The sequence below is a fragment of the Centrocercus urophasianus genome, unplaced genomic scaffold (genome assembly GCF_019232065.1).
Source record: "Centrocercus urophasianus isolate 14NV4802_14NV808 unplaced genomic scaffold, USGS_Curo_1.0 seq_17, whole genome shotgun sequence".
Taxonomy (NCBI): domain Eukaryota; kingdom Metazoa; phylum Chordata; class Aves; order Galliformes; family Phasianidae; genus Centrocercus; species Centrocercus urophasianus.
In genome coordinates, this window is record NW_024884722.1 from 9,222,033 (window position 1) to 9,366,211 (window position 144,179).

The following is a 144,179-nucleotide window of genomic DNA, read 5'->3' on the forward strand; positions in this document are numbered from 1 at the left end:
CGTGGAAGTTGAGCACGGGAAGGTAAGCAGGAGCACAGCTATCTGCGAGCACACACACACACACACAGGCCATAGCTGCGTGCTTTCCTACACCATCATTTGTGTAACAATAAGGGAATCAGGCTCTCGTGTACATCCACTCAGACACAGACATCCTTTCAGAAGGAAGCCAAAAAGCAAACCGTTATGCTCAAGTCCCTCAAGTCCTCTTGGTTTATTTCATACGTCCACCTCAACAGCAAAGCAACACTAACAGAACCAAGTACAAACACGTGTCAGGTTGGTTTAAGAAGTTCTCTGGCCACTCACAGCAGCGTGTGCCTGCACCAACCCGCAGCCCCTCACCATACCACTATCTGCATGGCCACCATCAGCTCTGTCACACTCCGTATTTCTCCTGTACAGCAACACAGACCCAGGGCTTCAGCTGCACAGAGCCTAAAACATGCCAACATCAACCACGTGCTACTGAACTATTTAAAAACAAATCAACACTGCACAATTACAAAGCATATCCATTACCTAGAGGTTAAGGATAGAAAAATTTGTAGTAATTAAAGTCCCCTTTTTACCAGGGGATCGTTGTTTCACTGCACCCAAACTGCCTTTACTGAACAAAACTTTGTGTCAGGCAACGCTCAGATTTAATAGCACATTATTTGCATTTCACAATACAGTCAAGCCCAAGCAATGCAGTAAAAACAAAAGCCAAGCAAATTAAGGTCAATGGCTAATACTGCAAACATTACCTTCTTGCTATACGTTTTATCTGGGTGGGTTTTGTAACATACCAGAACTACTGTATCAAGCAAACTAAAATATGTCAGCAGTGGGATTTTAGTGTAAACAAGGGCTCTTCTTATCTCCACAATCTAGCTACAACTGGCTGCTTAATCTTCACTGCTGTGTCCTCCCCAGCCCTCTCTCACACAAACAAACCCACCAGGAAAAAAAAAAAGGCAGAAATATCTCTGCCAATATGCAGAGCTGCATTCAATACAAATAAACACAAGATATTACAGCAACAGAGGGGAGCACGAAGCAATTCCAATAAATGAGTATCCAAAAACCTCTGCCATAAATATATATATGTGTGTGTGTGCACAATAAAAAGGAAGGAATGAGCCTCAGAGCACTGTGAGTGGAAGGGAAAGCTGAGCAGTGGGGCTAGCCATGGGCTGGGGGCTGCCTGAGCACCAGCCCTCACTGGTGGAACTTCAGCCCACCTGAAGCCCACTGGGGAGCTCACAGTGATCCCCGAGTGCTGGAGGCAGAGCTGGGCCCAGGAGCAGAGCACAGTGCCTGAGCTGAGGGTGAGCTGCAGGGCAGAGCGGGGCGAGGCAGATCCAGTCCTCCATCCACACTGCAATATAGGAGTTTTCCTCTTCAGACATCACTGGAAGAAAAAAGTGGCTCGTGTTTAGCACCTACCCAAATTCCGTACAGCCATGCGATGGAAACATGTGAAATCGTTTCGTTCAGTTTCATCTCCTTATCACCCAGCAAAATCCTCCCAAAAGGGAGTGCAGTTATTTGCACAGCTTCCTCAGTCTTGTCAAGCACAGATCACTCCGATCCCTCGCAGCAGAACAAACAGAGGATACTTTTACACAATTAACATGCACGAGCATTACATATGCATCCAAGCACATGCATCCACCTATTTCACTGGCATTACACGGCACTGGGAGCAGCTGGCCACGGCGATAAGCAACAATCACCATGCAGAAACACACATTTCTAGAAAGCCACAGCCAAGAAACAATGAATCCAAGGCTTTCCTAAAAGGAACACACACAGGAATCTTCTGAGAAAATCATTTCTGTTTGCAAGCTAAGAGCACGTAAAGAGAAAACATCCACAGGCTGAAGGAATGCCCCGTGCCACACACAATTCCTTGAGCAGAACGCACAGTCAGGGCGATCTCAGTGTCACACAACAAAGAACGTCCCCTCCTGCATCTCCCACCAGAGACGTGGCACACGGGGAAGGAAAGCTCCCAGCTGACTCTGCCTACATCGCCCCAGGATTGCTCTGTGTTTCCAGAAAGAGCAGAAGAGGGACATGGCAGAAGGCAGCATCCTCACTGGGGATGTGTTCCTCAAAGGCTGCGGGTACAAGGAGAGCTTTGTCTGGAAGCATCATGCTGTGCTACAAGGTTAGATAACAAATTAGTTCTGCCTGATGTACACGTTTTGCCTTGCCACATGTACACAAGTGCTGATGGCCGGCAAATATTAGCCTAAAATTAAAAGGTATCCAGCCTCACCTTACGAAAATAGCCTTCCACCCTCCTTACCCAGAACAAAGAATAATCGCACAGAAAACCAAAATAGTCAAGCTCAAATCATTCAAAAGGGACTAAGAGGATAAGGGTGCTACTAAGAATGTATGCACAACAGCATATTAATAAATTCATAGGATACAGCAAATCTTCCCCAAAACCAGCCTAGGATTATATCGAGATCACCATACAACATATGTCTGAGATATGGCTGTAAATAAGCGTTACTTAATTTGAACACTTCCTACTTTAAGCCCTCAATTTTATAAATAGAAGCACCCAATAATGCTTAGTGATTTAAAAGAAAACAGTTCAGAAGGCAAAAAGGAAAACAATAAGTAGAAAGTCAAACGTGAAAACAAGCAGACAGGAGAAAACCGAGAGCCTGATTCTAATTATTAAAGGCAACAGTCCAAAAACGAAGACTGAGTGCCGCAGCAATGACACCACACATAATCACAACTCCTTATCAACAACGCTCTGCCTCAGAAGTGCCTTTGTGTACGCACATGTGCACGCTGCACAGCACGTAGAGATTCCACAGCCCCATCCCAAACACATCCATCAAAAATCACTACTGACACTCCAGCACTCGGTAACGGCTTTGTCACACGCCGCGATTTTCGTTTCATTCCCACACCTACTGCTCCATCAGCAGCACTTCGCGGAACTTCAGCCCAGCGGATCTCCGCACCGCCGGGCGCTGACACGGCCCTCCGCCTTCCCCAGGGCTCCCGCAGTTCCGCGTCCGCTTCGCACAGAACCGCCGGGCGAAAACGCGCTCCGAACGCCGCGAAAAGCCGTCGGCGCGCCCTCGGTGCCAGCCGTACGTGGTACGCTGTGCGCGCCGCCCGGCCAGACGGGAGGGCGAGGATTTCAGAGGGACGCCGGCCGGCCGGAGCCGCCACGAGCAACAGCCGAGCGCGTGAAGCACGAGGAGAACCCCGCGCCCGTCCTGGGGCGGCACCCGGCCCGACGCCCCGAGTTCCTCCCAGCCCGCAGCCCCCGGTACCGGGCGGGAGCAGAGGTGAAGCTGCGGAGCTCGGCTTCCTCCTTTCTTTCTTCTTTTTATGCCGCCTTTGGGGCGATGCCACCACTCGGCGGCACGTCGCTGCTCAGCACCCCCTGCCCAGCACCCCCAGGTTGCCCGCCCCCACCCCCGCCCGGCGCGGTACCCGCCGCCCGGCCCTCCCTCCCCGCCTTTGTGCCCGCGGCCTCCCGCCGCCAGGCCCGCCCCGCCCGCTGTCAGCCGCCACCGCCTCGGCGCAGCCCCGCGGCCCCGCCGCCAGAGCCCCGGCCCCGGCCCCGCCGCCCGCCTACCGTGCGGCTCCGCCATCCTCCTGCTGCTGGCTGGCTGGCTGGCTGGCTGGCTGGCTCGCTCACTCGGCCCCCCCCTCCCCGCCCGACCCGGCCGCCCCTGCCGGCCACCGTCTGTGCGCACCGAGCCGTCACGGGACTCCCCGCCCACGGCCCTCCCGCGGCACCGTGGAGGCGGGCCCGCCGAGGCACGGGGTGGCCATCTACTTCCGGGTCGCGACGCCGCCGCCATCTTGGCCGCGGGCGGAAGTGGCCCCGTCGCCCCTGGAGACGCTGAGGCGCTGGCGGCCGTCCGGGGCGCGGCCGGGCGGTGACTCCTTGAACCGCGCCCCTTGGCGGCCCGGTGCCTCACGGAGCGTTCCCGTTCTCGAGGAGGCTTCGCGTCCCGGGGAGCTCCTGCCGTGTTCTCCCTGCGGGACCAGAGCAGCGGAGCTCCCGCCGGCGCCGTGTCCGCAGCACACGGGCCCGGCCTGCCCGGGCTCAGCAGGGCTGTGCACCCGGCTTACCTGCGGTCTGCCCGCTCCCCTCGGCTCGCTTCTCAGTTCAATATGCTTGCACGCTCTTTTATTAATAAATGCTGGACAGTGTTAGAAGCAGGATTGGCTCTTCTGTATCATGGGGCACAGGGCCGAAAACAGGTGAAACGTAAAACTGAAAATCTGAAATGAAGCGTGGCAGGACAACGGTCAGCCAGCAGGGAATCAGCCAGCAAATGTACACTGTTAGCTCCACCCTTCTGCTGCAATTCCTTAAATATGTACTATGAGATTAGACCGATACTACAGTAACGCTTGTGCCAACAATCAAAACTAACAGACATTTCTGCAAAGGCAGAGTTCATACACGCAAGATTTGTTTTTAATCTGCACAAATTGAGTAGTTAATTTTATATCCACCCACGGGATGTCGGGTAGCTGAGCTCCGGCTCAATTTCAGCCCCTAGCAGCACCATTTCTTCCCAAATCTTCACTGACACAGACCTGAGCCAGGAGAAAAGACGAGTAAGGGAGATCAGCATCCTAAGCAGTGTTTGTCCCTTAGCATTAGATCACACCAGCTGGCCCGTATTTTGAATCTCATAGTATTTACCTCTGAGTACCTCTCTGTAAGACAGCAAGTCAAAGGCTGCTCAGCCTCCATTTCTATAGGAAAACTTATAGAACTGGGAGAGGCTCTTGAATTACTGCCATTCATGCTGAAATGAACAGCAGGGCAAATATAATTAACAAGCATTTCATAACTGCATGTGTACACAGACTGAATTAAGGTTTCAGAGGCATTTCATTTGAGCATTGCCTAACTTTTAAATGCCTGACTTTGCAACCATAGTAATGTTCCTTTAAAACATGTAGCATTCCCCATGTTCCTAAAAGGACTGTTGTGGTGCAGATCACACAGCATCACGGCACTTCCCTGGGTCCCCAGCACTGCTGGTACCTCCTCATGTCTGACACAGACCTCTGCCCCCCTGCTTCAAAAAGGAGCAGATGACAGCAGTGACTGTTATCCTGTATCTAGACCAGCAGTGGAGGGGGAGGAGTGCTGGAATTTGGATTATTCCGTGGATTCATAAGACCATTCCTAAGGCTATATAGTATTTACACAGTTGTCTCAAGCATGTTTCTACAAAGCACCGTGATTTATTAGCTAGCTCTTACACAATGAACTAAAATACTGTAATTAATTTGTTAAGCTTGCTTAAGCTGACCACAAGATCAATCCAGCAACTTCAGAATCATCTTTGACTGAATTCAGATACCTCGGATATTATAGCCCCCACCTGCCTTTTCTTAATTTAATTAAATTTAATTAATTAATTTAATTTTTCTTAATTTAGTGGCTGCCGGACTGATGAATTGACCTTTTCTCTCTTGTTCATGTGGCCTTTTCACTACTTCCTCCCAACTGTAATTTTATTTTTTATCTAACTACAAGCAAGCCCTCTGCTCCCCCAGCAGGCAGCTGCTGCCGCCTCATCCCAGGGCACTAAATTCTCGCTGTCTGGGGCAGACCAACAAGAGGCAAATTCTTTGCTGGCTGAGCCACAGTGAAGGCCAGCCTCGAGTAAGCCCTGCTTGGCTGCCAGCCTGGAGAGCAGAGATGGCCCAGCAGCACATCCCCCCATCTCACAGCCTTTCCTGCTGCCCAGCCTGCAGCTCTCCCCACTACTCCTCTCCCTTCCCCTCTGCCTATGCCCAGCTGACACCTTCAGATGTCCACCACCTGCCTCTCCTTTCTTAGCATCCAACAGTGCTTCCAGCTCCAGTTCCCTATGCCAACTCTTCATTCAGTCTCCTTTGTCCAGTTCTTCTAACTTCCTATCCCCTGTGACTTTCTCTGCACTGACAAACAATTCTGCTGACTGCTGTCCCTCCCCTGCTACTGGTTCCTTGCACAGATGATCTCAGCATAAAACTCCTCTAATTCCTGATTACGCTTTCTTTGTGAATCTCAGCCTCCCTCCATCTCATCTCAAACCTCCAAATTCTCAGTTTAAGTTTCTACCATTCTTTCATCTACACCTCACTCTGCCCTGACCTTCCCATCCTATTCTATTCTTTCTCCTTTTCCTGAATTGTCAGTTTATGACAAACTTGGCCTCAGTCTCTCAGCCAAGGGTTGCAGCATGTTCATTTGTTCTGTGGGAAAGAAGAAAGCTTTGAAGGCTGATGGCACGACAGTCACCTTTTCATTTTTGTGAGCATCATATCCATCATGAAAATAGCATAAGCCTTCATCATGGTTTTTCTGTCTTCACCTTAGATGTAATCCTGGCTGTACAGCCATGGTCACAGGTATGCAGAAAGTGGGGAGGCTGGAAGAGCTGGCACAGCCTAAATGGGGAGAGAGGGAGAATATGAGGCACAGAAAATGTACCTGGGGGAATGAACATACACATCCAGAACCACTGGCAATTCCTAGGAACCAGCACTGGGACAGAATGGCCAACAAGATCCACCACACTGAAGAGAAAGACTGCCCACCAGAGCGAAAGCTTCTGTTGCAATACAAAAGACACAAAGAAGGGGAACCTCAAAATGTGGTTCTCTGCTGAGGGACTACAGTGCAGCAAGATGTTACTATTTTTTACTCTGTTCCTTCTCTGTGCTCAGTCAGGTCTGCTCAATTGAGAGACAAGGAATTCTTTCTACTTTTTCTTGCTGTTGGTTCTACAAAGCAAACACATAAGAAAAAAAGGATGGAGTTTGTTCCACATGCCCATGTCCTCAAAACCAAGCTTCATGGTTTAGGGTTGCAAAACTTCCACGTAAAACAGTTCTGGGCCTGCCATCTTCAACTTTAAACTCATTAGCAGTTATGTATGTTTGTGAGTTTCAGACACACATTCTAGGTCCTACAGGAGGTGTTCCAAATGGATCAATCCTGAAGCATCCAGGATGTCATGCATGAGATTATTTTCTCTGATTTACTAGTAAAAGTGACAATTTTTTTCAAGTATATGCTGTGTCCTAACTGCCCCAGGGCTGGCAGTTCTGCAGCTTATTTAGTGCAAGGGGAAACTGCAGATCCATCAGGCTACCAAGCAAGCTGATCTTCAGTTACACAATCGGAGAGCCAACCAGTTCAAACAATTTATCTTTCAAAGTTAACACTACAAATGAGAGAAACCAGCAAGAGCTTTTTCATTCATAATAGACAATACATTGTATTTTATTTTAGCATAGATTTTCTAGGTGGGATAGTATCAGCTGACAGAAACTTCTAATTTTCTCTACAGTAAAAGACAGGGCAAATTAAAGGCTTCGGTTTTCTGTACTTTGAAAAGGGAATAAGGCTGGAATGAAAACTCATTTAAACTGAAACAGATGCTGATTATTTCAGCCCAGTCAGGCTATCCAGAAAGAAACCAACATTTCCTGACTCATTTCATTTCTCTGGTACCTGCTAACCTATTCCAGGAGAAGCCAAAAGGATGGAGCAGGATGCAAAAGGACACGCTGTGCACTGGTAGACAAGCTTCTCTCGGCTTGGGTCTGCAGCACCTCAACCACAGTAAGCAATGCGCCTACCAGGGACAGCATAACTCTCAAAGCAAGGAGGAGGAGGAGTTTGGTACTCACAAAAGTGGCTTTAAAACTACAGAGGTTAAGTTTGCCTAAGTTTGACTCCATAGTCAAGATGATAAGAGTTTGTCAAGGCATTCTGGAACATATTCTGATGAAATCACTTTTCCCCTGACCTCCCCAGGGACCCTGGGGAATTGAGCTATTCAAGGGAAAAGCCACTTCCTCCCAAGGAAAGTGCATTCAAGTCAAATGTGGCCATGGGTTCACCAGCTTCTTGCATGCCACACATTGCGGTTGGACTTGGATGCCGTAGCAGCACTGCAGATCTACATGCCTGCAGGTGATACATGGCATCTCCTGCCATGCTACCTGCTCCACCTGACTCTCACATCAGACTTCTAAAGTTGGCTGGCACCAGTGCTCTGGTGCAGCAAGGCTTAGATTTCGTTCACACTGCATGTCGTTTCTTGCCTTCAAAGGTCCAGGAACATTAGTACCAGGCTGACTGGTATGGCACGGTGTGCAGCCCAAGTTTTTCTTTGCTGAACTTCATAAAAAGCTGTATCCTGCCCCTGCACTGTGTACAAGAGGGAGCAGCCTTCCATCTCCCCCTCGTCCTTTATGATCTTCCATTCCTCAATAGGCACAAGCATAGCCTATCCTGCAAAAAAGAGAGCCTGAAGCCAACCAATTCTGTAGTTTATCATTTCTAGCTGATAAAGCTGCAAAGCCAAAGGAAAGAAGCTACTGCAGAAGCCAAAAGGGGGAAAGGTCTCTGGGAGTGGTGGCCCCAGGAAGGCTGAACAGTTTTATTACATGTTTTTCTTAAGATTAATGGGTACAGTAATCTCAGGAAAAACAACTCGACTGTGTCCTAAAAATTACTGGGAGTGGCAACACGTCCATGCTGAGCTGTGTGAAAAGCCAGTTGCCCCATGCCCAGGCAAGCACCATCACCAACAGGTTAACCAAGGCCAGAAGCAGCAGCAGCTTTCCTTAGATGACATCCTGTCCCTGTTGTGAGCCTGCTGCCTGAAAAGTGGAAGATGGAGATGAGCAAGAACAGGACAGTCCCTATGAAACAACATCGACAACAAACCGTCACCACCAAAACAACCCTCCATCCCCCCAAAAAAACTCACCAGTACCCACAACCTTCCTTCATGTTCTCTCAAACAAAAAAGATTTTCTTCAAAAGGCATTTGGGAATGGAAAACTGAGTTGGAATAAAATATGTGCCTGTTGGTCTTAATAGCTGCAGCTCTGCTATCTATTTTCTCTCCCTCTTTCAGACTGTCGACAGGGACCGAGTGTTCTTCTGGAGCCAGGGATGGATTTCCTGAATGGTGACAAATAGCAGTAAAGCTTGAAGTCAATTCCACAGTGAAATCATTATATAAATTGCTCTTTCCAGCAGGAAAGAGATGGATGAAAAATAAATCAGAAAATAGTATGAAATGAATAATCTTACAGTTATGGGAAGCCGGAAAGTACAACCCCAAAAATGATGCTGGCTCAGTCAAGGAGCCGAACACTATAAGGAGCACACCTGCAAATGAAAATCTCAGTTGACAATTTATGAAGAAATAAAATAGGATCCTGAAAGCTAGATCTGTTCAGATGGACAGTGATCTTCCAGGAGGACGTCATCAAACTCCTGCCAGGAGAGAGGCAAACTAGGCCAGAGTGAGTGCCAGCAACCCTAGTATTTCGTGTTGGTGTAGGAGCACACAGCTGCCTTGATACTGATCTGGTGTGCTAGGTGCTGCACAAAGCGTTTTTCTGGCTCAGAGACTGAAAGCTGAACTGAAGACCAGAAAAACAATGTGCATTTGTCACTGACACAGGGAAGGGGAGGAAAGAAAAGCAGCCAACAAGCTGCCACGTCTTTTACAGGCCATACAGACAAGGGGAGCATTGGAGAGATCTCAGATTATTTTTTTCTACACATTAATATTTGGTTAGTTGCAAGGCTTGGTATAGAAGCTTTAGAGCTGTCTGAAACGGTGCTGGAACTCCCATGGGGATGTTGCAGGGTGAATCTTGGGACTGAACTGACATCTGGTACTGCCCTAAAACAGATCCATAGGGATGGGCTGAGGAAAGAAGGCTCCTGGAGCTGAATGCATTCAATGTGGAAGAAAACAGAGCTGGGAGACAGAAAAGGAAGAAGTGGCACAGACAAAGCGACAGACTGAGAACAGTCCTGCACTGTGAGGACAAGGGCTTGGTTATTCGAGTTTTCTTTCCCTTCCTTGTTTCTCAGGGGCAGAGCCAAGTTTCAAAGGATAATAATACAATCATTTGACTGTGTTAAGAGCTTTATGGCCAGAGTTTACCATATGTTAAAATATTGATTCTATTTCTAACACACGCTTTTGACATAGACATTATTTTTTCTGTATAGAAGACCGACTTCTGCATACAAAAGCCGGCACTTCAAAGCAGGATCCAGTGATGCTGGATAAATACAAAGCGACGTGAGTGAAGCACAAGTCTCAGACTTTTTCCACTCAATTAAATAAAGATAGCAGGAGAGACAGTAAGCAGTGCGTGGCAGTGAGAAGCTGGAATAATTAAACAATGATATGACAGAAGGTGCGTTTACGGGCAATTACAGCATGTCTCTGCTGGCACTTCAAGGCACAAGGCCAAAGACTTAAGCGATTGAAACCACACAAGTGGAGCAGCAACCTCCTAGAAACGCCATTCTGGAGCACCTAGCCTGCGAGCCCAGAACGGGGCTCTTACACAGCCACAGGAGAGCAGTGGCCTCTGCTTTCCCTGGATGTTACTGCTAGGGATAGAACAGGGAGAGCAGCTGGTCAGAAAGCTGTCTGCACCCTGGGGAACGTATGGCCAGGCGCTCGTACTTGCATCCATAGCAGGGAGAGACAGAATCTTTGAGCTGAGGAAGGATGTCTCCTCCTTGTCTTGATGTGTACAGCTTGAGAACAGCACTGCAACAAACAACAATGAATTTAAAATGAGTATATTCAGCAGCCTGAACTAGAAGAAATCACTTATATGTTAACAGCATTCCAACAACAAGCACAGGGTTAAACACCAGGCTACGAAGCTTAAGGCCTTGAAGGCATTTATGATTTCCTCAGGGAATCACAGAGGTTTTCTGCTCCTCCCTGGATGCCAACCCATCTCCTCCTGCTGCCCTGAGGACGGCTCTGCACCCCCCCTACTGCTCAGCAGCTTAAGGGAACAACTGCATGAAATCTGTGCATGCATTTCTGAAAGCATCTGTATGCATTATTCAACACACGTTAGTCATGCTGGTACACCACATTTCTGACTTCATCAGCACATACAGAGGTGAAACAAGCTCTAAATGTTCAGAAGAGTAGAAGAGAGACCTCCCTGAAAAGCAAACAGAGATAGGTGTTGTTAGAAGCTTCTTAAACTGTCAACGAAGTATTTACTTAAATTACTTAAACTCAGAGCTGAAAACTGCTCTCAAGATGAGCAATTTTCTCAAAGTGTATTTTTTAAACACCCTTTGTCTGGAGTTGCATGGTTATACAGGACGTTCAACCAGATTTTCCTTTTTAAAGTAAGGTCTCAATCCAGACTTTCTTGTTGCACGAAAAGGAAAAAAAAAAGAAAGAAAAAAAAGAAGGAAAGCATGAACTTGAAAGGTTCAAAAAATCAGAATACAAATGAAAAGCATTAATATGTATGAAGAACAAAACCAAGACTTGTAAACAAATGGGACTGGCTTCACCTGAACACTTTTTTCTTCTACTTAGAATGTTTCTCAGTACTTAAAATAAATGTTGTCTTATTTATGCAGTGGCATTCACAGCAAGCGACTGCCACATTATGAAACTCTCTGGATTCCAGCAATGCACATCTCTGCTGTCTGTCGCACTCAGAATATCTGGATAAAGGAGGAGGAAGACAAGCTTATCATTTACACAATTATTGCTGGTTTTGTGGTCGTGAGGCTTTCTGCAGAGTACAGGAATAACTTGTTTGAAACACCAGTAAAAAAGGATGGAACCTAGAGTGCGTTGTCTCTGGAAGTCTGCTCACCCAGTGTCAGACACCATCTGGCTTCACCCCAAGGCACAGCACACAGTGAGGGCACAACTTCAGGCCTGGGCGAGGTCACACACCAATCGTGCCGTCCCACTGCAAGCACGTCTTGCTACCATAAGAAAAAGAGCCTGTATTAGAGTACAACGACCCCCAGATGTAGGAAATGGAATAAACAAACTTAAACCAATATAACTATGCTTTCCTTAGCAGAACAAAAATGGAGTCCTTCATACATAACTGGAATATCAGTTAATTGCAGCTAATATCACTCTAGTGGATGAACAGTAGTCTTTCTCAAAGCCAAAACCATCACTGCTTTTCAGGCACCTTGAAAAGTACGACCCTGAGCACCCAGCAATGCCCGTGCCTTTTTCTCATGCAGTCTTTCCAATCCCGAAGATAAGAACTGTGTTTTCCTTAACGAAAGAACTTTCTTAAAAGCAGACTTACCAGAGACTGCTGAAAACAATCCTCATAATCACTCTGCCACGGTGCTACCAGCTTTCCAGATAGGCTGCCAAGCCGGCATTTGACTAAGAAAATAGGTTTAGCACAAATCTAGATTCCTCTTCTCAAGCACTAAAATGCTTAAGTAGCACATCCAGTTGACCATTGTTTCTTATCACCAAGCAAACAAACTTCGTTGGCAGGAAAACTGCGTTTACAAAGCGACTCCCTGCAGGACTGAGATGGGCTCTGGTTGCTACAGATGCCGATCCTCATGGTCATCCACAACGTCAAAAAACCTATCCCACAATTTGATTTCAACGTTTTGCTTTCAGTTCATTTTCTCTTTCTCTGCAGACCAAATTTATTACCACAGGAGTAACTGTTGGTTTCACAGCACACAATTTTCATTTCATAACTATTTAAGACCAGAGACCTATTTAAGAGCTGGCTACGAGAGGGGAAGGATCTCTTCTGGAGATCACCTCTCTTGGTGTTTTGTGGTGAGCTCTTCCACTTATTCTCTTTTGTTATCGTTGTCTACTTTGCTTAACTCTCTTGATTATATTGTGATTATAACATCTTGATATCTATTGATTATACAAGGGACCATCAGTTTCCTACTGTAGGTTGCCTTAGAGGAAAAAGGAAATAGTTCTGGAACAATGCAGACAGGCTTTAAATAACTGTCAGAGAGATGCTGCTTACTGGAAGTTAAAGGTTTATCCCAGGTCTTACTGTAGACCATAGAGTGCCTTAGGTTCCATAGCAGACAGCAGAGGGAAGCACATGGCCAGCACAGAATTTATCACAGAATTGTAAGAAGCTGGATTTGGAAGGGAGCTTTAAAGGCCATCGGGTCCAGCCGCCTACCCTGAACAAGGACACCTACAGCTCCATCAGTGCTCAGAGTCCATCCAGCCTGACCCCGGCTGTCTGCAGGGACGCGACACGTGGCCTCTCGGGGCAACCTGTGCCACTGCCTCACCACCCTTACTGTGAAGACTTTGTTACCTGCAGACCCTCGAGGAACCCACGGCCAACACAAACAGTGCGTGTGGGAACACAGGCAACTTCACTGGCGAGAGCTGCGGTACGGCAGCTCCGGAGGGCGGGCCAGGCCCGTCCCGAGGGCTGTGAGCTGAACCTATCCGCACCGCCCCGCGCTGCAGGCGGCTGTGCGCCGAGCTGCTGCAGAGCGGCGGGAGGGAGCTCGGAAATGCAAATCCGCGCTCTGCGGGGGGGATCCCGGCGCACCGGCCGGGCTGGTTTGGCTGCATTTATGCCCTCGACCTTCGAGGCTTTTACCTTCTAACCAGCAGCGTGATTCACCCCACGAACCCCGAGGCGCTGCCCGGAGACGAACTCGGGAACGCGTCAGACCGGGCAGAGCCCCCCCGTCGGTCGGTACCCGCTGGCTTTTTATGAAAAGCAGCGGTCCCCGCGCCTCGCGGCCACGCCAGCTGTACGCACTCAGGCAGGCCGGCCGCAGCCGAGCCAGCGTGCGCCGACAGCAGCCGGCACGGCGCCGCGCTGCAGAACCAGCTGCTTCCCCCTCGGCCGACGCCTTTCTCTCCCCCTCCCCAAAGGACTACAACCCCCAGCATGCACTGCTTGCGGGCGCGGCGCATGCCGGGATGTGTGGCTTTCCGGGCAGCCCGGCGCATGCGCGTGTGGTCGGAAGGCGCTATGCCGGAGGGTAAGGGCGCGTTCCGGGAGGTGCTGCCCAAACAAGGTACGGCCGGCGGGCGGGACGTGGCCACGGGCACCGTCGCGAGGCGGCTGACGCGCTGCTCTGTCTTCTTCGCAGGGCAGCTGTCGGTGGAGGACGCTGCCGGCATGGTGCTGTGCAAGCCGAAGGTGCTGCCCCTCAAATCGGTGTCACTGGAGAAGTTGGAGCAGTTGCAGCAGCTGCAGCGCGCGGCCATGGAGGCGTCGCGGCCACCCGAAGGCACTGCGGGCCCACAGCCGCAGCCTTAGGCGGGGTGCCAGGTACCGGCCGAGCGGCCCGGGGCCTCCTTTCGTCTCGTTCTTCCCGCACGGTTGCATTGCGAACGGACGCGCGCGGCCCGAGGAGGCGGCTTTCCTCCCGCAGAGCCGCAGCTGCGTCCCCGCCTGAGGCCACGGTGCAGCACTGAGAGGGCACAGGGGCACTGCGATAAAAGGCTTGTTAATTCCGCACCGTACATTCGTACCGTTAGTTTAATTACTTCAGCCTTCAGCTGCTCCCAGGGAGCGGAGGGGCAGCCGAGCTCTGCTGCTCTGCAAGAGTAGCGACTGAGCCCCGGGGAACGGCACAGAGCTGCGGCCGGGCAGGGGCGGGTAGAGACAGGCGCTGCCCCAGGGCAGCGGGCACGGCTCGGCACGGCGCTGCTCTTAGAAACACGGCTTGAACGTGGCGTGACCGCGTGTGGAGCCAGCAGTTGGACTCACACCTTGTGGGTCGGGTCCCCTTCAGGACTGTCCGTCATTCTGTACTTAACACCTATTGTAATACAAATATTGGTGACAGAAGTGCTGCGCAGTGCACGTGCTTCAGAGTTTGGAACAGCCTAAAAGCAAAAGGCAGGAAGGAGAGCTTCACAAAAAATATTTTTAATATGTTTTTACCAGAATTTTTCACTTTTCCAGTTACATAGAAAAAAGGACCGGTTTGGTACGTGCTGGCTGGAATACCTAAAACCGACCAGTGGAACAGGTGAACTTGTCCAATGACCCAGCTCTCATTTCTTGGGCTCTTTAAGACAAAGAAACAGCTATTTTTCCTCCCAAAGCACAGTATTTCAGCAGCAGCAACGAAGGGGATCACAGCGGCTTAACCTGACCCCTCTAGAAAGCTCTGTATAAATCAGGGATTGTACAATGAAAACACTGTCCTTGAAAGAAACAGCGGCAGTCAAATGTGAATGCAAACATGGAATGACAGGTCATAAACATGGCACTTACAAAAAGATAGCTTATCTGAAGGCACCACAACAGAGTGGCCAGTTGGTCTATTGGATGCCCGGAGAAAGAACTTTTCTTTCTGAAATTTATAAAACTATTTAAAAAAAATGATCTGTACCCAAAACATGTGCTCTTAAAAAAATATGAACTGTGCTAAGCAACTCTTAGAAATTTGGTATATAATATATGCATATACATACATACATGCACACGTGCCAAAAAGGCCTGTGTGTTTGTATATATATATATATATATCTAGATACCTATCTTTTTTCCCTTTCAGCTTTTAAGTCTTCAGCAGTTGGTTCCAACATTCAGTAGCTTTCTAGCTTAAGCTGGCCTCCATCTCCTTCACTCACAAAACGCTTCCTGCCCCTGTAAAAAAAAGTAGAAAGTATATTTTCAGCAAGTGTACAGCAGCATCACTTCTTCTGCCCATCTGTCATTGTGAAGAATCTTCTCTTGGTCTTGGGAGCCAAATGCGAGGTGTATGAGATGAGCAGAATGAGTCATGATCACTAGCAAACTAAGGCACCCGAATGCTACATCTAAGGTTATTAGGCTGTTCAAATTTCTACTCTCCTAACCGTTTAATGTTGAACATTACCATTCACACTTCTAAAAGCTGCTAGCTTGAAAGCCTAAAAATGGTATTTTTCTACCCCAAACTGAAATACAAGCTCAAAACACCTCAGTATATTGATGAGAGCTGCAGTATAATCCAGCTTTTGTCACAGCAATGACTTTCAGCCCTACCAAACCCACGTGCAAGTTGATACTGAGATACAGACAGACTGGAAAATACCTGACAGCGTTTCTGATGCATGAAATCATGAATAGTTTTAGCATCAAATTTAAACTTTTACGAATTCCCCATAGGAAATGAAATTTACAGGTTGTATTCTGACTGAAAATACAGAACACTGATTAGCTACAGTAAAACAATAATGAAACAGAGAACACTACAATATTCGTGCATCTCATGGTTGCCTTTTTTTTTAAATCAGGTATGTAGAGATTTTGCCACATAAATGCCTTGTTGCTTTTTGACAAAAACATTACGACTGGTGTCTAATCCTGGAACTCAGTTCAGTTTACAATGTTTTAAACTGTTTTAAAACTTTTTTTTTTTCCCCTTCAGGTTTGTCTGCACGGATCATTAAAACTCCTGAATCTTCCAGCTCCACTGCGCTGATCTCTGCCAAACAAATGAGCAAAACTGAGAGGAGAGGCAGGCCTTCATCTGCTGCAGCACATAAGCACGCTGCCGGGGATTCCAGCAGAGGCTCACTTCCCTCAGATACGTATCCACCCTGCTCTTTTTGTTCCTCCATCTTCCCTAGTCTCTGTACCAGCCTGTCACACCCAGGTTATAAGATCCTGCTTTCAAACTGAGCGCCAGCACCTCTTTGTAATAAAGCAAGTACCTTGAAGGACAGACGTCTCTCAGTGGTTTGGAGATGATTCCAGCCTGAAAACATTCCTCTACAAACCGCTCAAGCACAGAATAGGAGTGTGGCACATCCAGGTTAATGTCTGGTATTTCACAGTAAACTCGTTCATAGCCCTGTAGTTTAAGGATGCAAATAATGATTTGGTTGTTCTAGAATTACAGTTTTCTAAACATCTTTTGGCACTCAGAAGAGGACTTCTTTTTAATGCAATCTCATATATTCTTTAAGCAGTTTCAACAAACTGAAAGCAGAACACCTGCAAATTAGTGGCAAAACAAGGTGTCATACCAGCCCATTCCAAGAGCTGGTGTTACACAACAGCGTATCTATATGAATACACTAGCTGAGTATTTCAGCTTCTTAAAAAGACAGAAATCCAGACAGTACAGACTGCATACGATAGCCTAGCTGCTAGTAACACAAGGAAGAAGGATTAATTGCTCTGCCCTGTAGATAGAGTGAAGGCCACACATCTCAATGAGAGATGCAATAAATTACAAATAGCGTTTAAAAGAAAATAGAAGCTACTTGAAGATCTTGCTTAGCATTCTTTCAATGCCATACTTACTCTTTTCATTTGGTCCATAGTAATGACAGAAGACCTCGAGAGAGATTTCAGCAAATCCAGCATCATTTTAAAGGTCTTTTCTCCAGTTGACTCCAAAACCATCACAATTGCCTAAAACAAACCATGCAGAGGTTTTAACTAAAAAGAAAATAGTGGTTCGAGTACATGCTGTGTAAGCACACCCACGTGCAAAGAAGAGTGAATGTAACACTGTGTGTTTTCTGGGAGACAAGTCCAGTTGCTACAAGCAGTCCCAATTTGAAAGGAAAGCCTGATAGAAAGTTATTTGTGTAAAGATAGAAGATATGAAAAAAGAGAAAGGACCAGATGGAGTGAAGAGCCCTGCCTACTGTGAGGGGTACGTAACTGCATCTGCATGGCTGCTGCAGCACTGATGGCAATTAATTTTGTATCTAGGGTTTTAGAACAAGAACTCCTAAGTTCAAAATGTACCAGTCTCCACAAACCCCATCAACAACAGGTGTCCGTTTTCTATCCTAGAATAAGAAGTCAATTTATTGAAAAGATAATTTTATAACTTTGAGTGTTTGGCTTTCTTGGTAAACAACCATTTCAACTACTAGATACAGCAGAGTTCTTTCTCATATAGTGTGGTTCTGAATTATCTCAGCCTTCTACACGTACTTAGATGGAACAGTTCCACACTGAAAAGGAAACTACAACTTAACAAAAACAGGTAACACCTGTTGGTATACCCAGATGTCTGAAATCTGTTGTAATGTGTATTTAAAAGGAAATAAACTCCAATACAACCTGGGGCTTTTGCTGGTATTCCTCAGCAGAAAGTAAGCTAGGCTCTTATTTGTCAGATGTTTGTCTGAACCCAACAACCAAAATGTCATTCTGGGTCTTCCCAGAGGGACCAGCAGCTAGTTGCACAACACACAAGTGAGCATATAAACCATTAACTTTACATGAAATAATTTAAGTAACATCAAAACTTGCAACTGAGCTTTAAATTCCAGTTGCATGCATACCCACATCAAAACAAAACCCGTTGGTGGTACTGGCAGTCATTAGAGGGACTCATTTCTCCTTACCTCATATACAAGTTCATGGTGAAAATGGGGTACTTCCAGTTCCTGAAGGCAACGTTCAGCTTCCAGCAGGTCTCCAGAAAGCAAGTACTCTTTCAGCAGCATATCAATCTATTGCATTTTAAAACAAGCAAAACACCCATCACTAGTTAGGTACAAGATTTAAAAGCTGTCTCACCAACTCTTTTGGTGATCTGTGATCAACCTAGTAGCAAGCCAGCTCCTGAAACCTGCAGCTGGAGTTCTAGTAAATGTAATTAAGTTGAGGCATGAACAGCAACCTGAAACGCAGTGTAAGCCCAATACCTCTCTCTGTAGCATAATACAGATGTGCTAGCACTAAAAGCTTTGCTGCAAGTGATGACTGTCAGTTTATCTTAATGCCTGAACTCTTTATCATCTGCTGCACTCACAGCACGAGAGATTACATCATGACTATTTTAAACCTTCCACCTACTTCATGGCATGAATCTCTTAAGTTTGCACAATCCTTCCAGCCTCTTTTATTTTCAAGTTATTGCTGTGCTTTTAGTCACTGGCGCCAAGAAATAAACTTCTTTTGTAATCTAACATTACTTCACCATTTTGTACTATAAACCCTAACAGTAAGTGCTTGAAGTTTAGCTTGAAGCAAGAATAGCTGCACTTGCAATGCAGAATATGAACCAGTATGTTTCCACCACTGGTCACTAATGATAGCCACGTCCATCAGCAAAATGATCATCGATTTTCAAAACCTACTTTGTATGAAACAAACTGAAATAAGAACATTTGTTTAAAAATGACACCAAACATCATTTAGCTGCAGAATATGTGTATTTCTCTGCTCATCCCAAACTAGATAAGCTTAAAGAGTAAACTCTGGAGGGAAGAGACTTGTAGAAGTCAGCTACCTCTTTAACAAGGTGTTTCACAGACTGCTGGCCACCTCCTGAGCCCCACACGTTGTCTATGCGATTTCCACCCTTTGTCACACTCAGTAACACAGTAGCTCGGTCCAGTGCAGCTCTAGAAAGTAAAGGCAGTGTTTTAGGAAGTGAGGAAACTTCATTGGAAGACACCTGTAACATCCACAGCAATCCCCCACCACATCTATCACTTCTCTTCAGTCAAAGTGATCCTGACTGGGAAGAGGCCACACCACCTTTACACTCTTGGTTATACTGAACTCGGGACAGGGAAGAATCCTGCAAAGGCAGGAGGTCTGAATCATCAGTGCAGAACCTGAAGTGCTCTCAAAGGAAAGAACAGTTTCTTTTCGAGATGAATTGTAGCTGGACTGCTCCAAGGATGCAGCTTGGCAGGTACATCTCAAAACAGAAGTGACTTTCGTGCTGAAATAAATTTGCTATCCAAAAAATTGTGAAACTTTGGAGTTCAAGCTCAAACAGCATTTCAGAAGGCAAATACGTAGTTGTGAAGAGATGAAAAAACTGAAGTAGGTGAGAAAAAGAAGAAATGGCAGATCCAGTGAAGCACTATCCAGCTAAAAAAGGACCAGTTATCTCCCAGTGCTCATATTAGTGTTAGTGAAAAAACCGCTACTCACTGAGATTTAACACACAGCAAAGACTGACCAAAAAACTGCAGTGGCAGCAAAACATCCCAGATGTGCAACATGCAGGCTAAAACCCTTCATACCACAAGAGAAACTTGTGTAACAGACTACCAGTTTTCACAACTTTAACCCCCAAATTAGGCGGCTCAGCCCTGGCCTTCTTCCTAGAAGTATGCATAGAAGTATGCAGCTTTAATCAGAACAAATGGAACTTTTATAAGTTTTAGGAGTTCAGCACCTCATTATCCAAGTCTGAAACACTTATGGGAGAAGAAACAATAAAAAAAAAAACATGGCTAATTATTACAATGTCTCTTCTCTCTGATGTTCCTTGAAACATCTCAGCCTGGAACTGAAAACATTTACTGATGAATAAAGTGCCACATTCTAGGAAAATACACTGCAAATATACAAACTTACAAAATATACAAATTTGAAACCTTTATGAGGCAAAACACTTCATCCCTTGTGCATTTCACAACAACTTTAAAGCAGCTGTGCTGACACTGTAACTCATTAGTCACATTAAAGCTTTTCCTAAAGACAAAACCTTTTATAACCACTTCTTGTTTCAGCTCAGGCTCCCCATTCAAACTGAAGTGGGACAACAAACCCCACAAACTGACCTAAACGTATCCGTGTGTTTTTAAGGCACTTCCAGCGTTTCTTAGCTGACCTGAGCAAATCTGGGTTTTGTTGTTATTGCAGACTGCACGTTTTTGATTGCTTGAAATCAGAAATGAACTCTGAGAACCAAATGGTCCATGTCCCAAATTCCTGATTTTATTAGGCATTTGAAATAGAAAACCACAGCTATAGACCGCAAGAAACTTACCGAGCTTGGATGCAATCCACAGTGCCTTTGTAGCCATCTATGTAAGTACTGCTCAGAATCCCATCTCCAACAGCTCTGGCAATGAACTGGCCCACCAACTACAACAAAACAGAAACACTTTTAAGTAAAAGTTGAATCTGAAAACAGTTTCAAGCAGACAAGTGCAATACGCTTGGTTTTCAGATTTTATTATTTTTTACCTCAGTGTAAAAGCATGGCCTGGGGAACTGGGTACAGGGATTACAAACTGGAAGGCTCTCCATAGCTATTTATCAAAATACAGTCTTACTTCATTTCGCTTCGTTAATTTTAGGCACAATTTAAAAAGAAAAACTTTCGATGACCACCATAAAAATCTGTCAGTATACCTGTGGTGCCCTGGGAGAATCCAACACCAATTCAGGTAGATCTTTTAGCAGTCTGTCAAATGATTTTTCCACATCAGTTTTGCTTACTACTGTCCCACAAAGGTCAGAGATAAGCTTAGATGTCATCTCCCTGTGACTGGCCTTCCCCTCTAGTGCCAAGGAAACAGCCAGCACTGGCACACTGTATTTCATTTCACCGAGGTTTAAATCCTTCAGCATCTCCTAAAATAAAATTTGTAAAAGAAAACAGGTTAAGATCTCACCATGATAGAAATGTACGTTGTTAACAAATATTTCCACAATTACACGTATGCTTCTACCTATGTCATGAATTAACTTCTAATGCACTTTTCTGGCAAACACTCATTTACAGCTAGCACTCGAGACTCACTTGTGCACTGTAAGTTTGCCCCCTAAAATAAGTGTAAAGCACACGACGTACCGAAACCTCATTGGTATCTCCATGTTCAAAATATTCCTGTATGATCGGTGTTAAGGTTTTTTCAAATGCTCTTTCATCCAGAGGTAAAACTACTGTTTCATAGACACAATTCTCCTGTTTCAAAAGGAAACAAAACATAAAGATTTTTATGAAGTGCTAACAGCATCAAAACACAATCCATACCTCTAATGCTTTAGTCCTCATAGTCAGTGTTCCACCAGAAAGTATCAGATTATGTCCCTATGGTTGAAGTGTGGACAGTGCTGGCTAAATGTCATACTTCTTGTATTTTGAGTTCAGTGTTAACTGAATTCACTGTTAAATGGCAGCAAATACTCCACACTCTGCTCCTAGCATTCTTCTGACACCACGTGAACACAGAATCAAGTACCCTGGTACTCAAGAGACGGTGACAGAAACTCCTACCCCAGCCCCACAGAATTATCAGTTCCACAAGATTAAACTTTTAGCAACTCCCTGCAACTGACACTTCTGCCAGCAAGCCTGCCTGTCTGCCCCCTTCCTCAGGGGGTCTTCATGATCAGACAGGTGACAGCATGTACAGATCTGTCAGACAGAGAAAGCACCTCCAGAACATCTGTAAGCCAAGCTATTCCCTAAGAGGAAAACCTTATGCAGCAACTGGTCCTGAAGAGTTCTAGCACTGCCAAGACTCCCCAGTGTGATTCAGTTCCTCACAGACTACAGAACATTCAGAGCAATATTACAGATTGCTGCAGTTTCAAAGAAATATCCAACTGATACTTATAGAAAAGAAATATTCTAGGACCAAGAATTACAGCAGAAATCCAAAAGCCTACTTCTTCTATCATAACACTTTGTTTACAATCTTAGAAAAGCTAAGCAGGAGTTTAATGCAATTCTCAATTTTCATACAAACTTATTTTATGCATTCATCAACTTCATTTTCAATAGCTGTCTGCTAATCTGCAATGAATTAGTGGAAGAAGGGATTCTAAGATACCCACAGAGCATCATCTCAGCAGCTGTGCTACAACAAAAAGCTGCAGCTCAAAGAACACCACCATCACTCTGCTGTTGTTACAAGGTCTTTATTTACGGTCTCACAAATGCATCTGTCACAGAGACATCAATAATCTGTGCCTGTAATCTCAGAGATTTAATCTGATAAAAATTTATTGAGGAAATGGCTTTCTTTTTGTTGGTGTTTACATAGCTGTAAAGCAGAATCTTCCACAACATATCCTAAATAAATATATGTAAATAAACAGAAAATCCGGGTCCTCAACTTCATACCGCTTTCAAGTGTTTGCACCAAGAAGATACAAGATATTGTATCCACAGTGTTGGAGATACAAAGAAGAAAGAAACCCCTAGCAGGTAACCTCATGAGCTAAACTCCCAACTGCAGTCTGTGTCGTACTTTAACGCAGAGCCTGCATGCAACTCCGAGCAGCACTGCAGCATTCACCTCCATGACAACCAGCAAGAGAAGAACACACCTGGGAAAAGCACACTGCCTAGTCAGGCACAGAAGGAGGGCTTGGGTGTAAGACCTGAGCATGCTAAATATTGCAACACTTCTATACCAGTCTTCTTTAAGTCAATCATCCATTCTCAAACAAACAAACGAGTACTTAATACAGCCAGTCAAACATCCATATAACTTGTGAGATTAAGCATTTATTAATATGAGCATCACAGTAATTTTAATTAATATAAAATCAAAACAAGCGCTGAGCAAATAAATTTGTTTGCCTACCTGGTCATCATCATAATTAGGATCCTTAACATCTACTTCTTCCACATCATACACTTGACCTGGTGTTCCCCAGACTCCCTTACCACCTGCTCCACCTGGCAAAATAAAGAACAGTAAGAAATTAAGCAAGGACAGACAGTTTACAAACAAGACTTTGAACACAACCCAACATTCTTTCACTCACAGGTGTGCTTGTAGCCACTGACTCTGGCAACATATGCTGAAAATGGCAGAAGCATCTGTATGACATTCAGCAAGCAGCCTTTTCGTTACTTTCCACTAAGATATTAAAAGCAGAGTGCACAGAAGCACACAAGAATTACCGAAGGTTGAAACAACTGTACTTCTAAATATAGTCAAGCCCTCAGTTTACACTGGTAACACTTCTGCGAACCACTTGACCACAACAGTTCAAGCCTGTGTATTCAATTTACTAATAAAAGATACTTAAAGTTATTTAAGAATACACACAATTTTTTCCTGGTAAGATTCCACCTGCAATTAACTCCTATTGCCACTAACAAAGAACCAAGTGCCTGCACAAAGACTGTGTGCTGCGAATGCAGTTCTCAATAAAAACACCAGCACTGCATTCTGGACAGGATCTTTACCAGCTACTCTCATCACCAAACCACACCGACCTTTCTTTGGAAGACCTCTTCCTTTCCCAGACCGGGAGCGCCTGTCCAGGACTTTCCCCTTAGGGCTTGTTGGTACAACCAGCCCAGCCTTCTGCGTCTCTCCATTCTCACTAACAGAGTCTCCTCTCCCAGAATCTCTTGAAGAATTCTTCCTCAACCGCCTCTTTGCTTTAGCATTTATTTTGGCTTCGGTAATAGAAGTTGCAGGAATCCAATTGCCGTTGATTTCAGTCTTTCGTTCCTCAGAGCCACCATTTTCTTCATCGCCGGAGAACAGAGCATCACTCAGATTCTCCACTTCTTTAAAAGAAAACACAGTGAAAAATCTGTTATTGCTTTGAACTGGTTTATGTTAAAATACCAGAGGACGCTGCATTTAAAATGGCTTACAACATTATATACTACTCTTACTTCCAACAGATAAATGGTGATGTTTTATTTAGATGTGTCTACACATCACAGTAATAAGGAGTTCCTTATCCCCTTACACATACTACCCACAATCTAAACAGAGCTTATGTTAATAGTTGGAAAGCAAACGAATGAACCATTTATAAATAGGTAAACCACAGAAAACTCCACCCTTGTTAAACAATTTATCAGAATTCCACAGTGCATAAGACCTATGTGACTGGTTATCACTCCTCCCACTCAATGCTTGTTGTGGAAAAAAACAACTGTCCGTGCAGTGAATGTTGTAAGAACTCAATGCCATTAACTGAACAGTCACCACAGTGACTTTGTAATTAATTTCCTACATCATCAACCAGCATTCCTCTCATTCGAGGAACTTCAAACAAGGCTCACTGTCTGGAAAATCAGTGACAGACACACAAAAGCCTGCGTACGAGATTGCTTTAATTTCTGTTTTTGAAGGAAGAAAAAAAAGCTGTTTAATACAAAACTTGGAGAGTTTGAAAACAAAGACTCAGAATAAATGTTCTGAACCAACATGATCTCACTTCCCTAGGGATTGTTCCTTATTGTCTGCTAAGGCAAGACTGTTTCTAAAAGTCACCACGGTTTATTCCTCGCTGCAGTCATATGTAACAGTTAACTAGCTTGGTCTCCTTTTAAAACACCCTCTGTAGAAGGAAAAAATCCCTCTTACAACACCCACAAATGTTTCAGAGCACTGAGAAGTGCAATAATGTCACTCATTTGTGAAGTCAGATCCAAATCTTATGTGTGGATTAAGTCTTATTTCACAAAGAAGCTTCCCACACAAACTCTATGGATCAGTAGAACGTTTTAAGTGCCAAAGTCTTTGTAATTTCTTCATCTTCCTCAACTCATGAAGATGAATAATACATAATAATAAAGAAAAGCAATTGAGGACCTGCTTAATATTCCAGGTAGCACTCTGGGACTCCGTGTGAATTAATGACACACACAAAGGCAACAACCTGAGCTCTGTTACGCAGCCTCCTTTTCTTGCAGTCAGAAGACTCACAGATACAACTTCCAGCCACAGCCCAAGGATGCACACAGATGAGGCACACAGAAGCTGCTTTTCCAGCTGTGCCAAACCTGCTTCACAGAAACGTTCATAGCCATAAACCCACAACATGGAGAATATTTTAAACTGTGATTTGAACGTAGCTGAATATATTACTTTACCATTCCAATTCACTCCATTAAAAACGTCCACTTGACAATAGCTCCAGAACTGTATTTTCTCGTTTCAAAACAGGCTCATGAAAATGGGTTTTGAAAGCAAAGCACTCTAATAAAATATTTCTAACCTCAAAGTGCATATCCATATCAAAGAGGATACTGCACTACAAAATGATGACAGCGTGATGCAACTGCCTGCTTCATGATCACAGAACCACCGTTCAGGAGCACACAGCTGTGAATGCTACAGCTGAACAGTAACACAAGCACTCTTGTATTAAGCTTGTACTCCCACAAAAGTATTCCCTTTAAGCTTGCAGCAAGCTAAGAAGAGAAAAACCACGTCCCTTTACTGAAAAACATTCCCACAACAAGCATTCTCAGTTTGTCTAATATTTTAATACTACAATGAAAGATTTGCATAAAGCTAGCACAGGGCAAAAAAGCAAAGCTGAAGAGAACAGGTTTTCTTCTGTGAATTCCCCAGGGAGCCCTCTGCAGAACCAGCTCATCTCAGCTAACTGAACTCCCAGCCCAGCCTCCCATTTGTTTCTCCAGTTTAGACCCCACGCTTCACTGATCGCTTCATTCTCCCTCAGTTTTCAAAGGAAATGGTCACCAATTAATGAAAACAAGTCACTCCTTGCTAAGGAAAAAAGTGAGGCTACAGGACAGTCTCCACACACCTTCCTGATCTCAGGTTTGAGACTAAATGCAATCCTTTGCAGCCTATGTGACTTCAAATTGCACACTGTATTGTATTTATTATTTAATATAGCAGCATACAACTCGGAGCTGCAGCTTCTTTCTGTACAACACTGCGACCTGCTGCCCCTCCACTATTAGTTACCTCGTTACTCTGGAGAAAACAGATTCAACTTTTACTAATTTGGAATACTTTTATTTTTTAAAAATCATTTTTTATAAAATGTATACATCAAATGACATGCTTTTTTTTCAGCTTCTCACTGTGGCATCATATCTATACACACACATACAAGCAACAACATGTCCTGTACACTCTAAGGCTTTACTTGCCATGTGTTAAAAAGTTACCCAAATTGTTCTTGTTAATCTGCTATTAAGCCAGTTAAAATCTGTGGTACTCTGCAGCAAGAAGTACCAAAAAGAACACTCAGCAAGTACTTCCCTACCCACAAGTTTCATCCGACCAAATTAGATCTGTTCAGATATCTCACAGCTTCTTCTCTACCACCCAAATGTAATTCTAAAATGCTGAAAAGCAACCTACTACAGTGAACTGATTCTGGTTTAAAGTAGGAGTTCATAGGAAAAATGATGCAACTTCAGCTGTGTCACATATCATCTTAACCTGTATTTTTTTCTAAAAATCATTTAAAACTTACAACAACTCACTGGGATAGAAAGGTCAGTGCAGACCCTCACAACTTGACATTGCATTAATCAGACTAAGCATAATGTAGCACTTTTTATGTGGACAAAGTCATCAATTTCAAGACAGCATAACATGCGTTCAGTAATGTTTTCCCATTGCTGCTCACTTTAGCCAAGCCTTTCTTCTAATCTTAAGCTAGACAGAAAGGTAAGGCTGAACCTGCACCTCTAAATGTACCTTCATACTGCACATTTGAATTTACCTCTGTCTTCAAATTTGCACTACTGAAATAGCATACAAGGAGTCCAGAGTCACTATCCAGTAACTTATTAGAGATATGTTAAGTGTCTGACTGCTTTTAAAGGAGGTTCAAAACGAACATCAAGCAGGATACTGTAATACATAGATGAAACAACAATTCTGTAAATATGTGATGAAGATATATATATATATATATATATGTGTGTGTGTGTGTATATATATATAGTAGTATTATTTTTAAAATAACCAGAAATGCAACTTACAACAGAGAACAGCTCAGGTCAGATAAGCAACTTTAGGCAAAAAGAATACTGAATACATTACTTACCTACTGTGCTAACATAAACATGCTGCTTTTCTATTTCCATAGCTGCTGAACAGAACTGACAATGAAATGTAGTCTTAACGTTCTCCCTTCAAGGCCTAAACAAAAATGGAGAAGCTTAGGGGGAAGAAAAGCGCTAGAGTAACTCCTGAAGGAATAAAGAGCTGCAAAGGCTTCACCCACAAAAATAAATGTTTTTTAAGTTATAATTAACTACCAGTATCCACTGAAAAATTCCTGGGAAGGTAGAAGATGTAACATGAGAAAGCACCACCCTTAAACACGTCTATTTAAGCCTTGATGTCTTAGCACTTGTCAGTTCTGCTGCTTATAAAGGTGGAACCAGGATAAAAGCCATTACGTTTAGGATAAAAGCCCTCCATATGCAGCCTTCTTAAGTTGATAAGTGACCTCTATCAACTTGAGACTGTTCACTTCTGCAGAGCAGTTATCTATATAAGCATACAGCATTAATGTTGTAATTGCATCCATAAGACAAACAGTCTCCAAGTTGAACTATAGTGATAAAATGATACCACTTTATCAAGTTCAGACAAACCTTTAGAAAACAAGACATTTTTAATTGCTCCCTTCAGGAACACAGTTTTTATATTTTACACTATGTCGATGTACAGCTGCCAAATTTTCACACGCTTCTGTGCCAATCAGCAAGGGATACAGCCCAACACTTCTCTTTTTTCTGTTACTCGCTCTTCCTAGCAGCTGCTATTCTACAAATGACCACAGGTAACTGTGAAAAGGATCCCATCCATCTTTATTTACACAAAACTAGTGTAGCCTCATGAATCCCCACACACCTTTTTACCCGCAAGATTTTCACTTATCACCCTGTAGCACTGCAAGTACCATTGGCACGTGTCCATCTCACAAGAATTCAGACCCTTTCTCACCTTTTGCTGCCCTGAAAACTGCTTACAGTTGAGCCGTCACATTGTGACACCAAATGACATTCCTCCCTTCCGCTTTTCTTTCCTTTTTTTTCCCTCTCATACCCACTTTCCTACCACAGAACCATTAACTGCTCATGATTCAGCCCAGACCGTTGAAAATAAAGTAACCGTTTTAGGGCACAGCGCTGAGCTCTCATGATCTGGTTATTTCTCAACATCTGTCTCAACAGTTAACAATTTAATGGACTATGAAGTCCTCCCCAGCCCACAGGTTTTATTTTTTTTAAGTAAATATGCTCCCAACTTACCTCAGCTGATCACTCAGGTGTTCCCAGCGCTCCCAGTCACCGCTGACCACAAGCCTCCCTGAGCAGACTTCAATCTAACCGGAGCAAATTACCTTGTAAGAACAGTTTCGTTCTTCCTAGTGGAATGTTCCATCTGTTGGTCCACCTCTTATAAAAAGCAGACAAGACACAAAGCCGGCATTAAACAACAATCAAGAGGAAGGCATTCACCGTTAGTAACAAGGCTCTCCCTTCGAGGCAGAGGCATACTTCTTCCTCACGGAGCCCTAACTGAAATCCTCCCCATATGGCAGCATAACAGTCAGCACAGCCCCCATACGCCGTCAGGACGCAGCACCCCGCTTTGTCTGTAACTAGGACGTGGAATAACCGAGCTCCACCATCCCCGTTGCCATGCCGACCGCCCTCAGCTCCGCAACGCCTCCTCCCAGCCCGGGTTCTGCCTTGCTCCAATTCCAGCACCTCGCTTTTATCACCGTACGGATAAAATCCGCCGCGTTACGCCACACGGAGCCGCTCGGCACCTCCCTCCCGCGCAAACCGCCCTCTCAGCGCTCACAGCCTGCGGCCGCCCGAGCCACCGCTGCCGGCCCGCCCCGCGCCGCGCCGCAGGCCCAGCGCCGCCTCACGGCCTCCCACCGCCCCCTGAGCGAGGGGTTACCTCAGCGATGGGTGCGGAGAGCCGCCCCTCACCGCGGCCCGGATACCTGGCGGGCAGCCTGCCGAGCCCCCTCACACCGAGGCAGGACCGTTACCGGCGGCTCGGCTCGGCTCCGCTCGGCTCGGCTCGGCTCCGCTCGGCCTCGCTCGGCCCCGCCCCCAAGCCGCGCGCGCCCCGTCTCTGCTTGTTTTTGTTTTCTTCCCCCCAGCGACACGGCGGAGAGCGGCGCTTCCGATTGGCTGACTCCCGCCCGCTGCCGCAGCCAATCGGCGGGAAGAAAGAGAGGCGGGTGGGTGGGGAAAGGAAAAGGGTGGCAGGAAAGGAAAGGCACGGTGGGCGGGGGGGAAGCATGTCGGCCGCGTCGGTGTGGGGGCGGGAAGGGCCTCTCGTGTGGAGAGCAGGCGGTGCTCAGCGGGGTTCCCTGTGCAGCTGCGCTCGTTGCCTGCCCAGCCTGCTTGCACAGGGCCTGGCTGCTCAGCAGCGTGTGCTCCTACTGTAAAAAATCAATATTTGCTATGTTTTAAACAAAGCCACGAGAAAATTGGTGCATCACCTCGTCCTCGCCTTGCTAACGGTAGGAGGGGGAAGGTTCAGGCCCTTTCCGTTCACACAGCACCTCTCTGCCCCTCCTCTGTGCGGTCATCACAGGGGCTGCCCAGGAGCAGCACGGCTGTCCCGGAGCCGACGTTTTTTTTGCGAGGTCTGTTAGGAAAAGCTGCTAACTCACGCTGATAACCAAAGCCTGCATACCATCCACCGGCTCACAGGTTTTCTACCTCAGATTAGTTTGCACTACCCTTTTTTCTATCCACAGTGCTTAAGACCAGGCACCTGATTACAGGTGACAGCCTGTTTTATTGTCAAGTGCTCTGCCTCTGCTCAGCCCCTCCCAACAGCTTCTTCAGCCCTTGTTCTCCCTTTGCAGTCCGTCCTGCCTGAGAGCCCTGAGCAGCCATTCTGCTTCAGTGCACAACACCACAGGGTTCTTCAGCTGCCAGCGAGGGAATTACAACATTACGACTTGACTTTTGTTGGTTTTAGGTTTTGTTTTGTTTTTTACATATCATTCCAATGTATTTCTACCCCAAATCAGTCTGAACTGCAGCCAAATTTCCCTTGTGTAAGTGCTGCTGTGTTCACTTATTGGCCCTACTCGGCATGAATCATCAGAAGGAAGTTTAAGAACCAAAACAACAGTGATCTTTTAAAGGACTGTGTGGCATGATTGCTGTATTTTTAGTGATAAACACTTCCCCCACCAGACACAATGGAAAGAAAATCTTTCTTGTTTGTGATAACTCCGGGTTCCGGCCATGTTCCAGGCAGGACAGCTTGGCATGATCACACAAGCCTTTCTTCATATAAGGCGGATTCTCAAAAGATGTTTCTCTCATCAATCAAAAAATATTTCCTACTTTTCTCTTTGCATATTCACTGCCTAGCATGTGATGCTACAGCATCATCACTGAGATGTGGAAAATAGAATCTATCCATTAACAAAGATCGTGGAATTCAGCTTCCCCACAGCAAGACAGAGGAACTGAAAGAGATTCTGCAGCCAGGAGTGATGACAGAATGAGAGGTGATACAGTAACAGGAACCCGCACCAGAGAAGATGCCACAAAATAACACCTCAGTGCATCCTGCCTGTTGCTACTACCTGTTTTAAAGCATTCTGTAAAATTGCTGGAGGATTTTCTTGTAATATTTAGGGCTGGATCACTTCCAAGGCCCAAAAGCTATCTGATTAAATCAGAAGAAGAGGAAAACTCCTGAACCAACCAGCGCTTTTCCAGACAAGGAAACAGTGTGTTTTTCCTTTCTTCTGCTGCACGTCTCTAGTAGCAGCCTGGTTATCAACCACTGAAAATCTTGTCTAGATTTGCAGTACAAAATTTCTGATTTCTAGAACACTATGACCTGAAAAAGGAATGATGTGCATGCAAGATTACTTGTATCTTCCTGTTGTATCAAGCAAACTACTCAAAGATATCTCCATTTTGCCTTTTTTGCCTTAAAACCTTAATGTTAAAAAGACATAGTCCATTACGTACTAATCTCCAGGCTGCAGGAAGCAGCTTGCTCCTTCCCTGCTTCCCTCCCCGGCTGTATGAACAGCACTCAATCCCCATAAAAACAAGAGGGCAGAATCCCACTCTCCCCTTTCCCATCTACCACTCAAACTCAGGAAGAAAAAAAAAAAAAAAAAAAAAAAAAAACCACGAAAAAGCAAACCAAACCCAGTTCCTGGCCATTGCTCAGCTCCCACACAAGCTGCTGTTAGGAAAAGCTGCTAACATCCCACTTTTACCTGAACTGCGAGCTCCACTGTGCCACGCCGTGCTTTGCCACACAGGATCTGCAGGGATTCCTTTCCCCTCCTGCTCTCCCACCTGGAGCAAACTGCTGGGAGAGAGGCGAGCAGGTCACTTCCCAGCTCTCTTCTTCCCTTAGCGCTGGCTGGGTTGTTTTCAGACTCTCCCCTCCCTTTCTCACATGTTGGCCAAGCCCTCCCAGAACACCCAGGGGAGGGATCCGTTGGCTGCAGTTCCCCAAAACACGTGGAGAAGCCTTCCGCCAGCCCAGGGTCGGGGGCACACACACCCTGCACCCTCCTGCTGCCAGCCTTTGCTTTTCAGCACACTTCAGCAAGATTCACACTGTTTATCTGCCCTCCAGCACCCAGAGAGCAGTGAAAAGCAGAGAGGCTGTGTTTACTTAAAAACATCACCCAGCATTTTCTTTGTACTCCTCAATGTGGGTTTCTTCAGAGTTTTGCTTTCTGTTTTGGTTGTTTTCAAAAGCCAGCACCTGTGATGTTGGCACCTCAGCAGTTCTGTTTCATCACAATCTACTCTGCTGCAGTGACAGTTAGAATACAGCTTTCCACACATAATGCAGACAGCAATAGCATATCGAGTCTGCTAAATCCGTCTGCTCTGTTCGCCTGCCTGTCTCTTGGCTTTCTGATTTCTTTTCCCTCCTTGCACTTTCATTTGCATCTTCTGCACTGGCTTCAAGGTGCCTTCTTCAAATGAACTGCAAGCACAGCAATCTCATTCTCACCAGTCAGCATCAGCTCCAGGTTGAAAGGATACTGAAACACGCCTTCGCTTTTTTAATGCTCATTAATTAGAGTTGCTTCTGAACATCCTCCTACAGCTCTATACAAGAGCTGGCAACAGTGCTGCAGCTCCATGCTGCATCTGCAGCCCCTGCCCAGGAAGGGCCAACAGGGGGAATGCAGGTCATATCTGTCTGGGTGTGGAAGCTCAAGTGTCACTTGCTGAGATGGTTTTGGACAAACGTTTTCATGAAACACAGACTATCTCTGCCGTGGCTTTCCAGGACTTGCCCCTGGTAGTGTGCAAAAACCTTTTCCCCTTTGCGTTTCTTTGTGCACCTTCCTGTCAGGCAATTTGGAATTGGGTTTGCTCTTTAAAACCGTTTCAGGCATGTCTCCTCTGTGTTACATTTGTCATCTGTTTATTCTTGCCTTAACAAAGACAATCGTGCCTCTGAAAAGACATTTTACTGGAAGGGCTGAAGTTGTGAAATGTGCAAGGCCGTTAAGTGTTCCAGATAGTGAGCATTTACAGTCTAACAACCAGAAACATGTAGCAGTGAAATACTTCAGAATAATTGTCTTTTTCTTACTGGTTTACTGTGGGAGAAAATCTTCAGGAGCCATTTGTACCAAACAAGCTGTGTTATTGTCTTGTAGTTATTATTTGACAAACTGAGGTACTGTGATTAATAAATCACGTGCCTGCTTTTTGTGTGTGTATAATCACATGCTCCACACATATTGACAGAAGCTTACAAAATATTTACCTATGTGCATAGGACTGGCAGGAACTTCTGGGCCACCAGGTCTCCTATCATGGCAACATGTGATATAATTCCTTTAATAAACCTAACAAGTTCTGTCCTCAAAGCCATTCAATACTTTGCATGCATGACTGCAACTGGGAGGCTGTTCCTCCCAGATAACCAGATGGTTAGCAGCAATCAAAATCTCTAATGCATCTTTTTGCTCATTTACTCTTTACCAGCACTGGCCTTTAGCACCACTAAGTCTTTCCTCTCTCTCCCTGGGAGACACTTCCACGATGCTTTTACAGAGAGAAATTCACCTGGTTGCAAAATCAAGCGGGACAGCCTCTCCTTGGGTACACCCAGCTTTCACTGCAGCCTGGGCTGCACTTTTCCCATTGTGTTCTATGATTTCATTGCTTTTCTCATGCTTCCATGATGTTGGCAGCCTAGTTATTCTGTGATCGAAGTATGAGCTGCCAGTTTGCATGTAGGAGAAGGTTCAGACCTATGACCTTCTCTTTCTGTTGATTGTTCTCCTTGCAGCTGGCTTTTTTTTTTTTTTTTCCTATGTATAACATTTCAAGCTTCCTTTGACCTGAGGTCACTTCATATTTTCTGTCATCAGCAATTTTCACCAGTTCTCCACCAATGTTTGTACCAGGCTCATTCCCGAAAGCACTTTCCCAGGAGTAGTGCTTAACAGCCCCCAGTAGCCTCCTACTAGGTTGGCAGCCTCCCACCCCTCTCACAGCAAGTTTCACTCATTTATACCTTGTCCTAAATCTCTTCTCCCTGTTCCTAAGAACTTTCCATGTTGCATCATCTGGAATCTAAATCCAGAGGGCTGAGATCCACCCCAATTCTCTCACTAAGTAAATGCTTTTCCTCACCCAAGAAAGATAAACAGGTTTGGCAAACGCATTTAATCTCATGCTGTTTACCCCCGTTTCTTTAGCCGTCCTTTCCTTCGCAGTTTGTGCTGGAGCTTTCCACACACCATTAAGCTGCAGTGTTCATGCCCGCTCTTGCCCACATCGGTTCTCTCGGTGCGCACAGGTCGTGTGCTCTGCTCCGGTCCCTGGCTGCAGGGATGTGCTGGAGATACTGGGGCCAGTTCTGCAGGAGCTCTGGCATGTGGGTGAGCCCGTTCCTCTGCCTGCAGTGCATGAGGGATCCCTGGGATTTGCTTCTATCCTGCCTGTGAACATTTCCCTTGCCCGTCCCACCAGCATGCTCATCTGTAGCCACATGATTAACATCCTCACCCTCAGTGAAAGCTAAAAGAATTTGGGTTTTGCACATACCTTATGTACATTCACCTCTATATCATTCTTACTGGAGAGCAATCTCACTCTTTTTCCTCTTTCCCCGTTTTCCTCAGCCATATGCAACTGGGAAAAATGTTTTCCCCTTTTTATTAATGCCATTTAGAAGAGCAAACTGCCTAACTTGTGAAACATAGGTTTTATGACCGATCAGTTATTTTGCTTTTATAAAATAACTCCTTGCAATGACTGCTTATTCTCAATAGCATTTCTACATTTGAAATTGATTTAACTGCAGCCTGTGCTTTCCAGTTTTTCCCCTTGCTGGGTTTTATCTCCAGTGAGGTAATGCATAATGAACACTGGTCCTGGAGCTTCATCCCAGCAGCGCTGAGACACAAAAATCCCCAGGCTCCTAGAACAGCTGATAAAATGGATTAGTTCTTGCTATTTATTTAAATATGTCCCTTGGAAAACTGAAGCTGTACCAGCAATGCCTGTCTTCATCACAGAGATATAGTATTTTAAGCAGAGCTTTGTTTATTATTAAAAAACCTGAAGCATCCTGAGTCTTCCATTTAAAAAAAGCAGAACAAAACAAAACAAAAACACAACATGACAGAAGTAGATATTTCTGATGTTTCTAGGGTAAATATCAGCGAGACAGAATGGAAGAGCAGATGTAGATTTGCTGCTCCTTTTGGAAATCCATTTTAACCTTAAAATATAGCTGTGTAGGTGGCCCTTTGTGGTAGTTCACAAAGTTCTTTTTGGTGTTTTACTTCTGCAAGGCCTGGAGCCTCAGCTGAAGCTCGCCTGTCTCATCACTCTTCCTTTCCCCATCAGCCTTTCCTTCTTGGTCCCACCATGCTGCCCCAGAGTCCCAGCATGGAATGGGAAGATAGAGAAGGGACCATGCACAAAGGCTTGGCTTTCTCAACTCATTTGCTGCAAGGCACACAAGTTTGGCATCTGATGCTCCCTCTCGTCACAGCTGCAGTCAGTGCAGTGCTGATGTAAGCACAACCACTCCTGCTCCCCTCCTGTTCCTGCACGACTTGTTCTGGGCCATCCAGCTCCAGGGGGCTCTGGAGAAGACATCCATGAAGGAAGGTCCAGCGGGCTGAAGGAAGTGTGTTGGAGACAGGGCCCACACCACATCTTGCCCTTCACAGTATGTGCTTCAAGCTGTGGCTGCTGCCAATGTAACAGTGATCTGGGCAACAGGCTCAATCACAACAGGCCCCATGGTGTGGAGCAGATTTTGGCACGGCTGCTCCACACCATGCTCCACACAGTGCTGCCCCAGCCTCCTGAACCCCCCAGGCCGGTGCCCTCATGACAAGGCCTGGCACAGCACAGTCAGCACCGCAGGGCCAGGTTCCCATCTCTGACGCTGACTTACTGCATGACCTAGGGCAAGTCACTTAGCTGCTCCCCTTCATTTCCTGACTCTGCTAAACGCTAGGGATAATAAGTAACTTTGCATGAGCGCTGTGAAGCTTTGAAATCTTCAGATGAAAAGGCGCTGTTTAATTGCAAAGCGTTTTTAATAATGCTCATCATTCGCTTCCCTCTGAGCTGCCTGTCGGTCTCAGGCTGGAGCACTGCAGAAGCCACGAGCATCCAGCTCCCAGCAGCAGGCTTTGGGGGAGTGCAGGATTCTCCCGCATCCAGCTCCACCTGGGAATCTGACCTGAGCCTGGGCCCAACAAAAAGCCAGAAGCTCAGAGCTCCTTGCAGACAGAAGCTTTCTGGAAAGCTTGGGGATTTGGGGGAAGGGATTTAAACAGCTGTGTTGACAACACAGACAATAGGGATCTGATTCAAGCTGAGGGGGACTACTTGAAAGGCAGCAGGGAGCCACAATTAAAGCAGTGATGAGGAGGAAGGAGAGGGGAGAAGGGAAGATTACTTGGGCTGAAATGCTCCCAGACTGCAAGCAGCCACAGCCACACGTCCAGCTGGCACCCGCCTGCATCCTCCTGTGCTCTGCATGTCCAGTGTGCTTCCCAGTGCAGTCTGCCAGGGTGGCAGGGGCCTTGTGAGGCCGTTCAGTATGAAAATTAATCTGGAGTTTTACAAAGGGAGCTGTTTTGTGCAGCACTGCAGATAAAAAGAGATGAGGTTGTCTTTGTAGCCGGGCCTGCAGAGCTTGCACTTAGCCAAGGGGTTCTTTCTATTTCTTTTCTTTGACTCACTAACACAGCAGTAGCTGGAGCCGATGCCTGCAGCTCACTGCAGCCCAACACCTTTCCCAAACAGAGGAGACTCTGTGCACTGCTGGCAGCTCCTGTGATTTTATCGCAGTTTTTGAGCTTTGGGGATTGTATCATAAAATCCCAGCTTCTTGAAGCAAGGGAACTGTAACTTTCATTTATAAATGAGTTATGTTCCTAGCCCTCAAGGATGAAAGATTTGAAAATATGAAACTAGAGTAACTTAAAAAAAATTGGGAACTGAATAAAGAGATCCTGCATTACATTGGCTAATAAGATTTATTATTATTTTTTTTAAAGTTGGGAAAAGAAGTAGCTGGCAAATAACTTCTTGGGAAATGGGGCAGGGCTTGGGCTGACTGCTGGCTTCTCAGGATTTGGAGGTTGCCAATCTGCCTTTGAAGTCTGCAGCCATTCATAAATCCTTACATAACAGCAGCAGCCACAATGCAGTGGAGCTCCAGAAATGCTGACAAGAGGAAAGTGGTGGGAAAAAGATTATTTTAGCAACCTGTGACAACGCACACTGTGGCATTAATATTTAAAGACAAAAGACCTGGAGCATTAGCACCCCAGATCCTCTTAGAAAGGAGTGCCTTTTTGCTTTATGTACTCAATTTGCGCCTTGGTACACCTCTTGTAAGCAGAGCGGAACTGGGAGGCTCCACAAGATCACAGAAGGACATTTAATGTGACTAGATATATCTTGGTCCTTTGTATTTTAGGAAAGCAATTCTTCTCATTACAGTGGGTGGCCATGGCTGAAAGCTGCCAGGACCCAACAGGAGCAGATGTGAGCTTCAAGCACCTCATGACCACTGCTGTGCTTTGTCCCAGCTGCATCTCCAGGTGTTTTCACACAGTCACAAGCAACCAAGATACAACAGCACAGCAAGTGCTCGTGTATTAGCTGCCCCATGTCAGCCCATGGTATACACCTCTCACATGCTCCTTCAGGGGTCACACTCACTTGTTCAGACCACCTGCATGCTGGTTTAAGTGAACACATTTTGCTTCTCACTTTGCTTGGCTGAGAATTCATGAAAGTGAGTTTGTGAGTTTGTGAGCCTGCTCAGAGTGCCAAGAGACAGAGCAACTCTCAGGAGGAAACATACCCAAATGGCATTTCTGACACGTTTCTTTCACTTCATGTTTTTTATTCTCATCTCACTGGGCTCTGCACTTTCTCATGCTGCGAGTCACTGCTTGCATTGGATGCTGCATTAAATAGGTACTTACTTAACTTCAAGCCTTCAGTGGCTCTCACTTCATCCAGACTTGCTCTACTTTGGGGCTCAGAGCCCGTGTAGGAGGTTTGGGAAGAGGCAACAGTATATGCCTCTGCAGAAAGATGAAAGCAGAAGAGCAGGTGATACACAGCCTGTGAACACACAGCCACAGCCACCAGCCCGCTCCTGGAAAATGCCTATGAGCATGGGTCCTACTGGCCTCGTCCAGAGCTCTTGGGTCCACACACAGCTCAGCAACAGTCACACAAGGAAAGAGATTATTTATAGCCTCTTGTTGTTCAGTTAGCAGGCTAATATCCAGCATATTGTGCTTGAGTTGTCCCCGTTTCAGTCAGCTGGAAGCAGGCCTTGGAACAGCCCAGGCAGAGCAGCACTGATTGCCCTTTATTGTCAGGACAGACCTGGGCTGACCCTGCTGTTTGTCTCAGTGCATTCTCCTTCTGTGGGCACGCCAGGTTAAGATCTGAAGATCTGATCTGTTTCTGAAGATCCCACTTTGGTGGGGGCACCTTGGGGAACACAGGCACTGCTCCCCTCGTGCACACGCTGCTCTCCACTGCAGTGGATCTCTGTGTCAGGGAAGTAGAAGCCAACAGCATCCCAAGATAGGGATGTTAGAAACACAATTTGGGCATGCACCAGAACATGACTTGTTACTGCAATACTGGCAAAGTGTGCGCCAAGTGCTTAATGCTAAAATCCAGGCGAGGCAGTGCAAGCCTTGCTCTTGCACACACATGCACATGCACATAGGTGCACCCCCATGCCCTGCAGTGTACCCATGCCTTGGGAGCTGGGTGCTGCTAAGCACTCACTAATAGCACTGCTGTGAAACTGGTTTTAGCATCACAGCAGTGGTACAAGCAGGCAAATTCTCCTCATTTCCCAGCACAGGTGTGCACAGCATTGCCTGGCTACACCCCCTGAGCACAAGGTGAAAGTTTGCTGCCAAGAACACGCTGCTCTGTGCTGAAGATAACCCAACTGCAATGCAAACACAACCAAGCCGAAGCAGAAACCCACAAACAAAACAGGCTTCCTGTGCCCTCTTAAAGACACAAAGGCTTTGTTTGAGGAAGGTGGAACTCATATACATGTCCTCAAACAACATTATTGCAGCTTACAAACAGGATCCCTCACTTCTAAGGCACTGGTAAGAAACCAGGCTGGAAAAGCTGCCTCCAACCAGGGCTGCAGTGCCAGTGCTGTCTTACCTGGAGGGATATTGGCCAGTGCTCTGCCCAGCACTGATCTAAAAGGCTGGATACAGCCTGCCCTATGGGGTTTTCTAGTGCGCAAAAAGCTTTTGAACGTGCCCGCTCGTTTAGATCTGACCCATTTAATTAAAAATTGACGTATGCTGCTATTTCAGCTTAAATGAAGCTTACTTCTGGTAGCTAAACACTGCTCCTGACGGAGTGCTGCTTAAGCAGAGTCAGCCTGATACAAACTAAAATGAGAGCTCCCCAGCTTTTTAATCATGGGTATCTGATCAGAAATCTCACCCTGCAGTAGGCTGATGCAATTGTGTGCAGATAAGCTCCAACAAGAAACCTTCGTGCATGGAAAATGGGTTCTGCTGGGCCTGCAGCTCTGACGCCTGCTGCCAAGCTCGAGATTGATCAATGCCTGTGGATGTTTCTTTAGTGCAAGGGAAAAGGATTCTTTTTGTTCCACCACTGCATTACCCAATCCCACTGAGGATGGTCCAGAGAGGGCAGGTAAGATCCCTGGGTTTGCACAGTCCCCATCTTTTCCACAACACAGGCACCTTACCTCCAGGTGCACACTTCCACAGCACAGCATTGCATCAGACGAGCCAAACACATGGGGAGCGCTCAGCGTATTGACACAGATAAGCAGAGGTTGGTGGAGGGAGAGGCAGAAAAGCAAGCAGAGGCAAACCTGTTCTTTGGGGCTGTCCCACTGCCACCCGCACAAACGCGGCAGGGTTCCTGCCACACTAATGCTGATGTCCTCGGCGGCCTGCACCCTGCAGTTTGGATTTCTGTTAGCTAAGGACATGTGATGCCAAATAAACACTTATAAAATTGACTTTCCTGATTTTTAGAGAGAGATTCATAGTTGTGAAGAGATGATACCACAATCACATGTACGAAGGTTTCAGTACATCCACACCAGAAGAACTGAAACCATTTGTGCTTAAAATACATTACACGTGTGCTTTCGCTGCAAAACACTTACTTAGAAAACATAAAAGTTCTGATTTAATGAACTGGAGAGTCAGAAAACCAGAGTGCCAGCCTTTCTGCTAATGACCCATTTCCCCAGCTGTTCAATGGCAGTGTGCCGAAAGAGGGAGTTTCAGCAAAAGGAGAGCACAGGAGAGAGGGAAACAGGCAAACGGAGGAACTTAGGCTGAGATCGGGTAGGGAATGCTTAAGGCATGCTTAGCTTTGTTAGGGACAATTATTTTCTACAGTACTTTCAGAAGTATGAAAAGACAGTCTGGATGGAAACAGGGAAAAGCCAGTGGGGACAGCCAGCCTGGCAAATTTATTTTGAGAAAATAAAGAGAAAAGGGAAGTGAGTGCATATCTGGAGGGACAGCAGGTAGTAACAGGTAGGAGGTATTAGAGCAGGTAGTAACAATTAAAAATAATTATGGAGTGCAACGCCAAGATGTGTTCACTTCAACTTCAGCACCCGATGACTGCAGTCACTCGTGGTGTGTGGCAGGAGCCACGTGGTAAGAAACACAACTTCTAGAAATTATATTGAACACTTTGGCCTCCTATTTTCACCTTACTCCCCAAATTAGCTTTTATTCATTTTGATTTGCAACAGATTTCCTGGAAAGGCAGAAGCACATTGTTGCTGGGACAATTGCCCACCACTACTTACGCTTTTTAATTCTCTTTATTAAAATCTTTCTTTTTAGGAAACACAAATTGCAATCAGTTACACAGATCAGTTAATATTGATGACAGTTCCTACATAATTAAACAAGTACTAACAAATTCCAACTGTTTACAAGCCAAAACTTAAATTAACAAGATTATATAAGCTCAATAAATAATACATCTGGTCCAGTTCAAGTATAATTCAACAAATCACAGCCTTAATCCTTAGAGAATAGAAAAACCCTGAATATAACCAGCCTAACACTAATTTAGTGTTAAAGCCAATGTGAAACTTTGTCTAATCTTATGGGGCAAATGTTTAATTGTTTTATTTTATGGAAATACTACTTTTAGGAAAGTAAGTTGCAGATTGACATTAAAGACTACTTGAGATCAATACAGATTTCACAGAGATGAAAAGCACAGTCCCTATTCAAAAAGTGCAATCTTTGGTTAAGATGTGTTGAAATGGTTTGTACATATTAAGGAAGCTCTTTTTTGTTTTTTTAAATATCAATATATTTTTGGCTAGACCTGAGCCTGCTTTGTGCTATATATATAAAATGTGTATATATATATATATATATGTATGTATGTATGTATTAACAGCGTGGATTATAGTGATGATGAATTCTGCCAACAAAAAAGTAAAAATTTAAAATATAACAAACAAACAAACAAAAAAACACACTTTTACATAAGCTGAGAAAGGCAAGCAACTGCCTACAGTGGCTTTCTTCCTCAGCAGAATAGGTAGTAGAAATTGAGGAGCTGAGTGCCTGTCAGCATTGCATGATGGCCTGTTGGGGAGGGAAGGAGATTGTCTCTGAGATCTCAAAGTGAATCGGGCTGAAAAGTGATCGTAGGGATCAGTAGGAGTTAATTGAGACTAGAGATTGCTTTAAAGTGTTGAGTTCTAGGGTGAGAAAGCAGCTCCTCAGAAAGAAAACTGTCCCTATGGCTGTACCTAAGATGTTACAGATTGCTGTTGTGTGGGACGATGTTCAGAGGAATGGGGCCACCAAACCATCTCTATAAATGTCTGGTTAGGTCACATCTGTGGGGCTGGGCATGGCTCCTGCATCTCTCACTTGAGACATTTCCAGGAGAGGAAACTAAGTAGGGTAGAGATGCCACACAGAGTGTCCTCCTTCTACTTCCTTCAGCTGCGAAACAGTGGCCTGGGCCCTGACCCAAACAAAGGACCTGGAGCCATGACAGGCCCTTGGTGATCCTTGGTGATCCTCCTGCTCCTAGAGCTCTAGATGGAGACCAAAATTTAAATGAGGACATCTTCAGTCTGCTTCAGTATCAAGAAGGAATTCTGCATATCTAATGCAACCAGATAGGAAAAAGAAGGTTAAATATGCAAGCTATGAATAATGAGAGTGATCCTGATTAAGAATTTGAGGAGGGGTGAAAAATAACCTCATGGGCAAGCCCTCCCTTTAGTAATTCTGCTGCTGCCAGTCAAAATCTCATTGCTTGCCTATTGCTTTCCCTGCCTGCCTGTATCCACCTGTTGTCTGTTTTCTGAAAGTTTAAAGCTCCTTGGCCTGGGAAAGTCTTTGTTGTGGATTCGTGTCATGCCTATAATAAAGGCAGTGGACCTGTAGCTTCTGCTGCAATACAAATAAAGAATAATAACAGTGATACTTTTCTCATTCGAGGTTACCTGGGGATAAAGTTGCTGGAGGCATATGACTTTGATATACAGTCAGCTGTGTCTCACATCCAATTAAACTTAACCACATGGTCTAACAAGCTGCCATTAGGGCAGTGAGAGCCCCAGTTTGAGAGCAGGGTTAGCTTCAAAAATCTAATGCTTGCACTGGAGTGACTTCCTTCCCTCGTACCCAGATTGTGCTGAAGGGCATAAGGGGAGCTTCACATTCAGATGATACACGACCAGCCTGAGAGCTGTGCTTTAGAAGATGGTTGCACAATCTCTGCTGCCATTTTTGTAATCTTATAGCTTGCAATATAAGCTCTTGCCCTAACAGCTCTGTGCTCAAATTTCACTGCTATGTGAAAAACAAACAGCCAAAGGAAAGCCCAACCTTTGAAGGAAAAATTCTTTGTTTGCATTTTTTTCCCTTTTATTTATTTATTTATTTTACTTAGGGGAAAACAAAGGCTGTTTTAAATGACAGATGGACCCAAATCTTAAAAATACTTCAAGTGTGGATAAAGAAGGATTTATGCTGCAATGTTTTTCATTTCCCCTTGTCTTTTGGATAGGCCACATCTGAATCTGGGATGCAAAGAATCCCTCAACTTGTAACAGGAATTCCAAATATGAAATCTGAACCCACCTCTGGTAAAACGAGTGGAAAGCACAGGCCATGAAATGGAAGAGGGCTTCAGGCAACAACGCCAGACACCTCTAAGACACGCTGCCTGGCCACAGGATCCTGCAGAGAACAAGCATGACTGCTGGCACAAGAAATAATGGAACGAATACTTTGGTGGAAGCGGTTTTGGCATTTCAGTCACTCTGTAATAGTTTGCAATGTCCATGTCATGCTTAGCGATGACGGGAACCTTCTGGGAAACTATTTCCACTTACAACATCTAAACAGGACATCTTGCACCAGCAGTTTTTACAGAACATACTCTGATGAGTATGAGAGTCAGGCAAAGAACAGAAACACGTCTGCAATTCCGCATCTGCCTAGATTACGTGGTGCACTTTATAAAAGCATAACTCTGGGATCAATTCTGGCAATGGTTTGCATACGCATTCACTATACAACACAAAGCCCCATTGAAATGAACCAGAAACTCGTACAGTGCATTTCAAAGGGACTGAGCAAAATACTAAGTAACAACTGCACAGAAACAATAGCTCGTAATAATGCCAGAGCTGCTGGTGCATCCTGTGTTCATCCTGTGAGCCATGAGTTGTGACATTCACCTTAAAAAACATCAGGGAAATAAAATATGAAAACAATATTAAAAGTCTGGCATCCTTCCATGAAAACCAGGAAAATTCAACATTGCCAAGCCAAGGAAAAGCAGCTCTGAGAAGAAAACAGAAAGACTCCAAAAGCAAGAGTCTCAAGTAAAATGTCTAAAAGCAACATGGTCCAAACACATGGCACTTTAAAAAGCTTCCCATGAAAGTTTCAAGTCTGTAAGACTCAAAGTTGGCACTCTTTAGATTCGTCAAAGAGAAGAGTTTTAAACAGAACAGTAGCTGGAGAACACCCTGATCACGCCATAGAAAATGCTGAAATCCAGAGCTGCCAGCACGTGTGTTTGAATTGCTCTCTCTGTGCTGGGCTCAGGCTATAAGGTCCCTGGGCAGAGACTGTGGCTCCCTCTGCATTCGTACAACACTGTCAGTGCTTAACAACACAAATATCTATCATTTCACCCAGCTCCAAGACGCATGGAGATGGATGCTGGTGGGGTTTACACGATGCCATCTACAGATTAGTTTTAGCACAATGGCTTTAGATGTCCTATGCAAATCCTACTCACTAATCCTACTCACTGGGGGTAATGAGCAAAATGACTGCAGACACTTTAAGCAACATTAAAGCCTATTTATAGTCACATCTCCTTTCCTTCCAGCGTCCACTGGAGGATGCTGAGTGCTTCTAAATACTCTGCCTGACCTGATGTGTCACATCAGAATTAAAACCTGAAGAATCCCTGAGAATTCTGATTTAATCTAGGAAACCACTCCCAACGTGCAGAGTGTGAGAAAGAATTGCTCCACTTGGTACAGATATGCCAGCTTTGCTTCACCGTGGGAAACAGTTTCAGGCATTTTGGTTTTTAATGGCACTCTGGGCATAGGTGCATGGAAGATGCTCTTTATTTCCCCTCCTCTGTACAGTGCAAATTGACAGTTATGTCAGAGAAAATAAAATTAAAAAATATATCAGCATTCACTCATTATGGCTCTTCCAACTCATACACATCATATTTTTTTCTTTGTAAAGTGAGGAACAATTCCAGCATCATCCTGAAGCAGGTGGCTGTCTTCTTCCTTCATTTTCAGGCTCTCTTCTGCAAGCTGGGACAGATATTTCTGCAATCACAACAAAAACAAACCATCTCTATTAAAACTGAAAATACTCAACGCAGAATGCTCTGCTCCTTTTCAGAGGCTCTTACACCATCCCAGCACCTCAGAATGGAAGAATATGCATAGAACCTCCTCCTGGTCAAAATTCAAGCCAGGTAGAATGCTTAATCCATGGAGTTGAACGTTCTGTTGTTTACTCTTGTGCCACAAGGGGAATTGCTGTCAGAATCAGAAAGATCACAACTCCCCATCAGTCTGTGTAACAAGACCTCACTTCTCTTTGCAAGAAAACTCACAGCTCCTGTAAGATACAGCATAGGAACTAACCCCACTCAGTCAACTAAATTATACCAGGGTAAGACTGCTGTGTCAGAAAGTAGATACAGATTCTGAGTCATAATTTAAAGCATATGTATTTCATTTTCAGCACTTCCAGTTCAGACATGTATCTTGTGCACAAGAATATTCATATTAAGAGACAAAACAAACTCAATAATAAGTAACACTAGCACTCTGGATAGAGTATTTGTGTGTATTTTACTCTAAGAAAAAGCATTTCAGCGTGATTTGAAAATACAGACGTGGCCAGTGAGGCTTCCAATCTTCTGAAAACACTGTTAGTAGGAATGGAGGGTAAACAATTGAATGTAGGTTGGAAAATGGTGCTCAAAGTATTTATTCATGGTCAACACATTTAGAAATAGATGGAAAGAAGCTTCTTCATCAGCAGCTAGTCTACACAGATACCCACACAGTAACGTAGAGGTGGTCTAACATACTAACATTATCTAGTTGCAGGATTCCTACAGGCTAGAGGTTGACCTCCTCTGTGACCTCCAGAGTTCGACCTCCTTGGCCTCCATGAGGAACAGGAGGAATGGGAAATGAATATAAAGAAATGAGGGGCTATGTTCTGACTGCCCAGCTGTCTCACAGAAATACAAGTTGTGGGTGTAAAAGGTACATCTGAAACAGACTCAGTAAATGTAAGAGTAGGTGTAACTGCGAGAAAATGATGACTGCACCCCCATTAACCTGATTTGGGAGTAGAAATTACACAACTCTTGATTGTGGCTCCCAGGTACAAAATGCCATGTGGCAGAAGGCCAACGTTACAGGAATACAGAGATACAGAATCCATGAAGATTACAAGTGGTCTGTACATCATGTAACAAATCCCTAACACTTGCTGGATCAAACAACCCGCACGTGTCTGGGTTTTAATGATTACCCACCAAAATAAGACTGAGGTTTATCCATCACCTTTAGCTGATGTTAATGTCAGCTGTCACCAGTTTTGAAGTTCACACATCAGACATTCACATTCATTTATAGGAAAATGAAAGTCTAGGAAAAAAATATTTTTTTTCCTTTAAATACAAGTTTTGATGAATGTTGTATAAAGGTAGGGGTAAACAGGATAAAATGCTGCACTGAATTGCCAAAGGTAGCTTACACCAGATGAATCTGTCAGCTTAGTGTGATAGGTAAGAAGGTAAGGCCAAATAATAGATCTTTTGGACATGGAAAAAAAAGCGTGCAAGGCTAACAAGAAAAAGCTGAAATTTGTTCACTGGTTGCTGTTCTTCAAGGGCAAGACAGAGAGAAGAAGAGGTAAAGGTGACTCATTTACTCAACAACTAAGTGAAGTTTTTGGAAGAAAAAAACAAGACGGTTCGGTTTTGTGCTAAAATCCAAACACTGAATGCATATTCTGGATGTGGCTCCAAGAGGGTTGTGCAAAAGATATGTGGCAAATCAACTGGAAAAAACTCATATTCATGAAAGCATGGGACAGCGATGCTGGCATCAGACAGTGGCATTTGTCACACGGGCAAGACAACAGAATGACAGCCTGTAGAGCAGACCCATAGCTCCACATACAGCTAGAGTCCACAGTTCTTATGTTGCTGAATACACTCATTACATTGCACCACCCTAAAAGATTGATGTTTCTTGCAAAGTACATAATTAATATGGATCTAGAAATACAAAGAAAAAACTTGCTGAACTTCCATTTGAGTAGGCAAAAGTTGGATGGTTATTTATCAGGTGTATACTTCCTCCATTTAGGAAGATAAGGCTCTACAGAACATTATGTTTCCATTGCCATATTTGACAGATTTAATTTTAACAGCTTTTGCTGTCTTTGTGCTTTTATCTCAAATCAGTGTTACATATCTACTACAGTATTCCTGGGAAATGGATCATGGGAGAAAAAGATTTTTTTCCACATTCTCCTAATTTTATTTGGAATTTTTTTTTTCTATGACTTCAACAAAATAACTTAGAAAGTGAGAATTGCCTCTTCCTCCCATAGGACTGGTTACATGGGGCTGGAGTTGCAACCTTTGCTTAAGCAAAGTTTCTTTGGGACACACCTGCTGAGTACTGAGTGGTGCTACCTCTGGTCAATTTCTCTGGATTTTCGTGAAAGAAGCAAAAAAAGATATGTGGACTGGGTGCCTGCTCTTTAGATTACACTGACAGGAACCATCATTAGCAAGGACAGCAGCTCTGCAGGCAGAGTCTCAGTCAGAGGCCTGAAAAGAAAATTCTTCCAGAGAAACCACGTGTCTCATTAAAAAAACTATTTTCAGAAAGGCTAGTGCCTACTAGCCAGCTAGGGAAAAATGGCTATTACCTGAAGAAAAGCAGGGCTCCAGCATTTGCTATGGGCAGAGGGAAGGAACAGAGAAAGAAAGAACAGTCATATTCTTTCATGCCTTTTTTTTATGAGCATGTGAATTCCAATAAAAGCGTCTAATAAGAACTCTGAGCTGTCTCAAAGCATCCTAAATAAAAGTGTCTTCTGCAGGGCACACACCCTACACATGGGCATGGTCTCAAGGAGATGTGATGCAAGGCTGGCTCCTCCAGCAAGTCCTTAGCATTAGGCATGATGCTTGTGCTGTCATGGCTGATACTATCAACTGTACGTCTGAAAAGCGATAAAGGCAGGAAATTTTATTTAAAGGCAAGTGCCCATGGTCTCTTCATGCTATTATCAAGGGCTGGTGGCATACACCTATGGAAACCACACAAGTGATTACGTGCCTCTGCATATCCTTACAGAAATTATTCAGTGGTGGTGTTCTCTGTGGCTGAACTGCCATGCTGTTCTGCAGCACAGGGAGGTGATTCCAGCAGGTCACAGCAGGAGAGCCTGTGCATCACAGAGTACTGCGTGCCGAAACACGCTGCAGGAGTTTATGCTCATACAAAGCAAGAATGGCAAAGTTATTAAACAAGTGGCATGTTCTTCTCCTGAAACTCAGAAATAATAAAGGCTGCTGCTGGGCTCACTCCCAACAACACAAACATCTGGGACCCTTAACAATGGCTAATTAAAGGTCTGAGTTGCTTGCTGAGCTGGTGACAAGGATCCAGCCTGTATGAGAAGATACAGTTACCAGCTGGCCCCCTTTTACTGATGATCCATAAGCAGGGACCTGGCAGTCAAAAATTAGGGTGTTAAAATTTGGAACTACTGAAAAGTTTCGTTTACTTAAATTTCACTTTGAATTCTGTCCATGGCACAAAAACTGATTTTTGCTAGCTTCTCTATCCTGTACCCAGTCCACCCCAAAATCTAGTTATTGGCTATTTTCACGTGTGCTTTTACCTGAAGATTTTTGTAGTGGACAGTACTTCTGCAGTGATTTGTCTTTGCTGTCTCTTCATTCGTGTAGAAGAGCCCACAGAGCTTGCAGTAAAACCCAGTTCTAGGCACCACGAATTCCACGCCTATTGAGAAATTCAACATGTCAGTTAAAAACCTTCCCCTCCAAAACAAGGTAGTTAAATGGCATAGATATGAAGACTGATCCTGGATTCATAGAATGGCTTAGGCTGAAAGCTATCTTAAATATCACCAAACTCCAACGCTGTGCCATGGGCAGGGCAGCCAGGTGCCCATGGCCCCATCCTGCCTGGCTTTGAACTCCTGAGCTGCAGTATAAAATCCTGTGCATTGCAAATACACCTTGTACTTCTCTAGCAGATATCAAACACATGGACCTTCTCTCACATAATATTGACTAGAAATCTCACTGTGTAACCTCAAGGACCAGAACAGCTATTGTAGTTATTAGCAGCAAATTCACACTGACATCATGCAAATTACTCTTAGAAGATGCACTCTCCCAAGCGTTTTACTTATGATCATTGTTTACACAGTAAAGCAATACTTTTTGTAATACTGAGAGTGTAATCAACACTTTTATGACAGGCACTTTTTAAAATTACTACGTATTTTTCATACCATACGTCTTAAGAGTACAACTCTCTAATTCCTAGAGAATTTCCTGGATGATCTTTCTGCCCTCAAGATCCCTTGACTTTGATCAGAGTTTCTATCACAGCCTCACCAGGTCCTTTATGAATGCAATGTGCCTATGGGGGGTACACAAGGCTAAACCACTCTAGTTTACTCTTCTTTCTGATTACTGCAGAGAGTCCTTGCATCAGGCTCAGGTTCGAGACAAAGAAGCCCAAGGGAACTGATTTCATCAGTGACATTAACATCTTTTGCTATTCATCTGGAAAGAAATCGGCAAAGGTCTACAATGAAAAGCTTGTTTCTTTCAACAGCTCCCTTTCTGTCTATGCGCTGCTCCCTCACTCTCCTCACGTCTGTTCTGAGAAATAAATCTAGCAAGTAGCCTTAAAGTGACATCTTGTTGTAAGCTCTAGGAATTGCAGTGGCCTGAATGTCCCAACGTACCCAGGGGAATGCTGAGTTCGGTGAAGACATCTTCTTGTTCCCAGCCTGCCGGAGAGTGCCTCCTCCTAGACTCTACTTCTGGGTATTCCAGAGATCTCATTTCCAGGTACCTAGAATTTGCTTAACAAATGAATAAATGTATTGAATGAAAACAGTTTATTAGTTTAAACAGACATCTGTAGAATTCTTAGAACACCTTCTGGGTGGAGCTATGAGTGAAGCTCTTCCATTCAAGCAAGATCCAACTCAGTGCTACTTCAACAGCTGACACAGTTAACCCTATTTCTTCCAGATTATTTTTCTATTTTTCACATCATGTTTGCTATGTTTTTTTAAAATTTAATATTTTAAATTCTAAACAGATCTATAATATTACACATGCCTCCAGCCCAAGCACAGTTGAATTTCAGCCCTGTAGCCACCTATGGCATTGCGTGACGAGGGCTGGAGCTGGGCTGCACGTGGGCAGCAGCACTGGCTGCGAGCAGCTCCCCTGCTGCAAACTCTCCCACAGCAGGATCCCATGGCACTGCTGCCCTCTCCTTCCTGGAGCCACTCTTCTCCCATCCTCAGCTCCCCAAGGGATGGATTCTGCTTTATGGCTTTTGGCTATTGGAAGGTTTTGCCTTCTGGCCAGCAAGGAGAGGTTTGATTCCTACTGATCAACATAAGTGGACTCAGACAAGACCTTTTTTTTTTCTTATTCCACAGAGCAACAGAATTACTGATAAACTGGTATAATTCCCACTCTTCAATTCTTACATCAAGGAACCAGTTCCCTTAACCTAATGGAATTTCCACTGCATTGCAAATTTCACCTAGATAAGGGCTACATTTTCTTACAAAACAAATACATTTCTGCCCCAACCAAACCCTTCCTGCCTTTCAAGTCTGCAGTTCAAGGTTCTGCAATTTCTGACTATGAAAATGAATTCTCCCTCATAATTGTAAATGTGAGTATCACATGATTTAAAAGAAAATAATTAAAAAAACCCTGACTGATTGGCTTTCAAGTTAACTTTTAAGACCATTCCAAGTTTCCAAATGTGCTGAAGACCTCCTGAAAAACTCAAGAGCCTCAGTTGGTTATTCTTAAAACACCCAGGGCCTTTCTGGCAACTTAAGTTTCACTTGGGTTGATTTCTGGGCTTTTGAGCTGGCAGCTGCATTTGCAGAGAGCCTAGAGCTTTGCACATCAGCTGCCACATCCATGGCAGACGCATGGGACACATGCTCTCCTGGAGTTTCCAGGCTCCCTACTGGCAAGTTGAGATGCTGGAAACATCAAAAGCCTCTGTTACTGGAGCTCGATGCCTGTGAAGCAGGCAGCCAGGGGAGCCAAGCTTGCCATCTCCAGTTGCAGGGCATGGCATGGCAGATTATCTCCAAACACACAAAGCCTGGAAAGCTGTCTTCAGGCCAGAGGGCAAGTACTGAAAGGTGAACAAGTTTCAATTCTATTCAGGAGGGAAAACTTAGCTCAAGATCACATATCCACACCAAATGTTCTGCAAGAAAATGGTATTCATAAAACTTCCAGCAACTTCTGCTCACAAACCCCTCTCCAATACATGGGCTTCAGTAGCAATCAAAGAAGAGCATTCCTGACCTATATGGTTTATTTCATTTTCCACTTCCACTTCTTACGCACTACGCATTTGCTCAAATTTCATTTGAAAGCCTGACAAGGAACCAACCTCAATTTCAGACATTCAAGATCTCTCTTTTTTTTTTTCCCTGACAATAAAATATTAATAGACAGCTATGATTACATTTATTGGCACTATCTCACAGCATGTCTTATCAGATATATGAAAGGCAGCGCGCAGTAGATAAGAGGAGATGATAAGGCAAGTCCTGACAAAAGGCATGTATTTGTATGAACAGGGACTAAGAAGCAACAATCTGCAGATGATTTCCATGTTACTAATGCCACAGTACAGTGTGTAAGAATACCCACCTTGTCCAGGAGCCAGCCAGACATTACAGATACTTTTCTGTTGACCTTCAGTGACTGTCACTCATTTCATTGACAATTCAAAATAAATTTAGCAGAGCACTGAAAGCGTTCAGTTAAACTCATGTGAACCTTGACATGACAATTATAGCAGCTTATGCCTTTCAGAAAGCTTGCAAGCTGCTTATCATATTTCATTTACACTATTCAGCTAAGAGCCTCTAATGGTTTAGCTTGGCAAAAGGCACCGGAGTTCTTTTACTGAGCTGCTCCAAGGACAAGTCTTGATACTATTAGCAACATTTACTCTTGTTAGCAATAAATTTCAGCCTACTGTCAGAGAAAACATGCAAGGCTCCCTGCAGGCCGAGAAGAAAAAAAACAGTAGTTACCCTCTGGACACTCTTGGCTTTCACGTCTTGTTTCTTCACTAACATTTTTAACAAGCATTTCCATAACTTCTCTGCTTTCAGCTCCTTGTGATCCCATCTGTTTGTAATCATCTATAAATTCATCAGGGAGCTGGAGAGACTCCTCTTTTAGCTGAACAGAAGGTGCATGCTGATCTTCAGGTTCTAAATGAGTGTCAGAGCCTTTATCATTTTTTACTTCCTTCTGCTGGTGGTCAGACTCCTTAGCAGACTGGTCTTGCGACTCCTCTGGCTTCTGCTCACGGTCCAGATTTAGGCTTGATGCTTCAGTTACAGCATCATCATTATCATCTTCCTCGTCATCCTGACAGATGCTAGAAGCTACACTTCCCTTTACTGATCTGAAGCTTGTTTCTAAAGGTTTATGGGTAAATTTCTCTTCACTCCTGTTTAGGTGGCTATGATCATTTTCCAGTTCTAATATGGCTGTCATACAGGAACACATATCTGTAGCAGCTTTACTTTTTTGATCAACTGGTACAATTTCCTCAAGCTCAGTTATATCAGGCTCCATAATTAGGTCATCTTCTCCCACTTCATCTACTGTCACTAATTCCTCCATGTTAGCAGGATACCAGGTCTCGCCTTCTATCTCACTTCCACTCTCCCAGTCTTGGTCCTGTCACAAAGATGTTAAAAAAATGAGATCAGTGGGCTTTGAACATCAGCAACCAGGAAAAATTTTGATCTGGCCCCTCTCGTGTTTCAGTTTCAATGGATGACATGTCTCGATGCTATGATTTTAAACCTTATGCACACATGCAAGTAGTATTTTTATAATAATAATATGAACTTCACTTTCGGGAGCTTCTAAAGCTGCCTTGGAAATTGCAGTCTCTCCATCCTCCCACTCCTTGCTTTTCTGTAAGCATAACAATGCACAGCCTGTCATACACCTTATTACACGACTGACTCTGCTCCGTGATCCCCAAGGAAACTAACCTCTCCCTCTCCTCTACTTCTGTTCCAGAGTGATGAGAAATGGGAACCATAATGAGAATACACTGAACACCACTCTAGCCCCTGGCTTTGACTTTTCTGGAGTGGATCCTTTAAATTCTTATGCTGACCTGAGAAAATGCAGCTACCATCTGTAGCCATTTCTTTCCACCTGCAAGAGCCCTCTGCCAGAGACTGTGTTGGTAGAGACTGGCCTAGACCTTAAGAAAAACCAGTTTTACAGTTATTCTCCAAGATTTATAATCTGATGTACTTCACATAGGAAATTAGAGACATGTAGGATGCTCAGATTCTAGTACTGGACTTGAGAAGTATCAGAATGTTAATGTACATGCTTCCTTTTCATACATAATTGGTGCAGTTTAGATTTCAGCTCTCAGAATCATTGTGAGCACATAATCTGTTAATAATCTGTATTCTCCTCCTGTTCAGCCATTTGCACACTTCCCTTCCTAGAATTCTAAAACAGCAAGAAAACTCTGGGAGTTGACACTGTTCTTGCCAGGAGATCAGTTTTCTACAGCAAGAGATATCAATAGCTTCCATATCTGATCATCAACCCATGACCCTACAGATATGAAGCTGGAGGAATTCCAAGGACATTGCTGTTCCCAACTGTGATGCTGTAGAAGGGCTGTTGTGAAAACACTATTTAATTAAAACCAGAAGCAATCAGAGGAGGCTACTATCTGTAGACCATCTGAAGCCAATGTTCTGAAAAGTTTTCATCATTAGTTTCCCCCCCCCCCTTCTTCTCCACTAACTGACTGCATCTCCTATTTTTGGGCACGGTTCACAAAGTTACATGGTTCACTCAGGCATACATTACAGTTGTCAGTGCCAAGGGCTATGCATGCAAAGCAATGTACATTGGCAAAGAGCAACTAAAAAAAGAGTTCTGGAGACTTCGGGAAAAGGTCAAGATAAGGCAAGTTAAATTAGACATCTCCCTTCAGTTGCCCCTCTACACACCCTTCCAGAGATCAAACTTGGGTTTTCACTTATTTTATCATGGAAGCTGTACCAACTGTGTGCCACCAACCTTCTCTTTTCTTGCGTTTTCCAGAGTCTCTCCAGATTCTCCTCCTTGTTTATCAGCTGAAGGTGAGCTCTTCTCTGGACCTTGCTCCTCTTTACCAAGCTAAAATAGATACAACATATACACATATAGCAATACACAGCGTCGCTCTATTATGTTTCTGTTTTGGGTTTAGAGAAGCAAAGTCACTCACAAGGTCACATTCTTTATTTCTAACGATTATGCAAGTCAACTGGACTGTGGGAAAAGACCCCAAAAAAAAAAACAACTGGAAAACTGGGTTTCATTGGAAAAGCAGCACAAATAATAATGATGAAAAAGAAATTGAAACAAAACTAAAGACTTGTAATTTATATCACAGAGATGATAGAAGAGAGGCTAGAAGACAGGTGGGGAAGAATGTGAATTCATTAAAATTTCCAGCCTCCATTCCCTTGTTGGATGGGGCCCTGGGCAGCCTGGTTTAGCACTAAACGTGGAGGTTGGCGGCCCTGCATGTGGCAGGGGGGTTGGAAATTCATGATCCTTGAGGTCCCTTCCAACCCTGGCCATTCTGTGATTCTGTGATTCCCCTGCTCTTTACCCACGTCTGTTATTCTTGGCTCAGATATGGTAAAGAGACCAGCAGTGTTGAAACTCTACAGAAGACATTAAATGTTTTGTTTATTGATGCAGGATCAGCTGAGAATGTAACTACTTACACTGCTGATACCTTGGAAGAACAAAGCCACAGTATTACCCGGCACTTATTAGAAGAGGAGTGGAGCATGAGTATGATGAGCTCAAGAGCAGACAAACCTATTTCTGCCCTTTACAATATGTTATTAGCAGTAGCCCCTTGGGAGGTGTGCCTTTTACCAAGCCAGCTTAAAATGCCTTGAAAACATGCAGAGGGGTGTGCAACACTGATGATTCAGGAAGCTGCCCGACCTTTCTTTAAGTGAAAGAAATCTCCCAAGGAACCATCTGTCACAGTGAAATATCGGCAACAGGAGAAAGATGACAAAAGGTGGTTCCAGAAGCACATTTCTATGGCATGAGCTAGTGCTGCTGGCCATTACAGAGGCTAGCTGAGTTACAAACTCACATATTTCCTCCAACCTTGCCCCCACACAAGAAGAACAAATGCAAAGGTCAATTAAAACCAGACAAAGACTGCTCAAGCAGCACAAAGGCCATTCGTTAGAGATGGACCCCTGGTCAGTGAGGCAGCTCTGCAGCCTCCTGCACTGCATCCCGGTGGGTGGTTGGAGGCCATGTAGCACTCAGGGGCTGGGGAAGGCAAGGCGGTCACAAGCCAATGATCATAATCCTGTAGGGAGGGAATATAATCATGGGCTGTACTGGGACAAATGCCGTACCCTGATTTGTTGTTCCTGTCCACTCTTTCCTAGCGGAGAATTAAGCCCACAAACACCATCACTTCACTGACTGGGAGAATTTCTACAGAGATCCCATAACTTCACAGATGAGCTGATTCAGTGGTTCTACCATGGGAAGACACTCCTCCAGCACATCTGAAGTGAGCAATGTGAATTATCCCTGCTGAGATGACCTCACGTTTAATAGACACCAATTGCTCTACGGAGCTGACCAAAAGAAAATGTTCCTTATTGAAAGTTCATTCCCCATTTTAGCAATATAACAACCTATAGCAATAGCAGCATAATTATATATATTGTGCATTCCTCTAAAATTCCTGGACAACTTAATTCCTAGATAACTTGATTCTTATCAGCAGAAGAAGGTAACAATGAAAAGGGAGCAGCCATGGAGGGTTTAGCACAGATTTGGAAGACAGAACAGCAGATCAACTGCCTCTGCATAGGCAACCCACATGCAAACAGTAGATGTACATTTGGTTTTGGTTTCAGTTGTCTCTTCCCTCCCCCTCACTGTTTACCCAAAAGGTCTACGCATGGCAGTGAAAGATGATATTCAGGTACTTAACACTAGAATGAAGTAACAGATTTGCATAGGTCTGGGCAAAGACCTGGACGAGGTGACCTCCCAGGATCTACTCTAGGAATATATCCCCCAACCCCATCATGGCAAAACATTGCTTATTACCAGCACCACGCCCCAAAACAACTAACCTAAAATACTTCAGAAAAGATATTACATCAGCATTTACCTATTCCTTAGTACAGTTTGGGATCTCTATTTACCTTATTCTCAGGAGGCTTGGTTTCCTTCACATCACTGCCTTCAGCAACAGCATCTTTTTGGTCTTTTTCAGCTTTCTTCACTTTATTCTTATCGCTTTGTTTCTGCCTGGAGCTCTCAGAGACCTTGCTATGCTTCTGTTCAGCCGTCTCCTCCCTTACAGCATCCTCACTGTAAGAATGCCTGTGTTCCCTGAACTTTGCCTCTTCCTTTCTCTTGGATCTCCCAGAAAACTCCTGCCTCTGAAATTTGTCGGATTTTGACTTAGAGGCTTTTCGGTAATAGTCATCTTCCCTGCTCTTGTAGCCAGACAAAGGGTGGAGGGAGCCAGGAGAACCACTCCTTACGTATTTTTCTCTGTGCCCTCTGCCTCCTTCAATCCGTTCATCCAAGTCAAATTTGTCTAGCTGTCGGGAATAATGTTTCCTCTCGTGTACCCATACGTCAGTCCTGTCTCTCTTCTCATCCCCATTCTCTCGCCATTCTCTGCTTTCTCTTTCTTCTTCCCGTCGAGAATATGGGGACTGATCCCACGACTCTCTTCCATTTCCCCAGTCGGTCCTGCCGGTCCCCATCGGGCTGCGGGGTGAACTGCAGGAGGTAAAGCTGGGAGTGTGGGATCGGGGAGACAAGGAACGGCTTATGGGGCTGCGAGAGCGGGGCCTCTCTGTGCCATACCTGCTGCAGAGGGAAAAGACAGCTGTAACTGGCTGTAACAGCAGGCTGCTGAGAGGTCCTGTGCACTGCAAACACTCTGGCACTACCCTGGTGCCTGCACCCCTGAGGGTTTGTCACAGACATGCACTGCACAGATCTGTCTGGAATATATTCATTTGTTCTTAAAAACGTCTCCTAGATGTTTAACATTAAAAGTGTATATGTTAATACCCTTACAGTAACCTTAGCATTAGCTAGGCTCTAGTTAGCTAGACAAAAGTGAAAATGATAAACAATTTAAAATAGATGTTTTAAGGCTCTGATTCTTCTCCCGCTTTGCTGGGAGGTCCAGAAAGTACTAACGAAGCCAGACAAATCAGAAATATACCAAACACATTTCCTCCTCTCCAGTGTTACCACAGCTCCAGCCTTTATGCTTTTCACCACGGAGGGTGGAAAGGGAAATGGCTTCATTTGTGTGTTCCTCACGTGTCAGGCATATTTTCTGAGTCATCATCATCAGTAGTAATGAGATCATTTGTCTTCTTAACAAGTACAGTTTTTCCATCTGAACTCATTACATAGGTTCTGCGCTTACTATTGTACCAACTTACATTTTTTACAGTGATTTGGAAAGCAATCCAACATCAGAAGGGCAATGAGATACAAAAAGGAAGCACACAGACTATGCTCATTACACTTTACCTGTCTGCCTCACGCAGCAGGTCCCTCTCCCTCTGTGAGTGGATGTCCTGGATGATAGCAGCCACGTTCTTACCTGGTTTCTATATCAGACAAGGACACTGTTAGCATGCTGCACTGCTCTCCAAGCCATTATACAAGATCTGCCCTTTAAGAAACAGCATGCATGCATCATTTCATTACACTGATGAGAAATATTTGGTTTCAGTGTTCTGGTTATAGTCTTTTCTGCAACTGGTATCTCAATAGCATGATCAAAGCAGTAAAATGATAGAAATGGAAAATTTGCTTGTAGCGCTGTCTGCTCATAACTGGCTTCTGGAAACTTGGCTTCAAAAAGCAGCTTGTACTTCCTTGATACACACTCACTGCAGAGTATATAACTGGATATAAGATGACAGAAGTCAAACCCTTTTTCTAATGCTTGAACTAAATAGATGCATCAGCCTATTGTTTCTTACGCTAGGGAGGAGCTGCCTTAACTCCATACTACAATACAGCTCTAAAAGACTATGTTCAGACATAGGAGTTACAGAAAAGCTAAGTGCAAGAAAAATGAGTGCGAGAACTGTTGATTACTTGAGGTTCAAGATCACCTCCAAAAGATGCAGGACTCCAGGCTGGAGTGTGTGCAATCCATCAGCCAAATGGAGCATGCACAACTGAGCAACGTAACCATGCAGGAACTCAGAGCACTTCAGAGTGGTAACTCATGCATGTTCCCCTCTCATATCACTGTACTTTTGTTCATTTGTTTGTCTTTAACAATGAGAAAGAGTTTTTGCTCGTGAAGACAAAACCAATTCCATGATCTGAGAAACTGCCAATGGAACTGCTGAAAATCTTCCTGAAATCCCACTCTCCTGAGTAAGCCCAGCTCAGCCTTCATGTTAAGATGTGCAGTCTCAACCACCTTACTCTGCAGTACCTCAGTACCATGGTAAGAAAGAATAGCCTGATTCATGAAGTAGCAATTCCTTAAAGTCTCCTCTTACTTGTCTTCCCTTAATGCTCATAAAATGCCTCTTAACTTGGAACACTACAAAGTTATTTTATAGAATTATTGTGCTGTGTTGGGATAATATAAGGCTTCTCAGCTCTTCGCTGCTGGTTCCAGTCCAAGACTACATGCAGAAAGCCTATTCCTTTAGCATTACATACAGCAGAACAGAAGCTGCCATAAATATGCTCTCAGGAGTACTGGTTTTTGGAGATCACTCAGATGTCCACATCAGAAGTGTCAGATAAAGTCTACAGGAAGTCTGAAGAACAAATATTGATCTGTTCTGATTCCATGTGCATACATATATATATACATACACACATACATACATATATATATATATTAGGTTAGGTCACTGTCAAGAAAAGAAAGCTAATCAGCATGATGCTTAGTCCTGCCATCGCTGCTCAGCGTAGACTGTATTATGTCCTGAGTGTGCAAGCAGAGAAAAGCAGTGCCCTAGGCTCAATGCTTGTCCAAAAGGATGGCACTCCCTTATTTTTGCTGACATGTGTTATCTTACACATTGTTTAACTGAGCAGCATGGGCTGTTTAGGTCAGCCTTAGTTCAACCAAGCAGCTTACTGGAGAAGAAGCTTAGAAGGGATTTTTGAAGTAGTGCAATGAGAGAACCAGAGAATGGGATCTCATCTAAGAATTAAAATTAAGTATAAAAGATCATTAACATACATTCATTAGTTTATCTTTCTTCATTTCTTTTCCCACAGTATTAAAACATGAACTAGAAAACAGCAATCAGAAAGACATTTAGATGTATTCTCATGGACAAGGTATAGAAACTCATGAATTCTTATCAGGAATCTGATCTTACCTTCAGCTGCAACTCCTTGTATCTTTTAGACATCCTAATAAGTAACTTGTCATCGTTTATCATAGCGGGTTTTTCTTTGTAGTACTGCACCATGGCTTGTGCTGCTTCACTGTAAGCCATTTCCAGAAAGGCCTAGCACAGATGGGGAGAGCTTTAAAATCCACCACATCATTACAAAACAAAGTATCAGAGAAATAGGGATACTAAGGTGATTGCTCAGCCTCTTGTTAACTAAAAATAATGGTTACAGTCCAGCTATGAAACCTGATGTGCAGCTTTAGTAGGTGGTTAAAAAACCAAATAACTAGAATCCAATCTTTCCTGATATACAAAACCCACCTTTTTCTCACTTCCTCACTGGGGCTTCTACAGGAGAAATAGAATGTGAGCAGCCAGAACAAAGCAAAGAACTACTACTAATAAAACAACTATATTCACTAGCATTTCTACTTGCATGAAAAATGCCACTTGATGTAACTATGGTTTAACTGTTCAAGGGAAAAACAAAACTGTGTACTGACTGCATTTTGAAATGTTAACATTGCTCACTGGTGTGGATTCTACTTCCCTCTGCACTGTCTGCCATGGATACATGAGAGATTTTCCAGTCTACCATGCCTACCACCACTGGTAGACATAACCCTGAAGACAGAGTTCTGCTACAGTGTGATGCAGGTTAAAAGGCACGGGCACTGTCTCACTGAGCATCTCAATATGCCTTTCTGCCTACTTACATCAACACTGGTGGCTCCAAAAGCACAGTACCTGATTAGTGGATTTCATGAGGATATAGTTGGTGACCTTCCCAAACGGAAGGCCCAGGTTAATGACATCGTTTTCTGTGCAGCTTCCCTCGGGGAGGTTGCAGATGTGAACAACTCGACCCAATGTAGATTTCCTCTGGGGAAACTGGAAAAAAAGTCCAACTCAAAACCATGTTTTATCTTAAATATTCCAACCTCTAGATAAGAGCTTACATTTCTGCAAAAGAAAAAGAAACTGAAATGATCTGTTCTACACACCTGCTTTTAAGGACAAATATCCTTAATCAAAAACATCCTGATTAAAAATTTTCTTTCCTATTCACATTTTTAACTGAACTGTGGCTTGCAGTGGAGTCCCCATCCCTAGATTACCAGGAGAGGATTACTAGGAGACATGCTCTAGTTCAAACAGGAATAGTGATATGGCTGCAGAAGGTAACTTGCCATGTCAAATCTAAGAGAGTAAGGGACTTCAGGGCCCTGGCACGTTCCAACAGAGAGCTGGGCACTCAGCATCAGAGGGAGTTTGGAGACCCCTCAGTGCTCAGAGGTGTTTCTGCAATGGGGAGGTGCCAGTAAGCTCACTGCAGGCACGGTATCTGTCTGGTACACCAGCCAGCTCTAAGGCTCTTCTGCCAAGTCACGCAGCCTTCACTCTGTCCTTCTGCATCTGCCTGTCCCACTGATGGCCTTGCGCCTTCCCCACACATGAGGGCACCACATATTAGTGAGTAAAACACCCTTAACAAATACTTTGCCAGAAATGCATACACTCATGAATAAAGAAGAGTATTTTCAAGCAGATGTTCACTGCAGTCCCTGCAGGATTTATGGATGTTAAAAAACAGTCTAAACGACTATAGAGGTGTTCAGGATAGCAGGGATTGAATCTGAACCCTCTTCATGCTCTCATGGAACAGATTGGGCCGGGCGTACAAAAAACAGCATTCATTCTGCAAGAGGACACCCCAGCTGTACCTGAGGTTGAAATACCTGCTGCTTTCCTCTCTCTTTGCAACACCACGTAGTCAGAGACACATTTCTCTTGAGAGCATGCTGACCACAGGGGCATGCACAGAGGCAGAGATCCCAAACTGGACTGGCACAGGCACATGCTGTTGGTGCAGCAGTCACTTCCCAAAGGTGGAAGTCTATTCTGGGGTCTGGGGCAGTTCCCAAAGAGCTGCCCATCTCCCTGATGTGGAAAGCAGTCTCTGCCCTCCTCATGCAAACAGACATCAGAGTATGCTGAGAGAGAAATATAATTTACTTCAGCTAATGACATGCAAACCTTGCTCACACAGGATTAAGTCTTCCCAGAATACTTCCCTGTTTATGACTTCCGCTGTTAGGGTTTTATTGAAGAAGTAACTCTACCTTCACTTAAAATTGTGCCATTCAAGGAAAGATGCAAATCATGTAATCTCATGGGATCAAATTCACCAGAGCCATCACAAATGTTTGGCTTGTCAGCAAGTTCACAAGTTACAGAGCTAATGTTATCTTATTTGCACCTTCATCCCATTACCTTCCCTCCAGACTTTATCCTGTAACTGCTGGTGTGTTTTTGCTGCAGTACGAGCCTGCCTCCCACAGCAGTCTGCTATTCAGTTCACAGAGACTGCCCAGGTGCATAAAGCAAATCAAACAAGTGTCACAGTCCAAAAGGAAAGTGTTTTCTCTATCACAAAAATAACAAAAACCTCACCCTGGAGAAAGATGGGAGCGACTCAGCTCCACCTGAATAGAAAAGCAGTGATGGCTGAGTGCATCTGGCAAGGCAGCATGTAGCACACAACAGGAGAACACAACATGCAGCTGGCAGGGAAAAAGGAAACCTTCCTGACAGCACAAGAACACCTCATGTCACCTGGCACCTTCTGTTTGTTTTGTCAGACCTGTTAAGAGATGGTGTGTTAAGCACATATAGGACTAGAAAGGCAGCTGTTCCCTCCCTAGGCTCCAGGGCCCAGGCTCAGACATGAACTCAGCAGTACATTAAATCAGATGACTCTAAGACGTTACCACCTCCCCAAAATTGGCAATGGCTTGAATTGAAATGTCACGTCATAAATCTGCTATAATTCACGACTAAAAAGTGGTCAGACACTCATACTGGGATCAGATGAGCTGTACCAGACAATATCCTTGTCAGCTGATTGAAGTTAAATTGGATTCATTCACTAAATGCAAAACACAGCCAGAAAAGGAATATACAACTTCTATATCCACATTCAGGAGCCATGGTGTGTCCAGAGCAGAATGCGATTTTCAGTAAGACTTCACGTTAACTTTCTTTAATGTCTACAGGGATCTACCAGCGCAGTTGGACAACTGTTAGAAAAACAGTTTGTTCAAAAAATAAATGGTTGAATAAATTATTTGCTGCATAACAGTGAAGGGCATCTCATGCAGTTTGCCATATGCTTTCATCAACCTAACTAAGATATTTTTAATTGCATCTTTTTCTCCTCCCCATTTTTTTGGGATCTCTTACTTTTCAAATCCTTTATCCATTTCTTGAGCTTTTCATAACTCTTTCCTAAAGATACTAAGAAACCAGCAGTCCCATTCCTTCACTGCCAGTGGCTTTCCATGTCTGAGGGAAGGCTTGCAGTGCTCTATTTGCCTTTAGAAGAAGGACTGAGTTATTTGCAGACAGAGAGCATGTATCAAGCTCTCTGAGAAATCTGAACACTTTGTTTATGATTACATGCAGGGTCAAGTATAATCTCCCACTGCTCAGTTAAATGGCAGCAGCTTAGCTGAAAGTGAATACTGCTGTGCAACGGTGTAATAAATTATAAACCACCTGGGTTGTGGGGGGGAATGACAGCGGGTAAACTCTAATTTAACACCTCTAATATAGCTCCCTGACCACCTCCTGAGCTTCTGAAGAAAAAGGGGATTTGTAGTGTCCAGGAAAGCCAAAGTTATTGGTTCTTTTATCTCTCTTAGCACCGCAGGTCATTCAAAAGGACTTCTGCAGGCAGCTTAGATGACAAATAGTGACAGATTCTGAGGAGAAACGATACTGGTATTAGCAGTAATTTCATTTGTTGTGAGGTTGACAGACATGATGAAAAGGAACATTCCTCCACAGCCGCCGCGACTCCAACCTTTGACCTTGGAGGCAGCCATCGCAAGCAGCTCTGCTCTTTGCTGCCCTGCACACGTGGTGTCTGTGACAGGCAGAAGCCAAAATCCCTTCCAACAACCCCTGCCATAGCAAAACCCCACAGCACAAAATTGATTGGATTACACAAATCTGGGTGATGTTTTTGTAAGCAATGCCGGTGTGAACTGGAGCGGCACAGGGACGCAGCTCAGCCTGTCCTTCTGGAGTGCCTGAGCCGACATCAGGATGTGGACATAAAAGCTAACAAGGTGAAAACTTGAACCCCCGGATTACTGCTGCTATTCTATGAACAACCTAGCATTACTCCTCGATGTTTCCAACTCTAATAATAGCTTGCATATGATTTGCAGTTTCTTGCTTTTTTCCCCTTCTTTTAAAACCCTTTGTTTCCCCAGTTTAAAAGCCATATATAATGTAAGATTTTTTTATGTGTGACATTTTTTGCTGAGTGGGATGGTAATTCAAGTGCACACTAGAGGAACACAACTGGAACCTGTCCTGAGTACTGGGAGGATAATAAACTGAAACCACAGAAGGTTTATGTATACTGAAGCAAACTTGTTGAAAGGTTACCAGTGGCAGCAGGCAATATAAATAGTACACGAAAATAAACTAAGAAAAAGCTAGTCCAGTATAATTAATCAAACTGAGACGCCCAAGCAAATAAGCATTAGAGGAGCTGCAGCCACTGTCTTTCCACCACTGCTACCTGGGAGGAGGCCCCCAGCAGAGAGTGATTGCTACAGATAAATAACTGAAGAGATGCAGGCCTCTCACTGGGATCAATACTTAGAGTAAGTAGAACTTAATCCAGTTTTTCAGCTGATTTTCCTGCTTCAATAAGGCTCAGAACATGGGGGGGGGAAAGCCACGCAATACAAGAATACAAGCCATAGAATATGGGGGAGATACACACAGAACAACCTGCCAGCCTCTTCAAATCCCTCTAACAAGCAAACAATTTCAGCACAGAAAAAAAAACAAAACCAAAAACAAAAACAAAACAAAAAAAAACCAAACAAGAACAAACAAACAAACAAACAAAAAAACACCAAAAGAACTACATCTACATTTGTTTTGATCAAAATCAAAAGCATAAAGGAGCTGCAGGTAAATTTAAATGATGGACTGCGCGTTCCCATCATTGCCTAAAAGGAAGCCTTAAAATGACAGATTTTTAATTCCAGTAAGTAGAAGAGGTTTCTGCAAGAATCTCTGCGAGGAAACCAATTTCTTAAATACTCACTCTTACCCCTGATGGAAGAGAAGGAAATGTAGCACCTGGCTGGCCAAAGGATCTTGCTGACGTAGTGATAAAAGACGAGCCGACATTTGGTGGATAATCTAAATAATGGACCACACAATTTTGTGAAAATCTTGATTCATATTATTAACGTGACTCAGTAAGCAATGCCCCATTTATGCAACAATTAATTTCATCATTTCAACACCATTGCTTCATTGTACTGTGGAAACAACTACTTGTTGGAAAGAAAAATAAATTCCCACTTTGAAAGGCAGGTTGCCTTTTAAGTCTTACTGCATACAATGCACTATTTTCCCTGGAAATCTGTATCATATGTCATTTGAAATGCCCAGTTCTGCCCAAAGACTGAAATCCCCTTTCATTAAAAATAGTTTTTTAATTATTGTACATGCAACCATTCACCTTCAATACTAGATGGATTGAAAACTGCTGCATTATTTGGTGATAAATGCAATGTTCCATCTGCTGAACTTAACACACACCGGATACCAGTGCTGGAAAAGAAAGAAACAACTTTAGGAGCATGCATGGCATGTTGCAAATATCAAAGTCTAATTATTAGATTGTAAATTCCTGGTATAAAGCCACTGAAGTAAGGGATGCTTTATTAGAAATTCAATTGGAAAAGCATCTCTGAAATAATACTTACTTATCTGAAAAAGCCATACATTTTTGGATGTGTAGAGTTCCCTTTACGTGCTGATCCCAGTCCTATGTTGAAACAAAGAGACGATGAGCACAGGAAAAATCCTAAGACAAATTTCTGAAAGACTGTTTCTCTGTTCAGTTTACCTTATTCTGAAGCTAATACTTCATGCTGAAGATCTAACTGTATGATACTGGAGCCAAGCATACTTTTCTCCAAAGCATTTACTGATTTGTTATTTGTGGACTCAGTTACCAGTTACATAACACAGAGATAACTTCTCTGTATTAGCTTTTAAATTCTACATGTTTATTTCTCTTAAATCAGGTAATTTTTTTTGGAAAAGCTCATGCTGAAAGGCTCTGAGCATCCTCAGCTCCTGCAATGTCCATAACAAGGGTGCTCATCACACACGGCAGCAAAGACGGTGATCATTCACTTCAGTAAATAAACACATTTGTAAGAGAAGTGCATTCAGCTTTTTACATTTCTATGGGCCAAATAGGACAGCATATTAAATACTAATAAACAGACCAACTGAAGCTCACTGTAATTACAATTACACCATTCTTATAAAACGTTTAATGAAAAACACACATGCCCAGCATGCCCGAGGTGGGGGTGAGTTCAGACCACTCCTGTAGTTGCAGCAGCCATAGAAAAGCCTCTAGCAAGCAGCTGCTCAAAGAATAAAAGGGAAACATGAAAGAGCAAATACATTCAAATCTCCCAAAGCCACAGGGCATGTATGTATCAGGTATTATTTCAGTTGCTGGCTACCTTCCTTTGTACACTCATGCTGTTGCAATATTTTTGTCAGGCCACCACTGGCATGAAAACACATGCCTTTGCAGTGAGGTGCTGGTCCTGCAATGTGATGGAAAAGGCCACAAGGACCAGTGGGACAGAGCTCACCTAGGGGGCAGAACAACCCCAGGCAAGGCCTGTGGATGGCAGTGCCTTTCTCCAGAGCTGACTTATATACCATGATCTTGCAACACAGGATCTCTGTACAACAGGCAAGTTTCTGCTCAAGGCTGATTTTGAATTTCAGGGTCTTTTGACAGTATGAATGTGGTCAAGAAAAGCTGTTAGGGCCCACAACAGATAAGATCTGGGAGCCTGGTCTGCACCCCTCATGCTGGGTAGCATCTTTCTTCCAGGCCAAAGCCACTGGGACAATGAGTTCTAATTCTTTTTTCTGAGTTACTGGAAGATGGAGGACAACCCAACAAAGAAATTATCAAAGTCATTTTATGGAAAAGTGCTATTTTGTTGAAGTGACTTTCCGCAAAGCTTCTATCAGGAAGGCTTTGGGATCAGAAACAGAGACAGCCAAATGAAACTGCAGATGTGCAATTACAATACTGGCTGGAGGAGGGCAGATCAGGTTCAAGCTCCTCCTCCCCCTGATTCACCCCCATCAGAGAAGGGAATGACGCGTGCCTGGGTCTGGCATTTCTCACACCAGGACCACAGCCTCCCAGCGGCAGATTGCTGCGCACACACACTGCTCTCCACACTTCCACAGCGCAATGCGGAACAAAAACAGATCTTGAAATCCCAGCAGTTTCCACAGAAGAGATTTACAGCGCTACAAGCCCTACGAAACTGTGTATCTCTCTGTGATAGAGGCTGACCTGGCTGACAGACTATGCTAGGACAGGCAGACAGACAAATCAACTGACGGACAGGGAAACCCCTTTGAACACCACAGATGCGCCTGGGCGCATTGAAATCACTCACCTTCAGATCAAAGATCTTCTTGTCACAGAGGGAGCAGACATGGGGGAAGTGGAGGGGAGCCACACCATGAAGGTCGTTCAGCTCGTGGGGCTGCAGTGACCTCATGGGCAGGTCGGGCGCGCCGGCGCTCAGCTCCTCATTCTGCCTCAGCCGGGGGCTGCCGAAGCTCTGCTTGCTATTGTTGAGCCTGCCGAATGCCGGGGCAGCGGCCGTGCTAAACTTTGTGTCAGGTGTCGGTTCTTCGGGGTTGTACAGCTCGTTTCTTATTTCATACGGCTGCTGGCTTGCTGATGGCCACATGCTGTCACTGGGCAGGAGGTCAGACTTGTTTTGGCTGGAGAAATTGGGGATATTTTCCCACTGGTTGCTTGTACCTGTGCCATGTAAGATGGGGCTGGGATCTCCTTTTGGATGAGCACCGGTGTGTGGGTCGCCGGGGAAGGCAGGCGCTGCCCCATAGGCATCTTTCTGGAACCCTGCTGGAGAGTCGTGCTTCAGCGGGCCGGCGGGGCCAAAGGGCCCCTCGTAGCGAGCCCCAACTGCCGAAGGGAAGCCGGACTGATCCCCTTCCGAGGCGTAGCCCTGTGGGGCGCTGACATTTTGCTTGCTGTACTCATAAAAGCCCCCAGCGGCAGCAGCGGCGGAGGGGCCCACCTTGTTGAGTCCAACGACCACGGGCTGCTGGCTGGAGGTGGGAGCCATGACGCCTCCAAAGGGACTCATGACGATGGCGTTGGGGGCCTGGGCCTGCATGGGCCCCAGGCTGCCCCCTGCGCTCTGTGCGGGAAAGGCGATGCCGCCAGAGGAGAACCTTGTGCTAGCAATGGCAGGCCCTGGCGGAGGGCCACCTGCAGAGTGTCCCGGAGAAGCACCCATCACAGAGGGGTGCCTCAGCTGGTTGAAGAGCGGCTGGGACATGGCCACTTTGGAGAGCACCTGGTTGAGGACTGTGGCGGCAGCAGGGTTGTTGGTGACGGCGGTCTGAGCCAACTTCAGCCTGTGCAGTGTGAGCTGTGCCTGGAGCTGGGCCAGCTGCAGGCTGGCCGGAGAGGGGAGCAGGGGGCTCGGGGCACTGACGGAGAACGGGCTCTTCTCCAGGAGCTTGGCAGCACTGCAAAGGATCGGGATCGGGTTAGCTGAATTCACTCAAAATCTGACTGCGCTCACCTCCTGCTACAGCCCAGCATGAGACAAGCCATCAATGTGATAATTTACTCATCTAAACACAGAGGGAACAAGGTGGTGGTCAGCAACGCAGTCATAATCCAACACCTTCGCTTAAAACTCTGCTGCTATATATACCATTTTCAATCAAAAAGTTATGAGCGAGACAAGCGCATCAAAGGCCTCTCTTGAAAATTCTCATTTCATCCCTCACAGATCCCCCGGATCAGGCCTTCAGCCTTCAAGTTCCCATATAATTCATACTCATACAGCAGACCAGGAGAAGAGGCAACACAAGAGCAAATCTTTGTTTTTCCAACAATGGAACAATGTTTTTCCATTGTTCTATGCAACCTTTGCCCTTCCTGCTCTGGCACACGCTGTGCTGTTACGTTACGTTTGGTGGGACCAGCAGCACCTTTTCTTACAGAGCAGGAGGGAGTGAAGAAAGGGACATCAGATGGAATTGTAAAACCAACCTGGTAAGAACTTCACAACTGGAACGTAAAGCAAAATTTCTGCAGCGTAAGCTGCTGAAAATTGGGGTCTTCATAGTATCTAGAAATTACAGGTGTATTGAGTGTTCTCCATTAAGTCTAACATGTGGGGTAAATACACAGAAACTAATTGCCTGCTTGAATTCCAAAACTAAGAATATAGGAGATGACACATCGAGGTGTATGGTGGGTCCTGGCATTGGAAAGCACCTTTGGGAGATCTCCTCTGCTCACACCACAACCGCCGCTCTCATCATATGAAACACTGCAAACATTAAATGGGGGGAAAAAAATCCTAAATTTGTTAAGTCTAACAAATCTATATAAGCAAGTGAAATGTTATAAAGGAAAATATCAGGCAATGCTGTGCCCACCCTGCTTTTCCTGCCCCCTGCATCCTTCTACATCCAGCATCACCAATGGCAGAGCCAGCCTGGTGCGTGTGTACATACACCATCCCACGGCCGTGCTCTTTCTGCATGTCACGCTGGATATCAGCAGCCATTTTCATGCCCCCATCAGAAAAATGTTAGCCATCACTTCTTCCACCCACAGGAGCCTTTGCTCACAGATGGTACAACAACTCAACACATTACAGACGGCTGCTGGCCCTGAAAATGAGAGCAGAGAGCACAGAGTAGAAGGGATGCAGTCCAAAACTCAATTAATTTACACTGTAAAACTGTATTTAGAGTTTTGATTTAGGTCTTTCAAAGCAGCAGGGGCTACACATCAACCGCCATGCAGCGCTCACTGTTAATAATCAGCCAATTTGCTGAACTGCATGGATGAAGTTGTAGCTAATGATAAATGTCTTGTCAGCATGCTACATTTGAAAACCACAAATTAGGAAAACATCTGCTTAAATCCAAAGTATGACTAAGAGAAAATGAATGGGTTTCGTGTTTAACATTTCACTTCCACCAGCAACTGCAAGGCACATCTGTCTCCAAAAATACAAAATGCCGTTTGGATAAGTGCATCGTTATGTAATGACGAGACTCGCTGTCAGCACAAGCTGACACCAGCATGCTTCTGCACTGAGGTGCCTTTTGTTTTCCTGCATGGCTTCCATCCCTACCTCTGAATCACAATTATAGTAAGGTTTCCTATAAACCTGACCACAGATGAAAGTCGGGGTGGAAGTACTGCCAAAACAAGAGGGAGGCTGGGGGAATCCCAGCACGCAGGGTGCTGAGGGCCCCTCAAAGCTGCTCAGAAGCCCCATGGAGTGCAAGGGGCTTAGCAAACAGATGATCCCACATCAGCACAGCATGCACACTGCTGTCACTGCCTGGGAATGCAGAGTGACCCCGTACTGTGCCACCAGCATCTGCACTGCACAGGACTCACCGCGCTCACAGCTACTGTTTAATTTTATAGCTGCTTGTAAGTTCTGTACGTTAAGCAAGCTGCAAAACTGTTTTTAAAAGCTTTATAGAGCATGCAAATATGAACTGCCTGGTAGCCCTAAAATAAAAAGAGAAGTTGACAGACAACATGTAATGCTTTCAGGCTCAGAAGCTGCAGAGGACTGCTGTTCCCAGCAACCTAATTGTGCTGTGCTGCAAGCCCGCGGGGCAGCCTGCACATCCCCGCTCTGTTGGCTACCTGCTGGATGTGGGCATGGTCCCTCCCTGTGAATCCAATCCAATACTCCTGCAAGCCCCTGAGCTCCCCCAGACTTGCTGCACAGCTTGTACTTTGTCTGACCCCAGCATGCACACAGTCACTGCCAGAGTACCCTGGCTTACAAGCTTCTGCCCAACTCCGCAGGCTGGTGGTGGGCAGCTGGGGGCTGTCAGGAGCTACCTCACCTGGGAGAAAACTAATGTTGAAAGGAGAAGCTGCAGCCCCCCAGCCTCTCACAGAGGGACGGAATTAGCAAGAAGGGTCATTCCCATGCACTCCTAGTTTTGGGAATGGCCCTGGTTTCAGCTGTCTGGTTTGCATTTCCAGATTTCAGGGTACTTCAGTTGCACACTTTATCCTCCCACAGCAGAAACAGAATATTTTAGCATCTAATCAAGCCAAAGAAGGAAGGACATGCTTGTGGGGCACTGGGAAAAGCAAACGTGCAGATTAGAGGTCAGGAAGACAGTTGTGCACAGAGCATCTCTTAGAGCAGTGCCCAAATTGAAGGATTTCTGTTACGTTACAAAATACAGGCCGTAAGAGGCGTGCAGGACTGCCACGCACAGCTTTTAAAATTTCTTCTCCTCTTTCTGTTATAGAATCATTGAATTTACACACTCAATAACACCACTTGGCAAATCATCCCACTGCAGTTTTACTAACTCACCGAAAACTGCAAACCCAATGTGAAGATGGTGTTTGGCTTCGGCATTTCGTGGGGCCATTCGCCTCTCGTACGCACACAGCTCCCACCCTGGCTCGTCCTCACATTACTGACACGCAGCCCCTGGCTGCTCAGGGTGGGAGATGCTGCTATGCAGCCTCACTCCTCACTAAGCCTGCAGTGGACAAAGTCAGCTCTATCCTCCTTGCAAAACGTTCCTCTTGGTGAGGTCAGCAATGTAAAAGGTTAACTGAAGCGGTTCCCTTTGTTAACCGAAAGCCCTGCACCAACTGAGTTCCTGCCCAGCTCTGGGAGCTGGGAGTTGAAGATGCGCATTATTTGCTGCAAAAGTCGTAATGAAATTGCAAACACTGGCAAGGCCGTATTGCTATCAATCAATTCTATCCATCTGCTACCCTCATAATCCTTATTATGCTTTTAGCATCCAAGAGCACTGAGCAGCACACAGGGTCGGAGGTAAAGCATCCAGACAGCTGGATTATTGGAGTAATCCCGTCTGCGAGAGCAATGAAAGGCTGAGCCCAGAACACATCACAACAGAGCATCCAGAGCATCATTCCCAAGTGACAAAATTCAGGCTGCTGGGCACCTCTGAGAACTAGGAAACAAATTATATTAAAAAAATCACCAAACAAAACTACTGAAGTTGTGATCTCAGCTTCTTATTCAGAAATTATTTCTATCCAGAAGTATTTGAAGTGCTGAATAGGGAATTAATTTGAAGTCTTCCAAAACAGATTAATTCACTGCTGTGAATCTTGCACAACTTCTAAGATATTGTATCCCTTGCCTCACAACCCTTCTGCCTTTATGTATAGCTATACTGAGTAGTCAAAATCTCCGAAAGAAATTTGTTATTATTTTCACTACAAAATGTTTTGTAATATGTACTTTTCCCAAGGCCTTCATACTACTGTGCTTTTTTCAGAAGTGAAGTAGCCAAGGATCCGAAGACATCTAAGGAAGCCAGATGTACGACTGCTCTTTAATAACCCATACTACATTTCTGACCACCTGCAACAACATGCTGTTTTCCATCCATTTAAAGTGTTTCTGAATCAATTTTCCTAACAGAAAACTTACAATTTTTAATTCAGTACCCTTGAACACAGCAAAGAGAACCATTTTCTGATTATCCGAGCACAAAAGCAACAACACACTGTTATGCAGAAGCGTGAATACCCCTTCCCTGTAACGCATCATTTATTCAAGCAGCACAGGACTGCCTTCTTGAAATTCATCCAGAGCAATTGCTGCTGCACTAAAAGTGAAACAAAAAAACTGAAGATCAACAAATCACATTCTATGTAGATGAAGCTGAAAAGACATTATGGGTACAACCACCCTCAAATAAAAAAATGCACTCTTTGTCAGCACCGCAGGGAGAGCCTGTGTTCGTACCCCAGGACAGAATTTGGCTGCCTGAATTCAACGGGACTGCAAAGCTGCATTTCACCCGCTGGTAGAAGAAAACACCAAGCTCAGCCATCTCAAAAGCATACGTTAGTAATCAGAATAAGTAATTATTGTAACAATGTTTTACATCGTGTTGTTTTGCTGATCTCATTAGGAATACGGGTTTTACATTTTTGCTTGTTGAACAAGAGCAGCACTTACAGCCCAATGAAGGCTGTTGCACTGGTTAAAAATGGCCACAACCCTTTTCCTGTGCTACAGATTGCAGCTGGCTATTAACAAATGACTGTTTTCTTTCTCTGCATCTCCACAAGAAATATTTCCTTTGGTTTGTAGTGAAATGACCTTCCTGGTCAGAAAAGATGAGGAAGTCTGCTGAGAAGAGGACAGCCCTCCACTTTCATCGTTTGAGCTCAGTCACCATCTGCAGCAGAACTTATTTTTTGGCTGAGTTTTGGTTAGAACTGATCAAAAAAAGAAGAAAAAAGATCATATTTCAGAGCAAGTTCAGCTAATGATGAGGAGCACTAAAAGCCTTAAGCCACTTTAATATGTTTATAAGCTGCAAGTAAAACCGCTCTTATCCCAAGTAACGATGTTTAAAGCCCTCTATTATACTACTGAGGGACTGAGTAAAACTCCAGCCAAAGTATACATGTACTTTGCCAAGAGAGTTTTGCATATTTTTGGCAATAGAAAACTCTATTATCTGGACAAACACCCAACCCAACAGTTAGCTGGAAGATGAAATGTAAAATGTTTTCGCAGAGCTGCTATGCTCAAGGTTTATGAAGGTGATGGGAATTAAATGCCTGACTCCTACCAAGAGTTCTTTGTGCTCATTTGAAACTTGCACACAAAATAATATTTGCCTTTGTTTATATGCAGAAAAATCAGTTTTACTGGCAAAACAACAAGACCTGGGGGCAAACACAGCAGCTACCTCTCAGATAACGACAGCAATCACGGACGCAAAGCTAGAAGTGATGCTAGGAGGACGGCTGGACTAACCCCGAGGTGGCATCGGTGACTCCTGACGTACTCATTAAATTTGCTCTTAGGAACCTGCCTTGCTGGGATTTCTCCAACCTCCTTTTTCTGCACGTCTCACATATTGCATTCGTTTGCAATGCTCAAGTGCTTTTTTTTTTTTTGGTTGCAGCGCAACCCAACCCCTTTCCTGAAGTTGCTGCCCCCCTGCAAACCAGAGACATTGGTTGGGAAGAATCCCTCACACCATGCTGCTCTGACTTTCCATGGGAATGGCTGGCTCAGACCCTTCCATTTTTGATCATCCAATGGATTTTTTGTCACCATTTCACGTTGCCCTCATCAATACTGCATCCAGGTTATGCCAGCTCTGATTTGTCAGGATTACTCTGGATTCCTATGCACTTGTAAATCCTCATCTCTTGGCACTAGCTGTAGATCTAATGGGTGCTTTTTTTACCCAAGTCATCAATGAAAGTATCAAAAATTCTTCCCAAGAAGGGAATGATGATGCACCTTCCCATTTTTCCTCTGAACACTATTACTCTAAAGACATCTCCTCCACCTTGCAAATCTGCTTGTGTGCTGAAGAGACCACACTCTTTTCTGCTAAAAACAAATCTAAAACAACAATAATAAAAATACTATTCTGTCTTATTTAGAGCTGTGAGAGTGAAAGGCTAGATCAATCCACAGTGAGATTTCTTATTATCGATTCCTGTGGTTCTGGCAGAGACATTTTGATTAAAACACACTTACATGTTTTGCTTTCTTTTCATTAACATTTGTTTTTATTGGCTTAGCCATTTCCAAATGCCCAAGCCAATGCCATAGACAGCAATTCTCACTTGCACCATTAGAAGAATCAGGTATCCTTGAATTTTGTAGCGGTCTTTGCACTTCCCCTCCCTGTTACTGTGTACTGTTTTTCAGTATATTTTTTTATAATGGAAATACATTTCTTATTGGCATGGAAGCCCAGACTGTTTATTACACTTCTTTCTGCTTTCCCTCCTGCAATGCATGTCTCCGTAAATATTTAATCAAGCAAAGTTCAACTGTTTTCAAATAAAGGATGTAACCAGCAAATGCACCACATGAACCCAAGGTTACAGGGAAGGATTTTCGGAAGCTGCTGAAGTTGCTTTTTAAATGTCCTGTTCCAGAACATTTAAGTGCTGTTTGGTTCTGATGACATGTCAAGGTCTCTAAGGATCAGCGTGCACACAGCAGCACTGCTTTGTATTTTAAACTCCTGTACACTGCCAGACAAATTCATGTAGCTGTACTGCATCCATCTATTCGCAAATACTTCCCAAGGAAACAGTTCTTTGTTTACTGAACTTAAAGGAACATAATAAAAAATTTTAATATTTTAAATGTGCACTAAAAATTGCCAGAAATAGCCTCAGCACCAGATCAGAGCTCCAAATCACCCGATAGAGCAAGGTCCTCGGGCCAGATAGATGCTCTCAGCTGTGCTCCCATAAGGAGGGGTTGTAAGGGTCCCCATAACATTGCTGCGCCAACACTTGTGCCATGCCCAAGGGAAGAGATGAGCAGAGCCTGGGGCTTGCTAGAGACCAAGGGTCAGAGAGTGAAAAAAAAAAAAACCAAAAAAAAAAAAACCAACAAAAAACAAGAGAAAAGGTGGCAATGTAAAGCCATGGGGATAGCAGGGAGGTTGGGACAGGCATTACTGCAAAGGCAGAGCCTGGTATCTGTGTGAGCGGCCCCAGCAGAAGCACCTGAGCTAGGGGCAACAGCTCTGCTGCAGCTCAGTGCTCCTAGCCAGCCCTGCAAACAGCAGAAATGACGTGAAAAACTCATCACAATCAAAGGGAAAAAAGGAAAATGCAACCTAAAAACAAAACAAGCTAATATAATTAAAGTCAGAAACCCTTCAATGGTTTTTTTTTACACAAGGACAAATGCCAAACTGGAAGATAGTTCTTGACATATAGTAGTTCCTAGAAAAGATATTACAGTAGTATCTCGCCACACTTTCTGCCAATGTGTTTTCCACATAGCATTGTTTGCCACTACAGAAATGACGATTCTGAGCATCTCGCTATCTCGCAGCGCTTGGAAGCACAGCAGTTTCCATTTGTATGTTGAAAGTAGAAAGCATACCGTGGTAGACAGATAATGCCTCATCTGAATAAAGCCTATCTATTTCACAGTAATAGAAGACAATATAAAAGCCCTTTTACAGAAGTAATACCTTCAGTTTGTGGACAGGAAATGACATACAGCTGCAAAACGCTGAAGTTCTAAGAACGACTTTTTATTTCTACGTAGTTTCATTTGTGCTCGGGGAAAGGGACTGTCATTTGTGGGGAAAAACAGAATGTTATAAATTACCTGTTTTATCCGTTCGTCTTGCAATATTAACTCCAATGACATATTTCAGAAGTTCAATGAAATACTGTGTTAGTAAATTATTCCTCGAGGAGAGCACTGGTGGGCGCTCCCAATGCTAGCAGTGCAGGCGGCAGAAGCCACGCGCGCATCTGAGCTCCTCTCCTCGCACCCTGGGCCAGCTGAGAAGCACTGCCTGTGACTGGAAGTCATCAGGAACATAATTAACTAAGCCATCATTTTGTAATTAATCGATATCACCGCCTCCTCTGAGCGCTGTTACATGGCATGTGTCACTGGGCACGTCGGAAAGGAGCGCGCGGGTCAGGCGACGCAGACCTCACCCAGCTGGGACCGAGCAGGCTGCAAAGCCTTGCCGATCTCCGTGCAGCAAGAGCACTGTTCCCACATTTCTTTTCAGTTATATTTAATTTAAAAACAAAACACCGAAGAAAAATGTTCTTTTTTTTCTTGAGGTCTTTGAAACCAGACTTTAATACTAGGCCATAATATTCATACAGTTACACGCAAGGAATATGCAGCACATTTTGGCCTAGGAGCTTTCACTATCAGTTTTACTATGGACATCACTCACTTTTTCTTCAACACATCCACATTTCTGTGCTAGAGAAATTTCAACAAGAACCTTGAAAGACATGTGGAAGGTTTTATTTATTTGCCTTACATTAAAACACAACAGTTGATATGAACCTGACCTGAGCGCGTCCCTCCTGGCAGGATGCAGCCCGTGCCAGAGCTGCTGGAGCCCTTTGGCTTTGAAAAGTTAAGTTTATTGTCTTGAATAATAAACTGACACTCAATCACAGCCCTCTGCAACAGAACATAAAACAGGCCAGAGCCCAAACCTTGAGAGAGGACCAAAAGAGCTTCCCGCAAAGGAAACAAAATTGGGATTTATGTTAAGTAATGTCACTTGCTTTATTCTCCCTTTTTGCCTGCCTTCAGCATTAATTAGCAGTAACTGACATTTAACGTGCCCCGAGCTCTACATGGTAAAATTGATTAGTACACTAAGAAGGAAAATAAGAATCATTTTTTGATGAAAACTATCAGGTTTCAGAGCAGCACATGCAGCAGCTGTGAAGACAGAAAAAGTGTGAAGATATTAACCCGTCCTCTCCATTCAGCTGGCTATTTGTCCAGCCCTGCTGACCAAAGTGTCGGTGCAGATGGGCAGCCACTGTTCTCTTGCTCAGCAGGGCATTATTTCCATACATTTTGCTTGCTCTTTTTTTCTGTTCTGGTTTTTTTTTTTTTTTTTTACCATAATGCACATGCCTTGCTCAGAGCTGTGATCTGTACATGTAGGACTAAGGTAAATCGGGTTTTAATTCATCCTGCTGCCTCGCATAGTCTACATTACAGCGTGTGCTACCCCTTATCTTTTAATCTCATAACCTTCAGACACAGGTTCAGTTTTGTTTCCGGGCGAAGATGTCCATGAAAGCTGTGATCGCTGCTGGCTTAAAAACAAAACACACCAAAGAAGTGCTGATTTGCATTAAAATTTCCTTACTTATGTCCCATGTTTTATTTCAGAAAATAAAAATCTGTCTTAGCGTAGTAATCAATTATTAATATTTCTTATTAAACATATCTATATAAAGCCATTAAAATATATAAAACCATTAATAATACCATTAATAACACGGTTCCGATTCTTTCCTTCTTTCCGCTCTAAGGAACTTTATTCACAGGCTAATGAACACATTTCCAAACTCAACCCTTGAAATATTTTGGTGTTTTGACCTCTTTTAACTTTCAGAAATAACTCCCTGCCCATTGGTTGTAAATAACATCACTATAATTCTGCTCCTGGTCTCCTCGCAGAGATTTTGAAGCTTATTACAGGGTGGTTAACCATGGAAAATCGATAGGATACAATTAGGTATGGAATGCCTCTTAAAGTGTCAGAGCCCCGGTATTAGAAAAAGCAAAGCCATGTAAGAAGCTACTGGAGAAAACAGATCGGATCATTGAGTTGAAATCCAAGTTAGCTGTCACGACCAGGGCAGCAGCCGCACGCCTGTTTCACTTTGCTACGGAAACTGCCGTGCCTTAAAATCAAATTTTTAAGATGATCAAGAGCTCTCACTCATAGCACGCGTCGCTGCTGGAGCCGGGAGAGTTTTGGGGTGCCGCACAGTCTTACCTTTCTGCAACATGTAGGGCTGCGGGCAGCCGCGAGCGGGTGAGCAGGAAGCGGGGCCGGGCGCCGATGTCTGCGTTACGCACATGCCTCCCCGTAACATCCCATTGACATTCTACCTGCTGTCTGCACGCCGGCTATTTACGAGCTTCCTTCCACAAAGTCACAACTTTAGGAACGAGGAGAGAAAAAAAAAAAAAAAAACGAAGAAAAAAAAAAAAAAGGCAAGGCAACCCAGCCCAAATGAAGGAGTGGAAGGCGGTCACGTGGCCGCCGGGAGCCATTCTTGTTGCATTACACGCAGCAAGTGTGGATGGCGAACAATATCAGTTGATGTTTATGCCATATGGTCCCAGTCTCTTCACATATCAGCACCAAAATCCCACTTTTGCACAGTGTAATTCCATGGGATCCTATGGGGGACAGGGTCACAGCCTAATTAGGCGAGCTGTGGAAAACATGAGCCACGCTAACGAAGACTGAAAGACAGGGAGGGATGGACTGACACAGAACGAGCCCTTGCTCTGGAAGGCAACGAGCATTACCCAGATAAAATTATAACAATTTCACTCAATACTTCATGTTTTAACCACTAAGTGGCTGGAGGCTTCCTGCCACCCAAGGGTGGCTGGAGAAAGACCGCGGCAGTGTTTGTGATAATGTTCTTGCTACACCAGTATCACAGAGACAATCAACATAAATTCAGGAAAGGAAATCCATTGCCCAGCGTTAATCCAGTGCCCCAGACACACACGAATGCGGAGCCGTGCCTGTGCTCCGCAGTGACTGAAGCAAAGCAATGGCAGTGCTGAACCCGCACAGCTCATGCTTCTCAAGCTTTTTAAGACCAAGTCTTGCACCTCCCTAACATAAAGTATGCTACGTTTATATCTGGACGTCAAAATTATTGATCCTTCCCATATTTCATATTAATTTCATATTATTCAAGGATTAGTTTAAAAAAAAAAAAAAAGCAAAAAATTTGACAGGAAAAATGCTATTGTTCTGCCTTTACTTATAACATTCCATAGCACCCTTCAATCAAGAAACAAACTAGCTGTTCTCCCTTGCCTGGAGACCAAATCAAGTCATATATTCTGGTTTTTGCCTGGGGTACATGGCCCCATTAGCCAGCCAGAGCTCTCTTCACAGCAACTAATCTCGTGGGACACGGCAGCAGCTCATTAACCCTGCATGTTGCAATTAATAGCATTAGTCTTGGGAACGTTTCACAGTAGCAGGGCATTTTGTACGTGACACGATCCTTCTATGGAAGATGTCATTTCCAAAATTACTTTGCACTAAAGCAAACAGCAAACTGAATGGGCTTGTGAATGCACACATCTTACCTTTAAAAAAAACGTAATTCTGCAACGATTCACACACACACAAAAAGGAGCCCAAAGGGAGCTCTGCCCAGTTTTTCTGACCTCCTTTCTTGCCCTCTTCCTTTATTTCTTCAAGTGCTGTGTCAGAGTGCTCTTCCCACGTCTCCAAATGACAAAACAACCGCCCAAGTCTCTGCCTTTTCTCCAAACAGAAAAAAGCCATGTTTTTCAGAGGCAAAAAAAACTGTGTGAGTGGGGGAGGGCACTTAACAGGTGGCCCCAAGGGTGTCCCCTCACACATGTGACTCCCATCAGGAAACAGCAGAAAATTCTAGGGAAGAAGGCGGTATTAGTAAAACCTAGAGGGCTTTACTAAAGCCCACTGCATCTCTGCTCTGCAACAGACGCCCTCACTCAGTCCTCTGCATCTGTGTTGCATTAACCACAATGAAGAAACACAAACCAACTTGCACATGAAGCTGAACTCTCCATTTCACGTAACCCTCAGGACAGCCACGTGAAGCACACATGGTGAGCTCAGCCTGGGAACCGTGTGGGACCTTCCCATCCAGGAGCAGAGCTAATCCTTACCGCTGCCGCACGTGGCTCGGACTGGGCTGCAGTGCGGAGCAACAGGCACAGCCGTGCTCAGCCCGCCAGCAGACAGGCTGGCATTTTTTCCACCACGTCGGAGTAGGAAGGAAAGTGAGGAGAGCAATGCAGGCGGTCTGCTTTCAGAAAAAGCCACCTCGCATGCATTCTGCACACTGCCGGGTCTCTCCAGAAGGGCAAAAAGTTCCCTGTGTCTGGTCTCCGCTTTTCCCTAACCTGCATTTTCATCTGTCATCAGATACTCGTGTTTCGCTTCGCGCCCAGGGGAAGAACTTGCCCCAAAACAACAGCATTGCAGACTGGCAAATCTCATTCCTGTGGCATATCCTTGCCTTATCTATCTGATGAGCTGGAGGAAAAAAAAAAAAAAAAAAAAAAAAAAAAAAAAAAAAAGAAAGAAAACCATAGGCTATCCCTCCTTTCCACTGCCACTGCAGAAAGACCTACCATCGAGAACAAATCAGCCAATGTTAATTCTAACGTGCCCTTCCTGTCTTTTTGCTATCTTAACTAAAAATGACCAAAAATAAAAGTTACTTGTGGAATTCAATCCCATTGAGAGAGATCAGAGGTGGTGAAGGCTCTCAGCTGGTTACGCTTCAGCAGAGGGCCCCTTGTTCTGGGATAGGAACAACATGCTCCTCTCAATGCCCACATTGTAGGCACTCGCATGGGCTCCCAACCACCTGATGCCTTCTGCTGAGGTAATTCAATGCTTCCACGGTCTGGTGAGACCAGAAAGGCTCCTTGGCCATCTCAGAATTTTAGAGGAGAGATGAAAAGATCATTCAGACCATTTGTATCATGAAAAAAAAATGCACAAATGAAGTAATGCAGCTGAGAACAAATTCTCGCTGAGCAGATGGCACACAGAGAAATCATCAAGTCCATGGCAATAATAGCTCAGAAGATGAGCTGTTCGTACTGTAGAACAGCTTTTCAGGAAATTTTATTCACTAACACTCCATTCAGGGGATTGTTTTTGGTACAACTTTCTAATTGAGAGGTCAGTCTCTTCGCATAAATCCCATAGCATGATCTCTAGACTCTATATATCATAATGAGTTTAAAAATATCTTTTTAAAACAGAAAGTGAGCATTAAAAAATAAATAAACAGACTTTGTTCCCTGTCTGTGGAGTTTCTGGATTGCAGTATTACCATTACAAAGCAACACCAGTGCGTCATTTGGAAAACATCCTGAAAAGTCAGATGTGTTGATGCAAGCCAAGCAGCGATGTGACAGATCAATTTGAGTATTTAAACAGCAGAATCCCAAAAATCTGGACAGAGATCTCTAGCTGTGGGAGCATCCCCACTCAGAGAAGATTATTCAGTAAACATTACATCCTGAAATCCAGATGGAACTTGAGCCTGAAAACCTGTCAGCACAAACCCCACCCACAGGGTGGGGGGAGGAAGAGGCTTCTCTGTATTCCACAACAGTGAGCCTTGTGGACACGTTTCCTGTGACGCTTCATGGAGCGGGATGCTGGCAAACACCACCGTGGTTGCTTTCACCATTGGATCCACTGTAACAACCCAGTAAGTTCTTTTAAAGGAGTTTAAATCCACATTAAATATGCATCAATAGAGGAGCATTTTCTCCTCTCAAGAAAGCAGGGGTGGAACACAGAAAGTCTGTCTTACAGATCCACATCTCACCTAACACAGACTATGAATGCTCCACAGAAGTATAGTGACTCCAGAATTTTGGGGTGCCTGGACATCAACTTTTAGGGTGAACCACAAAGAAGCCACCCAAAATCCATAAATACTTTTCAGTTAGATCAAGAAACAGTGACCGACCTCATTAGTCATCTAGGATTATGGCTGCAACTGCTATTAGCAGAAAGTAAAACAGGCCCATATCAGAATTTCTAACTTATTTTTAAGTTAGTTGCTTAAATATCTGCAAAAGGGAAGGCTTCAGAAGCTGGTAGCATCCAAGGATGGCTGCTACAACTGCCCAGACTGCACTGCGTGGCTCTCAGGACCACCCACTGCTTTGTTTTAGGGCTTTGTTTTGGGCTGTGAAACCCAGGTTTGTGAGCATCAAACCATCCCCTAAGTGTAGCTGGATGAGACCTGTGTCACACAGCTCTACTGATGTCTTGCTCCCATCTGCAGGCAGAGGACAGTGAACTGCTTGGATGCTTGTTTTCCTTCTTTTCTCTCATTTCAGGGTTTCACATTGCAGCCTGCAGTGAATACACAGGTTTGTTATCACACAGGGAACCAATTTGGTGCATGGATGAAGTGAGCACAGGTGTTGAGCACAACAGTGCACAGATCTGGAGTAGCTTCTGCAGGGCCTGGTGTTTGAATTACCTAAGATCCTCCAGCACTACAGATTTGTCCTGAAGTTTCCCTCTTGTCTAATTTATTGAGCCTTAGGTCAAACACTGTGGCTCTGACTCATCCTCTGGTCTCTGTGTCAGCAACACTCCTCTCATCCTGATTTGTCTACGGAAGCCAAATCAAGCATCTCTTGTCCTGGAATTCCTTCCTTCACCATCTGAAATACACAACAACCTCTGCTGCCCACCCTGGTGTTAGGGTAGGCTACCTCAACACCAATAAGAAAACCTCATTAAGGAAGTATTTAGCTGGCTTTTCTCCTATGTGGCCAAGCATCTGGAAAAGACAACTGTGCTCAGCCAGTTTCTCAATAACACAGGAAAGTATATTGCGAGACCTCTTTCCCTGCTCAGCCACTTCCACCAACACAAAGCACAGATTTTGTACAAACTAAGAGTAAGTATTGCAGAGCCACTGTTAACTTGCAGCACAGGATACTCAGTATTTTTCTCCCCTAGGAATGCGCATGGCTGAACGCACAGGATCACTACTGCCCAGCCCCTCAGCAGCTCTGCTGGCTGTGCAGAGGTGCACTGAAAGGTCTTCCCCTGTCCTGTATGTCCATGCCAGGGGTGTGATGGAGACAGCCAGTCCCAAGGGCTGTCTGCCACGCTACATGTGAGCATCACATTCTGCTGCCCCTCTGCGTGCCTGGCTGGATTAGCTGATGTCAACAAGAGAGTGTCACCCTTCCTTACATGGGCGCTGTGGGTGGCTGGCCCTGTATGCACCATGGGGAGAGAAGGGGGCATGGGATGGGCACAGAACACGCTGTAGGGCTTGGGAAGCAGCACTGACCAGCTTTTGAACTGGACCTGACCCTAGGAACAGATCCAGCACCTTGCCCTGAGGCAGAGCGGAAAGACAACAGCCCACTGTCTTGAATGGCACATTGTCTAGAATAGCCAAGGCAATGGCTTGGGTGCTGCCAGCCTTTGGGGCTCCCTGTCTCTTGTCCTTACCAGGGTTTGTGCAGCTGGCATGGTGAATGCTGCAGCATCAGCGAGTGATGCTGAGGAAGACAGGCTCAAAGCCCTGCCTCGCTGGGGCATCCCCAGGTAGTGTGTGTGGGGCATTCATCACAGGCACATGAAGGCAGGAGGGAACACACAGGCTGTAAGGGTGCTTCTCCCACCTTAGGTACACCACAACCGCCCAGAGAAGGCTGGTTAGAATGTATGTTCTTCCATCTGAAAGACGAAACCTTAAAGGAAAACAAATGGTACTACAACATTTTCACATAAATCAGCACAACATACAGGTGAAATGTCACGGGAAAAGCCCAGGAATAAGGCTAAGGTTGGAAGACTGATCCGAACATAAAGGGTGAGCCATTTAATAACATCTTTGCCCCCGTTCTCTCCAGGAAAACATGCTGATAAAGGCCAGGAAACCTGAGGAGCCGCTCATGTGATGCAGACTCCTGACATTCCCCCAGACGTGACTAAGCTGAAACAAGTGGCATTATCTGGTGCACTTGAAAGCAAGGCAGGAACAACACGATCATGAGGCTTTTTTTGGTACCACGCAAAATGCTCCCATTTGGATGGCGGTTGTGAAGTGGAAGATATTAGGAATAAGTCAAAATGTACCCATGGCTTTTATAGCCTTGCCAGACAGAATTTAGAATGAGAGTGCTGAGAGTTAACGAGAACCCAAAGAACATCAGCTTTGTGAAAACGTCTATAACTGAGCTGCCACAGAACCCTGCTACAGAAATAATCACTGCAGAAAATAAAACTCTAGCTAGAAATAGAGCCTGAAGGCCAATTTTAAAACTTTTACATCATTATGAATATAGCGATACCCTAAAGCTCCTGCTTCTAAGCATAGAATTAAATGGCAGGTCATCCCTAATAATACTATTCAGTCAGAGAGCTGAACACATGTGTGAACACTGCGGTATGAAAAGTGGATGCAAGGGAAGTGAATATGAAGCTGTGACGGACCGAAGGCTGACAACACAACGCAGCAGCTCCTCTTACCCTCAGCACTGCTTACTCCTGTACTTCATCTGCAGGGCCTTGGGAAAAACAAAATATCTCAGGATTACAAATGAAAATTTCTACTTCTGAAGAAGCCTGAGTGAGAAGGTCACCATCTGAAAGCAGAAGGCCAGGTCTGAGCTCTAGATGCAGAATAACTCCTCTAACAACAACACAGCAATGACACTGGCCAACTGCTTACTGCCAAGCCCTTTTACACTGTTTTTTCTTTAAACATAATCACAATATGCATCTGAACTTAAAGTCTTTTAAATACAAACTGATTCATCCTTCTGTAGAAAGAAACTTGTCCTTTCCAATCTTTTCTTGCCCCTCAGCCCAGCAGCTGACTGGCTACTCACTGGCTGATGCTGCCACCCGATGGCTTCTTGGTTACCAACAGCTTAAAGGGGAAAAGAAAAGAAAGCAGAATAGAAAAAAGAAACAAGAAAAAAAAAAAAAAAAACGGACACTCAGCAGCGTGGAACCAGTTCTGCTTCTGCTGTGGGAACAGAAAGTGCCTGGGTAAGACACTTCCACTAAGAAGAGCTTATGAAGAATGAATATGCACAAAACACTCTTCTGAGGAAGGCAGAACTGCGGCAAGTTCTCAGAAATTTCACCCAAATATTTGTACTGAGAAGCAGCACGGCTGGGAGGGGAGGAAATGACTGACAGTGCAGCACAGCTGCTGCAGCCGGTGCATGTGCAGACATTCAAAACCAAGCGAGGCAGTCAGATGAAGCAACTCGGCGCTCAGCTTACGCAGCACGAGAGCACTGCAGGTGTACAGTAGGCCCAGCTTCCCAGCGTGCTGGGCAGCACACACTGCCTGCCCAAAGAAGGCTTTACTGCAAGGGAGGGAAAGCTCTCAGACAAAGCCATGTCTGAAAATGCACCTAGGCAGGGAAATCAAAGGGCCTTCAAGAGGAGAAGTGAAAGGAGCAAAAAGACAAAGACACAGCAATCCAAAAGCCTGGCTCTGTTCCTATTGTGGAACAGCATGGAAGGCATCTTTGCCCTCAGGATCAGTGCCTGCAATATAGCTCGGTTCACATAGATGCAATTGCATTTCTGTATGAGCCAGTTAGAAGCAAATTAATTACTTAAAGGCTGAAAATCCTAGCTCTGCTTCCACAGATTTTATCATCAAGGCAAGTGTGCCCAATGGGAGGGCTGACAGCAGAGAGAGGAGCAGGAGGAGCTCCTGGAAAGGTGGGACCTTCCAGGGACAAACGAGGACAAACACTGCCATCATGTAACACAAACGGTGGTAAAATAATTCCCTTCAATATAGCAAACATTCATTTTCTGAATAGAAATGGTAATCGGTTAGAAGAAAGAAAGGGCTCGATTTCTCTTTGGGAAATCCTTCCTCCCAAGCAGCACCGCGTGAATGAGGACAGAGCACCACTAGATGGGGATGTCCGACCTCACAATGCCACGGCAGCAGGAGGAGCCTCCGGCCACCCTCCGCTATCAAACTTCCCCAGAAGTATTGAAACGAACAAGTAAAGCCCACTTGCATTCTCTCAATCTGTCTGTGGATCAAGCAAAAGACAGATGAACCGACTGACCCTGTGCAGGGCATAGACATAGGTACAGCAGTGCAAGAGAAAACAGGTAGAAAATGGCATCAGGTCAATATATGTATTCCCAAACTGAGCTGAAAAAAACGTTTCAGTAAATATCCAGAGCAGGCTGCTGTGCTCCAGACAAGTGCCCACACCTTGCAGCCTCCATCTCCCTTCCTTTTTCACGCCTCCCTCAAGTCTGCCTGCTCTCTCCTCTGCCCTGCATGCATTCGCTCCACTACTGCTCAGCATCTGGAAGCAACATTTTCTGCCTTCTCTATCAGCATTTCCTTTCAGGCTACAGCTAGAACATCAACACACATCTGACTCAATTAATGGGACATCCACCCCTTTGTACTCCCTGCATGGTGTCCTCCCTCTTCTAACAGCTCCGCAGTTCCCAAGGCATGAAGGATACACTCAGTCTTCACCTACAAACCTCCACAATGCTGGCAGTGGTTTTTTCTTTCCCACTCAATCAGCTTTAGATCCCACCTGCTCCTCCCAAGGGCAATGATCTTCGCATTGAAAGTGAAGGACTCTCTTTCCTCCATCTTCACAAACGCCAATGAATACGAGAGTAAAAAATGGTTAAGAAGAGGAAAAATGGTTTTAAATCAGCCTAAGGTGCAAAATGCAAGCTTTATTTCTAAAGCTATCTTTTTGTTCTAAGTTAACGTTCAATATGTTTTGCTGTGGCTTTCAGCTTAATTAGAAAATCAAGGCAAATACAGAAAACACTGCTGGCTGAACTCCTGGCCTACCATCTATTCTTGCCGAAGATAGAATACTCAGTAATTTCAGCAGTACAAGGCTCAAATGCTGTTGGGAATTTGCTGTAATGCATCTGAGAGCTGAGGAGATGCTGTGTATGTACACACAGTGCACATACAGTACAAGATTTAGTCCAAAATTTGCATATGAGCAAGCACACAGTGATAGACTAAAACCAAATAAAGCCGCTGTGGTTCTTCAGGAATAACACAGAACTGATTTAGGCTCATCTTCTGATTTATTACTAAAACATATTTGAAACACATGCATACATAAAGAACGACCTCCTCACTGCAATTAGCTCCTCAGATATGCCTCCAATACCCACTATGAGAGCAGGTCACTTGCTCACAGCTCCTGCCATGCCTCTGGCTGGAGAGGGGTGCTCTGCCAAGAGCACCGTGCTGGTTCTGCCCAGTCCCCCCTGCAGCTGCCTCTGTTGTAGAATCCCTTCCCATCAGGTATGAAGGAAATAATTGAGCGCGTTATGCTCGAGCGTTCCAGCTTCTGGGTGGGCACTCCAGCTTACTAAAAGAAGAACTGTATGTGAGCAGAGGGGGCTTTAACTCCAAGAAAGATCCCGCGCAGAGATCTCCTGAGGTGCCATGGACAATACTCCCAAAAGGAAACCCGAGACCATCCTCAGAATTACAACATCATCCACTACAGCAAGGAAGCATAAAACAGCTCATTAGCAGCCCTATCAAGTGACGGACCTAAAGCCAGCTCTGAAGTGCCCACACCTGTCTGCCCACAGCGCCTGCCAAAAGGCTGGATCCCACCAAGGAAAGAATCCTTATCCCACTCTACATCTGGCTGTGGCACTCCCGCACAGCTCCAGGGCACTGCAGGTACATTTGGGGCACACAGCATGGGTCTCAGGGACAGCAGAAGGGCTCTTACTGCGGAAGAACCCCCTCCAAAATGACTGTGTTTCACAGCTGTTTTGAAGGAGAAAATCTAAACGCCATTAAAAATATCAAGGACAAGGAATAGTCCAGTGAAAGTTATTCAGTGTCCCAGAACAAGCATTTCCAGTGTATCTTGTTCACTTGCAACCTGAACAGCCTTCCTATTATTTTGAGAGCTTAGTGTTGGCACTGAGTTGTTCCACTGACAGAGCAAACTACTGCAATAATGTGACAGTTGCTGTATCACTGTATAATTCCCACCTAAACTCAATACCACAGCAAAAGGCCTTAATGATGACAAAGCTGAGCAGAACTCTTAGCAGTGAGCCAGAAAATCCAGCTTTTCACGCACCATCCTTCATGATGATTTGAACCCTTCATTAATCTCTCAGGATCCGTTTTGTAGAAATAGTGGGATTCCTGTTGAGATGCTTTACATATGCTTTACCAAAAACGCTTTTTTCTGGACTACAAATAGCACAGCCACATCACGTGGCACTATTAAAGGTGGGCACAGCCTCAGTTAGAAAACAGATAGTTAATAGCTGTGGAAATGCTCCCTAAAGGCAGAGAACTGCTGGACAAAGGACAGTATGAGAGCACTGAAAAGGCAAAAAGAGAAACGCGATAGATTTACTGCAGCTTTACAGTAACAGAAATGAAAGTGATGTAACATGCGGATGTAAAGGGCAGCACCGCAGGTCCTGTGTGGCAGAATAATATTAAACAGCAGAAAATTCAAGCTTCTCACTGCAAGGCACCACACTGAGCCACGCACAAGTCTATGTGTAAGGATTTTTCAGAAGAAATTACTATATTGGAAAAAACAAAAGGCAGAAGCAGCCTTTCTCATCCTTCCCTAAACGATTCTTACCCTTCCAATGCAAGAATACAAAACTAGGCTATATTTTCTCTGCATAAAACTAGCCTTCAATTTCTGATCTCAGACCACACTGCACCTAAACAGCTGAAGACACGTGGGAAGCAGGCTGGGGGGTCTCCTCCATCATTTCACTACATTCCCCGCTGCCTAGAACAGCCCTTAAGCCAACTATGCATGGTTTTGACGTAAAGATGCGTGAACACTGGAGGATCACTTTCTCTCTCTCAGATTACAAGGCCTCATTGAGCAAAAGTTCAAACAAAGGAACCCAGAAGGAAAGCTGGGGTGGCAGCACCCGCATCTGAGCATCCTCCTGCTTCCCTCTGCCCTTCCAGCACCCAGCCAGCAGCACAGCCATCCCACCCAGAGGGTACCTTGCTGGGAGAAGCGTAGGGCTGCCTCCTGGTCACATCTGCAGCCCTCCGTGCAGGATGGGGGTGCTCAGAAACCCCATCAATTATGGGCTAAAGAATGGATGTTGCAGGAAGAAGTCACAGATTCCTTTGTGTACGTAGGAGGGCAGATGCAGGCAGGAACCTACTATCCAGGTTTTCCTCCTTGCTACAGCATTCCGATGCTTTTTCACCACTTCCCACTCAGTGTTTTACCATTTATTGTAACAAACAGAAAAATTAAGGTCTTCCCACTTCTTAGAAAAATGCTATTTAGTAAAGAAATCTGCTAAAAGGTTGCGCCTGCAGCTGTCTTTTTAAGATAATTGCCTTATGAAGATAATAACAACAACCACTAGCAACATCTGCACGTTACTGCAGCAGTTACTTGTAGGACCACAGCCTTAAGTAAGCCCACAGATGTGCACCTCTAATGCTGTGCAGGAGAGCACAGGGCTGCACCCACCTGGCCATGCACTAGCTCTGACCCTGCACACCGTGTGCCCATCACAGAACCTGACAACCCCAATGGCTCTTTGGCATAACAACTTAAATCCTAACTAATAACCTCCTTCAAAGCAGTATGTATTAATCCATCTTTTGGTTTGGTTTAGGGTTGTTTTCTTCTGCGATACAGAACCAGCATCCAGCTGTACAGCAGATGGCAGTAAATCTTTATCTGGTTACAGCTACAAACCCTCCTTCTTCCCTCCATAACTGAAAACATTTGAGAACACTTTTGTGGCTCACCAGTCACTTTCTCGTCAACCTTTTCCTTAGGTGTGCACAAATATGGCTTCATTATTCCACACCTGGCTCATTCTTAAAGCTCTTCTATTTAGAAAAAGCACTGTCAGATGAGGACCGGCTTGTTTCAATGTAATACAATCCAAAAACCTATGAAACTTAAAACAGAGGATTCTTAATCACAGCTGTAAATGTGTTGACACATCCAGGGCGAGGAAGGGAAAAAACTTGGTGTTACTGACAGTATGTCAAATAGCACCACCAGAATGAGAAGCAAGCTGCAGCATGTGACTCGGACAACACTTTGGGACACAGAATTTTATCTCGATTTACATTTTCTACTGCAGAAAAACAATTCCTTGCTGCCAAGCCTGTGCAGAGCTCTCAGTCTCACTTAAGCTCTGGAATGCTCATGTCTGCACATTAAGAAAGATGCTGCTTTAAAAAGTTTAAAACACTCCACATCCCAGTGCTTGTAAGGTACATTGCAAAGTCACGTCACACCTATGGACGTCAGCTCCCGGCCACTTTATAGGCCTCATGCAGCCCCAACAAGCTAATGGAGTTATTTTCATAAAGGGCTTGATCCAGAACACCAACTGGAATAAGCATTTCCAGTTCCCTGACCAGTGCTTGGATCAGGTCTGAAGCAAGTGATGTGCTCAAGCAGCATTTTGAGCAGGTTCACCGCCATTTAAGTGGCTGTAATGTTAGTGAAGTTGCCTCATCCACGCATGGAGTCAGCCCTGCCAGGCGCCTTCTCCTCACTAACAACCACACGAGCAAAGCTCCTCTCCAAACACAATTCTGTTTTAGAGACTCATAAAACATAAGTGCAGAAGCACAGCCCAATCTCTTTCTGTATTAGGTGATACTAATTAAATTAGATGAATATTTTTCTATCTAGTAACAGCACACGGAAATCTGCTTCATATCACATCTTTCTTTCAGACAGCATTCCAAAATAATTTTGCTGCCAGCTCTCACACTCCAAAAAGGGCCTTGCAAACCACCCTGCAGCCATCTGTAGGAGTCTCGTAACTTCCATCCTGCACTCGAGCACCGGCCCTTTGGGAATCCCGGGCCAGCATTCTGGATCAGAGTTCTGGCATCTGCAGTGTGCAGTGTGGAAGTGTGAAATCATCAGGACTCAAAGCCTGACTAGAAATGTCTTCTGACCACGCTTCAATTATATAAAAGTCAATCAAACCACTACCGCAGTTCTGTTTCTCATGAGCAGCAGCTGAACAGCCAGCAAAGAGCAATTTGCCTGCAGCATTGCAATTGCCTCCGCATTGCTCCAGGGTGTTGGATCATTAAGGGCAGTGATTTACACCACAGCCAACAACTAGCACTGCTCTTGTAGCCGCTCTCTTCAAGCGCAGGACTTGCATGCAGTGAGTGAAAACGCTTACGCACAATGCAACTTCTCTTCAGCTCAATAATGTTGTAGACTCACTTTTGCTTTCTCACAGTTTTGAGGTATTCCATACAGATACATGACTTCTTCTACTTTCGAAAAGACCCCACAGGAAGATCTACCAGCAATTTACTGCAGAAACAGAAGGGAAAGACACAGCTATCTACTAACAGCAAAATATTAGCTGCCATGAAGATGGGCCAATGTAATATCTGGTCAGGTTGGACTTGTTTGAGCCCATAAAAAAGGCCGAGAAGAAATTATTAAGAGGCAGCAAAAAACCATACTTTCTGACAACCCATCTGAGGGCAGCCAGGGCAACAACTGCTAAAGGTCTCATAACAAGAGGTCTATCTTTGGAATGGTGAAAAGAGCTGAGCCCACTTCAAGTTGATAAGAAGAGCATGCATGAAGATAAAGCGAGCACTAGGAATGTTGTACACAGTAAATGTTAATAGAGATTTTCTTTACTATTATACCTTCCAATGTATCCAGAAGCAAGCAACTGAAATCAGGACGAGTACTAAGAAACTGCAGAAGCAGAATGGAAATTGCAAAGAAGTACCTGCAATGAAAAATACACATGTGCGTGGCTGTCTTCACATAAACTTAAACTGCAGATACAATAATGCATGAAATATGGACTACAAAATACATTAAAAAGACTGTATTCTGAAAATGATGCTCATGTATGTAGAACACAGAGCGTAGCTGTGGACAACACAATGCTGACTACCTACAAAAGCTTCACCCATTCTGAGGGACAATGCTTTGTAAAACCGTGATGTTCCCTGAAGGTCAGGGGATGTAAAGCTTTGTGATGTTCCCTGAAGGTCAGGGGATTTGCACCTTCACCGCCTAAGCCTGCTCAACCTCGGATCTAAGCCCCCTGTTACCACTGTGTTAGACACCCATACCTTCTTCTCTTCCTTCAGATGTTTGCAGCATTGACACAACGAAGAGGAAGAGCTCGCCTGAAGCCCTCAAATTAATTCTTCATGAAAAAGGGGAGTATGCTAAAGGTTGTAATGTTTTCAAGAAGCCAAATGTGAGCGGTGAGCTTGCACTTGTGAGAGGTCTCAGAGATCCAAATTGCAGCTCACCTGCCAGGCTGACTTAGAGCCAGTGCTTTAATTCTCATCCCCTGAGCCAAGCCACCACCTTCACACTGCTTCCCAATGCCTACATCCTCGACAAAATCTCAAACCACCCTATACCATTGCATCAATTTCAGCCTAAAGACTCCACTCAGCTCAATTTAACTTGGTATTTCACTTCACAAACACTGAAATGAAAGCCTAATTAGACAGGTAAATTTAAGATCGCATTGCTGAATTTTTATAAAATCCCCTCACAAGATGTTCCATTATCTTCCAAGCAGCATTACCACCTTTGGTTTGAGCTGAAAACTTGCCAAAGGAAAAGCTGTGATACACTTAAACAGAAAACCTTGTGGTTATTTGCTTCCCCACTTATTCACCCTGGGCCACTGAAGCCCGTATTTACTGTTCAGTGGGCTAATGATGGGTTTAAGCCAGTGGAATAACTCAAATAACCACTTCTACTGCTTCCAATACAAGCTACACTAGCATTCTGTGGCGAATTTAGGCCCTTGCCCCTACAAGTCAATGAAGCTTTGTAGTATGGTACTACATTTACACACTTCCTCCTGAGCACCGATTGCTCCACTCTCACCACAGGAGAAAGCGTTCAGGAAAAGAAAGCAGGAATCCCAGCGGTGACACGCACACACACTCAGTTTAGAGGAGCTAATCTTCCAGCATGAACAAAATGAGCCAGATAAGCATCTCTTTACGCTCCATTAAGTTATGAGCCTCCTCAATATTAAAGACAACATACAACAGCTGAGTCTTATGCAGTATTTATGTGATGTCCCCTTGTCCAGTGCAAATGCCCATAGAGAGCCTAAAGATCTTGGTCCCAAGAGAAAGCGATAGAGAAGTCTGCGATCCTCAGGCGGCCAACACACATGATTCAGACAAACTCACAAACCTGTGACCTTTCTAATTGCACCTCATGGCGGGCAGCTTGCTAGCACGTGGACAATTCTATTTTGGGCATTGCTGCAAGTTAGCCCCTGTCGGAGAGCCTGGAAGCCAGCATATCTGAACCGTCAAATATCACTGCGCTCCTCACCTAGTGCTCGCTTTGCTCTAGCAAAGACAGACAAACCAGAGTCACACCCAACCTGTCTGGGGCTTAATTACCACACAGGTATTGGCAACATAGAAGGGCACTACAGAATGGCACGAAGAGACAGCATTCAGTTCTGACCATCGGTGATTAAGCCGTTGCAATGATTCAAAAGGAAAGGAAGAAGGATTCTGTGGAGAGCCTTTGCTCATGAACAGTAATTCAAAATAGGGGATGGAGGAAAGCAGTGAGGAATAACAAGGCATTTACATCATACTTCTCCCATTCTAAACCTTTCACTGCCTCCCCATCTGGATAAATACAATTTAAGTTTCTCACCTCTCCCTGGAAATCGCTTATCCAAGCTTTTTCTGCTCCTTGCAAGCTTCGGCTCAGCCCCAACCCTCTACCTCATCCACTTTTTTTCATTCCTGTCCTGATGTTGCACAAAAATCCCTTTTGTGAGGTTCACGGCTGGGAAGAACCACTGGGTTACAGCACAAGAACCCGTGCCACTGCCTGGGATGTGCACCCAGCTGCCCTACCCATAAACAGTGCCTAAACGCAGGGCAGCCAAACAGTGCTGCTGTCTTGATCTAAGTCAGTCAAGAGGTGGAGAATTAATTGTGTTATCTCCATTTGATTTGCTGCAGTGGCTAATTACCCTTACTATTAGCATTTAATGGCATTCCAATTTAAATATCCACTTTCAAACTTATTACTGTGGACTTGGTGCTAGAATGTGTCACGTAACAAGGACCCTACTGCTATATAAACGTAAGTTGAAGTGCTACTGTTATTTAAAATGGCCATATTCTTTATGTCACTATCCACTGACCTTTATCAAACACCACAAAAAACCTCTAAGAAAAAAACATTCAGGAAACTCCTTTAAACAGATGATTTCAAAAGATTAAAATATTCAGCAAATGCCTTTTGACAGAAGATTGTGCTGATCGAAATAATTATACTTCTACCCTGAAGCTGTTTTTTGTTTTCATCCTTACCACCTGTATTTACTTTAAACATCTTTGTTATTTGCCCCATACTGGCATCGAAGTATCTGCATTACAGCTGCACAGACCATCTCAGTCTCAGTTTTCCAGCGGTTTGCTTTTCCTCAGCAGTCTGAATTTCCTTCCATACTCTATGGTCTCTGAAACTTATAAGAGGACAAAAATCTTGGGGGACTTCAGGATCCAACTCTCAGGATTCTTCAGCACACTAACCAGCCTGGCTCATTTTTAGTGCAGGTCTACTAAGATAGACATTATCCTACCCTCATTCAACACTAACTTCAAAGCACTGTATCAGCTTCGTGTGATAGAACTAGGTCATCCTGCCCCTTTTCAAACAAAAAGAAAAATTAAATTAGAAGGATTTAATAAACAGTTGTGATTTTCCAAAAAATTCTAGCCACTTTACATTCTTTACCTGATACTGGATCCTACGTCTCACTGGCATCATTCTGCTCCATTTAAATTCTACCATCTATCATGGATTCCCTTCTTCTATTTCTACCTTCCCAACTAGAATGCTCCTGTTGATTTTTCAGTGATACTTTGCAAGACAATCCCAATTTAATTTTGCATTTCTATTTTCCCCTCTCGATCAACTTCGCTCTAAAAATTTTCCCCAGAATGACAAAATCTCACCCTTCTGAAATGCCACATCAGTGCTACCCACATAAGCCAGCACATGCCTCTGCAAAGGGAAGTAGGTCACGCTCGCCAGTCCCTAGGCAACCACCAAACCTCATTCCCTTGATCAATTCATCTGTATCCCTGTTCATGACGTCTGAAATAGATTCAGCTGGGGTTGCGCGCAGTGGTTTTTGTATTAAAAGATTATTATCCATGTTTAGCAATGCTAAGTGTCCATTGGCTGCATCAGACCCGCAGAATATTGAATGGCCCATTTTTAAATATCCCATACCCGTTTCTCTCTTCCTCCCACGTACTGTTACACAATGGACTAGTTCCCACTTGTCTCTGGTTTTATTTAATGGTCTTCGATGGATTATTTTCCAGAAATTGGATATCAAAATAATCCTTACGCAGTCAAAACTCAGTAGATATGAGTTACACATTCATCCCTTATTAACATAACGTATTTTTTTTTAACGTTTGTTTTTTATAAAAAGTATGAAAGACCACGTGAGCAGAGATAGAAGTTACTGAAGGTACCCTGTAGCAAACCGCATTGCCTCACACACTAACAGCAACTGAGCTTGAAAGTACAAGAGGAGAATGGACCCCCTGTTGAAAGACAGCAAGCATGGTGGCAGAGCCCTCACTAGGGCAGATGTACAATTTCCCACCATCAGGGCTGAGTAAGCTTCCTTGTAGAACTTGCACCTGGTGCTCAAATCCACTGCTCAGCCAAGGTAACGGGGCTCAGCACTAATTCAACTTTTAAAGTATCCTATGAGCATTCTGACCTCAATCATGCAAACAGTTTTTGCAAGGTTTCTGCAATCTACAGCATTTCTTGGAGTTCCTGAGAGTATCAGATCCCAGATCTATCCCAGAGTATCAGTGCTACGTAATGAATTTATCTTTCTATTATTTTGTAATAAGGGATCCATTTAAGCACAACAACTAACTCAGCTTGCAATGGGGCACAGCCTTACAAATTAAATGTTGGTTTTATGCCTTCTTCATATTTACTTCTTGCAGCACCCAAACAGGAAGCGCATCCCCGTTCCTGAGGCACGTGCAGAGAGCTCTGCATCTCAGTGATCTTTCCTCTAAATGCCTGTCCACAGTTTTCTTCATGCATCTGCAAAGCCTGAAAAATGACCCAGGGACTGGTATGTGTTGTCCTTTTACTATTTATCACAGAATGAGTTTTAGTAGCTTAAGAGAAAGAAAACGGCTTATAAACTGCCTCATATTGTTCTTCCCTCTTCCTGACAATTGTCTTATGCTCATAGACAGAAACAAAGAACAACAAACAGACTTTGCTGTTAGCTACTTCTACAGACAACTCATGCAAACAGGAGTAGAAAGAGTAGAACCTGCAAACCTAACATTAGATGATGGTGGTGGAGAGACTTAACAGGCTGACAGCTCTAAGGGACAGCTATTGACTGTACCTGTACATCATATAAATGGATGCAAATATACAGAAGTTAATCATATGTTTTCCTGCTGACCAGCCCCATATTTTGATTTAAAATTTGTGGAAAAGCAGGAACAAAATACGTGAAGTACAATGAGAATAAGAATGATGTATTTTTAAAATATGCTCTTGCAGATAAGTGATGGGTATGAAACAAATCTTTTCCTATTCTTGACTGCTAAAAAGAGTCTCTTGTAAGTACCTGCATTAAAAGAAACAGGAATAAGGGAAAGCTTCTCCATATTGATTAAAATCAAGGAGAAGAGCACAGTACTGCCATCTTAACATGTTTGTGTAGGTCACACAGCACGTGTTCTGCAACACCTTAGCATAAAAGTGTTAGGAGCGAGTCTTGTGCTGAGCAGTGGACAAAATGGAGAGTACCCTGGCAATCCGCAGGAGTGCTGGCTTGGGATGACAGGACACTGACGGCACCCAGCTCCCAGAGCCTCAGAAAAGGGCTGTGACCCACCAGCAGCCCCGGCCCACCTCGTGGGATGAGGTGACAGACGAGCAGCACCACGTGACAACAGATTACAATTTCACGTATTCTACAACGCAGCCAGCAAGAGGTGAGCTAGATGCAACAAAGCCTGAGCAACAAAGTCAAGAAATCTCACAATAGCAGGCGTACAGGAAAAGCTGGATTTGTTCCCTCATGCCCCACCGGTTCCAGGGACCAGGGGTTTGGGGTCTTGCCTCCGCTGCATGCCTTGTGTTAACATAGCTGCAGCCTTAAAACCTGCTGGGCATGACTGCCTGCAGACACAGCAGATTTCCATCTGTCTTCATCATCAAGCTGTGGCTGTCAATCCCACCAGCTTCACGGGAAACCCTGGTGTTACCAATCAGCTTAGCCTACTGTGCACACGCCACGCAGCTATAAACCATAAAATTATTGTTTTTACAAGGGCAGAGGATTTAAAACTGCCCTCCCCCCAGTTCAGGAAGAGTGAGGCCATTGGACAAAACAAAATAAACATGCAGATGGATGAAATGACGTGCGCCAGTGCCTTGGGAGGAATCCAACCCCTAAACCTACGACAATTACAAGAGCAGGAAAAGGGCATTCTGTATTTCTTGCAGCCTGAGACACACAGCAACTGTCCTTGGAGGAGCAGTTTGCAGAAGGGTCTGTGAAGCCAGCAATGGCAGCAGCATTGTCTGCGTGCGAGGAGACAACAGGTGGGAGAAGCAGACGAGACGAGTTTTCTTTTAGGTGTATGAAGTTTGTATTTCATTCATGCTATTTGTGAAATGGAATAACATCAGCAAGTAGTCATGAGGCCACAAGTTAGGAAATTACATCATATATTTGGCAATAACTGCAGGATATAAATAACCTGAAACATCAAACCTTTCACAGAAACAGATGCAAAAAGGGATTCGCTTGCCTCTGGGCAATTCGCAGTGTGTAACATTTACACATGGATGGGCAAGCTGTTTTTAGCTACCCAGGAGTAAAAAACTAGCAGAACTGGACTACGCGTTCCCACAAGAAGGGCAGCAGGTGATTGTTACATTCTGCAGGGCATAGCAAAGGACATAATTTGTAATGCTCCAAAAGCATAAATCCAAGCAGGAATGTAAGGAACCTATTTCTTTCTCTTCTTTCCCCTGCTCACAGTAGTTACAGGAACATAAATTATCCGAGCACTGCAACAGAGTACAATAACCCCTTCCAAAAATTCTCTATAGCCAACTTGACAATAGAAACAGTATAAAAATACACAGTATATGCATTTAGATTATTCTACACCAATTTGCAAACAACTTCTACAGACAGCATCTACAGCCTGATCCTGCAGAAGTAAAAGCACGAGAATCATTTTATTCATGCCACTTGTCTTATTTAAGGTCCTTGGCTGGAGCAGATGTGCATATATGGTATCGGAACAGCACATGGTAGAGCATATATAACCCACATTAAATTAACTCTGCACAAACTAACATTTATTGTGTCGTTTGCTTTTATGACATAATGACATAGCTCTGTGGACACAGGCAAGCAAGGATTACTGAAATCCACCGGGCATTGGACCACACACTTGTCAAGAGTGACTGGCATCCGATTTCGTTCATTAAATGGGACAGCATGGATACATTTTTCCTGGGCTCCGGAATGACAGCGGCACAAACCTCGCAGCTACAGAATCTCCAGAATAAGGCACTGCTTGTAAACAAATCTGCCTTTGGACCAGACACTCGGGCAATCTTCAATGCACAACAAACTTCTTGCTGTACTGTTCCTGTCTGCCTTGCTGTATCATTAGAAATTGAGCAGTCACTTCAGTCTGCAGCTCCCACAATTAAAGATCAGCATTGCTAGCCCCAAGATGACTCCTAAAGATATCTGCAAAGATTTTTATTTGATAACTTCATAATGCCGTATTAATTTTGCTTAATTCCATTTTCCAGTTTGGGACTGTGCAATATTGGTGTAAGGCATTTTTAACAGGTGAGCAAAGAAAGGGACAATAGCGAAATGGGGGATTCACCATGAGCAGAACCACAACACTGCTATGTTAGGTAAGCAGACTCGTTAAGCCAGCAAGACAAGTTTCTGAAAAGCTTTTTTAACATAAAACCATAGTGCTGTGCAGAAGCGTTCCACTACAGACAGAAGCTTCTTTAGGTATTAACTGGAATAAGTGCACACAGCAGAAAACTGCAGCTTCTAGAAACATCCCTGCTTGTTTATGCCAGCACTGGCTGCGTTTCTTTGTCTCTCATCTACAAAGGATAACCATATGCAGAAGCTCTAAGACTTTGAGTAGTTAACTGAAATCGCGATCACATACAAATAATCATCCTGAAGTACAGAAATAATTTACTGAGAAACAATTTAAACTAGATGACAGCCTCACTGACTGAGGGGAAGTGAATTGTTTCCTTGCTCCCAAGCACTGCCATCATTTTAAGATACAGATATAAACAAATGTTTATAGTGTTACCCATCAGCCTTAGCACACGGCTGCTGCAATCACTCTGTGCCAGGCTTTCCCCATTTTCCACAATCATTTTGCTTACTTCGATCTTCCTCTCTTACCCATTCTCCACTCGCAGTGCAGACAGAGAACCACAAACACTATTTAAGTACAGAAATCCTTAAAGTAGATTTCTCTGGTGTTAGTGGCTATTTTTAGCTGCACTAGCCCAGAGATGCACTGAAGTGTTTACTAGCTTGGACATAGGTCATAAAGCCTGCATTTGTCATTACCAGAGACCACCTGCAGTTCAGATAAATTATCATCAGTGACAACTGCTTATCACTGTTCAGCAGACAAATAAACTTAACCCTTTCCTATCCAACACAGAGTTCTGAGCACACTGCACAGCGCTGACCCTCACGGTGCCTCCCAGCCCTACCATCCAGTGCTTACCCCTACAGAAACATACAGCAGCAATGCTGGCCCTGCATTGACAATCTCCCCAGGCTCCTCCGAGCAGGATTACACACAGAGCCCCAGGGAGCCTCCCAGAGATGCTCTCTAAGTTGTCCCATCAGCAGAAGATGAAAGGAAGAAAAGAAGGCAGACCTGAGGACAGAATGTGTTGATGAATATCCACATTTCACATTCTTGCCACTTTCAATATTGTTGCTTCTTAAACTAACCCCACAGATAATTTCAAATTCCGGTGAAACATCCAAATATTAAACACAAAGCCATTTATTTTGCATGCTATTTTCAAATATTACTTTCTGTCACCTTTGTTACCCTTCATGTCTGTATTAGTTTCTCATTGCCCACCACTGTCTCTCCATGTCACTACTGTAAACCCCTCAATTTCCAAAAGACATCTCCTGGCCACTGCTCACGCTTTGAGCAGCAGAGGCAACCATCCCTGAACTCAAGAGGTTGTGCAAACATGAGAGATATTTATACATGGTCAGGGCACACCTACGTGATGGTGGGTCTTCTCTGTTCTGTCAGCTGGTGACTGCATGTCAGCCCAGCAAAGCCCAGCCTGTAATAACACAAAGGACAGAGAAATTGTGCGTTTTGTCAAACCAAGATAATTCTCCTTAGGAATAATGCTTTATTGCCCACCATGCTACTAATATAAGGAGGACATATTCAAAGCACAGATTAAACCTGGTCCACCTGTACATGTTCCAGTTCATTGCTGAGGAGTTGGAACAAATGACCTCTAAGGGTCCCTTCTAACTCAAATGATATGATTCTATAAAGTCACCTGTGTTTTCCTTTGTAATCCATACGTAAACTGGGCATCAACAAATAAAGTCACGTGAAGAGTACAATTTGGATTTTGGATTGCCTGGAGTGAGAGAAACATTATTTCTCCATGACTAGTTACTGCTAGAAATAAAAACAAAGTTTGGCGCTTTCTTTGTAAGCCTAAGGAATTTGTTCTGCTTTTCTTTTTCTCTACTCATCGTAAAGAATTCATACTAAATAAAACACAAATCACCTTGTCTCTAAATCAGGCAAACAGCCTTACCTGGAATCTAAGCACAGAAGACAAATCTGACTTCCAAAGCAAAACAATTACCTCTTTTCTCAACAATTCATCCAATTCAGCATACAAGTCATTCTTGATGACCTCGTGCTTTTTTTTTATTTTAGTGAACATAATTGTTCAGCAATTAGTGTCTAGAGAACCCCAGTTTAGTATACATACCAGTTGTTATCCTTAAATGAATACTAGCCTAAATAGTTTTATATGCTAAATTCATTTCTGCTATGGAAGTAAACATCATGATTGCTTCAACTCCTTATAATACTCAATTAAAAACAGATATCTCCACATCGTTCCAAAACGTGTGGAAGTCAAGAGGAAAATTTCTGTTTATTTCTATGACAAATAATCACGTACTTTAATCACATATTCATGTCTTCAAAAGTGTTGTCTGCTACCTCTCAGTCTTCCTTTTCAATCAGAATATTGTGCACAGAATTACCAAGCACGACTGTGCCAGCACGGCCCCCAGGAGCTGCTCAGCCCTGAGCCCAGGGACAAACAACTCAAGAGTCCCTGCAGCACTGCAGAGATGGATGCACACTTCCAAGCAGAAGGCTCCCACTATGGATCTTTTGAAAGGAAAAAATGACCAGCCAGAAATTTTATATCTGAAATGCTTGCAAGCAAAATTCCAGTTAGTTCAGATCACATAATACAGGCTGCAGTTTTTCATAGATGGGCACTGCTTAAAAAAGCAAGCTGACACATTCTGCGCTGGCTCTACCTTCCAAACGAATTCAGGTTCTGCGCCAAATCCAGCACATTACATTAATCTTGCCCTGGAACACAACCTGGGAGAAATCATATATTGAATATATTCACATACGCACACACCACTCACAATGACCTGCTGTTGGTGGATATTAGTAGCTAGGACAATAAATACCTTAACAGCCTGCTATCTCCAATTTCTATGAAGATTATTGTACTCTACTCTTTGGAAAGCACAACAACAACTATGCATCATTCTCACATAAGTTTGTCCTATGGAGGTCTTGTGCCACTTCTTGAATTTCTTAAAAATCCTTGAAATGAGTGAAGTTTCAGGGCGTCACATTCTACTGTTTATTGACAGAGTTAAATACCTTCAAAATCCATGTTCCAGTCAACTTGGCTCAAAGAGGACTTGGAAAAAGCAAGACTTTGTTAATAATTCTGGAATTAACTTGTGCTATTGGATCATGAGTTCAGCATGCTCATAAACACGATTGAGAAAAATACGTGGCACTGAAATGAGGATGTCAGATTTACTGCTGGAATACACTGCTGCACTTCACCTGAATTACTTCAAAGGGAAGATCAAGATCACTTTGCGTTCCAAAACACCCAAAGAAGTGCCATGGTCTCCAGAAGTCTTCCAAACACTGAGCAGAGCACATGGAAGGTGAACAACGAGGTGTAGCATTGCCCTGAAGGATGCCTTTGCAAAAAGATAAGAGGTAACTCACAAAAGCTAAAATGCTTTCAAAGCTCAGATCTATTAAGAGATGAAATATTACATTACGTGTTAATTTTGTTAGAATTTGCTGGCCAATGTAACTTTCACTTAATGAACATAATTACTTCCATTTACTGCAATAACAGTTCACTTTCTGATGAACAGAATGGAGATCTCCTGCCCAAGTTCCAGTAGATGGTGCCCCAATGGAAACGTACAGGGAGTAAGCAGACAACTTACAACCCTCCTTTTGAAGATCAGTACAAAATTTCCATCTTACCTAAGGTAACCACATCACAAATCAGGCCCATCTTTTCCAGTCATCAGTATCTTTTTGTGCCATCGTTAATAAATCCCTAATCCTCCAAGTCCTGGGGAAAGCATCCCATTCAGTTTAGGCGTACCCTTGGTAGCCCAAACAGGCTCATTGTGTAACTTGCTGACTAATTTATCCAACAGGGAATGAAAGGCATAATTTATCCAGCGTTCCTGCATTACTGCCCTGGGGCAGACACTCCAGCACAGAAGATTTTCAGATTATCAAGAGAGGATAAGAGGAATGTCACAGCCTCTGCTAGTCTATGTAGGGTCATTTATCAAAAAGACAGCTGGGATTACATTGCTACGCTGCCTTCTTCTAAAATAACAAAAGGTACTTGAAAAATATTTTTAAGAAGTTGTGTTTATTTTTCAAAATTCAACCCAGTTTGAGCATGCCATTGCCCCCGCTGATGAAGCTGTTCTCTTCAGGCTGAAATAGCCTCAGAAGCACATTGCTATCCCCACACACACCAGACAACGTTTGCAGGATGTACAACGAGGTGTGCTGTTCATGGAGTGCTCTGACAAAAGCCAGAATCAAGGATTATTGCCCCACTACAACCCTGGGTTGATCCTTAGGAGGAAATAGAGTCCATTCTCTTGGAATGAAGGAGACTCCAGTTCTGCCATAGGGAGACATCTGGGCCATCTTGTGAGCAACACAACAGATAAACGCTGAAGAAAAGTGAGCCATTGACTTGAGGAGCAGAGGAGTTCCCTGCTCTGTATCTCAAAAATGCAAGGGGCAGAGAGCTGCAGAAACAGGAATGGAACTTCAGACTGCAGCCCTCTGTCATTAACAAGAACTATTAGCTCTTACCCAAAGGTGAACAAATACAACTCTCTTACAAGAAAGAAAAAAGTCTACATTAGAAAACAAGCAGTGAGGAAGATTAGTTTATTAAGGGTTTCACTCCGAAGATACTTATGCACCTGAACACAGGTAAGCACCAGAAAAGACACATGAGGGAGGATGGCTGTGAGGGACATCCACATCAGCACAGGTCCAGAATGAATGCTGCACTGAACACTTAAAGAAAACCCGAGTGGGACCTGCAAGATCCACATGGCACAGCGCACGCATGGTGCACAGTGCAGCATTATCCCAGTAGCCATGTGAACAGGGAAAACATCTGCATTTCCTCCTGTTTACATAGCTACAATTTCTCCTCCGTGAGGGAATTAGGTGCCCCATCTGCATCAGCGCTGGCCTGTGCACAGCTCTCCTCAGGAAGGCATTTTTCTCTAAGAACAAAAGCTGCTTTGAGAGCTGAACTTGAAGCCATTCTGCCCACAGTGTACTTCAGTGAGGTTTTTAAGATAAAAAAAAAAAAAAAAAAAAAAAAAAAAAAAAAAGTCAGCTCTGCTACAGCTTCATTTTCTTATGAAAGCAATATTTACAGATTGGTGGACACACACCAGAGGGTGAGCAAGATGAGTGCCCAGCTCTAAGTACAGCTCAACACCACAAAAATAATGGTAAGCCAACATTTAGGCACCCACAGCACCAACACGTGTTTCACGTGGGTTCATCCCTTCTGCTGTGCATGACTTGGCCCCACAACGCATATTTCGCATCGGCTCTGCCCTGACTTTGTTCATACTGAGCCCTTGTAAGAAGATCAACAAGTTCTTAGGAGGATACTAACTTGCTGACACAACAGAGCCCACACAAGCCACAGTTTAACTCAGTGTACTCAGCTGGCCACATTTTTCTAGAGGAATTCCAGCTCCTGCAAGCCTTCAGAAAAGGAGACCAACATATAAGAGTCTGCTCTTACATGAACAGCTCACTTGGCACCACACTATTTTCTTCTATTTATTCATTTTTTCCCCCCCATAAGGTTTCCATGTGACAGAATAGTTATTCTGCAACTGACATCACCGAAATACACAACTTTGCATACATTACCCGCTATGGTACAGCACAGAGATATTTCAGGCCAGCTTAAAATAAACTGGCTGGAGCACAAGCAATGGGGCTGGATGGAGCAACGCAGAGCTCTGCCACAGCTCCATCACCCTGGCAGAGACCAGCAGCAGCTGGCACAGCCTGCAGGACTGGCAGGTTGGACCCATGCCCTCCTCTGAATCCTGCATCGCTGCTGCACCGGGCATGGGTGCAGCAGAATAAGGCCTTAATGTACCTAAAGGGTGATTTACTGCTACTGGGGGGGGGGGGGGAAGAAGAAAAATGTGCATTTCTCCACATCGTTCCAGCTCAGGAAATTTCATTCTCAAGACAGTCCATCCAGGATACAAAAATTGCAACAACTGGGAAAACAGGAAGATGAGAATCAAATTAGGCATCTGAGAGAGAAAAGGGCTTTAGAGTTGTGGCAACAGCTTTGAGTTTTAGCAACTGTTTTGCAAAACATTCTACATCCTCAGCTCTTTAGCCAGAGTGAATATATGCAAAGCATCCTTAAAACTGCAAAAATTAGAGAGGGTTGGGCATAAAACTCCAGACAATGCAGGCAATATCTGAGCTCGAAAGAATTAAAAGCCTGCATGTAGAGTTTAGTTCCAAAGAAGCCCACACTTGATTCCTCACCAAAAGCCAAGCTCTCCCCAGATGCAGGGCTCTGTTCTTTCTGGTTGTAAAGCACTTCCCAAGCACTGCCTTCACACTACCACCTAAACAAATCATACACTCATGTGCTCTGTGCATGTTTTCTGATCTGCAAGACCAGGATTTCCTGAAGTGTGCTCAGAAAAGAGACCATATGGGAGAGGATTTCTTTCCACACGCATGACCTAATTTAATTTTCAGTTGCTTCTGTATTTTAATAATTTTTATGCTTCAGTTCAATTTTTATTCTGTTTTTATTCCCCATTCAAGAAAGGAATCTAGAAATATTAAGGGTAAGTCCAGCAAAAACTCACAATTTATTACAGAGGCTTACTTAAAAGAAAAAACAGCCTCCATGGATTAATGTATTTCCTTTCCCACAACTTTTCCATTTAAACCATAACTGTGCATATTTACCGCAGCGTTGCCATCTGCCATTGGCATTGAGCTGACGCATCCTGCACAGGGACAGCAGCCAGGCAGGACACCCATCCTCCTCAGCATGGTGAAAAAACACTGCTGACCAGCAGAGGAACTCAAGTCTTGGTTATCCCAGCCACTTATCCCAATCATCAGTCACATTTTTAACAGAAAATGCTTAGGAATAAAAACCCTGGTGGCTCATTGTCAAAAGCTTTAGTCAAGCACCATGGGTGGATTCGCTCTCCTCTTAGCAGCTCTTCATAGCTGGTACAGTGGGAAAAGAAATGGCCCATGAAGGCAATTGCGTTCCCTTGTATGAAAAGCTGTGCAACCAAGATGGAGGGACCCACTTTTGGCAAGGTCAAACTGAGTCCACATAGCTGTTAGAGTTTATCTTTTGAATCCAGTCCTTTCAGCAGAAGTATATATAACCATGCACATTTGACAAGACGGGAAGTGTTACTGATAGGTAAGTTGAGTAAATGACACTGTATTCACCTTTAAGTTAAACTTGGAGTCCAGAGATTCCTGGAAGGAATCAGCTTGCCACACCGTCACCCCAAAGTGACAAACTCATCCACTGCAGACATATCAGTTCTCCCAATAGCTCGATGACTTCTTTGTAACCTTATCTCCAGCCTGAGCAAACCTGTCCAAACTGAAGAAAGCTTCTGCCCAAATTAAAGAAAGGACGTAAAAACCTGCAAGTTGCTTCCACATAGTTAATTTGCAGAAAAGGAGATGCTTCTCTCCTTTTTTGGGTCCACTTTTTTTTTTTTTCTTAAACATCACTCTACCAGTAGCAAGCCAAGGTGACTGCAATTTTGACACCGACTCCAGAAGTTCACTGGGTTTCAATAGAGTTTCACTCTCGGTAGCTCTTGCTCATTTCCTTTCTACCGCTTTCTGCAGAATTAGGAAGAGCCCCCAAATGAGCATGCAACAGGCTGAGATATGCAGCATCAAAACAAAACACAGCTGTCTGAACATCTCAAGGAGGCCACTGACATCCTGATGGCCCTGAAAGGCTGAAACAGGTCTTCAGTCTACTGGGAAATAGGGCTGCTGCCACATCAAACAGCAGCAATTCAGCCAGGAAGGGATAAGAGAAATCCCAGCGAAATCCACGTGAAGTGGAATGTTGACTTCTAGAGGTTCGGGTGACTTGGTCACCTGTTTCTAAGGCCGACAGCCAAGCTCTGTGAGGCAGATGCTTATTCACTAGGAAACTCAACTAAACCTATCAGTTTGCAGTGCAGGAACCACCAAAAGCACGCAACCCCAGATACCATCAACAAGACTTTGCACTCAAAGCTGCAGCTTGAACATAAGTCCTCCCCTACCCCCAGCACCACAAGACATCCAGACAGGTGACTTTTCCTTGGAGCTATTCCCATCAATGACCCATATCGATTCTCTTCATGCTCATTTAGAAGGAAAATAAACGAAAAAGCAAGCCTTCTTAACCCTCTGCAATAAAGCTCATTCATTCCCATCTCATGCTGAGATTCCCACGTGCAGCACACTAGTCTCATCTGTCATCAAGCTGCAAGAAAAGTCCACAGTCCTCCACAGGCTAGGAGGTAAGAAAATGACTTTTGGTCAAGAGGGTCAGATGATACAGCAATCTCATCCTGGAATCTCATAAGAAATATCAGCCACTGCTGTTCGTAAGCACAAGCCTGGTGTGGCTATATTCAGTTACAGGCAGAGCAGGATAATTAAACAGCTCACGATATGGAAGAGCTAAAGCATGTGCAATCTTATTTATGTTCTCTGCACCTGTGTTTTCTATGGTTTAAATTCTAATACTGATCTTTTAAACTGCACTCAGGGAGTACCCCAGTTCATTCAGAGAGAGAGTAATAAGTTCTATTTTTAAGCAACGTGCAAACGAAAAAAGGATGCATCATACTGCAGAGCTGCTCCAATGGCCAAATATACATCGGGAAATAACTACTGAATAGTTTACAATTTAAATTGTTTAAATGGTCTGGAGGCAATCGGAGTATTCCCAAGCTGCTGTGCACGGCTGTTTGGCTTGGCTGCGTGACTCCTTTCCTTTGTTCTCCCCACGTTTGTTGTCCCTTCCGTCGTGCTTCAAATCGCACTACTCAGTTCACGGCATTGCGGAAACCTCTTGTGCTCATCTTTCAAACTGGACTGCAAACCTCCTGGAGCAAAGAAACCACACAATCCTTGTTAAAGCTCTCTAATCCTTAGCAAAGTCTTTGAGGTAAAGGCAAACCCTCCTGCTCCATCTGCACAGCAGCGCCGAGACCTCTCAGCTGCGGCACGACCCAGCGACAGCGGCACCGACAGTGCAGCGGGACGGCTGCACCGTGCCCCACCAGGGACACCAGAGCCACGCAGCAAGGTGGGTACACAGAGGGGTCAGGGCAGCAGCCGGCCTTCTTCCCTGTGCTGACAGATTGCTCCTGCCCTAAATACTGTGCAAGAGAGCGCCGGCGGCCTCGCGCTGTCACTTCGCTCTCCTTTCGCTTTCTGCGCGCATTGTAACGGCATCCAGTAACAATTATTGCATTATCTGTAATTTCAGTCCTTATTTCGTTATCCTTCACAGATCTTACAGGAGTTAATGGGTATTTCTCAGCTACTTTTTGCTTTATATATCCCTGGGGAAAAAAAAAAAAAAAAAAAAAAACCCCAAACCAAACATCTATAATCAGTTTGGATATTGAACCTAACTTTCTGAGAAGTTTGAGTTCTAGTCTCAAGCTCCAAAAATCTTAGCCTACAAAAATATACATATATATCTATAGAAGGAAGATGAGACTGAATGATCTGTGTCCACACAGGAATTGAGGTATGTAACTGTCCTATTTTACCATTCAGTTTTGAAGGGCATGTAGGACACAGCCCTGCTTGTGTTGAGAATGCTTTCCCTAAACTTAAAGGGCATACCTGGCTCTGTAAAATGACAGATTTACAAACATACAAAAAGTTCTCTCCAGATAACTCAGCCATAGGGAAACAAGAAGTTTCAGTCAATGTTTACAATTTCCATGGAGTTGGATAAGACCTCTAAATGTTACCTACTCTGATTTTTTTAATTTTTAAATGCAACATCGAAATCACTATGAGAATTCAAGCCAACCACCAGTTGACTTGTGCATTATAATACGTGCACTGATGATCGTTAATGTTATTTAGGTATTATTCATTCTGTATTTTCCTTCAACACTCTAAAATGCATATACTTCAAATAATTATTTGACGTGAAAGGCACATATTTTTCAACTCCTGTAGTATGCTGATATTTAACTACAACATCAAAATGCTTTTTCATTTGTTACCCGTATCATTCAGACAACACACACTGAAAACAGTGAGGATTTCAATTTATGCCAGAATAAATACAAATATGTTCACTTCGAAGAAACAGCAGTCACGTCTCAGCATAACTGCCCACAGCCTCACAAACCCTTCATCCCATTAATTCCTTGGGTTTGCTTCCCCCACCCCAGGCTGTCATCTTGCCCTGAGCCTTGCAGTACAGAAACACGCATGACTATTACTTAAAAATTTACTTTGAAAATATTTGGCTGAAAGAGGACAAAAGCCTGTTGATTCATGCTTAGTTTGTTGGTTGTTTTTTTTTTTTTTTTTTTTTTTTGAAACCATTGTTTCAAAATCAAGTTGTTGCTTTTGCGATTTTGGTTTGTTTGTTTTTAAACATACACCACTAATTTACTTCCACAGAAGTAACCCACAGAGGGTAACACAGCATGAAGACAGTCAGATGTGAAGACAAGCTGCCATTTGGATTAACACAACTGTTCTTGTCAGCAGGATCTCCCTCCCACCTCCTGATTTCAAAGCCTTCTCCATTGAAAATGCTCTGCTTCTTGAGAAGCAGCCCTCCAGCAGTCCACTCTCTACTTGCATGATGGAGTTTCAGCATTTGCAGAACTGCTGTTAGCTGCAGCCAGCCCAGCCAACACATCAGCTCTACTTTGTTACAATTTAAAGATTCTCTTTGAAGGAGACAAGGCAAAAGAGGAAACTGAAGCTTCCTTTGTAGGAACTGCAGATTTCTTCCGTAAGAGTCACAGTTTTAAAGTTCTGAGCACATCATCCAAAGCTGTACTCCTGAACAAGCAGAGGAATCTCATCTGACCACGAGAAGCCCCAAACCACAGATATCCTTAATGCTTGGGATTTGCCATAAAAATGAAACAAGAGCTAAAGCACTCCACTGCCTCCTGCTCAGCACGGCACCTCCCCAGCACACGCTTTATTTCCACACTGACAGCACACAACACCTCAGAAAGCTTTACACACCTTACACACCAGAAGGGCGTACACAAAGCTCACCGAGTTTCAAGAACATATTGTTACAAATGCAGCTGCCACCTTCCCAGCTGACAGCCTTCCTCCGAGATTTTATGTTCCAGAAACACAGATGGCTGTAATCACTTTTTTTTTTTCATTAGGACTACATGAAACACATTGCAAAACACGTTCTGAACAAGGGTATTTATTTCTATATTAAAAATACTGCACACATTAATACGCAGTTAGCTGGGTGCTCATTTAAATGAAACTTGGAGGCAGAACTTCGTAACACGCTTTTATTACCACTGCTCCTGACGTCCAGAAACATGAGAGTCAGTGCATGGCACCCCACTGCCAACAGAACCAAAGAGATAAAGCAATAACAGATGCCCAACAAGTCTTCCTGACAGGATTTGCAGAAATATAAGAAAAGCTTTTTGGGAATGGATGACTGAATTCACTAACAGCATTTTTTGCTGAAAATAGAGAGGTGAATAATCAATAAGAAAGTTTAGAGAAATAGTTCTTTTTGTAATCTGTCCAAAGTCCAAATCGTACATTCTCCATTCACCAGAGGTCCACACAACTCTGGCACTGCACTCTGCTAAGGGTTGGTTGGTACAGTGATGCACCTGAGCTGCTCTCAGTGCACGTGGCAAGAGAATGCACAGCTGTTTCAGGCACAACTTGTTTCTGTTTCATACACTCTGTCTCACCAAAATCAGCTCAACCAGAAGTCAGCTAGCCAAATTAAAGACATAAGTGTAATGCACCTGCTTACAAAATCCTGACTGAGTACTGGAAGGAACTGAAAATTACAAGACTTTTGAGACTGTAAATACAAAAACCAGACTAAGTAACATCCCAGAGTTATTAAACGCATTTTTCCAAAGGAGAAGTACTGCTCTGCCTTTAGGGTGCAGAACCCAGAACCTCCCACAGACAATCAGCCCTAACGCCAGACTCTCATGCTACTCAGAACCCCTGACAGCCCAGCACCCACCAGAAACCAGCCCAGAGAGCAGCTCCCAGTGCTCGGAACTCCCAGGTGCTCCCCCAGCCATGTCAGCCACACAGATGCGATGCATTTTTACCCCTCCCCACATCCTGTTCTCTAAAGCAGATGCGGGGGCTCCTGGGACTCTGACAGACAAACCTTTGTTCACTCTTGATTGGAGGGCGTCCAAGCATTCTTGCTAAAGAAAATGGGGTTTCTATGTTTCAATTGTGCCTGCAAAGGAAGAAAATCACCAATTCCTCTGGTTTTCCAGCTGCCGGCATTACCAGCACCTCCCCAGGTCCAGCGCTTGGTTTATTTTCAGGTTAGTTTTATTGGTTTTCTCTTTTAACGCCAATGCATTAATATAAACAAACTTCCATCAACATAACAGCTCTGGGGTTTAAGGTCTGTTGATGAGAATTACTTGTGGAACAGTGTGAAAAGCCCACTGCTGGATGAGGTCGTGCACCTTGCAACTGTATGGAGTACTAAGACAATACATTTATTGCTTTAATAGGATTTCTGAAACTGCATACTTTGTTTACTTATGAGTCTATGATGTATATGCAATGGAAAGAAGTTGACTGTAAAGAACTGCTCCAAAGCACGATTCCCAATTACACTGGTATAACCTGAAGCTACTGTTGAGACTTAACATGTAGATAAACTTCCTGTCCCAACAAGGCAACGTTTGAAATCTTGTAAAAGGAGTAATTCACAGCTGAAAGCCTTGCCAGGTTTGCAGATGAGCTGCCTGCAGCAGTCATGGCGGAACTGGGACTCTCATCTCACAGTGCAGTCACTCCAGGCTTTTGACACACAGTGCTGCACCCGCAACAAGGCTGGGGCATTCTCTTTGCTGCTCCACTTATAGGGAAACATTATCTTTAAAATCCAGAGTGACTATGAGCAGTAATGTCTGCTTAAGAAAAAAAATATATATATAAAACCAGAGCTAGTATAGCTTTCAGTCCAGATGAAAAAAATAAACATGTATCTTAGCAAAGGACAGCAAAGCACCCTTAAGGAATCAACGCATTCAGCACTGTTCCTGTGCTCTGCTGTGTCACCCAGGTGATACATGAAGAGCAGAAAGCCAGGTTTTGGTATGACTGAAAGTCACCACCACAAGCAATAACATACAAAACACAGGATGCTGTAGGGGCTAAGCTGTACCTCCCAAACATTTTGACTGAGGATATGTGGCTTAAGAAAGAAATCCCAGCTCTCTGGTGGAAACGCACAGAGGATCTGATGGGGACTAAAGGATCTCATTGCGCCGTGTATTACTTTTTCACCTTTCCCGTAAGTGTGCATGGCATGTTAAAGAGAGGTGAACAGCACTAAGAACAGCCAAATTCCCTCTATGGCAATTTGGCAGATCCTTAACCAAATACAAGTCAGTACACCAAATACAGACAATACACTTTTTAGCAGGTAAATATTTCCACATTTACTTACACAGCCCCACAAGTCACCGGGAATTAATCTCAACTGAAATCCACAGAACCAGTGTTTCAGAACACTAGTCTCTGCTGCTAGATTTATATGCTTTTATAGGAACGTTTAAGAAATCCACATAGGAAGAACCATAAACACTCATGACAAGGGCTGGCCGGGTTGTGCAATTCTGTTTTATTATTGTTTACTTTTAAAAAGTAGAATGGTGTGTACCTAATACAGGAGTAATGCTCCTGGGAATGACTGCAACAAGAAATAATGGTAATAAACAAAATACAACAACAGTGTTTTCAGCATTGTCACTCCAGGAACAGAGGGATTGTCAGATTGAAATTTGAGTTTTTAATATAATCCCTGTTTTTCAAGCAAATCTGTAACTGACAAATTATCCCTTCAGGTTTAAGTTGAGGAACATCATCAGCTCCCCTTACTAAATTTTAATACTCAGTAGAAAATACATGAATTCACACATTAAAGTCCTGCTGAAATTTCACAAGTGGGTCTTTAGGGATCCACATACAGGTTAAACACCTGTACTGGGTACAGTGATTCCTTCCCTTTGCCACCTCCCTGCCCAGCAAAGGAAATGCTGTTACCATACCAAGGAGACCAAAAGCAGAGGGAAAACAGCTGTTCTGCCAAAACCATCCATAGATTTACCCAAAGTCTTACACACAACCCCTTAAGAGATTTTTTAAAGTTGATTCTCCTGATTTGCTCTAGAAAATTGAAGAGTGTTTATTGTTGTTGGTTTGTTTGTGTTATTTTGCTCAGCTTTTAAATTCTAATAAATAAAGCCAATTAGAACCCACGGTTTTCAGTTATGCAGATGTGTATTACTAACAAACTATGCAATTAAGTGCTCTTCCAGCACTGCAGCATCCAGGAACAAGGGGCAATGCCACACTGAGACATTAAGAAGTTAACAAAAAGTTGATTGAACAATGTGAACAATAAACCCCCTTTAATTAAAATATCCCCAAATGCACCAGAAAAAAATACACTTATCCTGAACGTTGACCTTATAAAAATAGATAAAAGAACAAGTGTACATAATACTTGCAAATTGTTTCTTATTATTTAACTCATGCATTTAGCACATCCCTGTTTAACAAAGCCAAGTGAAGGTAACAGGGTTTTCCATGAGCTGCTGGTCCCCCTGGCAGAGTTATCATCTTGCACCCCCAAACTGCCTAAGCCTTGCTAGGAACTTTAATAAGCATCCTTAAAAATAGAAAGAATTTACATGACTTCTCCTATCTAGGCATTTTAAATAGCAGCGCTATCATGCAGCCATCCCAGGTCCCAGGAGGGACAAAGATATGTTGTCAACAAAGAAAAGGCAGAGATAAGGTTTTCAGAGGTCACCCCCTGACCTGACAAAATCCAGGGCCTGATATTGGCCTCCATGTCAAAAATAGACCATCTGAAAGCAGCAGCAAACACTCCCGCCGTTATCTCGCAGCTCCTTGTTTTGCAGACCGTGCGGAGCACTTCATGCAATGGCATCTGAATCTGCCGTAACCTATTTGAGAATGGCTTCTGTGAAGCACATGTGATACAAAGCACATTTCTCAAGGGCAACAGGAACAACGAAGAGAAACAAACTCTGCCGTAAGCCCCTTCTGTTGGAAGCGTAACGCACAGGCACAAGGGAAACATAGATGTTGTCTTTACAAAGGCCACCACCGCTCCGTTCACAAGAATTAAAATCAAACACACATCTAGTCCCCCACCTGCCTTCTGCTAATCCACACAATACTATCACCCTCTGGAAGCAGAGATACCTCTACCAAACAGCTAGCAGCCGCACACAGCAGTAACATATCCTACCACTCTTTGTTTTTATGGACATACACGAGTATTATTAGTTTCTAACCGCAACTCAATAATTGCAACAAACCACCACCGCTGAATTAAACAAATACACTACCTTTTCTGATCCATTATCTTTGCCGTTTCTCCTTCTGCTGACTGAAGCTCAGTGGTTCCCCATGTCCTTGTTGAGCGCCCACTGAAGTCTGCAGGGTTCTACTGAGCACTGACCGAGCCGGGGCAGCTTTAGCCTCCACCAGCAGGAAGCCCTGAGATAAGCGCTGCCCTATGGAAAGTTTATCTTTTGAAAGGGAACAAGAGGCTGGAACTGAAGGCTGGGACAGTCTGTAAGGTAACTATTTGGTAAAGCCTGTAGATGAATTATGTAGTAAGTGCGCTGACAGGGACAGTCACTAGATGCCACCAATTGCTAATAAATTCATTTCAACAAACAGGTTTTAGACCCAAACTTCTCCACTGCAGATTTTTAGTATTTTGTAACTAGACTAAAGATACCAGCTTCAGTTTCATAAATAGAAAGCAGGAAGCTGCTGTTGCTGAGATGACAGCCTTCTTCGCAAAGGAGCAGAACAAGTACTTTTTTTTTTTTTTTTTTTTAAAAGGCTGTCCTACGTAAGAAACTTTTCTTCCCTAAGAAAAATCTCTGGTTTCATTTAACAATAGCAAATTCTATCTCTGGATTCCATAAGCTGAGCACATACTAGTCTTTTTCCAAGATTATTCAATAAAGAATCTCCAGGGTGTTTCTGAAATTCACATTCTGAAGCCAGGCTCTACAGACACCCCTGAAGTTGCAACTCGTTTAGGAACTGTGCGTTGTGACAAGAGCGCATGGCTGCGTGAAGACCTTCTCACCATAAGGAGTGAAGAAGGATGGTTTTAAAAACTGCACACGAGGAACAAAACATTAAAACACAAGTAGACAAGTTTACTCTTCCCAAAAGGAAATGCTGATATTCAATAGAAAACATTAGAAATATTATTTATCTTTAAAAACCTCCAGGTTCAGTAGGATTCTAATGGATTAAACAGTGAGGAAAAAAGTACTTAAATCCCAGGCTAAAAACCATCCGCCTGCAGTTAATGAAAGGAGAGATTGCTTAGCAGCAACTCGCGACTCACAGCTGACAACGTCCCAGTGCAAAGTATAACACACCTTAATAAACCAGTGTTTTCCCACAAAATCTGCTCCTCAGTGCACATTCCCTCTTATTTAAAATATCGTCTTCACAAACTTAGATGGATGAATTTGTAATTTCTAAGCCCGGTTTACCAAATAAAAAACGCTCAACATGAAATACTGACAAAAAAAAAAAAGAAGTCGTGGTTTTTCCTGCAAGCACTCTGAAAAAAATAATTCCAATGAGCGCTGTGGAGATTCAGAGACGGCTGAACTGCTTTGTTTCATGTAAGTTCAGCTTGCAGCAGTGACAAGTTTGACCTGCCGGTCTCCCATCTGGAGACTTCATTTGCCACAAAAGCAAATTTCCACTTCAGCAACACAGTTTGTGTTTTGAAGTTGGCTTTGTTTGTTTGTTCCCTCTGCCATACGATCTTCTTGATGATATACAGAGGAAAATATGCTTTCCTTCTATATACATACATATAAACAACGACATAAGAGAGCAATTTAAAATAAGAACAATCCAATATTTCTCAGAAAATAACAGCTACTTGGATTTATATTTCTGCTTAACACATCAGGAGAACAAGTGCCGTAACAGCACATTTTTCAAGAGCAGAAATACAGTTAAGTGAGCAAAAGAGAGCTATGATATGCACCAACATGAGACTTGTGCTTTACGCTCAGCACCAAAACAGAAAATATCCAATTACAGCAAAGTTTCCTGATGTGCAACAGCACGTTGTTGCTGGCTGACAGATAACCATGCAGCTTCACCCATACCATCCCCACCAGCTCTTCATGCAGCTCTCCTTGCCACCCAACCTCCCGCCCAGAGCTCTGCACACAGCAGTGCAGCTCAGCTACTGCCCACGGAGCAGCTCGGCAGCACCGCTCCGTAATCCCATCTATGATTTCTGCCAATAAATACATTTCTCTCTGCAAGATGCACGAGCAATTAAGCAGACTGTGGATTGTGTTTTGGTTTTGTTCTGCTTTTTAACCCTGAAACCCTATGCATTCTGTGCGCTGTGAGTTTGCTCCCACCCTTCTCTGCTGCAGTTTGGATCGTTGTCAAAGTAAACATGCAGAGGGATATCAGATAATATATGTTTGTCACACGACGTCTTCATAAAATCTTCTACCTTTAAACAGAAAAAGTGACAAAGCAAAGCAAGCAATTTGTGCAGAACTGCTTTGTAGTTTTCTGTGTATCCTTCCAACAGGAGTCATTGTTTGACATAACTGATGCATAACACATGCAGTCCCAAGGAGACAACAGCATACATTCCAGGCACTGTCAATTAACAAAAATTACCTCGCAGGGACTTATTAGAAACTGGGGGCTGACACAAGAGGAACAACGTAATTATTAAGAATTTTAAGTGAACATTTGCAGCACTAAAAAAAAAAAAAAAAAAAAAAAAAAATTATCTTCCTGTACCTGAATAATTTTTAAGCTAACACTGTTATACAATCACCTCGTACTACTCTTGTAACCAGACAGTGACATGAAGAGATATTAACCATAAAGAACTTACTTTAAACAGACAGATTTACCCCCACAGATATATTTCTCTTAAAATTAGGAGAGGAGTGTAAATACCACAAAAACCACACGAGGACTCACATCTTCCCAGCACTACTTTGAGCGGCATTCATGCTGGCTCTGCCACCTGAAGCCGTGACAGATTTAAAAGCTGTTCTGATAGATCAAAAATTGAACTCGGAACATCTTAATAAACATCTCAAGTTTCTACAACGAATAGCGTCTCAGGGGCTCAATAGTTACGGGCTGAGTGTAACTTGGCACTTATGGCTATGAGACACACGGTGTGCTGAACGCTCTGCTGCACAAATATCCTTCAGGACACCATTTCAGCCGGTCTTGTATGAGCTCTTTAAAGCATAGCAAAGGGTCACCTCTCCCTGCAAAGTAATGTCTTTCACAGCCTCTCTCCCCTTTATCAAACAGAGTACTGTAAAAATACAAGAGACTGCATCAGGCTAGAAAGCTGTTCTTAATAACACTTTTCAGGCCTTTGATAAGCGTTACAGTCCCAGAACAAAAAGTTCTCTTTTTCTATCAGCTATGGAGAGCTCTAGGCTCTCTTAGGCTGAATTTCCATAACCTCCTTAACCCCTAGCAGCAGGTCAGATTTCTGAGCAGAAACCTGTCCAGGTGCTAAAGCTGCTTTGACTGCATGGCATTTCTTGCCAATGAGTCAAAGCAAAGGATATTTCTTCCTTATATTCCATCTGTAGGGTATTGTTGGTGAGCTCTTACACAAAGGTGAAAACCTCTGCTCGCTTGGTGAGAAACTAGGGATCTGGGAGATAGTGACAGGAAGGAAAAGCTGTGCAATAGAGGAAGAATGAGAAGGGTTGGAGAAGTATAGAAGTGCCATCCCCTTTTCCCTCCTTTGTCCCCATCACTGCAAAGCCTGTTTTCTACATACTTGTTATAGAAGACAACAAAAGAGGCAAAGAGGCTGCATAATACTGAGCAATACAACCACCCCAAGGACTTGAAGGAGCAATGAATTAGGAACTGCGATAAGCTCTCTCCTATCTTCAGTTTCCAAAATCTGCAGTCATGAATTCTGTTTCACACAACAAGCCTTACAAATCAGACTGGCAAAGCACATTCATCACCATCAATACCACAGCAAGCGAAGACAGCGTGAGTCAATGAACAGGACTGGGCCGCACAACTGTGAGCAGCCACTGGTAACTGTAAAATGAGAAATCCACCATGTAAATCTCTCTTCTTCCCTTCCTCCCATACAAGAGGATGTTTTGAGGCTGAACTGTGGAACTCTCCAGAGACGTGATAAAGGGAAAGCAAAAAAACAGCCCAGCAACACCATGCAGGACAAAAACATATGAAGCCACTCAGTAAAACAGTATCACAAGCAAGCATGGCATAACCACTGAAACAATGACTGCATTAGAAGCTGCTCTTCTTTGCAGAGCACTATCCAGCTCCAGTTTTAAGCCTCTCCATCCAAGAGGAGCCTTCGCAGTGACCAACCTCACCCACGGCAGCCTACTGCAGCTGCTCCATGGTTGATGAGACCATTGCAAGACATGCAACCCATTTCAGAAAGTTTTCTCATCCTCTCCAAAAGCTAATTAATACCATATATTTCTGTCTTACTCCTCCCTCCATCCCATTTTCCTAGGCTTAACTAAAGGGTAGGAGAGCTTAAAGTAGTGCCTAGAAAAGCTACTCTTTAGGACAACTGCCAGTGGACTGAAACTTCCCACCACAGTCCTAATCTCCCTTAAAGACTTCTTGGATATGGGTTCAAGTAAGAAGCCCTACACAGCTGGATGCCAGGATGAACCAAGAGCTTTTACTCCCCAAATCCTGCCTCTGCATGGTAAGGCTGCACCTGTCCCAGTGTAGTACCCCAGGCGCCTTCAATTAATGCAGAGAAAATCCTGAGCTAAGCACCTACTTAAATGTGATGGGTTTGCCATTCAAATGATGGTGTGCAAGCCTAATAAAAGCACCAGTTAGTAAACAACATTATTGCACGAACATGAGCAGAATTATGAGCAACCACAAGCTGCAATCAAGTCGAACTTCATCACCATGCCCACACAAAAACTAGCGGCACTGGTTTTATTTTAGATCATTGCAAACAAGCAAACATTCCTATTGCTTCTCCAAAGAGCAGGAAAGGAATCATGGAGTGCTACTAGAAAAACTCACAACTGAACAGATGTAAACTACATTACAGTCCTTACGAAAATGGATTTAATTTCCCAAAGCATAGCTTGGGGTAGCTAATTCAAGTTGCATACCTAGTCCTGAGAGCTTTGAGAAGCAATCAATCTTCTTGCATTCACCAATGAGCTTTCTGGTAATCTGCAGTTTTTATAATGTAATGAAGAACATTTGAGTTAACCAGCCATTGTCATAGTAGCCTGTTGATCTTGTAATGGCCTCTTGGTTACTTATTGGGTATGGACAGAGCATATAGTGCAGCAAAACCAGACAGCACTGATTGCATCACGTTCTGCCATCTGGAAAACATTAAGATAATCACTAACACTGTGAAGCCTCCTGAATCCATTCTTCATGTATTGTACAGACATCTGAGCTCCAGAAAGAGCATCTGAAGAGTGATTTGCAAAATATGTTACTGAAATCCTACGCAGGATATTCTTTTAAATAAAACCCATATCTAAGTACAAATTTAAATTTCAGCTTAAATCCTTAACCAGATATGTACTGATGTAAATCTCTTCTGATAAATTGTCCTGCTAAATCCATTCTTGCGGTGGATTACTTAGCTCAGAGAAACAATACTGGGATCTAGTTTTTCAGTACTAAAGGTGATTACAAGATTCGTCAGAGACTGGTTAGCAACTTCTATTTGGTATGAAATGGGATTCAAGAGCATGCTGGCATCTGAAAGCAGTGCAGGAATTTAAGGTCAATGTTCCCAACTACCCAGTGAGTGGTGGGAGATGGCAGTAAATGGAGCCCCAGGGCTGATAGATGCAGGAACAGTCACTCACAGGCACCTACTGAAGACCAATACTACCTGAAGAACCTGCCAGAGAACTGTGCTTTGCACAATCACAGTTGCTTTTAATATGGACCACCTTCCCTGTCATGAATGCCCAGCACTACCCGTTATTTTGAGCCCACGCTGAGCACGCTGCAGAGGAGAGGCTGACGTGCTCCTGCCAGCAGGCAGCCAGCGCCACTTCTGTCACATGCAGCACAGTTCACACAGCAGCACCTTGATGCATTTCTGCGAGCCTCGCTGCAGGGCTGAAAGCCAGTGCGGGTCAGCAATATGCAGCAGAGAAGATCCCCTCACATACAGATCCCCTTGCACTCTATGCAGTGGCTTTTTTTCCCCCCCAAGACAACCAAGCCCTGACAAGGCAATCTGTACAGAGCTCAACAAACAATATCTCTGAATGCTTTCCCATACAGCCATTCCCATCTTACTTTCAAGCACTTGGTATTCTTAAGCAGATACACAACAAGGGCATTATCACATCTCAAAAAAGTATTTACATACATACATAAACACACTCTATATAAAGCCATGAATCATGGAATCATTAAGGTTGGAAAGACCCCTAGAATCACTAAGCTCAACTGTTGTCAATCCACCCCCCCCCCCCCCATGCCCACTGACCACAATCCTCTACACTTCTTTAACACCTCCAGGGATGGCAACCTCATGTCTTAAAACATAAGAACAGTTACCATTATATTAACATCTGTGCTGTCATCAAATGATAGATTTGTTAAGGTTAGAAAAGACTACCAAGATCTTTCTTTGATCCACACTGCCCCCCAGGATGGGTGAAGAAACCACTGGGCCTTTTGGACAATATAATTTGCTGTTTAAAAACAACAATAATTACATATAATATATAAAATTAACATTGCAATGTTATTGTAATGCAGCTCACAAACAATGGGAGAACAATTTTTGGAGGACACGGCAGCTATGCAGGAAAGCACTCTCAAGTATATGTTGAAAGAAGGCAGCAACATAAATACCTATAGTGAAAGTTCTTTAAAACAGGAGTTACTTAAAAATAAAACTGCATATAGGTACACAAATACACCCACAGCAAAAAAAGCATGTACATTAAATATATACATTTAAATAGTACATATATCTATCAGTAATGTTGAGATGCTTTCAATTCCATCCATGCAATACACAACACAACCAAGTTCTTTAGTTTGTTCTCCCTCTGTCGCTGCTATCAGATGATGTGACAGGCCTCTATTATTTCTGTATGCTTCAGTCAACACCACTTTTATGACCTGGCTCTTCAGTTTTATCATCCACTTAAATTTCACATACCATAATTTTAAAAAAAAAAAAAAAAAAAAAAAAAGAAAAAGGACTATTCTTTGAACAAAATGTATTCAAACTACTTAAAGCAACAGTACAGAATGAACAAGAACTTATTTTCCCCTAAATTCAAAACAAACTGTTTTGCTCATATAATAAATCTGTTAGAGTTTCGTCTGCAGCATTCAACCAAACATACAAGTGCTCGAACTCCTACAAGAGAAACACAGCTCCCCAGTAATTTAATCAAATCTATTGAAAAGGATGCTAGCAAATTTAGTGCCTGCTTTAAAATGAGATAAAGGTTGCAAGATATTTTTAAGCAGATGTAGCAATCACATAATTGTTCACTTGGTCCCACTGACAAATGTGCTTTTCAGACTGTTTAAAAGTATGATCAGCAATTCTACTGGACTCACACCATACTCATACATTTCTCTCTCTTTCAATACTCCTCAATCAATTTAAAACAGCTTACATTTAACAGATGAGTGCTACTAAATCAAAAGCTTTCCGAATTTCTTACTGTGGATAAACATACATATAATGGCTGTTTGCCTAAAACTGGAAGCCATGAGTGTTTAATGTTGTCAGGCATTTCCTTTCCAATGACAAAAACATGATGTTCCAGAGGACAAATTCTACAGACTATTTCAAGTGCAGAAATACATGAACACAGCTAAAACTCACTGATGTTGTCAGGATTTTGGCATTTCTGAAGCAACGGGGCTTCAGCAAAATAGCACAAAAAGAAAGGGCATCTACAAAAACAAAACAGAAGAACAGAACACTGAAAACTGAGCAGAAGAGGATGTAGACAAAGATGACAGCAGTAAAAGTTCTGTGGATACTGTCAATGCAACATTTGTAGTAGTGGAAATACTGGACTGCAGCCTGCAGTGGGTGAACAAAAAAAAAAAAATCTATGACTTTAATTAGCCATTTAATTAGACAATTCTCATCACTGCTTAGGTGATTATCATGTCTATATTTAACTCTAAAAACACAACTTCTCACTTCTCAAATAATCATGTAACTTGCCTGCAGGTTAGAGGTATATACATTTCTTTACAAGATGACAGGTTATCAATCAGAAGTCAAGAATGGCCAACAGGACAGGATGGAGCAAGAAGGGTAATGGCCAGAAGGATTTACAAAAGAGACGGTTCTCCAAGATTGTTATGGAGAGTGGGCAGAAGCTTAGAACAAGTTGGTGGGCCAGCTGTTCAAACATAGGGATTGGTATGGGAAGATGAGTCCACCAGACCAGGCTGGCTCCAGATTTGCATTACTCAACATCACTGACCAGCCATCCAACTCTACTGCCACTAAACACCACAAATAACAATGTTTCTCACCAGCAACACAAACATGCTGCCACCCAACACTCAGATGTGAAATCTCAGATATTGCTGGTAAGTGAAGAGGGAGATACAGAGAAGAACGTCAAACAGATGAATAGCATGTGGGGTTTGCCTGGAGAGATGTAACCACCCTTACTGCTGTCCCCAGGCACCAGCTGCCCTAAAGGCAGCCTGCAGCCAATGGTCTACTCATCTGTCAGAGGTAAGGCTCAATAGAGATTCCCATATTCACAACCCTGGAGTACAAGAGAAACCCAGAGGTACAGCCTGCACATCAAATACCTGACAGTCTGCGAAATTCAGGAATAGACAGCCTGACAGGGACAGACAGACGTCCTTTGCCCATGTACCACTAAGTGCAGTGACAAATTCTCAGCATAGCAGGATGGTGCGTTACGGGTAACACAGGGAATGCCTTGGAGGAGGAAAGCACACCCTCTGCAGGCTGAAATGAGTCTGGAGAACGTGATTTCTGCGAGCAAAGAGTGCTCGATCTCATTATAAAGGCATTTCTGATAGAGTCACTGAAACAAAGGAAGATGAATTCCACATACCCAAGTTAGTGCAAAAGTGTGTCAAATCCATGGTTCATGAGAGGTTCCACTGCTTGTCTTGCACTGGGGTCACATCACCCCTTACCCCAAACACAAAAGAAAAGGCATATAAACAAAGTTAATAGAAGTAAGCTTGTATAGAACAAAAGATGAAAGAACCAAAGTGTAACAAAAATATTTGCAGCAGTCACATCACTTACTAAGATCAAAAAGAAATCATTAATTTGAGGTATGTAATTTTTTCTTCTCTATGATATTCCCCCCTTCCCCCCCCCCCCCCCCCGAAAAAAAATAAAATCAAAGAAGATACACAGAAAAGCATCGCTTACTTGCTATTCTTTCTAACACATCTAAATAGATCTCCAGCAATTACCATAAGGCCTCCATTGCCATAAAAACTACAGAACTACAAATTGAGCACACCATTAACAAGCATCCACTAGCTAAAGAAAAACATGCACTTTTCCAGCATGTCCACAGAAAAGATGAATATAATTATAGCTCAGCAATTTGAGAAGAGGATATTTTGAATAAGTAGGTAATTAAGTTAAGAGAGGCCTAAAGAAAGATTTCACACTCACATTCATATGTTGAAGCAGTTTAAAAATAGAGAGCAAGAACTGCCTGACTTCACCTTTTAATTTTAGCTGGGTGATGAGCTGGGCCCAAAGACAGAAGCACACGGCAGGATTTTTTCTCAGCAAAGTGCCCTTCGTATCTTTATGTGAAGGAAATGCAGTATGCTCTATTAATAACCAGCCATAGCCCTAGATAAGTCTAGGCAGCCTTTTAATCAGGAAAACATTCTGTTTTGTTTCTCCAAACCATTCATACTCTCAAAGACATACACACAAGCTGAGAACCTCCCAGCTGCCCTGGCGGCTTCGCGGTTCAATTCCACTTGGGAAAAGACGCTCAGTTTTCCTATCAGCCATCTTTTGCAGTGATTAGAATAGTAAATGGGCCACTTCTCCCATGAGGATAGAAGACAGACTGAGTTTGCACCCGGAGATCATTTTAAATTCGTTTTTATTTTAATTAATAGCTGGAAAAGAAAACATCAATACCAACTAGACCAAAGCTACACTGAAAGGGGAAGGACGGGAAGAGGCTGCTTGACATAATGCCAGCATAATGCCTGGACTCCCTGAAGGAGTTGAAAGAAGTATGTAGGCTTTCCACAGCATAAAGATGGATTCTTCCTTGAGATACGCCTCCCTCACACCTCTCACTTTCCCAGTATCAGCTATTAGCCTACCTCACACAGTGGTACTCCCCAGTAGCAGCTCCCAGCTCATACAACACTGCTTGAACCTGGCAAATCATCGTGGCAGGGCAGGGCTGAAAGCCCTTTTCTGGTCAGTAGCATCACACAAAACTTCTCTGACCTTCAGGGAATGGTGGAAATGGTACTGGCACTCAAATTATTTTGTCAATGTGTTCTTGCCACAGTGAGAGCTACCTCAGCAAAGGGTAGATGATAGACTTATAGCTAAAAATCTAAGTAAAAGTCTGAGCTGACGCTGCAGAGAAAGCAAGTCTTCCAAACTCTCCTCTTGCCTTCCATGGCTGCATTTACTCACTCGTATTTTAGACCAACCATCAGCAGTTAGACTCCAGACGTCTCTGTCCCTCACGCAATTATGCATATCCTTTTAATTATAATTTCCTGTTTACAGGCACACCATAACTTGTTATACATGTCAATGCTGGTCCCTGATTCACACCAGACAGCTCTCCAAGTAAGCACTTCCAAAATTTACTTGACATGTAGATGGACTGCAAGCTGGTTGAAGTTTGCAACAACACCCTACAGGCCAGCAGTACTAAGTGAGCACACCCTGCCATCCCTATCCACAGCCCGTTATCTCAGCAGGCTGCCCAAATGCACACTTGCTGTCCATTGACTGCTGCTCATTCATTCTGTTCTTGATATAAAACAGAGTGCACTTATGTAGGTGAGCCTAAGACACAGCATTCTTTTACCCATATTCCTGGTATCTCGTTTCCAATCCTAGAATTGCTATATTCTTTTTCCACAAGCCTACATCAATCCTAATCCAGCCACATGAGATGTTCCACATTGTTTCAAACTTTTTCCATTATGAGATACAGATGAAAGACACTGTCTTTCCTCCTGGCTGAAGCATGCTCTGAATTTCATTTCTACAGATGTAATGAGCTCATTTATCACTCTCAGCATTTCTAGTTTAGGTGTCGAATACCAGAACTGTCCCAGGCATCAACAGCAATCCCCACAAGAACACCTCCCACTCGGCATCCTGCATCAAATGCACTGGAAAGTAAGGACTGAAGAGATGACCAACTCTGTTTCTTTTATTGAAGACCTCTGATCAGAGGTGTCTCCTTGAAGGAAAGCTGTCACCTGATATTCTTACTGCCTCTTGTGCGAGTTCAACACAAAGTTTGTATAGCAAGATCATCACTTGTGTATCACAACTTATAGCTGCTTACTCTGCACTTATCCTAACAAGACCCCCATCAACAAAACCTCTGCTTTCCTACTCAAAGAAGCTTTTAATGCAAATGAAATTTCTTTTCTTGCTCTAACAAGAATTATTTGAAAATTCATTTAAAAGACCAACACCAATTCTTCCTTCTTCCCTTTTCATATAACTCAGACAATGCCTCTCTGACTTCTTTGCACAGATGGGTGTCAATTACAGGTTTTACACTGCAGATGATCAAGAGATTTATGATCATCCAGTAACTAATTTGTATCAGGCTTTTCGAGAAAAGGAAGCAGCCGCAGTTTAGAAGAGTGCCTACAGCCACCCCCTTCTCCCTTCAGCGAGGTAACACAGCAGACTCCACCAAGAGACAAGAGCATCCTTGGCAAATGGAGATTTCCAAGGATACACAGTTTTCATTAATTGCCCAATCAGCCAAACTAGAGCTTATTCCCAGAGCCCATGCAGCTGCATCCAAATCCAAAGCAACAGAAACCCCTCCTCTGGCTTTATTAGGCTGCATAAGGAGCATCCTCCAGAGCGTCACAAAGACACAATTTAGTCCCCACAGCACTGTTTTTAATACATGGTGATACAGCAACAAGCCCGAAGTGGATGTGGTCTCCAAGCCAGCCTCCAGCTGCTACACTGACATCATTACCACAAGTCCCATTACACAAAAGAAACGCTGCTGCTGCCCATGTTGGAGAAAAGAGTTCTTTTTTTAGAGTTCTTTCTGGTCACTCCCAGAACTGTCAGCTTTGCTGCAGCTAAATAAGTAAAATTACCTCAGAGATCTTAAGTTAAGAGCTGTCTGCGTCAGAGCTACATACAACTCCATCATGTTTAAGCTTGAAGAAACCACTTTCCTGACCCCTTGCTCCCTCCGATGAGCAGAAACAAGAGGCAAGAGTGAGAAGTGATGTGCTCCATGTCTCCTCCAATTCCTGAAATGCCTCAGCACAGAGCTGGGGTCTGTGTGCCACGACTCACACCCCTGGATGCTCTCTGCCTCGTCCACGAGCAGCAAGCCCTCCACCCCCACTGGACTCTGTGCAAGCTGCCAGCTTCGAATACAACATGGACTGTAGTGTTTGCTTCTAGAGAGGGCTCCCTGGCATCCTGCTAGGAGGTGAGAAAACTAAATATAACAGACTTAAAACTACAATTACTGCAGGGGAGCTTGCCAGAGCTGCTCTGAAGCTCCTAATGGTCTGCTGGGGATTTATGGATCAGCTGTGAAAATGTACTCACAGCTAAAACTTGCCAATCAAGTCCTCAGTGTCAGAGCACCGCTACCAACATTCAGACAATACAGCTTGAAACAACAGAAGCACCAGAGTCAAAGGGTAGGTCTAAAGTTTTGAAGAAGGACATAAGAAAAAAAATCCATTCTACTACACACATCAATAAGAAATATGGGAGGACTCTCCCTTCTGCATGCTTCTTGGTACAAAAGGGCCTTCTGTTCCACAGAGCCGGAGGAGATGACAAAGCAGTGCCAAGCACTGGAACATGCACAGGAGGCAGCACGCTGCACAGACACAGCTACAAGTGGCCCTGCCAGGGACTCAAAAGGGGCTGAGCTGCCACATACAGCCACCCCAGTGGTTTTGCACTCCAGAACTCGCATCTCTAATACGTAATATACTAATACACTGCAAACAGGAGTGCAAACCAATACTCCGCAGCTCCACGCTCTCTTTCAGAAGTAAAGCTCCAATGCTGGAACACAGAGCCTGTCTTTATTATTTTCTTAAATTTCTAATGTATTGGATGCTTCCTATCAATACTTGTTGTGCTAATTGAGTCCATGCAAATTCCCAGTGACCTGGCAAAGAAAAACAAGGCAGTAAATATTCACAGAGACTTGGGTGATAGGATCTGATCCTCTAAAGCCTTATGCACAAAAATAATCCTCATGCGTATGAATAAGGCTTTGCAAGATCAGTAGTATACCAAAGTATGTACAGTATATCCAAAGAGGAATTTAAGTCTTACTTACCCGACAAAAACGGATAGAAAAATGGATAGGTCACTTAGGATATTAAATACATTACAAGACAGGGTGTTGCCTTGCATAAATAACAAAGTAAAATTAATTATTTCCAGTCCTTGAAAAATTCTATTTTACTTTTTTTCTCCCTTCAAGGAAATTGAATCCTTTACTAGTTTGTAAAACAAAACAAAAAAAAAAACCCTCCAAAACATAGGCCTTAAGAACAACACCCAGTCTTTTGGAGTTCTGATCAACCATAGGTAATGAATTCAAAATTTCATTGTTAGTTAGTCAGTTCTTCTTCATGAGCTGGGGAAAAAAAGGTAATGTTCAAGTAATATCCAACATGGAACAAAAAACACAGAAGCTGACTTGGATGCAAATATGACAGATCTTGTATTGCTGTGTTTATATCACCTCAGATCCTACAGATCCATTCATCCACTCCAATGACTGAGGTATCTATGAGCACCATCCCACCAACCATTGTTTTCCTGCATTACTTATAAATACGCTCACCTCCAGACACATCAGGGCACCCCAAGCACAACACACATCAAAACAACCTGATGCAAACCTCTCGGGCCACCTCAAGGGAGTGGGGGTGTTGCTACAGGATAGAGCAGAGACCTTGAATGAAGAAGTCAATGAAGAGAAGAGCCCAATGGCTGGTACAACAGAAAAAAGCTGTAGGTGACCTTACAAGAATGTGCCACTAGTGGGGCACAAATCGATGGTGCAGAGCACACACCTAGCAGCAGTGTGAACGTTAGGCTGTGTTAATGTAAGAGCTTGGGAGACAAGAGGAGCATAGGGCAAAAAGAAATATTTCACTCTACTTCACTGATAGTTCTCCCCAGTATTTTAGGAGGGAAGTGCCACCTTTTCTTCAGATCCCCTCCTCACACTGAGTTGTGTATAATCTGCAACAAAGATATTTTCTGTGGGGGAGCAGAGGAAATGCAGGACTGCAAACAATGCAAACAGAAGAGAGCCATAAAACTCAGTCAGTGCAATAAGCTGTACACAGCACCAAACTAACAAATCTTCCCCTAAGGGGAAGAACACTGGCAGAGGCAGAACCAACACCTCTTACTACAGACGTACTGTGGTCAATTTACTGCTGTTTTCCAAGTATACACAAAGCCCACTGAAAAGTATTTATTATCTCTGTAAAAGAAACTTCAGCTGTCATGCCACTTCTTGCAGAAATGCTTAGTCTGTTCTGTATTCTGCAAATACAGAAGCACAAGTAAAGATGTGAGAGCAAGCCCTGCACATCTGCAAGGCTCTGTGTGAAGCAGCCCTGCCTCACAGACCCCACCAACCTCTGCATCTCCCTGCTGCAAGAAAACAGCTGCAGTGCACAGAAAGTACTGAACAGCATCACCAACATTCAGTGCAGCAAAAGCACAGCTCAATGGCACCCCAGTCCTGCTCATCTCCCAGCACAGGCATACAAAAAAAATGAACATACTGGCTTCCCTGCAGTTCCTCAGATGCACAAGACAAAATATATCGTTTGTGGTGCAATTAAAACATGTTACAGGTACATTTCATAAGTTTGCAGTAAAAAATAAAAGCAGCAAGCTTGCAACAAAAATAATTGCTTCTCTGCATTCCTCATGAAATACCGATCCCTTAACAAAACAAACCTTTGCCCCCTTCATGCCGCCGAATACGCAGGGCTTTTATTTTGCACTTGTTCTAAATAGGCAAGAGGCATTAGTAAGACAGGCTAGGCTCAACTTGTCAGAATGGGACACATATTAAACGTCTCCAAAACCCAAGAGGCCAGGCTTTCTGCTTTCACCCACTGTGCAAATTGACAGCTTCACAGTGAAGGGTCATTAGTGTGACAAAGAGAAAGCAGCTGGGTGTGGAGGGGCAGAGGCTAACAGAGCGATTACATCCTCACACCGACTACAAAATGGTACGAAGAATGGGGGGCGTAGGGTGGGGGTGGAATTCAGAGGAATAAAGCCAGTCTGATAAAGCATCCAGCTGCAAATCTGATTGAAAGATTTAGTTTAAAAATAAATCAAGACAGCACGCTCCTCAGAAACAGCAGATTCCATCCAAAGGGGTATTTTAAAGTGACCAAAGTTACTTTACACAAAAATGCATTTCTTGCCCTCCTGAAGAAGTTTCCACAGCCCTCTCCAAAGCATTAATGTACTTCTCAAGACCCAATTCCCCCTGTTCTGACAGTCCCCAGAAAGTAGATCTGCACCCACCTCTGCTTTCCTTTCTACCAGGCACAGCTGGAAAGACATCAGCACATCCAAGACATCAGCACATCCCCATGTCTCAGCCATACCTCAGTTGAGGGCACACAAGTTAACAGCTGAACCAAGAGCCCCAGAAGAACACATTTCCCAGTTTCTCATTGATGGGAACAGCAGAATTAAGTTTTCAATAGAAGAGATCCAGGCAACTCAGTTACAGCAAAGAGTTCCTGTGCCATATGCTGCATCCCATAAACCATTTTCTACACGGTCTCATGGAAGTGGGTTATTTTCATTTTTACCAAAGTTGGCACCATTGCTACTATCTCTGCCCCCACTTAAATACCTAGAATTATTCTGACATTTCTGGGCAACTATGAGTTTATTGATAACAGACGATAAAAGCCAGACTGCATGGAGATATCAGCACGTGTGATGGCACTTCTAAATTATTTTTTCTGATCCATGTCTTTTTGCACCTCTGTAGCCCCTCTCCAACCCCTGAATGCATTTTGCTGAGCTCCTGTCCCAACAGGTTGTTGGGTTAAAGTAAAGAACATAATAAAAAAGTTTATTTTAAAAAAAGATAAAGAAACCTGACACTTTCAGTCATTTTTATTTAAAATAAAATACCCATAGAATTAATTTATCACTGATTTTTAGCTAATGCCTTATCTAAGGGACAAGTTATATGTAAGTAGATGAGTTTTCAGGGCTCTGTCAGGTGGGGAAAGCAACTCAGGCTGTGGAGATGTACTTTAAAAGGCAAACGAGTAAGGAAAGGTTGGGTCAGTAACACTGAGGAAAGAAACAGTGAAAGCAGTGTTTCTCCCAGCATCCCTTTGTTAAGTATCTGCTTTGCCTTTGCCATATATGCCAAACTATTTGCCATGACTAATGTATACAAGGGGAGTACATTCATATTTTATCTCTCCTGAGAGACCTCGTGTTGGGAAAAAAAAAAAAAAAAAAGAGGAGAAAATGGAAAACGCACAATTTTACACAAAACGGATGTGCTTAAAATAAATAAAATCCCAAGGCACCTGCTTCAACATTACGGATTTAAGTTAGAGAAATAACAAATAGTTAACAACGGGCCATTATTTTTTTCCCCAACAGTTTCCCCTAAAGTGCTGCAGGGAAGCAGAGCTCGGAGCACTGCCCCCAGACCTGGCACAGGATGATGACGACTCGGGCGCAGATGTTATAAATTCCATCTTCCTTCCACAGCAGCTCAGAATCTCTGGGACAAAACCCCTTGGAAAAATAATAATAATGGTTTCACTTTGTTTCCCCCCCACCACTGTTTCAGGATGCCTTACTCCATGTGTAAAACAAACACATCGCCCTGTATCAACACAGGCAGTGCAGAAGTGCTCCATCTCCATTGGGCACACATTACCCATGACAAATAATTAGAACTGAAAGCAGGCAGCTAGCCATTAAAACATACAAAGGGATTGCATTTCGGTGCAATCAGGTCTCCTGTAATTACCTTGGCTCGCAACACGTTTGCAGAGAGCACTCCTCACATAAGGCCCCTATTGCCATGCCGTGCCCAGCCCTTGTTCTCCTCTCAAGTTCTTTCAGCCCGTTGCCCCAGTGCACGGCAATGAATCACACCAAGAGCAGTCTCCCCTCTCCCATGGGGGCACACACTCCAGACAACACCACAGCAGGTGATAAATTTGCCCTACACTGAGATGTTGCATTTAGTAAAGCCACCTCCCACCAGTGAGCGAAGAGCAGCAGCAGGTTATGAACGTTCACCAACAGCGCTCCCACTGCCATCCCCTTCTTCTCTGCCTTCTGCTTTATTTCTTATGCTAGCGTGTTTTCAGCAGTCAGCCCCCAAAGTGCACAATCCCAGCTTTCCCATAACAGCTCCGACTGCAGTAAGGCTTTAACTTCTGGAAAACATTAAGTATTTTCCCACCCAACACCACAACCCTCTCAGAAAGCTCTGCCTGCTCCTCAGCGTACACCTGCAACAATTTCTAAGCAGGGGAAGAAAGGCCGTCCAGAGGAAGTTTAAATGGTGCAAAGCAAAATTGTGCCAACTGTTTGTTTAAAATAAGAGGTCAATATTTTCTTTTCCAGTTACAGAATCACAACTTCATCTCGTGCTGAGACAGACGATCGCTGCCCCCCAGCTTCCTAAAGTACCTTATTTCATTGGGCACAGCACGGCACCTGTCCTAGCGTCCCACAGGTACATTCACACCAGCACTTTAAGATAATCCCTAATATACTCCTTCCTTATAACAGTCAAACACGCCAAGTATCCAGCTCACATATAAAGAACGCCGAACTTGTATCAAGTAAAGCAAAATAAGATTTGTCTGCCTTTGTAATTAAAAGGAGATGTATGAATTTTAATGTAAACGCAGCAGTGCAGGCAAGGCTTTGTCACAGGGTTTGAAAACAGCACTATCGAGTTGCAGGGCCCTAGATGGACACAGCCCTCATTCAACACCTGGCGCTGCATTGCCATGGCAAAGGGCACTTGGAGCATGGGAGCTTCCTCAGAGTTTTCCCTTGAAGAGAGGCTCAAAAAGAAACTGATTTCAAGTTTTCCTACCTAGGGTTTGATAGCGGGCTCAGCTGGTAGAAATGGGATGGCTCTGTGTACAGCATGCTCGTTATAAAATTAATCATGAGTCAATCCTGAGCGCATTACGCAGCCCTGCAAAGCCTCAGTAAGCATTAAGGAGCAAGGGCCAGAGTCAGAGCCCACGGTTTGGGCTTTCCAACTGACTGCCAGCAAGCACGGACCATAAGCACCATCCTGCTGTGCCGCCATTCCCATGGAGCTCCTCAGCCTCCCAGCACTACTCACCCATGATTCAGTTTCAATGCAAGCTTCTCAGTCTATATATATGACTTTGGAATAAGAGTGTGGATATAAAGCATGCCCATGGAGGCACAGACAACAAGAACAGCTAACACACAGACAGGACAAGCTACAGCAGAAAAGCAAACAAGAATAAGAGGAAACACAAACATCGTGAACGATACGGGCCACACTCCACAGCAACCTCAGGACTCCAGTTTCATAAATACTGAGAAATGATAACGTAACTCCCAACTCAAAATAATACTCTGCAAAGCTAAAGCACACCTGAATATTTACACGGACACGTGCCGAAAACAGGGCCGAGACTGAAAGCATTTCTTCCCTAAGGCTGCTTTTGTTGTCAAACCGATGCAGGCGATGCCCAAAGCCGCGCTCTAACAGTCGGCTGCGGTCGGAGGGAAGCGCAGGGCCGGCCGAGCGCCGACGGCGGGCATGAGGACACGGGGACGGCCGGAGCGCCGCAAGGCTGCGATCCTGACAGCTGTGGGGCACGGCAGCCCGGCGCTCACCCACGGGTTCGCTGCTTGCTGGGAGCCCCTATCTTTCAGGGCATTTGACTATTAGGCACAGATATCAGAATCTGCACAGCTCAATTCGTGCGTCACACGGAACTACGGAGCGCACAGCCAGTCTGTCGTTTACCCACATCAATGCCACTCGCGTCACCGCACCGTATGGCAAAAGCGCTTTCCTTTTTCTCTCTTCGGACAGAAAACGAAACGGCAAAACGCCGGCAGCACCCACCGCTCGCTGCCCCCTCGGTACCGCTCCCCGCACGCAGGCCGACTTCAGGGACGGCCGTACAGAGATGCCAGCGCCGCAGGCCCGGCAAGGACGCGCTGCCCGCGGCCCCAGCACGGCGCAGGGAACTTCCCCGAGCGGCGCCGAGCCCCGGAGCCCGGCAGCAGCGGCCTGGGGGAAACGGAGCTCAAACAGAACCCGGGGAAAAACGGAGCTTAGGGACGAACGGAGCTTATCCCAGCAGTGGAGCGGTGCCGGCTGTAGGGCGCGGTCGCGCTGCCCGCCCGGGCTGTCGGTGCGGACTCCGGGGGGCACCGGCGGCGGGGAGGGAAGCGACCCTCCGCCCTGCCCGGTGCTGCCCTCCCGGCCCGGCGGATCGCGGGGCGGCTCTTACTTGTGGAGGAGCTGGGGCAGGCTGGGCGGCGGCGGCATCCCTCTGCCGGGGCCCCGGCTGGGGGCTCCGCTGCGGGCATCGCTCTCCGGCCGGTCGGAGCTGCGGGGGGCCGGGGCCTGGCTCATGGCAGCGGCGGGGACCATGCGGGGAGGCCGCTGCGGCGGGCGGGAGGAGCGGGTCAACGAGCGGGAGGAGGGAGGGAGGGACGGTGGCCGAGGACCGGCCCCGCAGGCGACCGCTCTCTCCCCGCCGCTCCCCCCCCCAACCCCCCCCCCCCGGGCGGGGGCCGGCGGGCCGGGGCCCCGCCGGCGGGGCCCCCCCGCGGGAGGGTGCCGCTACCGGCCGGGGGCGGCCGGCGCCGCGCGGAGCCGCAGTGGCGCTGGAGGGGCCGCGGGGGCGGTCGCGGCAACGCCCGGGGAAGGGACCCCCACCGCCCGCCCCACCTGGGCGCCGCGCCCGGCTCACACCTCCCTCCGTTGGCCGCACCTGCCGGGAGACGAGCGGCCCCTCAGCCGGACACCGAGTTTTTACCTGCGCGTCCTTCGGGCGAGCATCGCAGGTGACCCGCGGAGCGGAGGTTGCGCTGCTCGTAGCGGACTCTGGAAACGTTCCTTCCAGGGCTTCGTGCTTCCTCCATAAGGTGTCTGCGAGCGCTGCCTTAAGGACCACGCGACGCTCCCTCCCCTGCCTACGAAGGGATGTGGGCACAGCCGGGCTGCTTTCAAAATTCACCTTCATGCGGGGGAAGGAGCGGCGCTGGGCAGGTCGGAGCCTCTCTCCGTACCTGGCAGAGCCGCTTAAATGGGTACAAAAAGCCACCACCTGTGACGGGAAAACGTGACTCGCGTTTAAGGCGTACTCTGCAATTTGTGCGCAGATGAGGGGCGCTGACCAGGTGCGAGGCAGTGGGAATCAACTGTTCGGTTACTGAATAGTTACACGACACCGAAGGACCCTTTCAAGATGCCTGGCCATCAGCACGGGTTACTGGACGTCACTTTGCACGCGCGCGGTTCCGACAGATGCATTCTGAGAGATGCTGCAGTGTCTGCTGAGCGGGACCCAGGGGAGCGCAGGTCAGAGCCCGCAGGCAGCGAGGTGATGCACGGAAACAATGTTTTTGCGAGCGTGATGTTTAAAGTAAGGTCTCCATTTCCCCGATCATCCACTAAAAGTGGACTTTGTGCGAATTTTCTCCTTCTCACAACAGCACAAAGAGCCCTTAGGAGAGGCAGGGACAGCCACCTTCAGCTGCCGGCGATAACTGAGGAAGTGAAAGGCGGTGATTGCTGGTTCGCAGGGCAGCGGAAGCGCAGCCACGGCACCGGTGTACGGCCGTGGGTAGGCACAAGAATGTGTTACTTTGCACGGTTAGATCACATCCCTTGTAAAAGTGGATCGAGCGCGTTCGATGCGTACAGTGAAGAGCTCAGCAGGCAGATCTCAGTGCTGAGTTTGGAAACTTCACAAAGATTTGCTCTGTTCAGTCTTCTTGCGGGCATGATCCTCATTCCTGTGTCAAGCCTGTGCCTTTTATTCTGACATACTGTGGTGTTTGGCACACCTGGCCTCTGCTTTACCTGAGCCTTGTCTCAGCCTCTCAGTATTGCTGCAGCAGTGCCAAAAGAGAGAGGAGGAACAGCGGCTGGGCAGTAGAACTGAACAAGGGCAGGCTGCTGTACAAGAGGTTCATATCCTCCCGATGTGCAATGTGGTTATTTCTGCCCATGGAGAAAACCTGTCTGTAAGTTTTTACCCCCTGCAAGAGGCATGCTTTGTATTAATGAAGCAGTCACCAAACGGTGATTTTGGTGATGAACTGACTGTCCTGTTGCTGCTAATTTGTGAACATAAAATCTAGGATAATTTTGTCAGAGCATCTATGCCATGGGTGTTGATAAGTGCTTGTGAAAAGCGTTGCTAGCTATTAAGCTGGGTTGAGATTAAGATGCTCACTGCGTCTCCAAATGTGATGAAAATCAAACCCCACTCCTTTACAATGCCTTCAGGGGGGAGGAGGAGGGGATTTTCACACACAGGAGTTTGTACACTAGAATTGATATCCTGACCTGAGTGCTGCTCTAGCTCGCCTTCCTATAAATCAAAGCAGCTCTGTGGTGCACATGAACTCAGAGAGTTTATTTGTTAGGAGGGTAGATTAACAAAGGCGTGGGCAGAACCCCGGAAAAAGAAAGGGGCCATAAAGCAGAAAAGTGATGGAGCCAGGCACACACGGGATACTGTGTCCCCAAATAGTTTGGCGTCAAATAACAAAAATAGCTATAACTTCATTCCCTTAATGTGCCCATTAGTCTAAGTAAGACCTTTCTTTGGTTCGTGCCTGAACCTGGCTGTTTCTCTGCAACCTGCAATTTAATCCTCTGTGAATGTAATCCCCAAAACATAATCATCTGTGAAATTAAAACATAATCAGCTCTCCATTATTAGGGGAAACGAGGAGCTGCAAAATTGAAAGAAGGAAAACCTGGCTAATGGAAGTGCTTCTGGGCCCCAGCTGGCCCTGGAAGAATCCTAGTCCTTTCCAGAAGCAATGTGCTCTGGTAGGAGAGTCCTCTCAGTCAGGCTGGGAGGTGCAGAACTTGTGCAGGCACTGCTACGTGCATAGCATGGCTTATTCACAACGTGGGTAATGAACCCAGAAATAATGGAGAATAAATCCTGCTTTGTTTCTTTGTTTGTTTTGCTGTACAAAACTGAAACAAAAATAGGTGTTTAAATTAATGTTAATAAAATGATTTGAAGTTAGAGTGTTACAGAGGTACTGCAAGCAGCTATAAAATCACCATGAAATTACAAACATGATTTCATGAAGAATAAGACATCAGCTCTGAAATAGGATTAAAGCAGCAGAAGTATCCAGTTGCAGGAATAAAAGACTTCATCTAGCAAGAATGGTAACACCGCACTCCTTAACGCACGGTGGAGGCAGGCAGGAAAGCACTCTCTCACTTCACTTCCAAAACTAATGAAGGAAAGTACCCACAGACTCCAGGGGGGAATAAAAAAGGATGAAAAACGGGCAGATTCAGATAATTAAAACATCAGTTTTTCTTAAATGACATCAAACCCTATTTCCAGAGCTGGTTGTTCATGTCTGCCTGTTCTCTCCAGTCATGGTTTGGACAGAGGAGCTGGAGGCTGAAGCAGAACTTTCCACTGCTGAATACATGCAGTCTGCCTTTCAGGTAAGTCTCTCTTTGCTTCAATGAGCTTTCACTATCAGCTTCTTCTGAAAAAGATTTCAGCCAGTGCCACCACTCACTAGTTCCTTTTCAGTGATTTTCTTCTCACTGTGGCTCAGGGCTGCAAGCTGCTGGATAGGCAAACAAGTAAACAAAAGTCATCTGCTATTTGGAAGCACCCAAACCAATTTCCTTATAATTTGAAAGGAAAATATCAAGGAGATCTCATACTTAAAAATATGGGGCTATGGGGCTGATAGGGGAATAGCATCACCTGTCTAAAGAATTTGCCTAAAGAGATTAGGTTAGGAGCAGAATGATCACCCTATGAGCAATCAGAAAATGAATGTGTTGTTTATAAATGACACACTGAGAAAGACAGCCTTGTCCCAGACCTGCAAAGAGAGAAAGAGGAGACTCACATGCTGGACTGACTGCTGCAGTGGTGGCCATGTGCCTGCAGTACACAAGCCGATCAAGGTGCAAAAATGCAGCCTTTGCAGACAAGCTGGGTACAGTCAGCCACGGGCAGCTGAGACTTCCCAACACTCTGGAGCAGCCAGCTAACCAAAGGTAAAGGCTGCAACTTTTCAGCCCTGCTGCAGTGGCATTCGATAAATACATGCTGTAATAAAAATGTCATTTGCTGTGAAATGCTGCATTCCGCCTCGTCACCTCAAGCCGGTGACAGCATAATCCTCAATTCGCATCTTGTAAATTTAGAAAAGATGAGAATGTGCAAGTGATCATACCTAGGATGTTTACACATGCTGCTTGATCCCAAAATACTGGCTTATGTCATTGATGGTTTGTGTCATGCTTCTTTCTAGCTTCAGAAACGGCAAATGTTTGCCATCTGAACTGCGTTAGCCTGCTACTTAAAGAAAATGAAAAGCAAGCAAAGAAAAAATCCCTTCTGTTAGTCTTGGCTTCAAGTAACCAAAACATGCAGATGAATAACCCAGTTTATCTTTCCGTGCCTTCACTACTGCTTATTCCATTTCCCATCATGACATAACCTCTGTTTGCAGTCATCCTCACTTCTGGCTGCTATGCTTCACAACCCCAAAAACAAAGAGAATTTACAGTAATTGTGTACATATTTGAACCCCAACCTGTTTTAATGTGTGGGTGGCACTGTGGATTTGTTCCTCTCATCCTCAAATGTGCAGACAATAACTAACTGCTAGCAGGCCTGTATTATTAGTGAATATAGTCATAACTAATATTCGTTAAAAATTACTTCTGTAATTTTATGGGTTTTGTGCATTAGATTAGAAATAGTTTGAAACCTTTAGAATAAACTAAATTTTCAAGCCTTAAAATACAAATTCTTCATTGTGTTGAGTGCAGATTCAATTGACACACGCAAAAATGGAGACAAAGCCTATCCCTTAATAGTCACCTTCTTCTACGTGGAAAAACAGGGATTTTCACAGGAGCAATGAGCACCATCCAGTAGGTGCTGACACTCAGCATAATTTATAAAGCAAAGTACGGCCTTTTAAAAGGCTATATGAAGACAACTAATGTCTAAATTAAAACTACACTGAAGTAGTTCCACATCAGAACATGGCACATCTCATGTGGCTGTGGCTGCTGTCTGGCCATGCTGACAATATCAGTGCCTGAAATTGGACCTTCACTAACCAAGGAAAATATTCGTCATCATAAGAGCCCTGAATAAATTGTGCTGCAAGTCATTTTAGTATCCCAACCCAAACTAAATTATTTTCTGATGAAAACTATCTCCCATCTCCATGGATAAGAAATATCTGGTGACCGATGGAGTTGTGCTTTGGTGTCCTTAGAGCCGGGCATGTGATGGGCAATGGGAAAAGGTCTGTATCACTGAAGAAGCAGAGGTAAAAGACCTGTCCCTGTCAGGAAGGCTGGTCTGGACTAAATGACTGACGCCCTCTGTCCTGGTCTGTGGCAAGTATCTATTTCTGGGAATTCTCACCTGCAAAGGATGCTCTGCAGAGCTGATTTCTGACAGCCCTGATGCAAGGCCTGGCCGGTGCCAGCCCTGGGGCTGCAGTGCCTCCCGACGGAGCAAGACAGCTCACAGCCTCTCCTCTGCTGACAAATTGCACAGCTGTGGTGTTACATGTCAGCACTTGCGTTGTGGATCTCCAGAGACAAACTGGGAATGTTCCGTATGCCGGGCAGTGGCCTGGAGCCATTGCGTGGAGACAACCTCCTTGAGGGAGCCATGGTGAACAAGATGAGTGGGGAATCCACCTGCAGCCATGTAAAGATAGGCATCTTACTGCAGCAAGGCCAGCTGTACAGCTTAAAGAGGTGACCTCAAAAAATGCACTGAATACTTGCAGTGTTTAATGTGTGGATATTACACTGACTTCAAACAGCATTGGTTGAAAAGCAAGGGAGGTGGGCCTGTATGTCCCTGAAATCTAAGGTACTCTATCATCACATCTGCGGTGAGCCTGAAGTTGTTTGATGGTATTTGTCATCATCTGGAACGTTTCCAGTGGAAAACATGATCTTGCTGACCTGGAATCTAACTCAGCTCCTGCAACCCATGTATTCAGAGTAAGAGTCAACAGAGATGTTTGCATTGATACTCAATGCAGAGAAGCAAAGGACTGGAGCTACCTGAAATGAGCTGCTCATCCCTTGAGGTCATCTAAAATTAGCCTTTCATCAATATATTGATGACTTCTTTCACTGCATTACCACAGCTGTTAACCTATTGCCAGCTTCTTCCACTTTAGAAAAGATAAAAGGTCTTTTGAAGTGACATTCCTCCTGGGCATCTGCAGAATCTCTGTGAGATTATGGAAATACGTTTTGTAGATGATTAGCATAGGGATGGAAAAACCAAAAAGCAGTCTTGAGAGACAGACAATTATGTGGAAAAAATAGACATCATGAACTTTAATTGACAAAGTAGTTTACTAAGACTCCTGGGATGGGTGAATAATAACAAATGATTTTTTTCTTTTTTTGGTCTGCATCATATGAGAGAGGAAATAGAAGAGAATCAGCAAGAGCAACTATTGGGATAAAGGGAAACATTAAGACAAAGAACTCATGGTCACAGAAAACAGCTTTACTGCCTCAGAAGATATTTTCAAAAGAAAACTAGTGGAGGTGAGTATAGCAGATGAGGCTATATGAAAATGGAAGAATAACTTCTTAGGAAACTTCACTCACACATCTGTCAGTGGTTTGCTGTCAAATTATAACAGCATATCATATGTGAATCTGTAAGGGTTAAGTCCTGATCACACTATTCATCTTTATTTTTTCCTCAGTGTCACAGTAGTATCCTTACCCTCTCCATTTCAAAAGAAAAGATTAGAGATTAATTTTTCTTTCTCTTTGTGTTGGCACGAATATTTAAGCGTAAAGCAACTTGCTTCCAACTCAAACAATATTCTCCTAATGGTTGTGTTTTGGGTGAAACAACAAAGTGAAACAACACGGTGTTTGATTTTTATTTTGGCCAGTGACCAGAAGATGTTTGGCTGCTGCATTTGCTTCCAGCTGACCTTTTGGAAAGACTGCAGCTAAAATGTCTGTCCTTTCCTAGACATGGTTACAGGACAGTAAGTTACCTGATTCACATTGTGAAAAAATTTTCTGAGCTCATCTTTAGGAAATTTGAGCAGTTCCACACTGTGGAGAAGAGCTATGAAGAACACAGGAAATCCATTTTATTTTGTGGATTTGGATTCAGTTTTTCCAGGGCTTGTAATGGGCTGAGAGGAACAAATTAATGATTATGATGATAACAAAAGTGATAATGTTCTTCAGTATGAAACTAAGCCGACCTCTTCAGCATGAAGGGTTGAGAGACATCTGCAAAGCATGGCTTACATTACACGCCCTATCTGCTTCTGCACCAACACCAGGAAGACAAACCAGCCATGGACCCTTCCTAGAAGGCCCAGTGTCCAAAAGATGCATGAGATTTGTAGGCAACACCAACTAAGGCTGCTCATCTAACACATGATGCTGCAGATATCTTGTATCCCAGAGAGCTGGGTATGAGGCAAAGAGATAAAATCGCTCAATATTTTTCCTGTCCCTGAGCTTCATTGGAGTCTTCACCAAAGACACATCCAACTCAGGCAGTCAGCTCCATAGAAGCACTGCTTCATGGGCACAGATCACGGTGCTCAAACTGTCTGTTAAACATTGCTGTCTGATAGTAGAGGTTTATTTCCTTCTCCTTGACTGCATTAATTAAATCTCCCATTCTCTTCTTGTTGCAGGCAGGACAAGCCAAAAGCCCTACTGAACTTCAAGTGACTTGAATATCTTGGGCTTGCAGCCACTGACACAGACTGGAAGACAGAGCTTGTTGCATATGTTAAAGTAAGTTGGCATCAAACTCACTAGAAAGCCTCAGCAACCCATGAAAATATCAGTAAATTCTACCAAGCAACAAAATCTTCTCTAAAGAGGAAACAGAAATTTTCAGAAACTGATGGCTCCTTCTCCCTGTCCTCTGGGGCTGAAAACTTGGAAAACATTGCAATCCCTATGTGGCATCTCCTTAAAAGCTTCCTTTACCTGACAATTCTGTCTTCTTAGTACTACCTGAGTCATCTGAACAATCTCCTGCTTTTTCACATACAACTTGGCTGAGCCATCAGTGATTTGGCTGGTGGTGGTCAACACTCAGGAAAGACGCATCTTGTGCTGCTGGTTTTCATCCCAGAGCTGCTAATACTCTGGAGAGGGTCTCCTGAGTACCTCGTGGCAAAGCAGCAACAATCTGTAGGTAGGGAATCTCAAGTCTCCTCAGGCTCAAGATAACTAGCTCTTATCCCCAATACTCCTGCAATGAAGCACTGTGACAGAAATGCCGCCCCAAATGCGGGATTCAGCAAGGGCAGGCAACGACAGCAAAAGGCCCCGGAGAGAATAGAAAGAGAGACCTCCTTTCTTTGTTTGAGGCATTCAAGGCCAGGTTGGATGAGGCCCTGGGCAACCTGATCTGGTGGGTGGCAACCAGCCCATGGCAAGACTGGAACTGGGTGGCCTCTGAGGTCCCTTCCAACCCAACCATTCAGTGATTCTGCAATGCTGTGATTCTATTCCTGGGGGGGATCCACAGCAAGGTATGGCTGCATGACAGCTCAAATAAATGATACTGTAAATTGCTTAACAGTAACACATTGTTCCACTGAGGTATCTGCTTCTTAATTCTAGTTGGTGGTGAATTTGTGCTCAGAAACATGAGGATTGGTGGCTCTTGGCATTTTATCCAAGCTAGTCTGACCACAGATGCTGTTCTAAGTGCCCCATCCTTGTTTTCAAAGTATTTTTAAATTGTCTTGACATCATCCTACAACTGTAAGTGCCACAGGCTAAATGTAAGTTTTTATTTGGCTTGTATTAGCAGCTCATAACACACTCCTGAAAAGAGCCCTGCAGCATGAGGCTGTGTACACAGCCTTTCATACTTTCCTCCCTTGGAACCATCTCCTTACAGTATCTGGCCCTTGTTCTGGATACAGCCCTGAGCGACTTCCCCTAAGTCATTCAAGACATTTGTGGCAAATCTGAGTATTGAAAGCAGCTCTCCCAAGGGCTCATCCAAAGCTTATTTAAGTCAACAGAAGTCTTTCCAATTGATTTCAATTAACTTTTGAGCAGGTTCCGAGTCTCGGGGCACTGCCTTTGCTGTGACAGCATGCTTTTTATACCGCTCATTTTATACACCTATCAGATTTCTTCCAACAATTCTTTCCAAATTAAATTGCCTTAGGGTGTAAGGGAACATTTCAGAGAGATGAGGGACTGTAAGCTATCACATACTCATTGAAAAGCAATACGGCTTGGATACCTCACAGAAATCTGTGACATTTGAAATTTTCCCCTTAATCAATCCAGGCCTTTCTGTGCAGCCCTTCCCCATTTTCTCTCTGCTCTGTGGATCACTTTTTCAGTAACGCAGAATGGGAAGACGAGAGGAGATCCTGGCAGAGCTGGACATTAAGCATCTCCAAGAGACTGGGGCACGAGAAATATATCTCAAAGAGTGCAATCCAAAGAAGGGTGTATTAAAAATGGATGAAACTGAGTATTAGTTTAGTGGAGATCTCCTCCTCCATTTATATCCTCTGATTTCAGTAGTACATAAAAAAACTGGAGTGCTGCCATGACAAACTAGGCCTATCATTTTCAAGTGCCCTTAATATGGGCTAAAACATTTAATCAACATGTATTAATTTGTTTTAGTGTTCTCTGGGGAGTCCCAGGGTGACTTTATCACAGAGCTCCTTCTAGCTGCTTTAACAAAGAAGAAAAAGTGGAAGGACATCCACAGTGATTTATTTTCTCTGGATGATCAGTGGGGAAATTGGATACGCATGACACACATTCATTTAGTCCTCACTTCCCTTTGATGATTAGGGCTGAATTTTCATTCTGGTGTATGGGGATTTGTGTGTGTCACTCCAAACAACAAGTGTCATACATCTAAGTCCAAACGTAACTTTCCAAGAGTGAAATTCTGGGATACAAATCTCTGGTGTAAGTAGCAAAAATAAAATATTGCGATTGCAAGCAAGAAATATTTGTGGTACAAAATTGAAGCCTCAGCCTCATAGAGGCTCGATTGAGTTTGCAATTAAGATGTTTGCCCCAGATTTTATATAAAGTATATACATTGGAAAGACATGCAGGCATCAATTAAGTCAGTAATAATTGAGCAGCGCTTTCAAAACATCTGTTATTCAGTCCTTTGTACACAATTATGGATAACCACCATAAGGATGTGTGACCAATTCTTTCATTGTGCCAGCATTGCAGCCTCAGCAGAGAAAGGCTGAAGAAAGATAGCTGTATCTTGAACAAATCCCAGTGAACTGCTTGGTCTGTGTAGCCAAGCTGTGGAATTTCATTTGTTTTTAATGGTCATTTGTTTATTAATGCGACCTTTTTACAGACCATGAGAATCAGACTGAAATGCGAGCAACTGTTTTTCAGAAAAAGCCCCCTTCTTATTACAAGACGACCTGACATTCACTAGAAGAAAGGCATTCCTCAAGTAAAGGCTGATGGCAGGATGAAATAAAGCTCTATAATGGGTTATGAAGCTTTGTAATTGCTGCTGGCAACCCCGGCAGTGATTTGAAAGGCTCTACTATGGCGTAATATTTTCCAGTTTTCATGTCTCCCAATGTTAAATGATACAAGTAATAAAGCTCTCCCTTCCCTTCCCCTGTAAGACTATTCCATACATCACATTGTGAACAAGTTTTATTTTTGGACTGTGATGAACAACTCACAGGACCGGGCCGGTGGCGAGGCCTGGAGCACATGGTAGTGATGGCATCACGTGGAGCAAGGAACAACTGCCTTCCATCACACAGCACCGAGTGTGCTATGGAAATGAGCACAGATTTAAAAACAAAGCAGTGCCACCAGAGAGTATAGTGTAACCTTGGCTAAATAACTGCATCGCACCCAAATGCTAAACAGATAGTGGGTCTGTTTGAAAATAATTGAGTGCCACCCCCTCCACAGCTCTCAGCAGCAAGCAGGGATTCAGCCCCAAGCAATTGGATAGGAGTGGTCACATCCACATGCTCGCACTGAGAGAATGGGACAGGCTGACCTTGGATGCACTGTGCTGTACGGAGCAAAGGCGGGTGGTAGCACTGAGCATCTGAGTCTCTGCTTCCAGGAGGCAGCAGCTCCACAGCTGCTTCTGCTTTGTTTGCAGAGAA

At 44.2% G+C, this 144,179-nt stretch overlaps 4 protein-coding genes and 1 long non-coding RNA gene across 11 annotated transcripts in view; 1 reads left to right on the plus strand and 4 right to left on the minus strand.

Annotated features, from left to right (window-relative positions):
- The window catches only part of SHOC2 (SHOC2 leucine rich repeat scaffold protein), a 61,357-nt gene extending 57,097 nt beyond the window's left edge, over window positions 1-4,260 (minus strand). The window contains exon 1 of one of the 4 annotated variants that reach the window (XM_042818113.1): window positions 4,108-4,260. The gene's annotated coding sequence lies outside the window, so the exon portion shown is untranslated. Of the gene's footprint in view, window positions 1-2,928; window positions 2,951-3,296; window positions 3,351-3,604; window positions 3,646-4,107 lie in introns of those variants that run through there. The other 3 variants (XM_042818114.1, XM_042818116.1, XM_042818117.1) reach the window with 3 other exon arrangements.
- Window positions 4,261-4,437: 177 nt separating this feature from the next.
- Window positions 4,438-12,599, minus strand: LOC122159970. The gene is made up of 3 exons (XR_006168716.1): window positions 8,772-12,599; window positions 6,287-6,435; window positions 4,438-4,581 (listed from the first exon to the last, which is right to left on the minus strand). It is a non-coding gene; the product is annotated as an uncharacterized LOC122159970 (long non-coding RNA).
- Window positions 12,600-13,791: 1,192 nt separating this feature from the next.
- BBIP1 (BBSome interacting protein 1) lies at window positions 13,792-16,513 on the plus strand. Its single transcript, XM_042818097.1, has 3 exons — window positions 13,792-13,864; window positions 13,940-14,121; window positions 16,217-16,513. Exons 1-2 carry the CDS (start codon window positions 13,795-13,797, stop codon window positions 14,107-14,109), a joined length of 240 nt encoding a protein of 79 aa, XP_042674031.1. The 5' UTR covers window positions 13,792-13,794; the 3' UTR covers window positions 14,110-14,121; window positions 16,217-16,513.
- Window positions 14,709-31,798, minus strand: PDCD4 (programmed cell death 4). 3 transcript variants are annotated; one of them, XM_042818095.1, is made up of 13 exons: window positions 29,184-29,272; window positions 28,523-28,669; window positions 27,307-27,401; window positions 23,744-24,043; window positions 23,103-23,197; window positions 21,359-21,472; window positions 20,917-21,138; window positions 20,549-20,646; window positions 19,049-19,163; window positions 18,159-18,266; window positions 17,098-17,208; window positions 16,503-16,642; window positions 14,709-15,450 (listed from the first exon to the last, which is right to left on the minus strand). In XM_042818095.1, the coding sequence occupies exons 3-13, from the start codon at window positions 27,344-27,346 to the stop codon at window positions 15,390-15,392; spliced, it is 1,404 nt and encodes a 467-aa protein (XP_042674029.1). In that variant the 5' UTR covers window positions 27,347-27,401; window positions 28,523-28,669; window positions 29,184-29,272; the 3' UTR covers window positions 14,709-15,389. The 3 variants fall into 3 exon arrangements, with proteins under 3 accessions (XP_042674029.1, XP_042674027.1, XP_042674028.1); XM_042818093.1 differs by lacking the exons at window positions 14,709-15,450; window positions 29,184-29,272 and adding an exon at window positions 31,495-31,798 and having other exon boundaries at window positions 15,482-16,642; XM_042818094.1 differs by lacking the exon at window positions 14,709-15,450 and having other exon boundaries at window positions 15,482-16,642; window positions 28,523-28,667; window positions 29,184-29,205.
- An 8,822-nt stretch (window positions 31,799-40,620) lies between these two features.
- On the minus strand, window positions 40,621-113,820 carry RBM20 (RNA binding motif protein 20). Of its 2 annotated transcripts, none has more exons than XM_042818852.1 (14): window positions 113,788-113,820; window positions 66,675-67,785; window positions 64,932-64,993; window positions 64,685-64,776; window positions 64,268-64,359; window positions 59,878-60,021; window positions 59,113-59,244; window positions 57,281-57,360; window positions 55,921-56,596; window positions 53,756-53,854; window positions 51,715-52,372; window positions 49,366-49,485; window positions 48,265-48,386; window positions 40,621-44,642 (listed from the first exon to the last, which is right to left on the minus strand). In XM_042818852.1, exons 1-14 carry the CDS (start codon window positions 113,799-113,801, stop codon window positions 44,532-44,534), a joined length of 3,513 nt encoding a protein of 1,170 aa, XP_042674786.1. In that variant the 5' UTR covers window positions 113,802-113,820; the 3' UTR covers window positions 40,621-44,531. The 2 variants fall into 2 exon arrangements, with proteins under 2 accessions (XP_042674786.1, XP_042674785.1); XM_042818851.1 differs by having other exon boundaries at window positions 55,921-56,599.
- Window positions 113,821-144,179: the final 30,359 nt, after the last annotated feature.

Bases quoted from the DNA above. Each gene is read 5' to 3' on its own strand.
- BBIP1 (XM_042818097.1), top strand. From the start codon at position 13,795: ATGCGCGTGTGGTCGGAAGGCGCTATGCCGGAGGGTAAGGGCGCGTTC. The intron at 13,865-13,939 runs GTACGGCCGGCG...TCTTCTTCGCAG, and splicing joins GGAGGTGCTGCCCAAACAAG to GGCAGCTGTCGGTGGAGGAC.
- PDCD4 (XM_042818093.1), bottom strand. From the start codon at position 27,346: ATGGAAATAGAAAAGCAGCATGTTTATGTTAGCACAGTAG. The intron at 21,139-21,358 runs GTACGTCGTGTG...ATTTTATTTTAG, and splicing joins GAGATACCAATGAGGTTTCG to GAGATGCTGAAGGATTTAAA. The intron at 19,164-20,548 runs GTAAGTTTCTTG...TTTACTTTCTAG, and splicing joins GTGGATTGCATCCAAGCTCG to AGCTGCACTGGACCGAGCTA.
- RBM20 (XM_042818851.1), bottom strand. The intron at 49,486-51,714 runs GTAACTACTGTT...TCATTTGTTAAG, and splicing joins AAGCCAAGAGTGTCCAGAGG to CAAATTCTAGGTACCTGGAA. The intron at 44,643-48,264 runs GTAAAAGCACAC...TTGTGATTGCAG, and splicing joins TCCACTACAAAAATCTTCAG to AAATATCTGTCCCAGCTTGC.